Source organism: Camellia sinensis, chromosome 6 (assembly GCF_055761805.1).
Source record: "Camellia sinensis isolate YWXY chromosome 6, ASM5576180v1, whole genome shotgun sequence".
Classification (NCBI taxonomy): domain Eukaryota; kingdom Viridiplantae; phylum Streptophyta; class Magnoliopsida; order Ericales; family Theaceae; genus Camellia; species Camellia sinensis.
The window spans coordinates 63,096,865-63,241,043 of record NC_138966.1 but is presented as its reverse complement, the minus strand read 5'-3'; the positions used below and the strand labels follow the sequence as shown (position 1 = coordinate 63,241,043).

At 39.5% G+C, this 144,179-nt stretch overlaps 2 protein-coding genes and 2 long non-coding RNA genes across 6 annotated transcripts; 1 reads left to right on the top strand and 3 right to left on the bottom strand.

The window, feature by feature from the left end:
• Nucleotides 1-71,779: 71,779 nt before the first annotated feature.
• LOC145792669 (uncharacterized) lies at nt 71,780-101,009 on the bottom strand. The gene is made up of 3 exons (XR_014332393.1): nt 100,451-101,009; nt 100,193-100,339; nt 71,780-72,157 (listed from the first exon to the last, which is right to left on the bottom strand). It is a non-coding gene; the product is annotated as an uncharacterized LOC145792669 (long non-coding RNA).
• A 9,799-nt stretch (nt 101,010-110,808) lies between these two features.
• Nucleotides 110,809-112,851, bottom strand: LOC114321747 (uncharacterized). Its single transcript, XM_082873895.1, has 2 exons — nt 112,696-112,851; nt 110,809-111,639 (listed from the first exon to the last, which is right to left on the bottom strand). Exons 1-2 carry the CDS (start codon nt 112,727-112,729, stop codon nt 111,080-111,082), a joined length of 594 nt encoding a protein of 197 aa, XP_082730021.1. The 5' UTR covers nt 112,730-112,851; the 3' UTR covers nt 110,809-111,079.
• An 8,680-nt stretch (nt 112,852-121,531) lies between these two features.
• Nucleotides 121,532-143,400, top strand: LOC114292441 (uncharacterized). Of its 3 annotated transcripts, none has more exons than XR_014332391.1 (3): nt 121,532-121,697; nt 138,427-138,555; nt 139,179-139,376. It is a non-coding gene; the product is annotated as an uncharacterized LOC114292441 (long non-coding RNA). The 3 variants fall into 3 exon arrangements; XR_014332392.1 differs by having other exon boundaries at nt 138,392-138,555; XR_014332390.1 differs by lacking the exons at nt 121,532-121,697; nt 139,179-139,376 and adding exons at nt 137,104-137,287; nt 143,113-143,400.
• On the bottom strand, nt 131,691-133,359 carry LOC145792668 (uncharacterized). Its single transcript, XM_082873894.1, has one exon. It carries the CDS (start codon nt 133,308-133,310, stop codon nt 132,543-132,545), a length of 768 nt encoding a protein of 255 aa, XP_082730020.1. The 5' UTR covers nt 133,311-133,359; the 3' UTR covers nt 131,691-132,542.
• Nucleotides 143,401-144,179: the final 779 nt, after the last annotated feature.

The following is a 144,179-nucleotide window of genomic DNA, read 5'->3' as shown; positions in this document are numbered from 1 at the left end:
GTCAAGCATACCGAAAACATGGCAACCTCCAAAGAGTACCCGCAACTATACTACATTCTATGGTAAAACCCTGGCCTTTCAGAGGATAGGCAATGAACCTGATTGGGCAGATTTTTCCTCTATCCTCAAATAAGTATTCTTACCTTTTAGTGGCTACTGACTATTTTATCAAGTGGGTAGAAGCAGTACCATTAAGAATGGTGACCTAAAGCCATGTGATTGATTTTGTAAAAAAGCATATAATACACAAATTTGGGTTGCCTCAGTCGATGACAGTGTATCAGGCCACCATGTGTAATGGGGATGAAGTTCAAGAATTTGCCAAAGAATATGGTATTCAAATCCTCAATTCGTCATCCCTACTATGCTCAGGTCAATGGGCAAGTTGAATCCACTAACAAAATAATAAAAAAAACTCGTTGGAAAGAATGGTGGAAGAGAATCCTAGAGACTCGCATAATTTGATATCTAGTGTATTATGGGCCTATAGAAACTCTAAGAGGAATAATGTTGGGACCACCTCCTATGAATTAGTATATAGCCATGATGCAGTACTGCATTTAGAAGTTACTATCCAGTCTAGCAGGGTGGCCTTGCATTATAATATTCCTGTCATACGCTGAGGCCATGCTGATGGAACTACAAGACTTAGAGGAGAGAAGAGTAATGGCCTACAATCATCTTCTAGCTTAGAAAATGAAGGTTGAAAGAGCCTATAACAAAAGAGTAAAGGCCAAGGTGTTTTCAAAAGGAGATTTGGTATGGAAGACCAGACTGTCAGCGGAAAATAAGGATCCAAGCTTTGGAAAATGGTCTCCAAACTGGGAGGGACCATTTAAGGTTTATAAAGTCCTAAAAGGAGGGGTTCATCATTTGGCATCAGTAAAAGAAGTTCCACACAGAAGAGTCATAAGTGGGAAATACTTAAGAAAGTATTACCCAACCATGTGGGATAGCATCAAACACACATAAGAAAAATACATACACGGTAAAAGAGTGCTTTCATTTATAAGAAGAAGTTGTTTACATTAATAGGAATAAGATGGAATCTCTATCTCTGTACAAAATATATATATACAAATACAAGATGTCTAGTCTAAAAAGAAAAAAAGTTTAGTCCCTTTGAAGGGTTGTTATAAAACTGGCCCTGGGGCAGGGGATGGCTCTTCTTTTTGCCTTGACTTGAAAGAGTTTCCCTTAGGCATCCTTGAGAGCAGTTGGGCCATCCTAAGCCAAAATTTGGTTCATTTGTTGGTTAATTTGGCTCTGCTCTTCCAAAAAGGCAGCCTGCTGCACTTCAACCGCAGCCAGCTCTGCCTAAAGTTGTTAGATCTAAACGAAATAGTTGTCTTCCTTGCGTCGATAGAAGCATTGGCTTTGGAAATGGCCTGGGTTCTGGCAGAGACACTGGCCAAGGTATAAGAAACTTTCCTTACAGAGGCCATCCTGGCATTAGCAGCTGTAGACTCAGCTTCAAATTGTGCCATGAAGGAGAGATGTTGAGGGAGTTGACCCATGAAGTCCTGAAAAATCTAGAATTGGTCAGGATCCAAGATTCTTTCTGCTAATAGCACAAAGCTTTGGACCTTAGCAAGAAGTTCCTCAGCCCTAGTAAGGGCAAGGTCTTGAAAGAAAAGGCTTAGTAGCAGGAAAAACTGGTTGACTTCATGTTGTTCCATGGAAGAAGGATGCCTGAACCTCTCCTGATAAGTGGTGCTGGCAACTGACAATTAAAAAGCACTGGCTTGCTGCAATAGGTCAGGGGTTGAGGCCATAGGAGAAATATCAGCTTAGGAAGGAGAAATAATGGGGTTATAAGATATCATCTCTAGTCACAACTAGAGGCATAAAATCATTAAGATAATATACTTGGGTCACTAATCAACAATTATATCATCACCACTAAGGTGGGTATCAACAAAATCAACAAGAAAAGAAGTTTATGTATTACGAAAGTGGTCATCCCCAACTACCAATCCAAGTGAGCTTTGACAAGATCTGCTCCGATCAAAATGTAGAGCTCGTCTTCATGAACAACCCACTAAAATTTCGTCAAGATCGAGTAGGAAATGACCAACCAATCTTGGCTTGAACTATGAAAGAAAACCTAACTCTTTTTTCACTTTTCTCTCTCTCTCTCTCTCTCTCTCTCTCTCTCTCAGCTCTTTTCCATTTTTCTTTTATGTGTGTTGTTTGAAATTAGAGACCAAAAGTCTCTTTTCCATCCTTTAGTCATTGGAAGTCACAAAGCTTCCAAGAGAGCTTTACAAATAATAATAAAATAAAAAATTTGTTGACTCATTTGAGTCTTGTATAGGGCCAACTCCAATTAGAAGGGATATCACCCAACAAATCTCCCCATCCTGACTTAGGTGGGGGGCACCACCAATCCAGCTTTACTTCTACAAAAATCATTCTTCTCTTGGGACAAAGATTTAGTCTTCATATTCGACCCATTCTCATCAGTGTGAATCTTCTTAAGTTGAAGCAATTTTTCATCCAATACATCACGTATCCAATGATACCTCACATCAATGTGCTTCAACCTTGACTGGAATGTCAGATTCTTGCTCATGTGGATAGCACTTTGGTTGTCACATAAGAGAACATACTTCTCTTGCTTTAACCCCAATTCATGTACAAGTCTTTTGATCCATAGCATCTCCTTGCATCCTTCTGCCACTGCAATGTACTAGGCCTGCGTCGTAGGTAAAGCAACATATTTTTGCAACTTGGATTGCTAAGAAATAGCTCCCCCTGAAAGAACCATCAAGTACCCTGATGTCGACTTTCTAGAATCAATGTCTCTAGCCATGTTTGCATTTGTGGAGCCTTTTAGCTAAGATTTTCCATCTCCAAAGAATAAACTCATCTTGGAAGTGCCTCTAAGATATTTGAGAATCCGTTTCACCGTAGCCCAATGATTTTTTCTAGGATTGGAAAGAAATTTACTCACAACACAAATGCATAAGATATATCCAGCGTAGTGCACACCATAACATACATCAAACTGCCAACGACGGATGTGTAGGGAACTCTCTTTATTTCATCATTTTCTTTCTCACTTGCTGGACATTGCTTCGAACTAAGTTTGAAGTGATTTGCAAGTGGAGTACTCACCGATTTCTCATTATCTATGTGAAATCTTTTAAGCACTTCTCAATGTATCTCTCACGTGATAGCCAAATCTTGCAATTCTTCCTGTCATGAGTAATCTTCATGCCAAGTATTTGCTTCGCAGGACCCAAATCCTTCATAGCAAAGGACTTGCTAAGCTCTACCTTTAACTTGTCAATTTTGCTCGCATCATGCCCAACCATCAACATATCATCTACATAAGGTAGCAAAATGATGAAGTCACCATCTACGAATCTCTTTACAAACATGCGATGATTTGAAGTGTTCCTTTTGTACTCATGATCTACCAATGAAGGAATCAAACTTCTTATACCATTGCTGTGGTGCTTGCTTTAACCCATACAAGCTCTTCTTTAGTCTACAAACTAAGTTCCCCTTACCTTTCACTTTGACCCTCTCAGGCTGCTCCATGTAGATCTCTTTTTCCAAGTCACCATAAAGGAAAGCTATCTTCGCATCATGCTGCTCAACCTCTAAGTTCAAGTTTGCGGCCAAACTAAGAACAACCCGTATAAATGACATCTTCATTATGGGTGAGAAGATTTCTTCAAAACCAATTCCCTTTTTCTGGCTAAAACCCTTCACGACCAATCTTGCCTTGTACTTAGGCTGTGAGTTTTCTTCTTTTATCTTCAATTTGTCGACCTATTTGTTCTTGAGTTCCCTTTTTCCCTAAGGCAAGGTCATCAAGTCATAAGTATGGTTCTCATGTGGGGCCTTGGGCCGCACGTGCGGGAGGCGGGCCGCACGTGCGGGAAGCAAGGCAAAGGGCTGGATGCACACTATCTAAAAGGAAGGTATGCGAGTGGAAGTGCGGGAGAGACCGCACGTGCGGGGGTGGGAGCCGCACGTGCAGGAGGCCGCTCCGCACGTGTGGGAGAGGGCACTGCACGTGCGGTCAAGCGCGTTTTCTGTCTCGTTTTTCATGCTTTTCAGCTATATTTTGCTCTTTTTGTCCCCTTTTCATCCATATCTGAATATATCACTCTCTCTCTACAACGTTTCTCTCTTTTTCTCTCATGTCTCTCTACCCTAACCCTTAAAGTTTTACATTTCTTTATGATCCCATGAATCCATTGGGATTTTGGTGCTAGTTCCTTATACCAAAATGATAAGCATGTCGAGGGCTTCGTCTTGACCAGTGGCGATCGTATTCCGGCGAGGTTGATTTTTGAACTTTTCTCCTCTTTTCTCTCGAGGTAAGGATTTCTTTGACCTTTTTTCAATACCTCTACTATAGATAGACATGTGGTATGTTTCTATTGCATAAAAACCATGTTGTTATGGATTTTTCTTTGAAAATCACGATAGGGGATCCAAGGTTGGATGTTGAGATTGGGATTTTATGGAATAAATTGTTGTTGAGTTAATTTGGGATGTTGTAGACACCCCATTTTTGACCGACCTTAAGACTCAGACGTCATCGATTGAGCGCTCAGTGATGGTGCATGTTGTGCTCGTTTAGAGGTTTCGGAGTTTTGGCTAAGAGCCTTGCCTCCGGGCCTCTAAACTCTTTTGTGCTTCGGCTCGGTTTGTGGACCGAACTTTGTTTCTTTTCCCCAGAGGGAGGGAGAGGTCTTGTAGACCATCTCTTTGTGGTCATAGACCACTTTTCATGGTCGTAGACCACTTTTCCCGTTTGGAGACTAGCTTTCGGTTTTTGGAGCCTTCGGCCGCGCGCCTTGTCTCGGGACCGCTTAACGTTCTCCGTTTGGCCTGGTTTTGGAACCACACCTTGTTGCCTCTTCCTAGAGGAACATTGTGGTCCGAAAAACCACCTTTTTGGTGGCATACCTCTTCCTAGCTGCGTGCTTTGCCTCTCGATCTCTCGTCTTGCATCCGTTTTGGTTTGTTTTTGGTACAAACCTTGTTTTCCTTGTTTGGAAGGTGGTACAAGGGTGGGAGACCACTTTTCCTTCTGCCGGCCAATTTTCTGGCCGAATAACTGGCTTCCTTGGTCTTTGGGCCACATTTTCTGGTCGGCCACCACACCACTAGCTTTCTTTCATGCCCTGGACTCTCTCCCACCATGGCCAACCAATTTGTGTCTTAGAAGACCACTTGAAGTGGTCGGCTGACCAGTTTAAGTAGCAGGCCGACCACTTTAAGTGGTTGGCTACTTTTTGGCACCTTTTTGGAGATATTTTCCTTTAGCTGGCACAGCTGGAGGGCATTTGGGCTATCCTCTATACACGTGTATGGAGGGATTTGTTTGAGGCTTAGCTTCTCCAAGAAGCTTTGCCTTTTAGTTTCTATAAGAGGGAGGCTCCTCCTCCCTCCTCTAGGTTCAGAAATTTGAGGGTTGAGAGTTAGATATAGTCTTGTATCTATACTTCCTTCTTTGCTTCATTTTTGTGCCTTAAAGTGTTGTTTTGTCTTAGTTTAACACACAAACACACACTCAAACACCTTCCTTTGGTTGCTGAGGTGCTAAGGGGTTGTTTTTGGTGTTCTTAGACTGGTTTAAGCTCAAAGAACTTGCTGGAGTTGCAGTTGTAAAGGAGGTCTTCAAGGGTGAGCATTTGACCTTTAAATTCCCCTTTCTTGCTTAAGCTTTTAGCCCTTCTTGCATACGTTTTTAAGCTTAACTCTTAACTATAAAAAGTTCTATTTTTGCATGCTTAAAATAGTTGTTTAAGGTCACTTTTTCATTTGGGGTGATTTACCCCCTCTTAGGCCTTGTTAGGCCTTATTTTGAGCCATCCCTTTAGGCTCTTGTTGAAGCCTTTGCATGAGCTTTGTACCACTGAAATCCACAGGATTTTTAGTGGTGGAAAGGTGGTTTTGGTGTCTTAAATAGGAGAGGGTCATCCCCTCTCCTTGTATTGTGTTTACTTGCTTCATATGCCTCATGTTTGAGCACCTTTGTTAAGATTATGTTGGCCGTATCTTAGCTTGTATTTGTGGTTATTTTGCTGAGGCATACCACTATTTTTGTTTGGTTTGGTCACTCCATGCATGGTTAATACATTCGTAGTGTAAATCACACAAACTAGCTTTATGTGCTTCATGAAATAGCATGTCATTCTAGCTTGTTTTCTTTCCATTTCAGCATGTTTTTGGTGATGTTTTGCCATGTCATAACATTGTTTTTGTTTGGTTTGGTTAGCCTTTGCATGCTTCTTGCACTTGTAGTGCAATTCCATGAAATAGCCTAACATGCATCATGTTGTAACATGTCATTTTAGCATGCTTTTGGCTTAGCTCTGAGAAGACTTTGTTCATGTTTTAGCATGTTTAAGGTCTAATTTGTGTTGTTTTGGTCATGCATGACTTTCTTTGTATAGCCTTGGTTCAATCTAGCTTGTTAACTTTGTGTATTGAGTCCACTAGCATGCATTACTTGGACTATTTTAATGATTTGGCATAATTTATTATGTGATTTCAGTCCATGTTTCATGTCCATGCATCCACATTTGTCACTCATTCAATGCATTGGAGGGATTGCCCTTTTATGCCTTAACATGAATCATTACGTATGCTTTCATGCCATAGCTTGCGAGCCATCATTTCAATGTGTATTGGGGTTATTTTGCCATGATATAACTCTGATTTTTATTGGTTAAGTCATCCCATGCTTGGTCTTAATAGGTGTATTTAATCCACCTTATTCGTCTTGTATGCATCATGCCTCATGCTCACCATGCTAGCTTGTTGTGGCTTCCTTCTATACGTGTTTTAGTATCATTTTAACATGTTCTAGGACTATTTTGGGTCGCCTTGGTCACATGCTTCATGTTTTGTATACTTGTAGTACAAATGCTCTTGCTTGCCTCAAGCTTTGAGCACCATTGCATGCTTCATTTGTGTTGTGTACATGATTTGGCATCACTTAATATGACATTTCAGAGCATTTAGCATTGCCATGTTCCTACCTCAATCATGCTTTAAGTGCCTTTGAGTGTTATGCATTGTTGCCTAGTTTATGCCTTAGCTCGTATGCTTGCATGCCTAGGCCTTTGAGCCCTCGTCTCAGCATGTTTAGGTCTTTGTTTTGACCTACTTGAGCTCTGTCCATGCTTAGTTCATGCATTTTTTCCCCATGAATTGCATGCCTCCTTTGTAGTCCTCTTTACTAGCTCCATGTTTTAAGGACCCTAGCATGCCATACTTGTGTTGTTTGAATAATTTGGCATCATTTCTTACATCATTCCAGTGCACTTAGTGTTGTTACACTTCCATGCTTTTCACTCTTTAAGTGTTCTTGAGAGTTGCACCTTAGTGCCTTAGTTGGTGAGCCAATTGGCATGCATGCTTATATATGCTTTTGGTGCCTTTGCTTTGGTGGTATGGCCACTGTTTAGGCATGACTGAGGTCTGTCCATTTCGGTTTAAGTCCATTAAGTATGTGATTTGCATGTTTTTGCATGTTTGGTGTATTGCATATTGTTGCCCTTATTGCTTTGCATTGTGCATGCATGCATTACATGGTGTTTAGAATCTCATGATTGCCTTGCATTGAGTATGCCATGTAGTTCATCGCATTGTGTATGCTTATGTTTCATTGCATTGTGCATGGCCCTAACATTGCTAATTTGTCCTTGTAGCATTGCATTGTGCATGCATGTGTTAGCATTGTTATCATTAGCTTTGTTAAGTTAATCATATCACATTGCATCGGGTATGCCATGTAGTTGCATTACATGTTTGCCATGCTTTTGTTGCATTATGTTTGGAATAGGTGTTAGTCCAAACACGAGAAATGAGGGACGTTTCATACTTAAAGTGATGAAACGTGCCTTAATTCTTGGTCGCCGACGCTCTTGATCATACATGATAAAGTTTTAGGCTTTATGTGTTTACTTGTGCATTCATTTTACATTGAATTGTGCAACTTCGCCTCTCGGCCATCATGCATTGAAATGCGTGATTGGTGGCCCGAGGGTCGAGAACCACACTCCCTTGAGTTCATGACATGATAGGGAGGGTGGTTGTGCACACATATCTTGCAAATACATTGCCATGCCCCTTCTTGCTCTCTGTTGCAGCAAATTGCAATTCAGCAGCAATAACTGGCCAGCCAGCCAGAAAAACTAGCTGCCCGACCCCTTTTCTGGTTTTTCAACAACCAAAAGTGGTCGGTAGGTGTCTGGAGAGACCAAAAGTGGTCGGCCACCCCCCACAGGTTTCCCTAGATAGAGTTTCAGCTTTCTGGAGCTTGGTGCAAGTTTCTGAGGACAGATGAAAACAGAGGCAAATTGAGGCATCACATTGGATTTCCGAACGAGGCGACCGGGCTTGCATGCATTCCTCTCCCTTTGAGACTCCTGATTTACTGCTTTCCTTAACTGCCATGCTTAGATAGCTATCTTTTGCTTTGGTTTGTACTCTTAATTAGTTAATGCGTTAGCTATTCAATTCATTTTGTAGTAATTAGTTAATTAATTTGTTGTGTAATAATTAGTTTAATTAGCTTAGATTAGCTAGTTAGCTTCTTATTCGGTCTCTCCCTCGAGACGGCCAATTGTTGTAATAAGCGTGCGCGTGTGTGATGCATGTCTTCCAATCCCCATTTCTTTCTCCCTTTTACTTAACCGCTTACGATGGTTAGTTTTAGGGCATATTTCATTTAGCATACCTTATGCTCGCATGCGTGCATCTATTCATCTATATTGCAAGCACCGGGCTCGGCACATCATACTAACTGCATTGTACTTTCAATACATTACTTGAATACGTGTTTAACAACATGTTATCAAGTTACATTTCACATGACATCTTAGGATAGCCGAGCCTATCTTAGTTGCATATTCACATGTGTTGCATTAGACATCTTAACATGAACTAGGATCATGCATGATTTCTAACTAGTTCTTTGTTTTGGCTCGGAGTACACTGTGAGTGTTTACGCTTTAGCATACTGAATGTGTGTTAATGTTTCCATGTTAGCATGCTTGCCATGAGGCTTACTGCTTATGTGATTAACTGCCTGAATGCCTGTGGGTGAAGGTTGGATTACTTGAATTAGAACAATTCATTGAAATCTACATTTTAGCCTACTTACGAGTAGCAAACTTCAAATCATTTTCCAAACAAATGGATATGCGATGCTTTGTTCCAAATTAGGCGATCTAGTCTATACTTGTCTGCTGTGTGCATCACATAGTAAGACTAGCTAATTAATCGGAATAAGAGTACATGTGTTTTCAAAAACAAGATATCATGCTTAGTACAGGCCGATCTTTGATCGGGCGAGCGGGGGTGCTCATTGCATGACCTTCCCCTCTCGTACCCAAGTTCCCGAGCCGAGGCAACTTTGGTGATGACGAACACATGGCCTTAGGCACGAGTCAGGGTTTCCTAAATTTCCCCAAAATAAAATATTTAGGTGGCGACTCTGTATCTGGCAAAGCAGTCCATGTTTGGCACTTTTTTTTTATTTATTAAAAATCAGTTTTCCAAAACGATTTGCCGGATTTGGACTCTTTGGTGATTTATCGGTCTCACATCGCACATTGTGAGATTAGATTCTGAACTGTGACATTTGAGTCCGAATTGTGGTAAGCCCAATGAACAGAATGGAATCCTGCGCCATTTTTTTCACGCGCGGAGCCCAGGACCTTCGGGCGCGTCCACAGGTGTGGTTTAACATATTCATGTTTAGAGAGAGATAAAACCCTAAATTTTGTAATAATGCTAAATGGGTAAAAGGGATTAAAATTGTGAAATTAATCATGTCATGAACTAAGGGATTTAAATAATTTGTTGTTGATTGATTTTGAGATTTAACCGGGTCTCATGAATTTTAGTAATAACCTTGTTTTAGGTGTTCATAGTTTTGGATAATAAGTCGGTAGCTCGTAAATTGCTAAAAAGGGGGTAAATATGAGATTAGAAATCATCGGGTTACGCTTATGTCGAGTTGAAGTGAACGGATTTTTGGCTTGAGTATACATGAAATTGGGTTTTGTTAAATGAAAGAAAGGAGTTTCTTATATATATACATAATTGACGAACAATAAATTGGAAATTTTGGAAACAAACATTGGGATGTAGAGGCGTTTACAACTCTTCGGTAATTGAGATAGAGCTTTCGGTAAAAGTTGAAATATCCTTGAATATTGTCGTTGTTGTTATACTAAATATCTCATAAGAATTGGATGTTTGGATTACTTGGATTTAATGTATGTGTCTGGAGGTTTTGTCCTTGGTCATCGGTGGAGGATGACATCGTAAATGTTGAAATGGTTGTGTGTTTGTAGTACACTCGAATTGTCTATGAATGTTGTATAATGTGATGGTTGGAAAATGTGCAATGCGCTGAGAATCAGAGGTACCATTACCTTCCAGCTAGCGCCTAGAGAATTGGCTGCGCTGAGAATCAGAGGTACCATTACCTTCCGACTAGTGCCTGGAGAATTGGTAGAGGTACCATTCCCTTCCAGCCGGTGTTTGGTAAATTGGCATTTTATTATGGAGAGATGTATCAGTGGCTTACCATGCTTGAGGCAGGTAGAGCGAAATTGATTTAGTATTATTGCTTTGCTATATTTGTGTATGTTGCGTATTATGATGGTTGTGGTTTTTGAAAGGCCGAATTGCCTAGATTGTAGAAGTAGATAGTTGTTGGATGTTTGCATGCTCCCTTTTGTACTAAAGGTATACTTACATCGGCATGAATGTGTGGGATGGAGGTGTGAGTAATGTGGGGATTGTAACTAATGTGAAAGTTATCGGATAAGTGTGAATATGTCTTTGAAAAGTTAAACCAGGTGCAAGTCTGAATGGCGTGTGGAAGTGTAAAAGATTTTTTTGGTAAAACTCTTACTTTCAGAAATTTGTCACTGTCACATACGTCTTGGTAAAAAGGTAAAAAGAAGAAAGGAGGGTGAATTGTTTACATTAAGGAATGAAATGGATGATTTCAAGAAAAGTATTTATGTAAGTATACTTTGGTTATAAAAATGTCACATTATTTATATGGTATGAGACTAGCATTCATGATCATAGCTATTTGTAAGTTGTTATTGTTGAGGATCATGTTGAGATTCCTACTGGACTTTATGTTCATCCCACGTTGCTAATCCTTTTTCAGGTAAATATCAAGATGTGCTACATGGTCACAGATCTTCCTTATTTGTTGGCCACGGGGCCTTTTATGTGTAGGCGGAATGCCATGGATGTAAAAGGGTTAAACCCTTCCCTTGATTTAAACGATGTAAGCCTACAGGCAATTTATTTAAATATAAATTCATGTTGCATTCATTTTATATTCGAATGAGAGAATTCTTACTTATGTATTCCTTGCATATATAATGAGCTTTTGTATGCTATCTCTAAAATTAAATTTATAATAATGGCTTTGGTAATGGGAATCCGAGTAATGACAAGTGGGGTGTGACAACTTGGTATCAGAGCGAGCCGGGTTTGAATACTTTGGGCTCCTGGGAAGTGGTTTTTACCACAAGGGGGTTTGCTATGCTTGGTGAGGACGTTGCAAATGGTTAGGATAAATGTTAGGACTTATATGTTGCACTTATGTGAGCATGGGATTAAGTTTCTTAGATAGTACTTGCAGCCAGTGAACTTGCTTTGATGTCCTCATGGAAACACGCTTGATCAACGTGGTTTCTAATAGGAATTCTTTGGAAGTTTCGAGACGGGTGGCTATCCTTGTGGACTTGATTCGGTTATGTGTTTAGATGTTTAAACCATTTATATGCTTTGAGAATTGTATGTTTTGGAGGTTAAGTGTGTTGTATAGCTTAGTGGTGGTGAGTGTGTGCCTATGGGAGGCCATTGCGATGTGCACTAAGTTGGTTTTGTTTTGGAATTTTATAGGATGTCTGCACGAGGAAATAGGGGACGGATGAATAGTAGAGGTGTCAGTAGGGGCATGGCGGTTCCCCTAGCACCTGTCGTCATTGCATCGACTGTCGGCGAGGAAGTTGCACGCGAGGTTGTGAGAGCGGTGCAAGACACTCTAGCTCGCAATGAGGGGGACAACGGGCGTACCCTCAAGCTTACTAAGGAGTTTCTTCACTCCAATCCACCAGAGTTTTTGGGGGAGGCAAAATCGCTAGATGCGGAGAGTTGGTTGGAACAGATTACCAAGACTCTTGATATGCTCAGAGTCGAGGACGAGGGGTTGAGGGTTTCTTTGGCGACCTTCCAATTGAAAAGAGATGCGAATTATTGGTGGAAGTATACGAAGGGTACTGTAGGTCCACGTGGGTTGCGTTTATCGAGGCCTTCTTAGCTAAGTATTTCCCTCTTTCTGCTCAGGAAACGTTGAGGGAACAGTTTGTTGAGTTGCGCCAGGATGCTACTCCTTTGGCTCAGTTTGAGGTGAGGTTCACTAGTTTGTCGAGGTTTGCTCCAGAGTTGGTGGCAACAGAGGAGAGCCGTTGTTATGAGTTTGAGAGGCGGTTACATGATGATATTCGGGAGAAGGTGGTTGGATCTATGTGGAAGAATTATTTTGCTTTAGTTGAGATGGCGGCCCATGTGGAGGCCATAGTTAGCAGTGTTGGTCGGGCTAGGGAGAAGGTCACCTTGGCGACTCCTACAGCTCATAAGCACTCTAGGCTTAGTAAGAGGTGGAGGCAAACGCATGCTCACTCCCAGACTCGGTCTTTGTCTTCATCGGGGGTTTTGGGCTCGTTCGTTGGGGAATCCAGTGAGGTCCGGGCTCCAAATCAAGTTCAGAGTTGGGAGGCTACTGTTTGTTTTATTTGTGGTCTGCAAGGCCATGTTAGATGTTTTTTCCCTTTGCATGTAAATTCTTTGGGTGTTCTAGAATCTAGTCGGACTCTGTCCCATCAGTCCAGTCAGGGACGATATCGGTACCGGACCCGGAAAGGCCAGGCTTCAAGAGCTTTGCAAGGGTCGACCTTTCACATAGCACAGTAGTGTCACCCTTGAGAGGGACTTTTGTTTTAGAGATCTATGTTATTAATTGTGAAGCTTTTGTTATTGATCATTGTGCTGTAGGGTGCTAAGGCATTATGGTTGTGTTGTATATGTATATGTATTGTTCTTTGTTTACCCTCATGTGTTGGGCATGCAGTAAGTCTTGAACACTCTTTTATATATGTGTGATGAAAAGTGTTAAGGGTATTGATGACCCTAGTACTATTGTATATCAGATGTTGAACTTTGTGATGGTCATGGGATGGCATTTGATTCTTAATCAGCTTGGAATTGTTGGTGGAAAATGAGAAGTCTGCGGGAATTTTGTGACTAGCGTAGTGTTAAGATGAGGGCCAAATTTTATTTTAAAGCTTTTATTATGTTAAGATTAAGGAAATGTGAGACCTTAGAGTTTTGTGAAGATTGGGGAAGTGATGTAGGAATGTCCAAGGGAGTGCGAGATTCAAATCTCGGAGTAGTGAGAATGGTGCTTGTGTGTGTTGTTTAGTGTTTTGAATTGCTGATTTGCGAGTTCATTGTGGTCCTATCGACCATGAATATGGTCAGTGTTGTGCCATGGTTAGTTATGAGTTGGTAATTATATGAGTGTGGAATAAGTTTGTCGTGTTGTTAGGTTTTGGGTGGAGTTTTTAGTGGGAAAGGAATTTCATGGGTAGACGCTCGAAATATTACTAGAGTGATGAATGGTTTATGTTCTCAAGTGATGAGTATATGATTGGTGAGAATTGTCTTGTGTGACCAGGATTATGTGATCGCTTTTGACCTATTCAGTCTGGTATTGAAATGTAAGAGCATGTTTGCCACGTAGGCATGTGAGTAGAATTCCTATGGGAACAATAGTGGAGTGGTCTGTTTTGGGGAATCCGAGAAGACCCTAGGAGTATGTGGAACGGTATTGAAAGCCTGTCTCTAGGCAAACAGGGCGAAAGAAGAGTGTAGATGTTTGAAAGCCAGGAGCGGAAACTCTTGGGCACTTCAGTTGATCGGTAATTAAGGTGGGTGACACATAGTCACTTTAGAATGGCTTAGAAGTGGATTGTAAAGTTGAAACTTTGGAAGTTTAGCACAGATTTAGCTAGAAGGCGGTGTTGTACCATTGGTTGTGCTTGAAGCGTTGAGCCTTGCGTATGTGTGTGGTTATCAATGTGCACTTCTCTATGTAAGTTTTTGAAACCCGTGAATCGGAGTAAAGTGATAGTTGTTTGGTTAATGTTTGTGTTGGTAATCGAAGTTTGGAAAGTTATGCATGTTTCATAGCTTCTTTTAGCACCGTGTTTATTTCTAATTGTTGTTGTTATGGAAATGTACTTGTCGCATCTTGAAGTCGCTGTAAGTGTGATGGATGTGATTGAGTAACAGTCGGGATTCACCGGTTAATTGTTGAGAAAATAAATTGGAAGATGAATGACAGCTTTTGAAAACTTTCATGGCATTTCTATTTCAACTAAAACCCTTGGGGTGAGATTTTAACGCTTGTTCTGGGAAGATAATTACAAAATAAATTGGTTTTACTCGAAGTTTATGACATAAATCTTTTGTTGGAAAACAGTATGAAATTAAGTAAATTTTTGAGAAAAGGTATAAATGAGAAATAGAGTTTTCTTTTGAGATAATATGAACAATTCTCATTTTAACTAGTTATGTGATCGTTTCGTTATCTTGTGTGGATAATAACTGGCATGGTAATAATAATGATATTGGCTGAATGGAATGGTATGATTGTGGTAATCTGTGTTGATGGCACGGTTGTTATCTTCTGTTAATTAATATTGTGAAAATGTTATGTTGATGTTGGTTGTGGCATCACCATGTGGGTGATGGGCGTTATTGGGTGACGGTAAAGACTCACCGGTTGTTATATGGGAATGGAATTGGAAATAAATGAAATTTGGGTCTTGCTTGAAAGACAAAAAATGCATTTTTGACTTATGACTGGTGTGAGTTTTGAACACCTTTGAGAAAATGTTTTACATGTAAAGAAATGATTTTTACCAAGAATTGAAGGGGAAAAAAAAAATTGGGGCTGAGTTGTTAGTTATTATACCCTTATGGTTGGATGGTGTAACCACTTTATTTGTATTGCTAAATCTTGGATTTGTATGTTCGGTTGTGTGGATCAATTGGAGCTGTAAGGGCTTGTTAGGCCGGAGTCTTGCCTTAGGTCGGGTTTTGGTTGTAATCATTTCCTTCAGAGTGAGTTAACTACGGATCTTGTAGTGAAAACCTTGTTTCTTTCATGTTTGGGTGTTAAGCGTTCGGTAATGCTTGGGCATGTGGTGGTGGATGCCTGGGTGTGCACGTTGTTGTTTTTGTCTCATAGGCCCAGTGAATGGTATGGGTGGAGGAGACGTCCTTAATCTCTTTGTTGTGTCCTTAGGGCTCCGGGATGTCAGACATAGAGTCAGGAAGGTATTCCATGTTTGGTTGTGGCTGGGAGTTGGTGTTATGTTTCCTTGGTTGGTTGGAAGGTCTCCTTTGGTACCGTGTTTTCCTTTTGACTTGTTAGCTTTTGTTTCGGCTTTGTTTAATTTCGGGGACGAAATTTCCTAAGGTGGGGAGGTTGTGATGACCGGTTCGAAAGCCGTCTCGTTTCTTTTTTAGTTGCGTTAAGTGAGTCGTTGTTGAAGATTTCTTCTCTAAACATTTTCGGTTGCATTGTTTCTTTTCTGAGTTTTTCACTCGTTTCGGAGAGTGCGAGGTTAGCTCGGGGGTGTCTGGTGAGAAGCCGAGGTTTTTCCAGGCTGGAGGGCCAGAGCCGCACGTATGGGGCCTTGGGTCGCACATGCAGGAGAGGGACTGCACGTGCGGGAAGCAAGGCAGAAGACTGGATGCACACTGTCTAAGAGGCAGGTGCGCAAGTGGAAGTGCGGGAGAGACCGCACGTGCAGGGATGGGAGCCACACGTACGGGAGGCCGCTCCGCACATGCGGTCAGGCGCGTTTTCTATCTCGTTTTTCGTGCTTTTCAGCTATATTTTGCTCTTTTTGTCCCCTTTTCATCCATATCTGAATATATCACTCTCTCTCTCTACAATGTTTCTCTCTTTTTCTCTCATCTCTCTCTACCCAAACCCTTAAAGTTTTACATTTCTTTTTGATCCCATGAATCCATTGGGATTTTGGTGCTAGTTCCTTATACCAAAATGATGAGCATGTCGAGGGCTTCGTCTTGACCGGTGGAGATCGTATTCTGGCAAGGTTGATTTTTGAGCTTTTCTCCTCTTTTCTCTCAAGGTAGGGATTTCTTTGACCTTTTTTCAATACCTCTATTATAGATAGACATGTGGTATGTTTCTATTGCATAAAAACCATGTTGTTATGGATTTTTCTTTGAAAATCACGATAGGGGATCCAAGGTTGGATGTTGAGATTGAGATTTTATGGAATAAATTGTTGTTGAGTTAATTTGAGGTGTGGTTTAACATATTCATGTTTAGAGAGAGATAAAACCCTAAATTTTGTAATAATGCTAAATGGGTAAAAAGGATTAAAATTGTGAAATTAATCATGTCATGAGCTAAGGGATTTAAATAATTTGTTGTTGATTGATTTTGAGATTTAACCGAGTCTCATGAATTTTAGTAATAACCTTGTTTTGGGTGTTCATAGTTGTGGATAATAAGTCGGTAGCTCGTAAATTGCTAAAAAGGGGGTAAATATGAGATTAGAAATCATCGGGTTACACTTATGTCAAGTCGAAGTGAACGGATTTTTGGCTTGAGTATACATGAAATTGGGTTTTGTTAAATGAAAGAAAGGAGTTTCTTATATATATACATAATTGACGAACTATAAATTGGAAATTTTGGAAATGAACATTGGAATGTAGAGGCATTTACAACTCTTGTGTAATTGAGATAGAACTTTCGGTAGAAGTAGAAAAATCCTTGAATATTGTCGTTGTTGTTATACTAAATATCTCATAAGAATTGGATGTTTGGATTACTTGGATTTAACGTATGTGTCTAGAGGTGTTGTCCTTGGTCATCGGTGGAGGATGACATCGTAAATGTTGAAATGGTTATGTGTCTGTAGTACACTTGAATTGTCTATGAATGTTGTACAATGTGATGGTTGGAAAATGTGTAATGCACTGAGAATCAGAGGTACTATTACCTTACAGCTAGTGCCTGAAGAATTGGTTGCGTTGAGAATCAGAGGTACCATTACCTTCCAGCTAACGCTTGGAGAATTGGCAGAGGTACCATTCCGTTTTAGCCGGTATCTGGTAAATTGGCATTTTATTATGGAGAGATGTATCAGTGGCTTACCATGCTTGAGGCAGGTAGAGAAAAATTCATTTAGTATTACTGCTTTGGTATATTTGTGTATGTTGGTTATTATGATGGTTGTGGTTTTTGAAAGGCCGAATTGCCTAGATTGTAAAAGTAGATAGTTGTTGGATGTTTGTGTGCTCCCTTTTGTATTGAAGGTATACTTGCATGGGCATGAATGTGTGAGATGGAGGTGTGAGTAATATGGGGATTGTAAGTAACGTGAAAGTTATCAGATAATTATGAATATGTCTTTGAAATGTTAAACCGGGTGCAAGTCTAAATGGCATGTGGAAGTGTAAAAGATTTTTTTGGTAAAACTCTTACTTTCAAAAATTTGTCACTGTCACATAAGTCTTGGGAAAAAGGTAAAAAGAGGAAAGGAGGGTGAATTGTTTACATTAAGGAACAAAATGGATGATTTCGGGAAAAGTATTTATGTAAGTATACTTTGGTTATAAAAATGTCACATTATTTATATGGCATGAGACTAGCATTCATGATCATAGCTATCTGTAAGTTGTTATTGTTGAGGATTATGTTGAGATTCCTACTGGACTTTATGTTCATCCCACGTTGCTAATCCTTTTTCAGGTAAATATCGAGATGTGCTACAAGGTCACGGATCTTCCTTATTTGTTGGCCACGGGGCCTTTTATGTGTAGGCAGAATGCCATGGATGTAAAAGGGTTAAACCCTTCCCTTGATTTAAATGATGTAAGCCTACGGACAATTTATTTAAATATAAATTCATGTTGCATTCATTTTATATTCGAATGAGAGAATTCTTACTTATGTATTCCTTGTATATATAATGAGCTTCTGTATGCTATCTCTGAAATTGAATTTATAATAATGGCTTTGGTAATGCGAATCCGAGTAATTGAAAGTGGGGCATAACAGCTTCCAATTTCTTCCACAAAGTGTGAGCATTGGTTTCTAGAGCCACATGGTGAAGCACACTTTGATCAACTCAATGGCGAATTTGAACAACGGTTTTTCTATTCATTATCATCCAATCTTCAACATCTACGTCACCCGCCCTTTTACTTTCACCACTAATCAGTATATACAAGTTCTTAGCGCAAAGGACGTTCTCCATTCATGGTTTTCAAATTGCATAATTCGAAGTGGTTAATTTGATCATAGCCCTCGAAGTATCTTCCATTCTAAAACTCACACAAGAATTTTATCAAACACTTGCAAGGCACAAACTGTGTGCTTTGATACCACTTGTTGGGAAAATCCCTATATTTTTTCCCCTTGTGTAATTAGAAAATGGGCAACAAACCAAAAATAACAAAAAATAATATGGCTGAAAAATTAAAAGCAACAAAACAATCACAAAACACCAAATTTATGTGATTCACCAAAAATGACTACGTCCATGGGTCCAACTCCGAATCAACTTCCACTATAAAATAATGAGGCTACAAGATATCATCTCTAATCACAACTGAGGCATACAATTAGCAAGATAATATTCTTGGGTCACTAATCAGCAATTATGTTATCACCACGAAGGTGAGTTTCAACAAAATCAACAAGAGATAAAGTTTAGGTACCAAAGTGGATATCTCAAACTACCAATCCAAGAGAGTTTTGACAGGAACCGTTCTGATCAAAATGTAGAGCTCGTCTTCATGAACAACCCACTGGAATTTCATCAAGATCGAGTAAGAAATGAATAACCGATCTTGACTTGAACTATGGAAGAAAACCTAGCTCTTTCTTCACTTTTATCTCTCTCTTGGCTCTTTTCCATTTTGTTGCTGTGTGTGTTGTTTGAAATTAGAGACCAAACTCTCTTTTCCATCCTTTAGTCTTTGGAAGTCACAAAGCTTCCAAGAGAAGGTTTACAAACAATAATAAAATAAAAAACTTGTTGACTCATTTGAGTCTTGTATAGACCCAACCCCAACTAGGAGGGATACCACCTAACACAATTTATGTGTTTAGTTTATTAAAAAAAGGGTTCATCTTGTGATGAAATATTGTATTCTAATATATTCTTTAAAGCATTTTCAATTGTCGCTCCATGAAAAAAAAAATCTTTGAATTCAATCTAAATAAATAAATAAAAGGCATCGTTATTCTAATATAAAAGTTAGATTCATTTTTCAAAATCATTGATGTGACAATCAATCTAAGGTAACTCCCCCTCCCCCCCCTCCCCCCTCTCTCTCATATTCTCTAATCATTAGCCAATCATCTTTTTTATACAGCACTAGGTAAATGTGAATAAAATATAAGTTAATTTTTTTTCTATTTTTCTTTTTCTGTTTAAATTTCTATCAAATTAATGATCCAAACACGATGTAAGGAAATATAGAATTGACAAATAGTTTCATGGATTCAATTCTAGTAATCTAAAAATTTATGACATTCTCAAGATTAAAAAAAAAAAAGAAAAGCAACAATGGATATGAAGTCCCACTTATACCTTGCCCTCCTTAGAGAGTGATTTTAATAGAGTAAATGATATACGAACAGAATATTGAATTTTCATACATCTATGAATTTTGATTGAAGAAACCAAAAATGACACATGCTTGGAATGTTTCACCTTGTTGCTGATGGTAACTAAAAAAAAAGCCGATCACTTTTCTTGCCAAAAATGCCAGGGCCATATGTTGAAGAGATGAGATCCACAAGGAGGGGAAACTGCAAGGACACGAAAGAAGTGATTGGTAGACATGCAAATGCAGCCACTGGAATAAGTATCCATTCCTTATTGTTGCCAAACACAAGATAGAGTGTGGAACTGAAGGCTAGCATCATGGTTGTTATGGACATGAACAAGGTAACAAGACCGATTATCAACCTCTTAGGCAAAACATAAAGAAAATCACCCTCTGCATAGCGTTAAGTGAGGATGGACCAGAACATTAATAGAGACATGGTGGATGTGAATAGAGAGATTGCATCTGAAACGATAAAGACAATAAATGCGTTTACTTTTGAGAAAACCGGGACGCCATTTGTGCCATTGGTGCCACCTGGAACAGTGATTACAGTTGCAAATGCTATAGTGGCAATTAGTACTGCCACTATTGTGCAGGAGGTCGCAGTGTCTTTCATCCATTTTGCTCCTTCTTTCACTAATTTTTGTGTTCTTTAGTAAATACCATTGAAGGACTTTCCATTTTTTTGTTTAGAAACTCTTTGTAAGAGGTTGTTACAAACTTCTCCACTTCCTGCATGATAGCCATAGATTTGAAATAATGAAATGTATTTGACTTGTTTCTTAGATAAGGTCAGAAACTAAATTTTGAATTTATATTTGAACCAAATTTTGTACTATGCTTCACTAATGAAAAACATGCACATGCTCACAAATAAATGCAATAGACTTCAATGGCATGATAATAAATTTGGGTATCAAATTTTGAATGACATTTGTTCCATACCAATGCATTGTTGGCATATCAGATATCCAAAATTGATTAGCCAAGTTTGATTACCATAAAATCATTGTTAATAAGTAAGTAATGGACTATTAGAATGGAATATATTTATTACCTTAAACCATTTTAACTCATGTTGCATTTGCAACGCTGCACCTGGAACAAGATTGAGCTTGTCAAAAGGTGCTAATCGTCCAGCCAAGTGCAATATATTGTTCATTTGACTGTTCGTCTCGATGAACATATGTTGTTTATACCTACTCATTTTATAGCGATCCCGGGTTTACCCTTGTTGTACAGTGATCCGGACATGTGTCCGTGGATGTTGGTAGTTGTTTATTATCTTGTTTGCATCCTTTTTACTTTGTATATTGAGTTGTAGGATGTGTTGGGCAGGTTTGTTACAGGTTGGTTGTGTTTGGGAGCCTAGTGCTGCTGCCCAGATTTTTGGACCTTCGCTCGAGCGAGGAGTTGGTCGCTCGAGCGAGAGTTGAGTTCGTGTCTGGTGGGTCGAGCCAGAGTGGCTTCGCTCGAGCGAGCGATTGCGCCTGGTTCTGGACTTGAGAGTTGCCTTTCTTGGCTCGAGCAAGCTTCCTTCGCTCGAGCGGTCTGGCTTGTTCTTCGCTCGAGCGAGAAGTCTGTCGCTCGAGCGTACTGGTTGCAGACCTGAGGGTTTGAGTTGTTGGCTCGAGCGAGCATTCTTTCGCTCGAGCGCACTTCTGAGTTTTTGGCTCGAGCGAGAACTTCTTGGCTCGAGCGAGAGTTTTCTGTGTCTGGTCGCTCGAGCGACAAAGGCTTCGCTCGAGCGAGCGTGTTTTATATCAGCGGACAGTAGCGTTTTTGAACATCAGTTTTTCACTTTCTTTTTCTTTCAAACCCTAGATCCGAGACTCTCTCTCTCTAAACTTACACTCTCTCTAAGATTTGATCTCCCTAGAGTGTGAATCTAGCCTAGGGCCTTTGTTAAAAAGATACAGGGCGTTGAGAGCTTCGACTTAATCTGAAAAAGTTTGGATTTGGAGCACGTTGATCTTCGAGTCTTCATCTCCTTTTTGGCTCAAACTTCGAGGTAGGGATATCCTACTCCTCTCTATGGGTTTTGTCTTTAAATTTTAGTATTTTGAGATGTTGGGGTTGGTTTGGTAATTTGGTGAAAGTTTGGGGCTTTTGTGTAATTTTACAGAAGTTGGGGTTTTATTCATAATAAACCTAGATGCATGTTTGGCATAGAGAAATGGAACAAATGTTGAATCATTGATGAAAATGGGACCTAAGGGTTGAAATGTTAATTATGGAAAATGACCTAATTACATTGTTTGATTAATTGGGATAATTAATTGTGAGAAATAAGGTAATGAAATGGAATTGTCGAGATTGGGAATGTATGGGAAAAAGGGTGTAGTTGAATTATTTATCACTCACCGAATTGAAATGTTGATTGAATATCCATTTGTGCATTTATTTTCTGTTTAGAAATAACTGCTTTGGGCTATCGGTGGAGGATAGTCGTGATTGTTGTAGACAATGCATGATGATTAGGCAAACGGAAACTAATCAATGGAATGTGTCAATGGAATTTGACGGTTGATAGAATACATTAACTGTATGTATTGAGTGATTGTATATAGAACCAATGTGTTTGTATACGTTATGTGTAGAGGAGGAGATGGGGGATGTACTCCGCGGTTTAGGGGAAGATAGGGGATGTACCTCTAAACCGGATAGTGTGGGAGAAGATAGGGGATGAACTCCGTAGATACAGCTCATATGCTTGTCTAGAGAAGTGAAGATAGAGCTCATATGCTTATCTTTGTGAAGTGTGGATACAGCTTATATGCTTATCTGTGAATGTGGGATATTGTTGTTATACATATCTGTTGGTAATGTGGATACAACTTATATGCTTATCTGTGAATGTGGGATATAGTTTTTATACATATCTGTTAAAATGATGATAGAGCTGACATGCTTATCTGTTGAAAGGGGGAAAATGAAAAGTAACTTGGACTCATAAGTCGTATGACATAAATATGTGATTTATGTGAATGTATTAGTGTTGGCCATCTATCAATTGCTAATCTTTTAGTCATTGTTCATGGTTGGTTTAGTGTATTTCTACTGGGCTGTGGCTCACCCTATATGGGAATATCATTTTCAGGTACAGGTAGCATGCCACCTCCAAAGACATAGCTTGGGAGGCTAGAGGCGGACATACTTTTGTCGTTTTACTTTTTGATGTATTACATGTAAATTCAAGCCAAGGGCTTAATGTGTAAACGAGTTAGTACTCTTTTGTTGTAACCAAGTGTTAACTTGGAAAGCTGTAAGCCCATAGGGCATTTGCTTTTGTTGTTAACATGTAATACTTTTGTAATGGAATTCTGAATAATGGAAGAATGTGGAACTTTTACATATCAATGCATGTCTTATTTGATGGGTTTAATGTTATTATTTTGAGGGTGTTACAACTTGGTATCAGAGCTTACCGGGTTCGAATACTTTGGGTACGTGGGAAGTGATTAGTATCACAATGGGTTTGTCTCGCTTGATAGAGACTTAGATGTAGTATCATATGCTATGTGCTTAATTGATAACATGCTTATGTGACTATGTGGGTATGGGATTTAGTTTCTAGGATGTTGATTGGATCCTTGGGTTTCTGGAAGTCTTGTTGGAAAAGCACTTGATCAATGCTATTTCTAACCGGAACTCTAGTAACGCCTCGAGACTATCATTATCCGGAAACGAAATTCGTAAGTGCTTATGTGCTTACGTGGTATGAATTACTATTGTCCATGCATTAGGACGTGAGTGTTTAGTTTCGACACATTTGTGAATGTGCTAACGTTCTATGTTATCTTTATTAGGATGTCAGGACGAGGAAGAGGTGCTAGGCGTGGTAGACCTGCGAGGCAGAAAGTACCGTTACCGGGTGAGATTCCGGCAGTGCAGGAGGGAGTTGGCCAGGCCAATGTGGCCGAGCCAGTGGGTCAGCAGGCTATGGGTGCCTTGGCCAGAGAGATAGCAGGAGCTTTGGGTATTCTCAGAGCTGGGAATTAGGCAGCTGAGGCAGAACCTTCTTTCTTGAAGAGGGAGTTTTTCCGGTCTAATCCGGATGAGTTTATCGGGGATCCGAAGGAGCCACTGAAGGCTGATGAGTGGCTAGAGCAAATGAGTAAGACGTTCGAGATGCTTGGCATCGAGGATGGAGCACTGAAAGTGACCTTGGCATCCTTCCAACTGAAGGGAGATGCGGGTCAATGGTGGAAGTACGAGAAGGCTCGTGTTGGTGGTACTTGGGAGGCGTTTGTAAATGCTTTTCAAGAGAGGTTTTTGTCTGCAGCAGCTAGGGAGAAGCTGAGGGATCAGTTTAGCCGGCTTAAACAGCAGGGCTTGTCAGTGGCCGAGTTTGAGGCTACTTTTACCAGTCTGTCCAGGTTTGCACCGGAACTGGTGGCGTCTGAGGAACGCCGTTGCTATGAGTTTGAGCGGAAGTTGAGGCGGGGCCTCAAGTTGAGAGTTGGTGGGTCGTATATCCGAGAGTATAGACACCTGGTAGATGCTGCTGCTCATATGGAAATTATGATGCAGGAAGAGGAGGAAGAACAGAAGGGCTCCAAGAGGAGCCAGGATGGTCAGGGTGATGGCAGGAGGCAGAGGGGTTATAACCCTCAGCAGTCTCAGGGAGCAGTCTCTAGATCGACCTTTCCAGTGCCGAGTGCAGGCTCGGGGAGAGGCAATCAGGGGGAGTTTGCTTGTTACAAGTGTGGCCAGCTGGGTCACAAGGTTTCAGTTTGCCCGCAGAAGGGTGGGGGTCAGAGAGCTGCTTCTTCTTCAGCTAGACCGCAGAGTCAGAGTTTGGGCAGGGGGCAGCCCTTGTCTTGTTATCAGTGTGGACAGCCTGGGCACCTGAAGAGGTTTTGCCCACAGTTGAGTGCCACCTCGGGAGCGTCTGGTTCTAGGCAGACGCAGGGTTTTCAGCCAGCTCAGTCTGTGCAGGCCTCGAGGGCCAATCCGGGAGCTTCGTCATCCCAGTCTGTGCAGCAGTCTTTTGCTCCGAGAGGTGAGCAGGTAGACCAGGGGCCTACAGGGCGCGTGTATGCTGTTACCGCGCCGGATTTAGTACCGGCTCCATCGGTGGTGAGAGGTACTTTTCTGTTTTGCAACTCGGTTGCTAATGTGTTGATAGTCACGGGTGCATCTCATTCTTTTGTATCTGCTGCATTTGCATCTGTTTTGGAATTGGAGTTAGCACAGTTAGCATCTCCTATTTGTGTGGTATCGCCTTTGGGCGGTGAGTTGATCTTGAAACAAGGTGTTAGAGGTTGTAATATAGAGGTCGCCGACCATAGGCTTCCTTTTCCGTTTGTTGTCATGCCCATGAAGGGCTTTGATGTTATTTTGGGTATGGATTGGCTATCGTCATACCGGGCAGTTATCGATTGCTACCGCCAGAGGGTCACGTTATGTACCTTGAGCGGGGAGTGGTTCCATTTCTTGGGAGACCGGGTTGGTAGTGTTTTGCCACCGGGGTATGATTCGCGAGGGCGAAGTGAGCTTAGTGGACTATTTGCTAGCTTTGAGAGTGGTTAGTGTGATGAGACTCAGATTGTATTGCCGAGGGTGGTTTGAGAGTATTCGGATGTCTTTCCCGAAGATCTTGTTAGTTTGCCACCTCACCGAGAGATAGAGTTCTCTATTGATTTAGTGCCTGGCACAGCGCCGATTTCTATGGCACCTTACCGTTTTGCTCCAGCAGAGTTGGTTGAGTTGAAAGTTCAGCTCCAGGAATTGCTAGATAAGGGCTTTGTTCGCCCTAGTGTTTCACCTTGGGGAGCACCGGCCCTCTTTGTTAAAAAGAAAGATGGTGCCTTGAGATTGTGTATTGACTACCGGAAGTTGAATCGGGCTACGGTTAAGAATAAGTACCCTATGCCCCGTATAGATGATTTGTTTGACCAGTTGAAGGGTTCCCGTTGTTTCTCTAAGATAGACTTGAGATCGGGTTACCACCAGTTGAGGGTCAGGGAAAAAGATGTTCCTAAGACGGCATTCCGTACGCGGTATGGCCATTACGAGTTTCTGGTGATGCCATTCGGGCTTACCAATGCACCGACGGTCTTTATGGACTTGATGAACCGGATCTTCCGGGAATTCTTGGATCGGTTTGTAGTCGTTTTTGTGGACGACATCCTTATCTATTCGCCTTCTGAGAAGGAGCACGAGGCACACTTGAGAGTGGTGCTTGAGTTACTTAGAGCCCATAGGCTATATGCCAAGTTTGGGAAGTGTGAGTTCTGGCTGAGGGAAGTCAAATTCTTAGGCCACGTGGTATCTGGAGAAGGGGTGTCTGTTGATACATCCAAGGTTGAGGCAGTGCAGGATTGGGCACAGCCTAAGAGTGTGTTTGAGATCCGCAGTTTTTGGGGATTAGCTGGGTATTACCGTCGGTTTGTGAAAGATTTCTCCAGGTTAGCGTCACCGTTGACTAGACTGACTCGGAAGGGAGTCAAGTTTGTGTGGAGTGAGACTTGTGAAAAGTCGTTCCAAGAGCTGAAAGTTAGATTGACCACCGCTCCGGTGTTGATTATTCCGGAGAGAGGGTTGGGTTATGCGGTTTATTGTGATGCCTCACGAGAGGGTTTGGGTTGTGTGTTGATGCAAGAGGGGAAAGTGGTAGCTTATGGCTCACGTCAGTTGAAAATACACGAGAAGAATTACCCCACACACGACCTAGAGTTAGCAGCAGTAATCTTTGCCTTGAAAATCTGGAGGCACTACCTTTATGGTGAGAAGTTCGAGGTATTCTCGGATCACAAGAGTTTGAAGTATCTGTTTACACAGAGAGACTTGAATCTGAGGCAGAGGAGATGGATGGAGTTCATCGAAGATTATGATTTTGAGTTGCATTTTCACCCGGGAAAGGCCAATGTTGTGGCCGATGCCCTTAGTAGGAAATCCATTAGTGATGTAGCTAGTATAGCCATCCGGGAATGGGAGATGTTGGGTGCACTTGGTGAGTTTGATTTGCTACTGGGCGAATCCGTTGAGGCTGCGGCCTTGTTTTCTGTTGTTGCGCAGCCTACACTTGTGACTAGAGTGTTAGAGGCACAGAGAGGTGACCTTGAGGTAGAATCCCTCCGAGAGAAGATCTCCAGTGGGAAGGTTGAGAAGGGTTTGACGGTGTATCCCGACCTGAGTGTGAGATACCGAGACCGTTTGTTTGTACCGGAGTCTTGCCGAGAGGAGGTACTCCGAGAGTTTCACCATTCGCGCCTTGCGGTGCATCCGGGAGGTACTAAGATGTATTAGGATTTGGGTCGCCAGTTTTGGTGGCGGGGTATGAAGAGAGATGTGGCTATTTTCGTATCGAAGTGCCTTACTTGCCAGCAAGTGAAGGCCGAGCATCAGAGGCCAGCGGGTTTGTTGCAACCCTTGCCTATTGCCGAGTGGAAGTGGGAGCATGTCACTATGGACTTCGTTGTAGGTCTTCCGAGGACTCAGCGGGGTAGTGATGCTATTTGGGTGGTTGTAGACCGGTTGACTAAGTCGGCGCACTTCATTCCCATGCGCGTAAGAGATTCGGTAGATCATCTTGCCGACTTGTATATTCGGGACATAGTGAGATTGCACGGGGTCCCAGTGACGATCGTCTCAGATAGAGATCCTCGTTTTATTGCTAGGTTGTGGCAGAGCTTGCAGAGTGCCTTGGGCACTAAGTTGACCTTTAGTACGGCTTATCATCCTCAGACTGACGGGCAGTCCGAGCGTACTATTCAGATCCTCGAGGATATGCTTCGGGGTTGTGTCCTGGACTTCAGTGGGACGTGGGAGAGGCACTTACCCTTGGTAGAGTTTTCCTACAATAACAGTTTTCAGTCTAGCATCGGTATGGCACCGTTTGAGGCCTTGTATGGCCGACCGTGTAGGTCTCCAGTTTGTTGGGCCGAGGTGGGTGATGCACCTTTGTTGGGTCCGGAGTTGGTTAGGGAGACGACGGAGAAAGTTGAGCTTATCCGTAGGAGGCTTGTTACAGCCCAGAGTCGTCAGAAATCTTATGCTGACCGTAGGAGGAGGCCTTTGCCGTTTGAGGTAGGTGACCATGTCTTTCTGAAGATATCACCTAGGCGAGGTTTGATGAGGTTTAGGAAGAGTGGGAAGTTATCCCCTCGGTTTATTGGTCCTTTTGAGATCCTTGAGAGGATTGGCGAGGTTGCTTATCGGTTAGCTTTACCGCCGCAGTTGTCCGGAGTGCATGACGTGTTTCATGTGAGCATGCTTCGGAAGTATGAGCCAGATCCATCACATGTGTTGGATTGGACCGATTTAGAGGTAGATGAGGATGCCTCGTATGAGGAGAGACCGGTTCGGGTCTTGGATAGGCGGGATCAGGTCCTGCGTGGCAAGACCATTCCTTTGGTGAAAGTCTTGTGGAAACATCACGGAGTGGAGGAAGCCACTTGGGAACGTGAGTTAGAAGTCCGTGAGAAATATCCGGACTTGTTTGTTGATATGTAATCTTGTATTTAAATTTTGAACTATTGTTGAACTTAAGAGCTTTTATATATGTCTTAAGTTGTGAAACATTGAAAATGTTTTGGTTTGTTGGAAGTATGTTTTGGAACTTGCCTCATATGGAAGTTGAATGTAACATTATATATGTTGAAATTGGAAAGGAAATGCGTAATGTCGATGCATGTTGAAAGTACATATGTTGTTTACATATTGTGAATGTCTCTTGTTAAAGGGGTGGAATGACCGGTAATGGGTCGAATTGTTGAATGTTAAAATGTAACATTGTTTAAAATGGAGAAACTTGTTTTTTTGAAAACTTGTGCTTAATTTCGGGGACGAAATTCTTTAAGGGGGGGAGGTTATAGCGATCCCGGGTTTACCCTTGTTGTACAGTGATCCGGACATGTGTCCGTGGATGTTGGTAGTTGTTTATTATCTTGTTTGCATCCTTTTTACTTTGTATATTGAGTTGTAGGATGTGTTGGGCAGGTTTGTTACAGGTTGGTTGTGTTTGGGAGCCTAGTGCTGCTGCCCAGATTTTTGGACCTTCGCTCGAGCGAGGAGTTGGTCGCTCGAGCGAGAGTTGAGTTCGTGTCTGGTGGGTCGAGCCAGAGTGGCTTCGCTCGAGCGAGCGATTGCGCCTGGTTCTGGACCTGAGAGTTGCCTTTCTTGGCTCGAGCGAGCTTCCTTCGCTCGAGCGGTCTGGCTTGTTCTTCACTCGAGCGAGAAGTCTGTCGCTCGAGTGTGCTGGTTGCAGACCTGAGGGTTTTAGTTGTTGGCTCGAGCGAGCATTCTTTCGCTCGAGCGCACTTCTGAGTTTTTGGCTCGAGCAAGAACTTCTTGGCTCGAGCGAGAGTTTTCTGTGTCTGGTCGCTCGAGCGACAAAGGCTTCGCTCGAGCGAGCGTGTTTTATATCAGCGGACAGTAGCGTTTTTGAACATCAGTTTTTCACTTTCTTTTTCTTTCAAACCCTAGATTCGAGACTCTCTCTCTCTAAACTTACACTCTCTCTAAGATTTGATCTCCCTAGAGTGTGAATCTAGCCTAGGGCCTTTGTTAAAAAGATAGAGGGCGTTGAGAGCTTCGACTTAATCTGAAAAAGTTTGGATTTGGAGCACGTTGATCTTCGAGTCTTCATCTCCTTTTTGGCTCAAACTTCGAGGTAGGGATATCCTACTCCTCTCTATGGGTTTTGTCTTTAAATTTTAGTATTTTGAGATGTTGGGGTTGGTTTGGTAATTTGGTGAAAGTTTGGGGCTTTTGTGTAATTTTACAGAAGTTGGGGTTTTATTCATAATAAACCTAGATGCATGTTTGGCATAGAGAAATGGAACAAATGTTGAATCATTGATGAAAATGGGACCTAAGGGTTGAAATGTTAATTATGGAAAATGACCTAATTACATTGTTTGATTAATTGGGATAATTAATTGTGAGAAATAAGGTAATGAAATGGAATTGTCGAGATTGGGAATGTATGGGAAAAAGGGTGTAGTTGAATTATTTATCACTCACCGAATTGAAATGTTGATTGAATATCCATTTGTGCATTTATTTTCTGTTTAGAAATAACTGCTTTGGGCTATCGGTGGAGGATAGTCGTGATTGTTGTAGACAATGCATGATGATTAGGCAAACGGAAACTAATCAATGGAATGTGTCATGGAATTTGACGGTTGATAGAATACATTAACTGTATGTATTGAGTGATTGTATATAGAACCAATGTGTTTGTATACGTTATGTGTAGAGGAGGAGATGGAGGATGTACTCCGCGGTTTAGGGGAAGATAGGGGATGTACCTCTAAACCGGATAGTGTGGGAGAAGATAGGGGATGAACTCCATAGATACAGCTGATATGCTTGTCTAGAGAAGTGAAGATAGAGCTCATATGCTTATCTTTGTGAAGTGTAGATACAGCTTATATGCTTATCTGTGAATGTGGGATATTGTTGTTATACATATCTGTTGGTAATGTGGATACAGCTTATATGCTTATCTGTGAATGTGGGATATAGTTTTTATACATATCTGTTGAAATGATGATAGAGCTGACATGCTTATCTGTTGAAAAGGGGAAAATGAAAAGTAACTTGGACTCATAAGTCGTATGACATAAATATGTGATTTATGTGAATGTATCAGTGTTGGCCATCTATCAATTGCTAATCTTTTAGTCATTGTTCATGGTTGGTTTAGTGTATTTCTACTGGGCTGTGGCTCACCCTATATGGGAATATCATTTTCAGGTACAGGTAGCATGCCACCTCCAAAGACATAGCTTGGGAGGCTAGAGGCGGACATACTTTTGTCGTTTTACTTTTTGATGTATTACATGTAAATTCAAGCCAAGGGCTTAATGTGTAAACGAGTTAGTACTCTTTTGTTGTAACCAAGTGTTAACTTGGAAAGCTGTAAGCCCATAGGGCATTTGCTTTTGTTGTTAACATGTAATACTTTTGTAATGGAATTCTGAATAATGGAAGAATGTAAAACTTTTACATATCAATGCATGTCTTATTTGATGGGTTTAATGTTATTATTTTGAGGGCGTTACACATTTGATATACGAGGTTAAAAACATTTTCATAACGATTTATAACTGCCAGTCCAAATATGCTATAATGATTTTTATCCACAGACCAGGCTGCTTGAGGAAATGATTCAACAACCTCTTCAACAATCTCATGAATCCCACAACTTGAAGCGAAAAGGATTACATCCTTCCAAATTAATTCATAAACCTTTGAGTCATGTGAAGATCTAATTTTCTCACAAAGGGATTTGACCAGTTGAATTGCTTGAAGATGTATCAATTTTTGCTTTTGGACATGTTTTATGTGAGGCACTGCAATAATAGAACTCAAAGATGCAGTAAATTTTGTTGAAAGTGTATAATCAAGCAAGAAAAATAATTCAATCAATGTATATTTAAACTAACTAGTATTCCTTGTTAATTACCTAATAATTCAAGAACTTTCCAAAGCATAGCTTGCAATTTTTGGCTCACTGTATGCCATAAAACAAATTAAACTTGTTGGCATATGGAAGGAAATATTAAATTTAATAACAAAGGCATTTCAACGCATTTTCAATAAAAAAATATATTTAATTAACATATAAGTGTATTGTATAATCGTCAAACTAGCACAAATTTTAACAAGTGAGTTTTATCAATTATTCTCATCTAAAATCCTGTCACATTTTTAATAAGGTAATAGACACTAATGATATGCTACCCTAAAATGAGGACTAATTAATTTGCCACTACATTTTATGTGCAATTTTAGAGATGATGATATATTTTCTATTCACTCCCAACGCCATTGCGTGGATTTGAATTGTGAGAATCAATTTCCCCATCGAAAATAGGGGAAATCTTCTTACAAATAATATCTCCTCGAACCAAACTACAAGCTCAATCAAAGCTCGAGTATGATTGCTTTTTCTCAAAGGGTAAACTGCACAGACCTCCCTTGAGGTTCATGACTAGTTGAAATTCTCATTCACAATCCAAAAATTACACTGATTTCCCTATTAGAGTTTGAATTTCAATAGGATTAACATCACAAGCTCCTCTGCATAGGCACAATTCAGGTTGGATTCGCATCTAAATACTCAGTCTTACTGAAATAAAAAAACGAATAAAATTATAACTGAAAGGAATTTTGTCAAACGAGATTGCCAAGAACAAAAACCTAACATTAACAAAATTATAAAAGTACTAAATTACCCTCACCTAATAATGTCAAATTGCCTTACTACCTTAATTTTTTCATCAGTCTCTATGTTTCCTACCAATACGCATCACCTCACCTCTACTGCCTTACTTTATCCATTTCGCTTTTCACCTTCTTTTCCCTAATGCCCATCTACCACTATGAACGACAACCCCCTTACTTCTACTACCTCTGTGTGGTCACCATCTCCACCTCTATGCATCTACAACCTTGCCTCTACCTCTACCTTTCTGTGACCATTGCATCCACAAACATGCAATGGCCAATGACATTGGCCACTAGCGGTATCGTTTGACGTGCAATGGCCACTGGTGTTTTGTGGCGTTCGGCATGTGAAGGCCACTGGCATTCGCCATGTGATGAATCCTTTTCAAAGTTGATTATTAAGACCCAATATTTACTGTTCTTCTCTCTTTTCTCCTCACTTCCCTTTTTTCGCACCTCTTTCTCTTTTGATTGCTCTGTTCCTCTTGTTCTGCCACAACATGCCTCTTTTTCCAATTGCCTAATGCCATAAGCTTATGACCACACTAAATTCATTGATTTGATGTTTGGAAGGTTCCTGGGGATTGGTGTAAATTTTTTGGCATGGCTATTAGCAATGGTTTTTCAATTATTGTCAATAGATTATTGGAGTGATTGTTGGGGAGTCATTTTCTACATCATCGTGACACCACCAGTTTCTCTTGTACCATCCCAATATTTCTCTCTCTCTCTCTCTCTCTCCCCCCTGGTTATGGTTGGATTGATAAATGGCATTTTAGCTAGGTAGATTGGTTGTAGTGGGTATCAAGGATTGGAGGTGTCAGTAGTTGGTGGTGATGGCTTGGGAGTGGGAGGTAGTGATAGTTGATGGCTGATAGTGGCAAAAGTGGTGGAGGGTGGAACTCTGTTTCTACATTTCAACAGAGAAGGAGAGATAAATGGAACTATTGTGTAAAAGAATTTGATAAAGGTAAATATGACATTTTCAAAAAATTAAAAGTTGATATAAGTAAAATATGTTAGTTAATGTAAGTGTCAACTAACATTGGGGAATTTTTTAGTGCGATTATTAACCTTAACGAGGGGATATAATTTTTAAAGCTTTAAAGATACTAATGTATTAAAAAACGTTACATATAATTTTATTTTTTCTTTTCTTTTCTCATTTCTAGACATAAGTGGATGAGCTCATGTGCATCTATGCATGTGGGCCCCAGTACGTGAAAAAATGTGATGAAAAGTAAGATTATATATAACATCACTCTAATGTATGAATTTGAAACCTCATGGAGTGTCAATGTAATTAAAATTAAAGAAATCTATATGCTAATATTTTACCTCCCAAATTTTTTCTTGCACCTATGTGCCACTTTATATAACATTATATTTTTGATGTGTCTCATCTAAAGGTTTCAAAATTATTCCACTATTTTAAATTATTTATTATCCAATTCATATAAAATTTTAATACAATCTTTTATCAATTAATTTAGCTTTATCTTTCCTAATCCAACTATCTATGAAATTAAATTATTTATTTTTATTTTGTAAATTTAATATTTTAATTTTAATTTATTAATAGATTACTATCCTCAAATCTACACTTGCAACATACCTTTATTCAAAATGAATAAAAGTAAATAAAATAATTAAAGTCATTCTTTAATTTTAAGATTGTTATTCTTTCTAATTTAGAGGGAAGTACCAATAAATCTTAATTTCATATTTGAGTAACCAATAAATCCTCCAAATAATCTAATGAATTCAACAGCCTTATTTGTGTAGAAATGGAAATATAACCCTATAGTTTACACTTGTAAATGTTAGTTCATTCCCATAAATGATTGAAATCTCCACGGTTTGAAAATACATATTTGCCAAAAATTTACTAAGGCATTTTTGTAATCCTTTTGGAATGTTAGAAGAATCCCACATTTCAAGACATTCCAAATCAAAACCCCACAATTTGAAATTATACATTTGCCCAAATCTTACCAAGGGGTTTTTGTATTCCTTTTGGAATGCTTGAATAATCTCACCAGTTTGAAATTACACATTTGTCCAAAACTTAGTAAAGAGTTTTTGTTCTTCTTTTGGAATGTCTAAAGTATACAACATCCTTTTGGAATAGTTTAAAGAATCCCACATCTTTTTTTGAGAGTGTTATATTGGAGTGTTACATTTGGGAAAAGTACATGAAATTTTTTTGTGTGTCACATTGGAGTGTTACACTAAAGAATTTTTTTTGGAGTGTTATAGTTTGAAATTATATATTTTCTCAAAGCTTACTAAGGAGTTTTTGTACTCCTTTTGAAATGTTTGAAGAATCTCATATTTCAAGTAATTTTTATACTCCTTTTAGAATGTTTGAAAAATCTCACATTTCAATCCATTCCAAATAAAAAATGATTCCCATAGAAAAATCTATCTCAAATTTGATTCCCAAAAGTTGTGTATCTTACCTTTTTTGCAAAAAATATATATATATATATATATATATATAATAGAAATAAGGGTAATATGTCAAATCCACATTTGCAAAATCAATGAGACTAATTTGTCTATAAAAAAATCCTTAGAACTATAGCGATCCCAATTTTTCCCCTTGGTTGTTTAACTGTAATCCGGACTGGGTTCTATGGTTGTGTTGTCGTCTTATTCTCGTTTCTATCCTTTACTCTTAGTGTTTGAGTTTTAGGATGTGTTGGGCATGTTTCGAACAGGTGGATTGAGTTTTGGTCTCTAGTGTTGTTGCCCTGAATTTTTGGTGTTACGCTCGAGCGGATCATTCTGCGCTCGAGCGGAGTTTGGTTTTTGGTTGTCCGCTCGAGCGGGTCTTATTAAGCTCGAGCAGGGTTTACACACTTCCAGTATTTAGTGGCCCTGCAGAACTTCTGCAGGTGTGTTTTCTACGCTCGAGCGGGCTTCTTGCGCTCGAGCGAGTCGCGCTCGAGCGGGATTGTTGGCGCTCGAGCGGGTGGTTCTTTTTCTGAAAAGTTCCAGGAGATGAAAATCTGCGCTCGAGCGGACTGGTTCTTCACGCTCGAGCGGATGTGTTTTGCTTTTGTTTCTTGGCTCTCGAGTGGTCATCCTTACGCTCGAGCAATACCAGATATTTGTGCTTGACGCTCGAGCGTTCTATTCTCCGCTCGAGCGGGTCGTGCGTATATGAGTTATCCGCTGGGTGATTTTAAATCACTTTTCACTTTTCTTTCTCTCTCTTACTTTTCCAAAAAAAGCCATTTTGAGAGTTCCTCTCACTAAAACCCTAACTTCTCTCTTAGGATTGATCTAGTAGGAGTTGTTTTCTCACCTTGGGCCTTTACAAAAGTTGTGTTGATCGTCGAGGGCTATCTTTTAATCTGAAAATTTTGGGATTTGGAGCATTTCCATTTCTTCATCTCCTTCGTTGGGACCCATCATTCGAGGTAGGGATATCCTACTCCTCCTTATGGATTTTGTCTTTAAATTTTAGCATTTTGATATGTTGGGTGTTGTTGGGTAGATTTGAGAAAGTTTGCGCCTTTTATGTAATTTTACAAAAATTGGGGTTTTGTTTGGAATAAACCTATATGCAAGTTATAGCGATCCCGGGTTTACCCTTGTTATACAGTGATCCGGACATGTGTCCGTGGATGATAGTAGTTGATTATTACCTGGTGTACATCATTTCTTACTTTGTATTTGAGTTATAGGATGTGTTGGACAGATTTGTTACAGGTTGGTTGAGATTAGAAACCAAAACAAGTTGCCCAGATTTTGACCTGTCCGCTCGAGCGGGGGTTTTGGCGCTCGAGCGGGAGTTTCACCCATCCAGTATTTCCTGTGCAGTGTTCGACGCTCGAGCGTGGGATTGGACGCTCGAGCGGGATTGTGTGAGTGACGCTCGAGCGGGGAGTTGGAAGCTCGAGCGAGAGACCTGATTCTGTAAAGGTTCTTGAAGTGTGTATCCGCCGCTCGAGCGGGATTGTTGACGCTCGAGCGGGAGTCTGTGAGTGACGCTCGAGCGGGGCGTTGGACGCTCGAGAGGGGCGACTGGGTTTAAGTTCCGAGTTTTGACTTTTCAAATCACTTTTTCACTTTCTCTTCTCTCTCCTACTTTTCCAAAAACACCATTGTTGAGCCTCTCACTCTAGAACTCTACCTTCTCTCTAGGTTTTGATCTAGTAGGAGTGATTTGCTCATCTTTGGTCTTTACAAAAAGGTTGTTGATCGTCGAGGGCTACTTTTTAATCTGAAAATTTCAGAATTTGGAGCACGTTGGGTTTTGTCATCTTCTCCCTTGGGGCTCCGGATTTGAGGTAGGGATATCCTACTCCTCTCTATGGATTTTGTCTTTAAATTTTGGTATTTCGAGATGTTGGGGGTTGGTTTGGTAAATTTGTGAAAGTTTGGGGCTTTGGTGTTATTTTACAAAAGTTGGGGTTTTATTTATAATAAACCTAGATGCATGTTTGACATAGAGAAATGGAATAAATGTTGAATCATTGATGAAAATGAGACCTAAGGGTTGTAATGTTCATTATGGAAAATGACCTAATTACATTGTTTGATTAATTGGGATAATTAATTGTGAGAAATGAGGAAATGAAATGGAATTGTTGAGATTGGGAATGCATGGGGTTAAAAGGTGTAGTTGAATTATTTATTACTCACCAAATTGAAATGTTGATTGAATATCCATTTGTGCATTTATTTTCTGTTTAGAAATAACTACTTTGGGGCTATCGGTGGAAGATAGTCGTGATTGTTGTAGACAATGCATGATGATTAGGTAAACGGAAACTAATCACTGGAATGAATAATTGAGTAAGATGATTGAAAGGACACGTTAAATTTATGTGTTGTGTGATGATGTGTATAATTATTGTTTATATGCATTGTGTTGTGTTGGAGGAGATAGGGGATGTACTCCACGGTTTAGGGGAAGATATGGGATGGACCTCTAAACCGGATGTTGTTGGGAGGAGATAGGCGATGGACTCCGTAGATAGAGCTCATATGCTTATCTAGTGATGTATTGACAGAGCTCATATGCTTGTCATTGGAAGTGTGATAGTGCTCATATACATATCTGTGGAAGTGATGATATAGCTTGTATGCTTATCTGTTGATGTGTGATATAGCTAGTATGCTTATCTATTATGAAATGGGAAGTGTTTGATATGAGTTACTGTCTCATATGAGTTATTGGCCAGGTTCTGAGCCATGATTGTAAATTGAGAATTGAAAGGAACTGGAAAATGAATTGTAACATGGACTTGTATGTCATGAAACTAAAATGTGTGATAAGAGAGAGTATCACTGTTGGCCATCTATCAACTACTAATCTTTTAGTCATTGTCCATATTTGGTTTAGTGTATTTCTACTGGGCTGTGGCTCACCCTATATGGGAATATCATTTTCAGGTACAGGTAGCATGCCACCTCCAAGGACATAGCTTGGGAGGCTAGAGGCGGACACACTTTCGTTGTCTTACTTCCTTTTTGTTGTATTACATGTAAATTCAAGCCAAGGGCTTAGTGTGTAAATGAATTAGTACTCCTTTTCTTTGTAACCAAGTGTTAACTTGGAAAGCTGTAAGCCCGTAGGGCATTTGCTTTTGTCGTTAACATGTAATACTTTTTGTAATAGAACTGCTCTGATGAATAGAAGAATGTTTATCTTTATTACCAATTCATGTCTATATCGAGGGGTTTGATGTTATTTTTTTGAGGGCGTTACAACTTGGTATCAGAGCGTACCGGGTTCGAATACTTTGGGTACGTGGGAAGTGATTAGGATCACAATGGGTTTGTCTCGCTTGATAGAGACTTAGATGTAGAATCTTATGCTATGTGCTTAATTGATAACATGCTTATGTGACTATGTGGGTATGGAATGTAGTTTCTAGGATGTTGATCGGATCCTTGGGTTGCTGGGAGTCTTGTTGGAAAGGCACCTGATCAATGCTGTTTCTAACCGGAACTCTAGTAACGCCTCGGGACTATCATTATCCGGAAATGAAATTCGTAAGTGCTTATGTGTTTATGTGCTTACGTGGGGTGAATTACAGTTGTCCATGCATTAGGACGCGAGTGTTATAGCTTCGGCACATTTGTGAAATGTGCTAATAGTCTTGGTTACCTTTATTAGGATGTCAGGACGTGGGCGTGGTAGACGTGGCAGGCATGGTAGGCAGGGGGTACCTGTACCGGATGACGTTCCGGCAGTGCAGGAGGGAGTTGGTCAGGCCAATGTGGCCGAGCCAGCAGGTCAGCAGGCTATGGGCGCCTTGGCCCGAGAGATAGCGGGAGCTTTGGATATTCTCCGAGCTGGAAATCAGGCAGCTGAGGTAGGGCCTTCTTTCTTGAAGAGAGAGTTCTTCCGGTCTAACCCGGATGAATTTGTTGGGGATCCAAAGGAGCCACTGAAGGCTGACGAGTGGTTGGAACAAATGAGTAAGACGTTCGAGATGCTTGGCATCGAGGACGGAGCATTGAAAGTGACCTTGGCATCCTTCCAGCTGAAGGGAGATGCGGGTCAATGGTGGAAGTACGAGAAGGCTCGTGTTGGTGGTACGTGGGAGGCGTTTGTAAATGCTTTCCAGGAAAGGTTCTTATCTGCAGTGGCTAGGGAGAAGCTGAGGGATCAGTTTAGCCGGCTTAATCAGCAGGGTATATCTATGGCAGAGTTTGAGGCCACATTCACCAGTTTGTCCAGGTTTGCACCTGAGTTGGTGGCGTCCGAAGAACGCCGTTGCTATGAGTTTGAGCGAAAGTTGAGGCGGGGTCTCAAGCTGAGAGTTGGTGGGTCCTACATCCGGGAGTATAGACACTTAGTGGATGCTGCAGCTCATATGGAGCTTATGATGCAGGAGGAAGACGAGGAGAAACATAGAGGCTCCAAGCAGGGCCAGGAGGGTCAGGGTGATGGCAGGAGACAGAAGGGTTATCACCCTCAGTAGTCTCAGGGTGGAGTTGCTAGATCGACCTTTCCGGTGCTGAGTGCAGGCTCGGGGAGAGGTAGTCAGGGAGGCCTGACTTGTTTTGTGTGTGGCCAGCTGGGTCACAAGTCTTCGGTTTGCCCGCAGAAGGGAGGGGGTCAGCGAGCTGCTTCTTCTTCAGCTAGACCTCAGGGCCAGAGTCAGGGCAGGGGCCAACCTTTGTCTTGCTATCAGTGTGGTCAGCCTGGGCACCTGAAGAGGTATTGCCCATAGTTGAGTGCTACTTCGGGAGCATCTGGGTCTAGGCAGACGAAGAGTTTTCAGCCAGCTCAGTCGGTGCAGGCCTCGAGGGCCAATCCGGGAGCTTCGTCATCCCAGTCTGTGCAGCAGTCTTTTGCTCCTAGAGGTGAGCAGGTGGATCAGGGGCCTCCAGGGCGCTTGTATGCTGTTACCACGCAAGATCTAGTACCGGCTCCATCAGTAGTGAGAGGTACCTTTTTGTTTTGCAACTCGGTTGCTAATGTGTTGATTGATACGGGTGCATCTCATTCTTTTGTATCTGCTGCATTTGCATCTGTTTTGGAGTTGGAGTTAGCACAGTTAGCATCTCCTATTTGTGTAGTGTCACCTCTTGGGGGTGAGTTGATCTTGAAACAAGGTGTTAGAGGTTGTGATATAGAGGTCGCCGACCATAGGCTTCCTTTTCCGTTTGTTGTCATGCCCATGAAGGGCTTTGATGTTATTTTGGGTATGGACTGGCTATCGTCATACCGGGCTGTTATCGATTGCTACCGCCAGAGGGTCACGTTATGTACCTTGAGCGGGGAGTGGTTCCATTTCTTGGGAGACCGGGTTGGTTGTGTTTTGCCACCAGGGTATGATTCGCGAGGGCGAAGTGAGCTTAGTGGTCTACTTGCTAGCCTTGAGGGTGGTAAGTGTGATGAGACCCAGCTTGTGTTGCCGAGGGTGGTCTGTGAGTATTCGGATGTTGTGATACCCCTGTCCCGTAATATTCTAATTGGTCCTTAATTTGAGTATGATTATGTGATTGCCATGATTTTATGTGCCATTATGTGATTTTGAAGTTTTATATGTTCACCGTAGGAATATCTGTTTGAATAATTAGCTTTGGAAACTTAATTGAGGGCCTTATCGGCCCCAGAACCCGAAATTGATTACGCCATTGTGATTGGCATAATTTTTAGAGCCTACGGTGAAATTTAATTGAAAAACTGATTCAGGCCAGATTAAATTGATTAATTAATGAATTGGTGCTCAAATATGTAATATTAAATTAATGAGGCTTAGTGGGGTTATATGGGACCTTTATGTATTCAACTCCCTCCTTTTATTTCATTCTTGGCTGATTTAACTCTCTAGAGGAGGGGAGACCCGAATTAGAGAGACAGAGGGGAGGAAATCAAAGTTTTGCTCTTGAATCTTGGAAGTCTTGAAGACAACTCTAGACTTGACCATAAATTGGAAGAATTGAGCCTCTAGGTAAGCATTGATTCTTGAATTCATGAGTTTAATGTGTAATCTTGTGTGTTCAAGGGTTGTTTGTGATCAAGAGCATGATTTGAGTTGGTTTTATTGAAATTGAGGTTTGATATGTGAATGCATGTAAAGAACTCCTATAGAATCACAAAATCTAGCATGTAATTTGTGAAATTGTGAAAGATTGGTAGTGTAATCCCACATGCAAGCATGTCTTTGTTGAGTCTTAGGGGAATGAGCACTAATTGCATTATTTGAAATGAAAATAAAGTCAAAATGGGCATGCATGTTTGAATAATTGAAGATGGGAGCTTTGAATGCATGAATATGTATAATAGAATTGAGTTTGGTGTCAATTTGAGACATGCAAGTGTTTAATCCTTGAAATTGAGCTCCATAATAATGTGTTTTGGTGTATATACCTTGTTAGTATACTTATATGTGATAATTGAGCTATAACATGCATGATTTGTTGGTTAAAAGTCGGAATGGAGCTCAAGAACACAATCTGGAATTTCCAGAATTTTGACTTCCGCTCGAGCGGGGGGGAAATGCCGCTCGAGCGTAGAAATCGAGCTCCCAGCACTTTTTGCAAACATGGTTCCCGCTCGAGCGGGGGAATTTGATGCTCGAGCGGGGAGCTATGTGGACAGGCAGTACGCTCGAGCGGTCGAGTTCACGCTCGAGCTGAAATTGAAGGCAACCAGTACTTTTGCAGGCCTTATGGGTCCGCTCGAGCGGGGGTAAGTTGACGCTCGAGCGGGGACCCTGTTTTCTGGGATTTTGTTCATGCGTTCTGTGTTTTGTTTTCCGTTCTCTTTCACTTGTAAGCACTCTTAGGCATATGTTAAGCATTGTAAATGAGTTAATGAGATAGGAATAAAGCCTAAAGAGGAATATGTGAATTAAAGAATGGATTAAACTGTTAGTGACCCTTTTGTATTCATGAAATGTGTAGGGTCAAGCTCCAGGGCAAATCCACAAGCCGATCACTGTGAGTAATATCAATATTTGAAAGCTTGTCAATGTCCAATTGTTATTCCCTTATAAACTTTATGAGTTGTTAATTGGGATTGTGGACAAAAGTCTGATAGGAATCAATGAATGGACCAAAGGTCGTTTTGATACGAATGAATGGACCAAAGGTCGTTTTGATGTAAATGAATGGACCAAAGGTCGTTTTGATGTAAATGAGCGGACCGAAGGTCGTTTTGACCTATATGAATGGACCGAAGGTCGTTCTGTCATGAATGAGTGGGCCGAAGGCCGTTTTGACGTAAATGAATGGGCTAAAGGCCATTTTGACAGAAATAAATGGGCCGAAGGCCGTTTTGACATAAATGGATGGACCGAAGGCCGTTTTGACGTAAATGAATGGGATAAAGGCCATTTTGATAGAAATGAATGGGCCGAAGGCCGTTTTGACATAAATGGATGGGCCGAAGGCCGTTTTGACGTAAATGAATGGGCTAAAGGCCATTTTGACAGAAATGAATGGGCCGAAGGCCGTTTTGACATAAATGGATGGGCCGAAGGCCGTTTTGACGTAAATGAATGGGCCGAAGGCCGTTTTGACAAGAACGGAAACCTAAATGGGCCAAAGGCCAGTGTGTTGGACTACAGTCACTTGATCTAAATTTTGTATAAGTATATATATATGTTAAGTAGAAATGTGAATTGGGCCAAAGGCCGTTTGGAACATATTGTCCTACATTGTTATGTAATTTCTGCATATGATATTATTCACTGGGCTATCGCTCACGCTCATTCATGTGTTTGTAGGTGAGCCAAGGGAAGTCCAAACCCAGCCCCAGTGAAGTCCGCTAGGAAAAATCCGAGTTTTGAGGAAGTCAGCCTTGCGTCTCACCCTTGAGACCTACCCTTGCCTTTTTGCTATGTAATTATATTTTGTCTTGCCGGCAAGGACTTTATGTATATCTGTAAATAGTCTGTCATAGGTTGACTCGTTTTGGATGATCCTGTCTGTAATGAATTTTGTGGAACTATACTTTCGATGTGGGTTATTAACGTAACTGAATATGGTCTGTTGATGTGCATATAAGCACTGCTCTATGGACAAAGGTTTTATTATTGCTTCCGTTTGGCCCTTTTACTCTGACAAGTCATGTCTGTTTTGGTCTGAGGCCGTAGGTAATCTCAGGATTACTAGCCTGTTATGTCCTTAACCCACGGGGGCGGGTTAGGGCCATGACAGAGTGGTATCAGAGCACGAGTTAATAACTCACACACTTGTCCAAAAAGAGCAATAAGCGTCTAGATAAGACCTAGGATGCATTCACGTGATAAATACGAGTTTGGAAGCATTGATTATATGCTTAAATGTTTTGTTAGGAATAATTATATTTGTAAGTTGTGAACTACTTGCATTGCAAATTATCTGGAAATATGTGCCTCTTAGTGTATGCATATTTGTGTACCTTTTGTATGAAATATAATGCAAGTTTAATCAGATGGTGAGAACCAGAGGCGATGAGTTAGAGGAATCTTCTACTGCCAGACTGGACAGAATGGAAAGACTGATCCAAGAAATGGCAGAAGCTTTGAGACAGCAACAGGAGTGGCAACAACAGTGGTTGAGACAGCAACAGGAGTGGCAACCCGAGGACCTTGTTAGTTTGCCACCCCACCGAGAGATAGAGTTCTCTATTGATCTAGTGCCCGGCACGGCGCCGATTTCTATGGCACCTTATCGTTTTGCTCCAGCAGAGTTGGTTGAGTTGAAAGTTCAACTCCAGGAATTGCTAGATAAGGGTTTTGTTCGCCCTAGTGTTTCACCGTGGGGAGCACCGGCCCTCTTTGCTAAAAAGAAAGATGGTGCCTTGAGATTGTGTATAGACTACCGGAAATTGAATCGGGCTACGGTGAAGAATAAGTAGCCTATGCCCCGTATAGATGATTTGTTTGACCAGTTGAAGGGTTCCCGTTGTTTCTCTAAGATAGACTTGAGATCGGGTTACCACCAGTTGAGGGTCAGGGAGGAGGATATTCCTAAGACGGCATTCCGTACGCGGTATAGCCATTATGAGTTTCTGGTGATGCCATTTGGGCTTACCAATGCACCGGCAGTCTTTATGGACTTGATGAACCGGATCTTCCGGGAATTCTTGGATCGATTTGTAGTCGTTTTCGTAGACGACATCTTGGTTTACTCGCCTTCAGAGGAGGAGCACGGGGAACACTTGAGAGTGGTGCTTGAGTTGCTTAGAGCCCATAGGCTGTACGCCAAGTTTGGAAAGTGTGAGTTCTGGCTAGGAGTGGTGAAATTCTTAGGCCACGTGGTATCCGGGGAAGGAGTGTCTGTTGATACATCCAAGGTAGAGGCAGTGCAAGATTGGGCACAGCCTAAGAGTGTGTTTGAGATCCGCAGTTTTCTGGGATTAGCTGGGTATTACCGTCGGTTTGTGAAGGATTTCTCCAGGCTAGCTTCGCCGTTGACTAGATTGACGCGGAAAGGGGTCAAGTTTGTTTGGAGTGAGACTTGTGAAAAGTCGTTCCAAGAGTTGAAGGTTAGATTGACCACCGCTCCGGTTTTGATTATTCCGGAGAGAGGGTTGGGTTATGCGGTCTATTGTGATGCCTCGCGAGAGGGTTTGGGTTGTGTGTTGATGCAAGTGGGGAAAGTGGTAGCTTATAGCTCACGTCAGTTAAAAATTCACGAGAAGAATTACCCTACACACGACCTAGAGTTAGCATCAGTGATCTTTGCCTTGAAAATTTGGAGGCACTACCTTTATGGTGAGAAGTTCGAGGTGTTCTCGGACCACAAGAGTTTGAAGTATCTGTTTACACAGAGAGACTTGAATTTGAGGCAAAGGAGATGGATGGAGTTCATTGAGGACTACGACTTTGAGTTGCATTATCACCCGGGAAAGGCCAATGTTGTGGCCGATGCCCTTAGTAGGAAATCCATTAGTGATGTAGCTTGTATTGCCATCCGAGAATAGGAGATGTTGGGAGCACTTGGCGAGTTTGATTTGCATTTGGGCGAATCTGTCGAGGCTGCGGCCTTGTTTTCTGTTGTTGCGCAGCCTACACTCGTGACTAGGGTCTTAGAGGCACAGAGAGGTGACCTTGAGGTAGAATCCTTCCGAGAGAAGATCTCCGATGGGAAAGTTGAGAAGGGTTTGACGGTGTATCCCGACCTGAGTGTGAGATACGGAGACCGTTTGTTTGTGCTGGAGTCTTGCCGAGAGGAAGTACTCCGAGAGTTTCACCATTCACGTCTTGCGGTGCATCCGGGAGGCACTAAGATGTATCGGGATTTGGGTCGCCAGTTTTGGTGGCAGGGTATGAAGAGAGATGTGGCTGTTTTCGTATCGAAGTGCCTTACTTGCCAGCAAGTGAAGGCCGAACATCAGAGGCCAGCGGGTTTGTTGCAACCCTTGCCTATTGCCGAGTGGAAGTGGGAGCATGTCACTATGGACTTCGTTGTAGGTCTTCCGAGGACTCAGCGGGGTAGTGATGCTATTTGGGTGGTTGTAGACCGGTTGACTAAGTCGGCGCACTTCATTCCTATGCGCGTGAGAGATTCGGTAGATCATCTTGCCGACTTGTATATTCGGGACATAGTGAGATTGCACGGGGTCCCAGTGACGATCGTCTCAAATAGAGATCCTCGTTTTACTGCTTGGTTGTGGCAGAGTTTGCAGAGTGCCTTGGGTACTGAGTTGACCTTTAGTACGGCTTATCATCCGCAGACTGACGGGCAGTTCGAGCGTACTATTCAGATCCTTGAGGATATGCTTCGAGGTTGTGTCCTTGACTTTAGTGGGACGTGGGAGAGGCACTTACCATTGGTGTAGTTTGCCTACAACAACAGCTTTCAGTCTAGTGTCGGTATGGCACCGTTTGAGGCCTTGTATGGCCGACCGTGTAGGTCTCTAGTTTGTTGGGCCAAGGTGGGTGATGCACCTTTGTTGGGTCCGGAGTTGGTTAGGGAGACGACGGAGAAGGTTGAGCTTATCCGTAGGAGGCTTGTTATAGCCCAGAGTCGCCAAAAGAGTTATGCCGACCGTGGGAGGAGACCTTTGGCGTTTGAGGTAGGTAATCATGTCTTTTTGAAGATATCACCTAGGCGAGGCTTGATGAGGTTCGGGAAGAGTGGGAAGTTATCCCCTCGGTTTATTGGTCCTTTTGAGATCCTTGAGAGGATTGGCGAGGTTACTTATCGGTTAGCTTTACCGCCGCAGTTGTCCGGAGTTCATGACGTCTTTCATGTTAGTATGCTTCGGAAGTATGAGCCGGATCCATCGCATGTATTAGATTGGACCGACTTACAGGTAGATAAGGATGCCTCGTATGAGGAGAGACCAGTTCGGGTCTTGGATAGGCGGGATCAGGTCCTGCGTGGCAAGACCATTCCTTTGGTGAAAGTCTTGTGGAAACATCACGGAGTGGAGGAAGCCACTTGGGAACGTGAGTTGGAAGTCCGTGAGAAATATCCGGACTTGTTTGTTGATATGTAATCTTGTATTTAGATTTTGAACTATTGTTGAACTTAAGAGCTTTTATATATGTCTTAAGTTGTGAAACATTGAAAATGTTTTGGTTTATTGAAAGAATGTTTTGGAACTTGCCTCATGTGGAAGTTGAATGTAACATTATATATGTTGAATATATTGTTGAAATTGGAAAGGAAATGCGTAATGTTGATGCATGTTGAAAGTACATATGTTGTTTACATATTGTGAAATGCCTCTTGTAAAAAGGGGTGGAATTGACCGGTAATGGGTCGAAATGTTTAAATATCATGTCGTAATATTGTTGGACATGGGGAAAATCTATTTTTGAACTTGTGTTTAATTTCGGGGACGAAATTCTTTAAGGGGGGGAGGTTATAGCGATCCCGGGTTTACCCTTGTTATACAGTGATCCGGACATGTGTCCGTGGATGATAGTAGTTGATTATTACCTGGTGTACATCCTTTCTTACTTTGTATTTGAGTTATAGGATGTGTTGGGCAGATTTGTTACAGGTTGGTTGAGATTAGAAACCAAAACAAGTTGCCCAGATTTTGACCTGTCCGCTCGAGTGGGGGTTTTGGCGCTCGAGCGGGAGTTTCACCCATCCAGTATTTCCTGTGCAGTGTTCGACGCTCGAGCGTGGGATTGGACGCTCGAGCGGGATTGTGTGAGTGACGCTCGAGCGGGGAGTTGGAAGCTCGAGCGGGAGACCTGGTTCTGTAAAAGTTCTGGAAGTGTGTATCCGCCGTTCGAGCGGGATTGTTGACGCTCGAGCGGGAGTCTGTGAGTGACGCTCGAGCGGGGCGTTGGACGCTCGAGCGGGGCGACTGGGTTTAAGTTCCGAGTTTTGACTTTTCAAATCACTTTTTCACTTTCTCTTCTCTCTCCTACTTTCCTAAAAACACCATTGTTGAGCCTCTCACTCTAGAACTCTACCTTCTCTCTAGGTTTTGATCTAGTAGGAGTGATTTGCTCATCTTTGGTCTTTACAAAAAGGTTGTTGATCGTCGAGGGCTACTTTTTAATTTGAAAATTTCGGGATTTGGAGCACGTTGGGTTTTGTCATCTTCTCCCTTGGGGCTCCGGATTTGAGGTAGGGATATCCTACTCCTCTCTATGGATTTTGTCTTTAAATTTTGGTATTTCGAGATGCTGGGGGTTGGTTTGGTAAATTTGTGAAAGTTTGGGGCTTTGGTGTTATTTTACAAAAGTTAGGGTTTTATTTATAATAAACCTAGATGCATGTTTGACATAGAGAAATGGAATAAATGTTGAATCATTGATGAAAATGAGACCTAAGGGTTGTAATGTTAATTATGGAAAATGACCTAATTACATTGTTTGATTAATTGGGATAATTAATTGTGAGAAATGAGGAAATGAAATGGAATTGTTGAGATTGGGAATGCATGGGGTTAAAGGGTGTAATTGAATTATTTATCACTCACCGAATTGAAATGTTGATTGAATATCCATTTGTGCATTTATTTTCTGTTTAGAAATAACTGCTTTGGGGCTATCGGTGGAAGATAGTCGTGATTGTTGTAGACAATGCATGATGATTAGGTAAATGAAAACTAATCACTGGAATGAATCATTGAGTATGATGCTTGAAAGGACACGTTAAATTTATGTGTTGTGTGATGATGTGTATAATTATTGTTTATATGCATTGTGTTGTATTGGAGGAGATAGAGGATGTACTCCACGGTTTAGGGGAAGATAGGGGATGGACCTCTAAACCGGATGTTGTTGGGAGGAGATAGGGGATGGACTCCGTAGATAGAGCTCATATGCTTATCTAGTGATGTATTGACAGAGCTCATATGCTTGTCATTGGAAGTGTGATAGTGCTCATATGCATATCTGTGGAAGTGATGATATAGCTTGTATGCTTATCTGTTGATGTGTGTAGCTAGTATGCTTATCTATTATGAAATGGGAAGTGTTTGATATGAGTTACTGTCTCATATGAGTTGTTGGCCAGGTTCTGAGCCATGATTGTAAATTGAGAATTGAAAGGAACTGGAAAATGAATTGTAACATGGACTTGTATGTCATGAAACTAAAATGTGTAATAAGAGAGAGTATCACTGTTGGCCATCTATCAACTACTAATCTTTTAGTCATTGTCCATATTTGGTTTAGTGTATTTCTACTGGGCTGTGGCTCACCCTATATGGAAATATCATTTTCAGGTACAGGTAGCATGCCACCTCCAAGGACATAGCTTGGGAGGCTAGAGGCGGACACACTTTCGTTGTCTTACTTCCTTTTTGTTGTATTACATGTAAATTCAAGCTAAGGGCTTAATGTGTAAATGAGTTAGTACTCCTTTTCTTTGTAACCAAGTGTTAACTTGGAAAGCTGTAAGCCCGTAGGGCATTTGCTTTTGTCGTTAACATGTAATACTTTTTGTAATAGAACTACTCTGATGAATAGAAGAATGTTTATCTTTATTACCAATTCATGTCTATATCGAGGGGTTTGATGTTATTTTTTTGAGGGCGTTACACAAGTTTGGTAAAAAGGGGAACGAGTTAGATGATGGATTGTGGATGAAAGTGGAGCCTTAGAGTTGTTTTGTTAATTAAGGTAATTTGCCCTAATTGTTTTAATTAATTAATGTATATAATTGATTAAAGGAAATGAGGAATTGAATTGAAAATGTTGAAATTGGGAACGTATGGGACTAAAGGGTGTAGTTAAATCACTTATTGCTGACCTAATTGAAATGTTGATATACTATCCATTTGTGCATTTATTTCCTGTTTAGAAATAATTGCTCTGGGCTACCGGTGGAGGATAGTATTGATTGTTGTAGACAATGCATGATGATTAGGCAAACTAAAACTAATCAATCGGACATGTCATAGAGTATGTTGGTAGAATACATTAACTTTATGTATTGATTGAGTGTATATATGACCAATGTGTTTATATGCATTATGTGTAGACGGTTGATAGAATACATTAACTTTATGTATTGATTGATTATGTATATGATTCTGTGTTTATATGCATTGCTTGTGTATGGGAGGAGATGGGGGATGTACTCCACGGTTTTGGGGAAGATGGGGGATGTACCTCTAAACCGGTTAATGGTTAAGGGAAGATGGGGGATGGGCCCAGGGATGTAGCTCATATGCTCTGCCATTGTAGTGATGATACAACTCATATGCTTATCTGTTGAAGTGTTGATATAGCTCATATGCTTATCTGTTGTAGTGTGATATGGCTTGTATGCTTATCTATTGAAATGTTTGTTTGATTTGATATAGCACTAAAATGTATATCACCATCGTTTGTGAAGTATGGAAGTGGTCTATGTGTTATTGGTACAACACCAAAATGTGTATCCACCTTGAATTTCGAAGGTGTTCTAGTGATGAACCATAATCTCATCAAATGTTTCGGCCAGAGTACTGAGCCTTGTTTTCAAACTCAAAGTTGAATAAGAAATGGAAAGTGAATTGTAACATAGACTTGGCTGTCATGGAACTGTAATAAGATGTAAATGGAAGTGTAAGTATTGACCATCTATCAGTTACTAATCTTTTAGGTATTGTTCATATTCGGTTTAGTATATTTCTACTGGGCTGTGGCTCACCCTATATGGGAACATCATTTTCAGGTACAGGTCGCATGCCACCTCTGAGGACATAGCTTGGGAGGCTAGAGGCAGACATACTTTTGTTGCCTTATTTTCCTTGATTGTTTTACATATAGATTTAAGCCAAGGACTTAATGTGTAATTAAGTTAGCACTCTCTTTTGTAACCAAGTGTTAACTTGGAAAGCTGTAAGCCCGTAGTGCATTTGCTTTTGTTGTAAACATGTAATACTTTTGTAATGAAATACTCTGATGAATAGATGAATATGGACTTTTATGTATCAATGCATGTCTCTATATGGATGGGTTTAATGTTATTATTTTGAGGGCGTGACAAGAACTAAATGGATCACCATTTCCCAGGATGAGATTTATGAATAATTTTTCTCTAATTTAATCCTTATTTCTATTATGAAACTTAGTATTTATTTTATGATGTTATAATTTTTTATCATATAAAATTATCATATCAACCTACTTTTTAAAATCATTTCAAATTTATGTATCCATAGATATACACATTAATATACACATACAGAATTCAACAAAAATTATCACATTTATTTATTTAAATAAAGCTTTTATAGCACAATATCAAAATAAATTATTAGTAGTACTCTTTAATATTAAGTTATTGTTTCTTTTTCCTTCCTATATCCCTAATTAATAGAAATTATTAGTTTAATAAGAAGAACAAAAAAAGAGTTGCTAATTTTAATACACTAAAACTTTTTTTTTGGACAATACTACCCTAAGTGAAATTTTACTACCTCTACTACATCAATCACCTTCAATCTTGAATAAAGATTTTTTGCCGATCATCACAAATGCTGATTTTTCCAACAACTCTCCGTCAACTTTATGGGAAAATAAAATTTCACTATCCTTACTATGTGACAGTCAATGAAATTTCACAAACTTATTAAAAGAGGTGATAAATTAGCAATACAAGGAAATTCCATCGTGCACTTTAATTGTGTAATCTCAATGTCATGGTGAAATTCATTGTGCGAAGCCAAAATATATATATATATATATATTGAATAAAAAGAGAAATAGAAAAAGAATAAAAAGAGGAATGATGGATAACCAACACATAGAGAGTAGGGGTGATCGAGGATCGAGTTGGGTCGGGTGATATCACATCCGTCATCTGTCCAAAATTAGGCGAATTGGAAAAAGTTAATCCGCATCCGTCCATCAGTTTGACGAATGCGGTTTGAGCGGGACGTGCGGGTTGGTGGATGGATGAGATCAATTTGGCAGTTTAGACTTTATAAATTTTTGGCATTTTTTTGAATTATAATTCATAACTTTTACAATCTCCAATAACTAGTAATTTGAAAAAATATATATTATGTGTCTATAATAGACCATAGTACCACGCATGCATATTTTTAAGATATTGTTTTCCATTTTCACAAAAATATATATTTTATTATTTCTACTCTATGTTGTTACTTGTTAGCAGGTTTTTTTTTTTTTTTTTTATTTTATATTTTAACTTCATCTGCGGATTGGGTTTATGCAGGTCCAAGATGGTTGATCCGCCATCCGAACCATATCCATGAATACATTTAGACATTTAGACCCTATTTGTTTTGGGAGATAGGCTAAGGATTAGGATTAGAATTGAGGTAGGACCCATTAATATTGTGTTTGTTTTGGGAGATGGATAGGGGATTTATAATCCCCTCCGGATTAGGATGGGCCTTAGGCACCATTTGTTTTCAGAGATAGAATGGATGAGATTCATAATGAGGGGATTAATAGTGAGGGGATTAATAGTGAAGGGATTGATAGTGAGGGGATTGTTTGTGAGGGGATTGATAGTGAGGGGATTAAGTAAAATTGTGTTTGTTTTGATGATAGTTGTTGGTGTAGGGATTGTTAAATTATATTTATATAAAATAATAAAATAAATTAAAAAAATACAAATACATTAAACATTAATGTTCAAAAAAAAAATGCTCAACATGTAAAAAAAAAAAATTCCACAAAAAAATAAAACAAATAAAACAATGATTTTTACTTAACAAAAAATACAAAAAAAAAATTGAACATTAATGTTCAAAAAAAAATTCCCAACATGTAAAAAAAATAAATAAATAAAAATAGTCTGATGGACTATTTTCTAATACCACCTCCACCTCCACCTCCACCTCTGCTTCCTCCATCTCATTCCCCCTTCCAAGGCCTATCCTAATACCAAGGGATTAGGAGTCCTCTCTCCATTTCTCAAAACAAACATAACACATAGTGAGTCCCACCTCATTATCAATCCCAATCCCCTCTCTATAACCCCAAATAAATGAGGCCTTAGGGAGGGGATTTTTTTTTATTATTTTTTTATTTTTTACATGTTGGAATTTTTTTTTTTTTTGAACATTAATGTTTAATTTTTTGTATTTTTTGTTAAGTAAAAATCATTGTTTTATTTGTTTTATTTTTTAGATGTTGGGCTTTTTTTTTTTTGAACATTAATGTCTAATGTTTTTGTATTTTTTTATTTGTTTTATTATTTTATATTTATTTTATAAAAAAAATAATTTAGCAATCCCTACACCAACAACTATCATCAAAACAAACACAATTTTATTTAATCCCCTCACTATTAACTCTCTCACTATGAATCATCCATTCTACCCCTGAAAACAAATGGGCCCTTAGTTTTTTCTCATCGAGATTAAGCTTTTCTTCTCAATCCAACATCTCTATCTATAGATCAGCCTCTCCTAGGCATGTCCAATGGTAAGGTCCAACTTTGTCAGCATTGATGTTGATCTGAGGTTGCAAATAGCAACCGGAGATCAGCGATGATGTGAAACAAAAGTGGAGGACATGCAAGCTAGAGAAGAAAGAGGTTGCTAGTGGCTTTATTATCGGCGTGTACACGTGCATGAGACAAAGAGAGAGAGAGAGAGAGAGAGAGAGGAAACAAAGAGAGGGGAAATGTAGTAGAGAATTTGAAACCATCGAGATGGTTTGATAGTGTTTGAGAAAAAAATCTAACTAGCGTCATGCGATATTTGTTTCACCAAAAATTCCTAAGCGGTAAAGTCACCTAGTCCAATAGTGAGGCTGAAAGTATGTTTCACATGTTAACTTCAATAGCATGCGAGTATTTTGACCATGTTAAGATCCTCTAGAGTAATACCCCTAGAGTCATCTCCTACAGTAAAGGACAAGTAGCCGACACGTGGCCCACTCACCAAACCAAGGGCTGAGATTTAAACTCACCAAAATGACGTCGTTTTGGTGAGTAAATTGAAAAAAAAAAAAAAAAAGCAAACAAACAAACAGAGTGAGAGAAGGGACTTGGATTCTCTGCCAGCGTCGCCAGATTCCTCTCTCTCAACTGCCGGAGCCATCCCCAGCTTCTTCTTATTCTCCTTCTTCCACTAATTGCTCCCCTTCCTTCCTCCACCAAAAAATCTTCAACTTCAAACCTTTTCTTAATTACACACCGCTAGTTTGGTTCAATCCTTTTAAAACATTGATTTATGACTGTTTTCAACAATCAAAAATGAAAAACTTTGTGAAATACCCAAATCAAATTTATGAACATTCCAAGTATATCATTCACAAACCCAGAAAAATAAAATAAAACAAACGAAAACAAAATTTGTCAAATAGAAACTATTTTCTTAGTGGGTATCCAAGAAACATAAATTTTATAGATCGTAAAACATTCAAAACCTCTACAGGTTTGACATACCTTGATGCTGAGAGAGCTTTTTTGGGAGCAAACCCACATGAATTTATGAGGAAATGGACTCTAAATGAGTGTTGATTTGAAAGTTTTTGATGGGTTTGGTTGATAATGATGATGGAGAAAATGTGTGAACTGGTGACGCTAAGATTAATCTAAGAACATCTGTTGAAGTTACTTCTCAGCCCCTTTTCTCTCGTGTTCGATCTATAAAAATGATGAATTTTTTTGTGCCACCGACTGTAACATCTTTTTCTCTCTTTCTCACTATGTTTTTGTTATTTTTTTGTTTTTGTTATTTTTTTATTTTTTATTATTTTTTTCAAATTACTCACCAAAACGACATCATTTTGGTGAGTTTAAATCTCAGTCCTTGGTTTGGTGGATGGGCCACCTGTCAGCTATTTGTCCTTCATTGTACGAGATGACTCTAGGGATATCACTCTAGGGGATCTTTACGCATTTTGACCAACCAAAAAAAATATTTCATCATTTAGTCATTATTTCTATTATTAAAAGAAGTGTTTAGTTTACTAAAAATCCTCATACATATTGATTTTTAATTACGATTCAATTTTAAATATTGAATAACAATCTCAATGAAACAATTAATAACAAATTGGCACAACGATTTAACATGGAAAAAATCACAATCAGAGCACCTCCAATTGTGATAAAAAATCATGGGCCAAAATCACAAAACAATCAACGAAGAAGTCAAAAAGAAATTGCACACAAGAACCCTCAATTACCTTACGAATCCACCTATGAATTGAACCAAACTCGATGCGCCTCTTCCACCACCGTTTTCACCTCGAAATTGCTTTGGCCAACGTTGAATCCACAGTGTCGATTTCGAATCCACGACGATAAGCCACTTTGGAATCCACCAAACCTTCAGGCCCTAGGTCCCCAAAATCTACCAATGAACATCTCTCTCTTTATGTGAATGAAAGAACAAAAAAACCCTTGATGATAGTCAATATGAAACTTGTTGATCAATTGACCACCCTCACATCATCAAGGAAACTCATATATAAACACCCTTTAATATAGAACACTTTGTTTTTTACTCCTCTTTGAGAATTTGGATGAGTTAAACCCTAAAAACAGCAAACAACGCACTTTATACTAAACAGATCCACGAAGACCACTCGAGTGGTGTGAGTAAATGCATTGTTCACATATAGGCCAACCACTCGAGCGGTAAAACATATTTCATAGAAATTCAGTTTGCAAGCGGAGGTACTAGATGAACCACATCACTACTCAAGCTCGATCTCCATACATAGTTAGCAAAATGGCAGATAAGGAATGCTCAAGATATGAGATGTCAGCACAAAGTCATCTATAAAGGCATAACTTGGGTTGGATTCACATCTAAACACACACAGTCTCACTAAAACAAAAGAACGAATAAAATTATAGCTGAAAATGAATTTTGTCAAACGAGATTACCAATTACAAAAACCTAACATGTAAATTGATAATTATTTTAAATTTAAAAAGATTAGTACACTTACCATTGGATAATCTAATGGAATCTCTCCATTACAAATATGCAATGGAGAGGATCACAATCCGTTTACAATATTATAATCTACGATAATGATATTGTAGCATATGCAAATTATACCATTTGTGGCTTTGATTACCACAAATGACATAACTCAGTATTATGGGAGTCATAACCAAAAAAAAGGGGAAAAAAGAATTATAACTAAACACTACATAAAGTATATAAAAAAAATCACTCTTGAATCATAACCAAAGTAATGCCACAATTAATATCATAATTAGTTATTACTAACAATACAATAGATCATAACCAAAGATATAAAACTCGTAACTAGGGGTGTATTGTTTATTTATAACACAATATGACTAAAATTATTTGTTTGCATCGCATAGTTCACAACAAACCTTTTAAAACAATTTTATTTAGGGTAAATTATACTCATCTCACTTGAGGTTTGAAAAAATTACAGTTAACCCCCACACTTTTAACATAATTACACTAACTTCCTTTTTAATACGACTAAAGCGACCAAAAAATAATATAGACTATGGATAAATATAAATATTAATACACAAAAGATAAATATACATTTTAATAAAGAGGGATGATAAAAAAAAAAATTCCTATACAACTAATAAATTATTAATAAAAAATGGTCTAAGTGTTATTTAGTGTAATTATGTTAAAAGTTTAGGGTTAACTATATCATTTCTAAACCTCACGTAGGTGGGTGTAATTTACCCTTTTATTTATGTGTACAAACAAGCATAAATAATGAGACTAAAATTATCATATGTATATTTATTTAAAGGGTAAATTACATTGACCTCAGTTGAGGTTTGAATAAAATACAGTTAGCACCATACTTTTGACATAATTATACAGGTCTCCCTTAAGATTTTAATTCCAACAACACTTAGGTCAGTTTTGGTCAGTAATTCGTTAGTTGTATTGAATAAAAGATGATATTGTCATCTCTTTTCTACTAAAATATATATTTATTTTTGTTTATTTCAGTGTTTGTCCACTATTTGCATTACTTTGATCATTATTACTACAAAAGAAATTTGTGCAATTATGTCAAATTTATAGGGTTAACTATATTTTTCTCGAACTTCAGTTTACAAGGGAGATCAATGTAATCTACATTAATTTACCCTTATTTAGATGACACTTTATATCACAATAGAGCCAATATTATTAATTTGCATTGCATACATCACAATATTTAAAATAATAATAATAATAATAATTGGTAAATTATACTCACTGCCCTTGAGGTTTTGACATAATACAGTTAGCCTCATATTTTTGACACACTTATACTAAACCCATTTTTTTTTTAGTAAGGCTAAAACGACCAAACTAATTCAGATGGTGGGTAGACACTAAAATAAACAAATATAATTATGCATGTTAGTATAAAAAAATGGCAATATCATTTTTTTTCAGTTGTATGTCTAATGAATTATTGATGAAAAATGGTCTAATTATTATGTGAATTAAAATCTCAAGGGAAATCAATATAATTATGACAAAAGTGTGGGGCAATTAAATCTTTTCAAACCTCAAGGGAACTGATTGTAATTTACCCAAAATAATTATATATGTACATATAAACATATATATAAATAATTAATTAAATTTTATAAAAAATTATTATTTTATCCCATACATCAAACAGATCAACTACTAAGTATGTTTGTATAGCTCTACTAATAATGAAATCTTGTGAATTCCTATATTCGCCAAACTTCATCAAGAGCATGCCCTTTATTCAAGTTGAGTTAATAAGGAATTCGTAACAAACCAGAATTGGGGAAGTTCGTCTCCAAAATTTGAGCCCAGCTGTGTTTCTGTGTAATAACTTGAGAGCTGTTAACTGGATTTTCAGTGTCACTTCTATTGTCGTCTTGATCAGCATAGTTTTCCAACTTCACAGGAACATCTTCAAAACAAAAAACACATATACATATATTAAGGTTATGTGTGATAATGTTTGTACTTTATGTTTTTTATTGAAAGGAAAAGGTATTTGACAACTATTTGGGAAAATTTGTCTAACATTTTTCTCCAACTTTGGGTAGTACGAGAGGTCCATAATATATATATTTTTTATGGCTAAGGTCCTTTAACCATTTTTCATATTGTAAAATACCTAATTTGCCCTCCTATACAAATACGTTGATTTTGATTTGGTAATTGAAAATTAATTTTTTTTTTGCTGTGTTGGTCGAGATTGGGTATTGATTTCCAATTTTTAGGTGGAGATTAGATTTTGATTTCCGATTTCTAATCTGGAATTAGGATTCAAGGTTTTTTTGAATTCTTTGCTCGTTGTTGCAGTGGAATTGATTTCAAGTTGTTTGTGTTGTTGTTGTTTGTTGTTCTGATCATGTTCTTTGTTTGTTTGGTGTTTGTTAATTTCCAGATTGTGTTCGATGTTCGAGTTGTTTGTTGATTTATGCAAGTTATTTCGATTTTGTTGTTTGATTTGCAGTGGAGTTCGATCTCAGTTTTTTATGCCTTTTTTTTTCTTTTTCTTTTTTTTTTGTAGTGGAGTTCGAGTTATATTTGGTCTAATGGTTTTCTCCATGGCATTCTTAAAATTAAAATTATTTTTTAAAAGATTATGAGTTAAAAAAAATTTAAAATATTATTATACTGATGAATGACTCAATAATGATTTTTTTTTTTTTGAAATTTTGAAAATCTAAAATATTTGGCTTAACTGCTATATATGTTGTGGAGCGTTAAAAAATTGGCCTGAATCTAGACACGACTAAGAAGAGCAGCGCAAAGCCCAGAAAACTAAGAGGCCTGTCAAAAGCAACTTAGGAACAATGGCACGTGACCAATCATGACTAATATCTTCTTCTAGAACGAGATCAATAGAACACGGGAGGACCCTTGGATTCATCTTCATTCAATGGTAGAAACATCAAACAGCAGAGACAGGAACATAGGCTAGGCCTATTAGACGATATAACCACCTGATTAGCTTAATCGAACGGACGAAGCATGTGGCAAGTTGGCCACTAACACCTGACATGATCTAAGCCATCCGCAGAGAGATGATCCAACAGTGAAAGATAAAGATAACTTGGCCACTTGCCCGACCAAAACTTAGAAGCAGACAGAGCCCTCAGATCAAATGTCAATTCAACAGATGAAACTTAAAGCCAATAACACTACAAAAGGTGAAGTAGGTGAAGCAAAGAGGAGAGACTGGAGGCAAATAGGAAACCCTCTTTGAATTACACAATACATATGGCCGATCAATATTCTGATTTGATCGTCAGAGCGTCCTCCCAACCATCCTGGTTGGGGGTGATCACTGACAATTTGGTTCCTCTTTCCATAGTAAAGGAAAGGGCACGTCATCTTGCTTTCCCTGTGGAGAAGAATTCTACCTTCCACATATGTAGAATGTTTTAAAAAAGTTAAGATAAAATATCAATTATAATACTTGTTGGCACCATGGAGTATGAAATGGAGGAGATAGAAGAGTGGGTAGTTTTAGATAGTTTTTTTCTACAAATGTTTGCCTATAAATAGCCATTCATAGTTACATTGTAAAAGAGATCGAGAACTCAAATCAAAGACAATTAATTTCTATTTTTCTTGTTGTTTATATTTCCTGCATTTTATTTTAAGTACTTCTTTTTCGAACCATTTATTTTTAGCATTTCCTTTTCCAAACATTTTATACACTTCCTTTTCAAAGCATAGGAGTAGAGGTAAGTAATTACTGCTTTGACTGTTCACTCAATCATCTTTCTCTATCTCCCTCATTCTTCTTTTAATTTTTCTTTTCTTTACACTTGGCAATTTTGAAGTCCTCTTTGTTGAGGCAAAAGAACCGTCAACGCAATCACTTGATAATTGGCTTGAATTTAATCTATAAGGATTTTTTAATCCTTGCTGGCACCCTCACATTTATGATATTTTACATTGTAAGAAAAATAAGTCAACAATTTTTTACACGCCCAGTAGGACATCGAGTGTAAGATACGAAAAATGAATTGGATTCATCCATTCCAAATAGCCTAGATGAAATCTTTTGGCATAAATAAAAAATTTTGGATCTTAAATAAGAGATCTATTTTCTTGATGAAATAAATTTTCATCTCTTACAATATTATTTGGTGGAAGAAAAAAGACATCATTTAATTGGAGAAATTCATCAACTTGATATAGAAATTCGCCAATGGAATGATGAGTTGTCAACTCTCACTACCAAGTCTTTAATTAGCTCATTTACTTTTCTTTCATAAATTTGAGCTAATTAAAATATATTGTCTTCAAAATCCAACAACCAATAACATTGCAACATGTTTTTTTTTTTCTTTAAAAAATGTAAATTATGAGAAATAAGAATTGAAGTTTTGAATTTTAAACACTCGCATAACATTTTTGTTTATATTATATATAATAGTATAAGGAGACAAAAGTCAAACACCGTAAATAGAGCAACGGTAATAAAATTGAAGCCTAGTTATGATCATTAGGAATATAAAATCTGAAGGATTCGATGTAAATATGAGGTTTTTATTTTAGGACATGGCTCCTCTCCAGTTACTGGAGAGACAATGTTGGGCATTGGTAGACCTTAATATAGATCTATGTTGATAATTTAAATCGTTTAATATATAAAATCTGTCGAATATATTATTCTTATAAAAAATGACGTTGATTGAATATCGATAACCACACTACAATATATAAGAATTTTAGAGACCAAATTTTTTTTACTCTAAAAGTGAAAATTTTGTTGTAAAAGACATTTAGTGACCAATTTTTATCGTCGTGAGGATAGTCGCTAAAAGGCCATCTTGAAAAGTCAAAAGTAAGGCTTTTAGCAACAAAATTTTGAAAATGTCAATAATAAATACACTTTTAGGGGCAATAATTTGGTTGCAAAATGGTTTATTTTTTGAAACAAAAAATTTGGTCACAAAAATATAATAATTCATCACTAATGTCTAATTTTCGTTACTAAAAATATAATAACGACACTTTTCGCAACAAAAATATTTGGTCCCTAAAAAATAATTTTGTCCCTAAATTTTGGTCTCTAAAACCTTAATTTTTTGTAGTGCCACTTGATCCGCATGCATTTCTGTCGCAATTTACTTTGAAAATTATATTTGAAAATATGATATGATCAAGTAGTTATCGATATCCAATCAACGTGATTTTTTACAAGATTAATATACTAGACAAATTCTATACATTGAGCGGTTTAAATTATCGACATGGATCTGAATCAAGGCCCACTAATACCCAACACTCCTCTCCAATCCCCGTCCTTTATTTTAAGATCCTTAAAATTACTTTTTTAGAATGATAAGGAAAACACAATTTTCTATATTAATCTAGATCCTTCAAAACACATGGTGACAAAATTATACAACTATTTAATCTCATTTGAAAATTTCAAAATTTCTATAACTTTTAATATAGATTTATGTTTTTTTTATAAAATTTATATTTTTTGAATCGTTTCATCAAGACCCATGATTAATAAAAAATTCTTAAAAAAAAAAAGTTGATAAAATTTTACTAACATACGACAGATCAGTGAAATTTCAATTGGTCAATAAAATATATAAATAAGGTTATAAAATTGAAGAACTTTTACAAAACCAACAGTGATTATTTAATAAATTCATATACAACCATAATTGTATTCATTTGGTTCAAAACATATAATATAAATAAAATTAATTTGGAACATTGAAAACACAATTAATTTATAATAGCGGCTGTCAACTGACAAACCGTAAAGATGGATGGCACCGAAAGTGAAGGAACAGCTGGCTATGTAATGTGCCAGCCAAGCTCTCTAGCTTCCTCCATCTTGGTGTATAAATGGAGAGGCTAAGGAAAAAGTTGAATGAGAGAGGAAACCAAGAGAGAGTGAGAGATGTGAGGCAGATAGACCGTCTCTTTCGGCGTGAGAGAGGGAGATGGGTGAGTGGGTGAGTGAGGTTGGTGTAAGCTCCTCCTCTATTGTCATCTTTCGGTAATCTCTCCACTATTGTCATCTTTTTGTAATTTCTCCATTATAATAGTGATAACCGATTAGTCTCCCGTGGACGTAGGCATTGAAGCCGAACCACGTTAAATATGGTGTCTCCTTGGATGTGTGTGTTTTTTGTTTGCTTGGTATGATTTCTGGAAGATCTTGGGTGGGATCCCAGATCCCCAACAATTGGTATCACAGCGAGGTAGTGAAAAACATTGTGTTTTTCGTAATGGTCCAGAAATCAAGTTGCTCAAAATTGAGTTTTGAGCATACCAGGAGAAAGGTCTCGACGAGAGGAATTTAGACCCAGAAAAACCAGCTCAAAATGAGGTGTCACGCTCTCCCACGCGCGGCCTAAAGTTTCGCTGGAGTGCTGCCGGCATGTCGCCGGAAAGTTCAGTAGACGGAAGTTGGAGGTTGAAGATCACTGAAGTTTTTAAGTAATATGTATTTTCTTCGCGAAACATATATTGGAAGGGTTGGCTGGCAAAGTGGATTGGGTGCATGGAGGGTGAAGCCTCCATGCAAAAGAAATGCAAAAGTTCTATTCTAATGAAATACAAAAGAAAAGACTTTGTTCTTTCTTTTCTTTTTTTGTTGAGGATGACACGGGATGATGTCAGCGGTGACACGTAGTAGACGGCGTCAGTGGAGTTGGACGGAATATTCCTTTCGGTTAACGAAATATTCCCTAGAGTTTCTAGAAATTACTGAATGGCCTAGAATGTTCAAGAAATTACATACTGGCCCCTTGAAATTTGGTAAATTGCAATCTGGTCCTTCAAGTTTTCAAAAATTACAAGTTGGTTACTAAATTTTTGGAAATTTTCATTTTGGCCGATGTAGTTTGTGCAATTACGATTTGGCCCCTATGGTTTGGGAAATTCGTAATTTTGCCCCAAGATTTGGGAAAAATTTTCAGTGAGGTCCCCGAAAGTGCAACGAAGGTTGATCTTAGCTAAATGGGCCATTTCGGACGCAACCACGGGGTCAGAATAGTGAGATTCTAAGTGGTTTTTTTTTTTTTTTTGAAGATTGTCAAAACGCGAGGGGTTGCCATCTTTAATAGTCAAAGGGAGGTTGCCGGATATCGTGGAACGCTGCGAATTCACTGAAGAGGTTAGAATGGGCAGATTCTAACTAGATTGGACAACCAGATACAGATCGAGATAGATCATTAGAGACTAGAGGATATCAAGCTTGATCCAGTAGTGGATCGAGGAAGATTAGGATTGGTTAGAGGCGATTAGAGGATTGCAAAGATGATTATCTTTAGAGTTGATTGGAAGATCTGGTTCAATCAAAAGTCCATTCACCGACGGACATATGATTTGGCAACTAGTATAGGCTTAGGGAAATGCTGTGGCTATTGAAGCTTCTGTATATGAGTTGGTACTAGTGGTATGTGGATGAGTAGAACAATAATTGGAGAGGAGCATACTAGGAGTAAGCACACAAGTACAGAAGCATAGATGGGTACGCAAAAGAGTCGTGCTAGGTACAGATGTATAGTGTAGAGAAGGCGCAGATAGAGTGTGCAACAACGGGCTGTTGAAAGTTCATAGAAACCTCTAGACAGAGAAATTGAGACGGATAAGATGCAAGAGTGCGCGCCAAGGTGTGGCAAGTCTCTTTTCTCTATGGTGGTTTCTTTAGTTCCATGCCAGTGGAGGATAGAGTTTGTAACGCCCTAAAAAAAAATACATAAAACCCAACACTTTAGACATGCATTGATATAAAAGAAACCAACCATTTCTATTCATCAGAGTAATTCTTACAACTGTATTACATGTTAACAACAAAAGCAAGTGCCCTATAGGCTTACAACTTTCCAAGTCAACACCTGGTTACACAAAAGAAGAGTACTAACTCTATACAAAATAGCCCTTGGCTTGATATACATGTAATACAAACAAAATAAACAAAAAGAGTCTTCAACTCTCATCATCATCCAAGCTATGTCCTTGGAGGTGGCATACTACCTATACCTGAAAATAATGTCCCATAAAGGGTGAGCCAACGCCCAGTAGAGATATGCTAAACGCAGTATGAGCAATGACTAAGACATTAGCAATTGATAAATGTTCAATTTCCATAAACCAATTCGTAACCCATTTCCATTTCATGACCACTATGTTCATGTTTCATTTCAATTTCCATTTCTTATCAATTTCACCATTTACATCAACGGCTCAGAACCTAGCCAACCACTTATATGAGACAGTGACTCATATTAAACATTTCCCATTTTTACAATAGATAAACATACTAGTTCTACCAATATCTCAATAGATAAGCATACAAGCTATATCCACATTTCAACAGATATGCATATTAGCTATATCCACACTTCCAAAGATAAGCATATGAGCTGTATCAACACTTCCAAAGATAAGCATATGAGCTATATCAACACATTATCTGACAAGCATATGAGCTGTATCAGTGGAGTACATCCCCTATCTCCTCCCAAACAACATCCGGTTTAGAGGTCCATCCCTTATCTTCCCCTAAATCGTGGAGTACATCCCCTATCTCCTCCCACACACACAACGTATATACACAAAAGTCATATACACAATCAATCAATACATAACGTTAATGCATTCTATCAACCGTCATACTCTATGACATATCCAATTGATTAGTTTTAGTTTGCCTAATCATCATGCATTGTCTACAACAATCAAAACTACCCTCCACCGGTAGCCCAAGCAATTATTTCTAAACAGATAATAAAAGCTCCAATAGATAAAATATCAATGTTTTCAAAAGTGAGCGATTAATAAATCTAACTCCACTATCTAACCATATAATGAACCAATTTCATTATTTCCAACTCAATTCCGTAAAGTCACAATTTTCCCAAAATTCGGGTTTTCCACCCGATTTCCAAATATTGACCCAATGGTCTAAATATTAACAACCAACAACGATATCATTATTTTGAACTCACAATACACATTTTAGACTCAAAATAACAAATTCTCTTTTAACATTTTGAAAACCTAAGTCCCAAAATTACCCAACTTCAACACTTTATCAAAACAACCAAAAATCTAGGTCAAAGACCATAAGAATGAGTAGGAATCCCTACCTCAAATTCGGAGCTCAAGGAAAGAAGGTGAAGAAACTCAACGTGCTCCAAAACTCAATATTCTCGGATCAATGTGTAGCCCTCGACGATCAACCCAACTTTTACAAAGGCCGAAGGAAAAGGAAACACTCTAACTAGATCAAACCCTAGAGAGAAAGGAGTTTCTAGAGAGAGGAACTCTCAAAATGTCTTTTTAGAAAGTAAGAGAGAGAGAGAGAGTGTAAAAAGTGATTTTAAAATGCCCAGCTGCCAACTGATATACGACATTCTCGCTTGAGCGGAGAACACAACGCTCGAGCGTCAAGAACAAAAAACTAGGTATGCTCGAGCGCAAGAAGGTCCGCTCGAGCGCCAAGACACAAGAATAAAGTACATCCGCTCGAGCGTAGATTTCTCCCTCCCAGAACTTACACCAAAAAGTACTACCCGCTCGAGCGCTACCGCTCAAGCGTAAAGAAACCCGTTCGAGCGTGAAAAACATGCTTGCAGAAGTTCTGCAGAGCACCAAAATACTCGGAGCGTACAATCTCTGCTCGAGCGCAAGAAGAGCCGCTCGAGCGGACCTCCTAAAAACTGGACAACAAAGAATTGAAACCAAAGCCTAACCAACCTGTAACAACTCTGCCGATACATCCTAAAAGCCGAACAAATGGTATTAAAGGATGATAACAAGATAGATACAACTACAAACTCCACGGAACTGAGTCTGGAATACAACAGAACAGTAAAGGGACAACCGGGATCGTTATAACCTCCCCCCCTTAAAGAATTTCATCCCCGAAATTAAACACAAGTTTTTTTTTTCAAAAATAGGTTTTCTCCATTTTCAACAATGTTACAGCATAATATTAAACAATCCGACCCATTACCGGTCAATCCCATCTCTTTCAAGAGGCATTTCACATTATTCATAACAACCTGCATTATCAACATGCATTCCTTTGAAATTTACCAATTTCAACTCATTTTCCACAATTCCATAATACATGCAACATTAACATCATGCCTGCATTTCCACAATACATTGAACATATGCAATGTTATAACAAATTTCCATTAACCAAAACATTCACAATGTTTTACAACTTAAGACACATATAATGTTCTTAAAGTTCAAGGATATTACAAAATTACCAATACATGGTTACACATCAACAAACAAGTCCGGATATTTCTCGCGGACTTCCAACTCACGTTCCCAAGTGGCTTCCTCCACTCCGTGATGTTTCCACAAAACCTTCACCAAAGGAATGGTCTTGCCACGCAGGACTTGATCCTGCCTATCCAAGACCGGAACCGGTCTCTCCTCATACGAGGCATCCTCATCTACCTCCAAGTCGGTCCAATCTAACACATGGGATGGATCCTGCTCATACTTCCGAAGCATACTTACATGAAACACGTCATGCACTCCGGACAACTGCGGCGGTAAAACTAAATGATAAGCAACTTCGCCAACCCTCTCAAGGATCTCAAAGGGACCGATAAACCGAGGGGATAACTTCCCACTCTTCCCGAACCTCATCAAACCTCGCCTAGGTGATATTTTCAAGAAGACATGATCACCTACCTCAAATGCCAAAGGCCTCCTCCTACGGTCAGCATAACTCTTTTGGCGACTCTGGGCTGTAACAGGCCTCCTACGAATAAGCTCAACTTTCTCCGTCGTCTCCCTAACCAACTCCGGACCCAACAAAGGTGCATCACCCACCTCGGCCCAACACACTAGAGACCTACACGGTCGGCCATACAAGGCCTCAAACGGTGCCATACCGATGCTAGATTGAAAACTGTTGTTGTGGGCGAACTCCACCATGGGCAAGTGCCTCTCCCACGTCCCACTAAAGTCAAGGACACAACCTCGAAGCATATCCTCAAGGATCTGAATAGTACGCTCGGACTGCCCGTCAGTCTGAGGATGATAAGCCGTACTAAAGGTCAACCTAGTGCCCAAGGCACTCTGCAAACTCTGCCACAACCTAGCAGTAAAACGAGGATCTCTATCTGAGACGATCGTCACTGGTTCCCCGTGCAATCTCACTATGTCCCGAATATACAAGTCAGCGAGATGATCTATCGAATCTCTCACGCGCATAGGAATGAAGTGCGCCGACTTAGTGAACTGGTCTACAACCACCCAAATGGCATCACTACCCTGCTGAGTCCTCGGACGACCTACAACGAAGTCCATAGTGACATGCTCCCACTTCCACTCGGCAATAGGCAACGGTTGCAACAAACCCGCTGGCCTCTGATGCTCGGCCTTCACTTGTTGACAAGTAAGGCACTTAGACACGAAAACAGCCACATCTCTCTTCATACCCCACCACCAAAACTGGCGACCCAAATCCCGATACATCTTAGTGCCTCCCGGATGCACCGTAAGACGTGAATGATGGAACTCTCAGAGTACTTCCTCTCGGCAAGACTCCGGTACAAACAAATGGTCTCGGTATCTCACACTCAGGTCGAGATACACCGTCAAACCCTTCTCAACTTTCCCACTAGAGATCTTCTCTCAGAGGGATTCTACCTCAAGGTCACCTCTCTGTGCCTCTAACACTCGGGTCACAAGTGTAGGCTGCGCAACAACAGAAAACAAGGCCGCAGCCTCAGCTGATTCACTCAGAAGGAAGTCAAACTCGCCAAGTGCACCCAACATCTCCCATTCCCGGATGGCTATACAAGCTACATCACTAATGGATTTCCTACTAAGGGCATCGACCACAACATTGGCCTTTCTGGGTGATAGTGCAACTCAAAATCATAGTCCTCAATGAACTCCATCCATCTCCTCTGCCTCAAATTCAAGTCTCTCTGTGTAAACAGGTACTTCAAACTCTTGTGGTCCGAGAACACCTCGAACCTCTCACCATAAAGGTAGTGCCTCCAAATCTTCAAGGCAAAGATCACTGCTGCTAACTCTAGGTCGTGTGTAGGGTAATTCTTCTCGTGTATTTTCAACTGACGTGAGGCATAAGCTACCACTTTCCCCTCTTGCATCAACACACAACCCAAACCCTCTCGTGAGGCATCACAATAAACCACATAACCCAACCCTCTCTTCGGAATAATCAAAACCGGAGCGGTGGTCAATCTAACCTTCAACTCTTGGAACGACTTTTCGTAAGTCTCACTCCACACAAACTTGACCCCTTTTCGCGTCAATCTAGTCAACGGCGAATAGATTAATCGTTGCCAACGATTCAGGCGAATACCACTTGGGAATGAAGACGCCTGTACAGCAATAATTTTCAAGGCACAAGCGTCGTCTAGTGTTGACATAGCTAATTCAGGATAGCGACCAACCAAATCCAAAGCTATATCTGTTTTTCAAAAAAAGGAAAAGCAAAAATTCTAAATATCATCGAATTATTTGACAAAGCACTTCATCTCTTATGTGTTTCCCCATGTTGCATGCTAAGTCTCAATTTGTTTTAAATATAGTGGGTCTTATATATAGACATACTTTTATTGTATTAATAATACATAAAAAAGAAATAAATAGATGAAATAAATCTGATAATTAAAAAATTTCTCAAGATGAAGAATTAAATTAGAAGAGAGTCAACTTTATTACCTTATAAATTAGGTACTCATAGTTCTGAAAGAGTATTTCTCATATGATTCATGACCTCTAATAACGATTTGTGTGTTTCACTAAAAAATAAATGTCTTTTGGTATTTGGTGTGATAAAAATAAAAATTTAACAATAGCTTTATTTTTCCAGTCAATATAAAAAATAGTTGATTAGAGCAGAAAATATTTTATTTACTTTTTGAAGGTGAAAGACATCTTCCCGGTTCCACCACTAGCACATTGTTTTTAGAATTGCAACCAGACACAAAGCAAATGTTTTGTATAGTTGACATTTTTCTGAAAATATTTTCTGCAATATATACACACACATATATATATATATATATATATATATATATTTAAAGGGTTTTTAGTTTAAAGTCTTGATATTAAGATTTGATAATAAATAACATGCAATATTTTCATAATAGTTGAGATTCCTTAACATTTTTGCAGAAAAATTTCGGCATAGAGAAATTTCGACACACGGACAAATTTCAATTCAACACAGAAAATTTTCAGTGACGAACTGAAAGTTCTCTAATAATATTATTAAAGAACTTTAACTAATAATAAAAAAATATATTAGACCTCTTATACTACCAAAAGTTGGAGAGGGATATTTTATTCATTTTTTATTTTTTTTAAAAAAGCGAATGGATAGTAAATAAGTTATAAATTAAAACTTATAATACCGTAAAGGTTTGTTTGAAAAGTGATTTTTTTAGTAATTGTTTGACCTCTTAACTTACATATAAGGTCGAAAAAATTGAACGCTCTGCTTGGTGGTTTGATTTTCATAATTTTTTTTTCAATTTTTTTTCTAAAATTTTAAAATACAATTTGGTGAAATAAAAATTAAAAAATAAAAAATATTGATCATCTTCATATTGTTTTATTTTTCGATAGATAGAAATAATTTTAAAAATATAAAATTATTTTTTAATATTTATTTGCATCAAATTAATTTCTATGTTTAAAAAAATAATTAAAAAATTATTTTTGAAATGCAAATCAAACAAAGTGGAAGTGTTTGATAATGGCTTGCAAAAGTAAAGAAAATTAAAAAATGATTACTTGATTTTTTGAAAGACTTTTTGGGGTCATTATTCAGTAATTTAAGAATACACAATGGTAGTATGATTGGCGAAGAAAATAGAGTATTGATTATTTGTATTGAGTAATTGAGAAATATAAGAGACATAATGAACGCTAATTGGTGAGGGAGTGCAGGATGTGGTAAAACGACACCATTTAGTCTACTGACCGAATAAAAAAAATGGAAAAAAACAGAGCAAACAAAGAAGAGCTAAGAGGAAGAAGACGGAGACCAGCCGAAGAAGGCCGACACTAACAAAGAGCGAAGGAGGCCGACGCCGGCAGCGAACAAAGGAGACGCCAACGGTTGCCACATCACCGTTCGGAGACCAGAGAACAAAAGATTTTCCTTCTGGCCCTTTATTGGTTCACAAGTACTGCTGCTAGCGTCGACCAGTTCACTGTTTGGATACCAGTGAACGAAAGATTTTTCTTCTGGCTCTTTACCGATTTCATAAGTACCATGTTGCTCAATTAGTTTCTCAATTTTAGTTTTAGGCCATGTTTGTTTGGGCAGAGTGGATTAACATTCCCATGACTAATAGTCTTTGGACTACGAATCCGTTGGATTATGTATCCTATCTTAACTAATAGTAAAGTTTAAAATAATTAGTCCGTATTTCAATTGTTTAACCAAACATCGGATTAATAATTTTATTGGACTATTAATCCAATCCCAAGCTCATGTCTACCCAAACAAACATGATCTTATTGTCTTACAAAACATTTATATATGTACACCCAAAAAAATGAAAAAAAATAAAAAGCCATAATCCATCCAAAACAATCAACAAGACAAAGATGTGCAAGAAAAAAAGAATCATAATTAGAATTAATAGAAGTCTTTCTGTACCCCCAAAATAAAAAAATAAAATATAAAAGGAGAAAGAATTATGTTAGCATCCTATTTCTTCTTAGTTATGGTGGAAGCACAGCTAGGAACTAGAACAATTCATTTCGAGGGGAATCTACCTCCAATAAACATAAATTGATTTTAAAAAAGATTAGTTACCTTTATTGATGACTCAGTGGCCTTAAATACAGAACTCCAACAGCTCCATACTCACCAATTCCTAAACTTTAGGCTACAGAAACTCTACTAACCAATAAATCCCACAAAACACTCAACTAACCAATAAATCTCACAAAACACTCACATTACTCCCTATCCCATAACGCTTATTGGCTCTTTCAAAGACTTTAAAATTAAAGAAAAATATATAACAAAATCTGGACCCATTAGTCCTCCCCCCTTCAAACGACCTTGTCCCTAAGGTCAACGTGTGGATAGCATTCCATGATTGAATAATATTTTTCGCATGTAGCTTCTTTCCTTGGAACCTCTCGCCATTTAATTAAGACCTCTGTAATTCCCCTTCTTCCTTTCTGAACCAACCTGCGATCAAGTATGAACTCTGGTATAGGCTGCAACTCACTGCCTTCAGTTAATGGTGGCAGCGAACTAATGGGAACGATACGACTGCCCAGCTTCTTCCTTAGGTGGGAGACATGAAATACAGGATATACCTTTGCATCTATCGGCAAGAGAAACTCATGGGTCTAACAATCTGACGTGGCCTATAGTATTTGGCAAACAACTTCATCGACCGTCGAACAACCAGGGATGATTGACGATATGGCTGCAATTGTAAATACACCCAATCCCCAACATCAAATTGCCTTTTAGTATTATGCCGATCTGCAAATTTCTTCATCCTTTCACGAGCAACTTCCAAATTCTCCTTCAAAACCCTCAGAATTTTATCCCAGTCCTTGAACTCATCCTCTAAAGCTTGAATTTTTGTTGTGCCTAGAGCATATGTCTTCACCACTGGAAGTGGAACACCATAGACAACTTCGAAGGGTGTCATTTTGGTGGCAGAGTAATAACTAGTATTTTACCACCACTAGGCCTAAGGCAACCGCCTGGACCATTCCTTCAATTGTGCACTAGTGAAACAACGGAAAATAATTTTCTAAGCATTTGTTAAGCACCTCACTTTACGCATCGGTTTGAGGATGATAAGAGGAACTCATCTCCAATTGAGTTCCTTGCAACTGGAAGAGTTCTTGCCCAAAAGAACTAGTGAAAGTAGGATCTCAATCACTGACGATGAGATTGGCATCCCATGTAGCTTGAAAATATGCTCTACAAAAAGCCTTGCCACTGTGGCTACTCAATAAGGATGAGAAATGACAATAAAATTCCCATATTTTGACAACCTATCCACCATAACAAGGATGATTGGCTTCTCATGTGAGCTCGGAAGTCCTTCAATAAAGTCCATAGCAATCTCAGCCCATACACGCGTTGGCACAGGAAATGGCTGCAAAAGGCCAGGTGGAGCAACATTTTCTGATTTGTGGTGTTGGCATACATCACACTCCCTTACACATTTTTGCACATCCTTCCTTAATCCCGGCCACTAAAATGATTCGGGAACCCTTTTCAAAGTCCTATGAATACAGGAATAGCTCGAAGAAGGAGTTTCATACAGTTGCACTGATTATAGTAAATCTCATTGGGGATGTGGGCTCTGACACTATTCTTTCCTTCCTCCAAAGAATTCCCTCTTGTAATAGATACTTCTTTGGGTCAAGATTTCCAGCTTCTCACTCTTTAATTCTCTTTAATAAATAGGAATCTCTCACTACAACAAAAAAGGCCTTTGGTGACAGACTAATTTTGTCGACAAACATCAAATTTTCGTCACTAAAGTAATTTGTGACGAAAAAAATTTGTCACCACGTTTGTGGCCTATACGTCGTCGCTGAAAGTACCTGGTGACGAAAAACAATTTCGTCGCGAAATGTTTCGTCTCTAAATGTTGAAGTTTTCGTCCTCTAAGACATCAATTTCGTCACCAAAACTAAATAATTGTTTATTTTAATTGTTTTTGGCGACGAAATATTTCGTCATCAAATATATTTTAGTGACGAAAGTTTTCCTCACCAATAATATGGATTAAGGTGACAAAAAAATTCGTCACTAAAATGAGCAAAAAAGAAAATTATTTAATGACAAAAAACATTTTGTCACCAAATATTTCAATTTAGCGACGAAATATTCAGCAAATGGGACGAAATTATTTGTTTCGTACTATATCATTAGTGACAAAATTATTCGTCATGTTTTTTGAAAACTAATAGCGACATTTTTTATTTCGTCACTAATAAAAATTAAAAAATTTGAAAATAGGGATACTATTTTCTTTCGAAATTTTTTCTTTTCAGTAACAATTCCCTGCGCATTTCAATAACCTGTTCAATAAAATATCTATTACAAATCAATACAAAAATCTGTTCATTTTCATAAACATTACAATCGAATTTCAGCACTATCCACAAAAATACAATATGAACTGCATGCGGATTACAAACATGTCTCCTAATATCCACAAAAAACGTCTATTAATATCCACAAAAATATAATTTCAACCGCATACGGATTACCAAACACATCTCCTAATATCCAACAAAAACCATGTCCACTAATATCAACAAAAATAAAATATCAAGGGCGGATTACCAAACATGCCCTGTAATAGCAACAAAAATATAAAATTTACAACGCAACAAAAATACATATAAGGCAATGTGAACAAAAACACAAAATGAGCTACCATCTGCCCTCCAAATTACCAAACATGTCCATATCAAATCTCGAATCTGCAAAAAAATGAAACACAAAAAAAAAAAAAAAATGCAAGTTAAACAATTATTATCTTATCCATAAAATATACAATGTAACATGCATTTTGCGAATTAGTTTTCAAATCGGGAGTCCGGTGCGAGTTCCATTAGTTTTCACAACTTACATTGGTTCCTCCCGACGTGTTTAAGGTGTTCCCCGGGCCGTCCCGTGGCTGTTACACGATTTTGGCTCCCAAAGGTCTATTTTCAAGCTTAAGTGTGAAAAAATGCAATTTTGGACTTAGTTTTCAAACCGAGGGTCCCATGCTAGTTCCGTAAGTTTCCACAACTCACATTGGTCCCTCCCGAGGTGTTTGACGTGTTCCCCGGGCTGTCTCGTGGTTGTTGCACGATTTTGGCCTCCTATGGCCTATTTTTAAGTTTAAGTGTGAAAAAGTGCAATTTTTGACTTTGTTTTCAAACTGGGAGTCTGGTGCTAGTCCCGTAAGTTTCCACGACTCACATTGGTCCCTCCCGAGGTGTTTGAGGTGTTTCTTGGGCCATCTCGTGGCTGTTGCATGATTTTGGTCTCTGATGGCCTATTTTCAAGCTTAAGTTGTGAAAAAAAATACATTTTTAGACTTAGTTTTCAAACTGGGAGTCCCATGTGTAGATGCGCCCCGAGGGGCTTTATGTTGTGCTACAGTTCGGACTCAAATGTCACGGTTCTTAATCTGATCTCACAATGTGTAATGTGAGATTGATAAATCACCAAAGAGTCCAAATCTGGCAAATCGTTTTGGAAAACTGATTTTAATAAAGAAGTGCCAAACATGGACTGCTTTGCCAGATACAAAGTCGCCACCTAAATATTTTATTTTGGGAAATTTAGGAAACCCTGACTCGTGCCTAAGGCCACGTGTCCGTCATCACCAAAGTTGCCTCGGCTCAGGAACTTGGGTACGAGAGGGGAAGGTCATGCAATGAGCACCCCCGTTCGCCCAATCGAAGATCGGCCTTTACTAAGCATGATATTTCGTTTTTGAAAACACATGTGTTCTTATTCCGGTTATTAGCCTATAATTACTATGTGATGCGCACAACACACAAGTATAGACTAGATCGCCTAAGTTGGAACAAAACATCTCATGTTTGTTTAAAAATGGTTTGAAGGTGCTATTCGCAAGTAGGCTAAGACGTGGATTTGCCACACTCAAGTGGGATTAGAAAAACATGATTTTGCCACCCTCAAGTGGGCTTAAAATGCGCATTTCGATGAATTGTTCCAATTCAAGTAATCCAGCCTTCACCCACAGGAATTCAGGCAGTTATATCACTTAAGCACATAGCCTCATGGCAAGCATGCTAAACATGGCAACACTTACACGCATGCAAGATGCTGAAGCATAAAAGCTTACCTAGTACTCCAAGCCAAAACAATAGCTAGTTAATAATTAATGTATGATCCTAGTTTATGTTAAGATGGCTAATGCAACACATGCAAAATGTAACTAGAAATAGGCTCGGCTATTCTAAAATGGCATATGAAATGCAACTGGATAATCATGTATTCAAGTTGGTATTGAAATATAATGCAGTTAGTATGATACGCTGAGCTCGGTGCATGCAATACAGATGAATGAATGCAAGCATGCTATCATAAGTATGCTAATCAAAGCATGACCTAGAACTAACCATCGTAAGCAGTTAAGTAAAAGGGAGAAAGACGTGGGGTTAGAAGACATTCACACACTCACGCACACTTATTACAAAATTCGCCCTCTTGACGGAGGGTCCGAATAAATAATACAAATCAACTAATTAATTAACTACCCTAGCTAATTAATTATTACATAACTCTTAACTAATTTAAACAAATTAACTAAGTTATGAAACTAAAGAGGCCGCCGCAGCTCTGCCTCGGAATGATTGAATGATGCATGCTCGATCGCCTCGCTCGGAAACCCGTTGCCATGCCACATGTTGCCTCTGTTTGCACTATTCTGCACCTCTAAAAACTGCACAAGTCCCAAGGATGCGTCAGAACTACCCCCTGAGCACTGTGAGATGTCACCGGCCAAAATATAAGAACACCGGCCATGTGGAATTGGTCACTGACCATTTGTGAGGATCTTAGCCAACAATTTTTAGTCGATTGGCACTGAAGATGGCCAGCCGGCCATATCTTCCTGCAGAATGTTGTTTTGCCTTGAAGAACACCTTCAAGAACACAACTCCAGCCACCCCCTTGGATCAAAACCATCCCAAGAACTCTGAAACCAACTTCCTAGTGCCTCAGCAACCAAAAGAAGGTGCTCTACTAGGTGCTCTAGTGCAAAAGTATGAACAAAAATACACTTTAGGTCACAAACACACACAAAAATATAGACACAGATATAGAGATAGAGGGATATATGAACTCTATCTATTTTGCTGAACCTCTGGAAAGGAAGGGGAGGCTCCCTTCTTATAGAAATCCAATTCTCAAGATTGTTGAACAAGCTTGAGTCTTGGGGCAAATCCCTCCATACACATGTATGGAGGATCATAATTGTGCATACCAGCTGTCACAGCTAGCACAAAATATCTGCAAAAAACAGATGGAAAGGGCTCGGCCAGAAAATATGGCCGATCGACCAACATAAGTGCCGACCGACCAACAAAAGTGCCGACCGGCCAACACTTTTGGCCGATGGAAAGTAAACAGGGCCGATGGCTTCAAGCCTTGGCCGGTGGGTTGAGGGGATGGCAAACAAGCCACCCTCTTCCCTCAGAAGCAAAACCACAAGTCTTTGGTCCACAACCAAGCATAAAACAGACAAGTTGAGAGATCCTAAGGCAAGGCATGCAGCCGAGACCTTCAGGAACTCAAAATGAACACGAGCATGGATGATCATCGAGTATTCAAACGATGACGTTCAAGTCTTGAGGACGGTAAAAAATGGGGTGTCTACGGTTGCCCCTCTTTGACAGAACTCGAAAGTTATAAGATGACGGGAGTGAATGTCAAAGCCCAGAGACGACCCATTTTTGACAAGGCCGAAGACTCAGACAAGAATACATGATACCAAAGAGATGCGCCTGCAGGCAGGGGCAAGATGCGAATGACGTGCAAGATGCCGAGCATAGCTTATGATCATGCAAAGAAAGCTGTAATGAAGCATTTATACAAAATAAATACAACAATTTAAACAAACGAATAAGAGAGAGTAGTCCTACACATTCCAACAGAAAGGATGTATGAAAGTTATGCAATTCTCACTGCGTCTCACGCGAAGAAAACTAAAAGCGACTACCGAGGACACCCGGGGTCTCGAACACAATATCCCTCAGTGTATCACATGCAGGAGAGGCAAGAAAGCATCTCTCAGCATGGCACACGCAAGAAAGGAAAGAGAGCGTCTCTCAGCGTGGCACACGCAAAAGAGGAAAGAAAGCACAGTCATCCAAACGCGTGCTAAATGCGAGAGGAGAAAGATACGCCCAAACGCGTGCCAAACGCGAGTGGAGAAGGGTAGCAGTCAAGCTAAACTGGGACTTCCCTTGAATGAACCGTACATACAATATCGTGCCTGCAAAAGAAAGAAATTCAACAGGTACAATATAGTAGAAAGTTGCGTTCAACGTTAGATCAAGAAATCATTTCAATATGAGATAAACACGAGTATAATAATGCAAGTAGGTCATAACAATGCCAGTAGAACGAGCATAACAATGCAAGTAAGGGCATGCGCGACGACCCAAGCAAGGGGTACAAAACAATGCAACCTAAGTGTACGCATAACAATGCGAGTGAAACAAGCAGGATAACACATGTAAGTAAAGCGTACGCGACAACGCAAGCAATGTGTGTAACAATGCAAGAGGGTGCATAAACACATGTAAGTAAAGCATGCACAACAACGCAAGCAATGTGTGTAACAATGCGAGAGGGTGCATAAACACATGTAAGTAAAGCATGCGCAACAACGCAAGCAATGTGTGTAACAATGTAGCAACAAAAAGAGGTATACATTCAACGGAAGCATGGTAAAAGCATGTTATTCGTGATGTTGAGACACAACTCGAAAGTAAGATGAACCATGCTCAATGCAAGGGCGAAAAGACGCATAACAAGCGCGCTTATTACAATTATGACAAAACATTGTAGCATAACGTGCTCAAAAGCAATTCTTGAATTTTTGCAATATATAAAAGGATACGAAAAGAATACACCTCGCGCGCATCGAACACCGTACACGGAAGACACGGTTCGAGGTCAACACGAAGACCGGTTAAGCTTCAAAAGTGTACTTTCTTGCACTATCTTGAGAGATGAAGGTCCTAAACCACATAATTGACCCAACCAAGGGTGTGGGAGGTTCACCAACCACAAGGGGAGGCCATCGGCCATCCATCGGCCACAAAATTATCTCATCGGCCAAATGTGTAGCCGATCGGCTAACAATTTGGCCGATCGGCCAAAAATTGCAGTTTCGAGGCAGTTTTGTCTTTTGGCCGTGGGTTTTTAAATATGGGGGGTTCCAAACCCCATATCCTCACTTCCTCTTGGTCGAAAATCCTTGCTCTTTCTCTCTAGGTGATTTTTCCACCTTCGATCTTTGCTTTTCTTGTGTTTTTGAGCCCTTTTCGTCGTTTGATTCGCAAAACCCTTCCCGTTTCACACACTTTAAACCGAACAAAACTCGGTTTTCAGTGTTTCTTTCTTGGTTTCCACTACTTGGGGTTTATTTCCCCCCGAGTTTACTTGTTTTTTGTGCCTTTTCCACACTCCGACCTTTTCTCCCATTTTTCATCCTCTCGGGGTTGACTTTTCGGTTGACTTTTCGCATTCTTGCCCGTTTTTCACATTCTCGTCCATTTTCACGCTCCTTTTGAGATGACAGACGACATTCCACGTGGTGGGACTCCCCCGGAGATGGACGTGGACCCTGAGGTCGAGCTCCTACCTCTTTACATCTGACCTTTCGATCCGGCGACTTACAGGCCGGCGATACACGTGTTGCCTCCCGACAGCATCCGCCACTTCAGGAGCTATACGCGGGGCGCACCACTGGAGCTTTTGTTACGAGAGCCAGAGTCACATCTATCTTACGGCACTGCTGAGGTATATTCTTCCTCTGTTTCAGTTTTTACAATGTAGAACATATAACTGCGATAGTCGATTCTGTTCTTTAACTGCTTTAACTCAGACACACTGATACATCACATGTTGTAGTTCACTGTGAGCACACCCACACCTGATATCTGTTTAAATCTGAACACATGCACACACGCTGTATTTTCCAATTTTGAAGGCATTCAAACACTGTACATCTGACACTGCTTCGTATCTGTTTGTCTTTGAACACAGGGAGATTCCAATGCCTTCCGGGGGTATGGGAATATCATCCCTCGAGGATGGTATATGGAGCTACCCGATGTGGTTCGCCATATTGTCGACCAAGCCGGCTTTGGGACCTTTTGCATGGGACTCCCGTGCCTCACTGCGAGCAGGCCCCTTCTTGCTGCTTTGGTGGAGAGGTGGTGGGACACCACTAACTCTTTCCATCTTTCTACCACCGGGGAGATGACGATGACTCCCTTCGACTTCTCCATGCTCACAGGCATTGGAGTAGGGGGTGATCCGATCCCCTTCGACACAGACATGGACGAGTGGGACGCCACTCAGCTATACTTGTTTGGCACTCAGCCACCTCTTGCCCGGTCAAGGTTTGTGAGGTACTCATGGTTCGAGGATCACTTTCGGATCCAGGTGCCTACTACTCAGGAGGAGGAGGAGCAGTATGCTCGTGGCTTCATCATGTTCCTGCTGGGGACCACGCTCTTCACCGACCGGGTGAACACTGTCACCCTTTACCTACTAAGCGCACTTGTGGACGTGACGCGGATCCGCGGCTACGATTGGGGTGGCGAGGGCTTGGCCACCCTTTACAGATATATGAGCTTGTCCTCCCGCCACAGCGGGCAGTTGCTTAGAGGCTACTGGCGAGCCTGGGAGGTACATGTTCCCTTTTTTATCTTTTCAATTCTGTTTTTCATTATCTGTACATCACACACACTGCGTGCACGCAATCTGCTTTACACTGACTATACACTGCACACTGTATACTGCTTTATCTGATAAGCATACTCATATCTGCCCTGTTACACTCTACAGTTGTGGGTGTATGCCTACTTTCCTAGGCTTGCTCCAGTGCTGGATGAGGAGATGCCCCACATGGTTCTATTTTTCCACCGCTTTGATGTGAGGTGCGAGCGGAGGCCACGGGAGTCCTTCATGTTCTTCCGCCGCTACTTTGACACCATCACCGCAGCCGAGGTATGTCAAACATTACAGTTTATTTAAGCTTCGCTTTATATTGTACTCTCAATAATAGTAGATAACAAACTGTGTATGATTTGCAGATCACCTGGCAGTCTTGGGCCCCGTTGCTTGACACAGTTCGGGAGCGGTATGCCGGTGCTCGAGAGACTGCCCGGTTTAGGGTCTTGTTAGAGGGACCGGTTTGCCGCGCTTGTTACTTTGGGGAGCGCTTCCTGCGGCAGACCTTGGGCGTGCCCGAGCAGACAATTCCAGCACCTCCTCCTACCCACACGAGGCACACTGAGAGGTACACCTTAGAGGAAATGAGAGACTGCTTGATTGGCTGGAGCTATAAGCGCTTTAGGGACGAGGGCGATTACGCCGAGTACATCCAGGCTTATCTCATGCGGCCTCTGACCGGTGCTCACCTAGTCGAAAGAGAGAGGCCAGCGGCGCCAGCAGCAGGAGCAGGGGCAGGGGCACCGAGGGCACCTCCGGCTCGAGGCAGGACTGGGTCCCAGAGAGGGCAGGGAGCTGGATGGCCAGAGCTGCCTCTGACGATGACATGCCAAGAACAGGGTGAGGAGACTTACCAGATACCCATTCCTCCTTTGGCTGATCATGAGCTTGTCGGAGTCTATGGCTCGACCCCGGTATGTACTACTACTCTTTGCATTCTGTACAGCCATTTCATTTCCTTTCTCTTGATATTCTGCATAATACTGATGCTCTTAACCCTTTTGCAGACTTCCGTCGAATACACTCGCCAGCCTCTGGAGCTGACTGCCTTTGTGATGGGGATGCTGCAGCGGAGCATCGACCGGTTGACCATCTATGGCATCCCGATAAGTTTTTTCAACCGCAGTCTCAAACTCTGCATAATCTGTTTCATACATAATCTGATGCATCACACTATCAACACGACACTTGATACACAGCACTCACGGCACCGATACACTATACCACACACACTGCTCATAGCGTTGCTCACGGCATTCATACACTGTACTCATACACTGTATTATATACTGATACACTGCTCATAGCATTCATACACTGTATTCATACACTGTATTTGGTATTCATACTCTGCTTTGCGTAGCATAGCTGATGCATTTGCCATTTGTCCTTTTCAGGTCCCATTCCAGATTCCGGCCGCTGGAGGTGCTCCAGATGGGCCATCTGTTCCTGCTCGAAGAGGAGGGAGAGCCAGGCGGGGGATGACATTCCATAGCCGGGGCAGACATGGGCACGCTCATGTTGAGAGTAGTTCGCGAGAACCCTCCCCCGATGATTCTGACGAGGAGGCAGCGGCGTCCCATGGCGAGGCTGTAGACAGCTCAGATTCTGACTATAGAGATGGCGGTGGTGACCCTGGACCCTTATCCAGGAAGAGAACCAGGACCGACTCCCGCACTTGAGGCCATTGATATTGATCCAAACATTCTGCTGCTTTTTTTTTTCTTTGCTCTGTTCAGTCATTTTGTTATTTTTCTCCTCTTTTTTTGCTTTACTTTTCTTTTTACTGGTAGTTTGAGCACATTGTACTGCCTCAGGCAAGTTTTACTTTCCTCAAAATTATGTACTTTTTGCAAAAGACATGATAGAAATGAAACAGCTATTTTGCTCAAAAAGTGTTGCATTTGTAAATTCTATGCATCGCATTACATAACAATGTAAATGAGATTGAACCTTTGTTTGAAAATTAAGCACTTGCATCATAATAATCAGGTAGTGGATCGACTAACGACAAAAACAACTCGATAATCAAAACAAAGAACTAGATAAGCTAACCAAGTGTAAATACAACTCGATAAGCAAAGCAAAGACTTAAAGAATGTGAAATACAACTCGATAAGCAAATATACAACAACTCGATAAACAAATCGAAACAACGCAGGCGTGACTTTGCAAAATCATCACCAGAAGGCATTGGAAGTGGTGCCAATCACAAATTCTCAGCATGTTCAATACATAAACAGCTCAGGGAACAAGAAGGAAGGCCATCAGCCAAAGACAAAGGTCACCGACCACAAGAAATGGCAATCGGCCAACATTTTTAGCCGATCGGCCAAAAAGGATGGTTGGTCGGCACAATTTTTAGCCGATCGGCCAAAAATGGCAAGCACCTCCAGAATGTTGACACCTGTCTTCCACTCAACACCTTATCCTCTACAAAATCCTCAGCTTCATAGTTTTTCTCATTTCAACACTGATTTGCGCCAAATGGAAGAGTTTCTTGCCCAAAATCTCACAACTTGGATTGCCAACTTGGATGGCTCGGAAAGGCTGAATTTCTGGGGTTTCGGCATAAATGCACTATTCACGCTAGGCCACACCCCGCTGTGTTTTCCATTCCTCCATGTCGCGGCAAGGTTTTGGAATCCGGTAACACACGTCTTTAGTTTTGGCGGTCAAGAGACGTGTCCCACTTTTGAGGATTTCCAAGCTTTAATGGAATCCGAGCGCGACGAGAAAATCTTGCCTCAGTTCCGGTTCGGCCACGTCCAAGCCTTAGGATGGATGTGCGGCCTTACTTGCATGACGCTCGGTCATTAATTCATGATAGAGAGTTGGAAACTCCGAGCTTGGTTTGTCGGCTTTCCGATGCTGGTGACTGCGCTGACCATCATTGGCAGGGTTATCGACGACATGCGCTTTGCTTGTGCATGCTGTCCCATTTCTTACTTGTCCCAAGCTCTGGTGGGTTTAGCACTCGTTTGATTAAGGTCGCCGAGGGCTTGAAAGAGGGCAAAAGCTACATCGCCATGACATTGGCCGAGACATTGATGGGCTTAGACGCTTTTCATCGCCGGGAGATGGCTAGGTTTATGGGGAGTCCACTACTATTACAGGTAATGTTTCCCACCCCATCTCACATATGTATCTCACATCACTCGACCCTCAGGCTTGATTTTTCTCTCAAAACCTTCTGCTCACTTTTTCTCTCAACGTACATCTCTCTATTCTTTATTCTCTCATTTTTCATCCCTCCCTAGGTGTGGTTGATGGACAAGTTGAGAGTTGTGGACTCATGTCCGGCATATTCAGCTCGCAGCTATTTCTCCCGACGACGTCTAGTTAATGCTTCGGATGAAAGATGGTGGTACAGCTGGATGTGCAATTTATCCGCGGACCACATTGCTTGGCGCTGCCCTTGGCTTAACCTGCCGGCAATGAGTTACAGCATAACCCGTTAGCCCGGGATTCAGTTGATTGGCATGACACACTGTGTCTTCTATTTTTCGTTTCGGTTCCAATGCCAGTTTGGACATGATCAGATTTGCCCGGAGGAGGGGATAGAGTACCCTGCTACGTTTCCGGTCCAAGGTGCGCAACTAGCTCGGTATGCCGCAGCATGGAGGACGAAGGAGCTTTTGGCCCCCGCTCCCACTTTCAATTGCACCCTCTCTGATGAGTGCTTGGATTGGCTCAATGAAGAGGCACAAATCGGGCCCAGCTTGGCATCAGAGGCTTTGACTGGCTCTGGAAAGGGACACAGGAACACCTGACTATGCCCCGAATTTATTTGCTTTTAATTAGAACTTTTAATTTTTCTTTATGAATGTAATGAAAAGCAACTTCAATTTTGTATTCAAGAGTAGGAGGACTCTGTATTGAAATCAATAAAATTGAAGGTTGTGGGTACTGAAAATTTTCCGTTTGGTCTAAAAATGGTCTAAGTTGTAAAAAGATTAATTTGAGCAAAATCAACTTTTATTAAAACTTTTCAAAACCATTTTCGATATGGATCAGAACTGGACACGCCTGAGATCTGTCACTGAGATGCACAATCTCGGATCCCAACAACTGGAAAGTTGCCCTTAGTCTGAATAGCACCACACCGGAGATCACAACCGAACTCTTGAATGCTGAATAGACAAAGATGACCGAGATGATCAAATGGACAAAGTTGATCGGGGAAGTGTTTATGGCTGGACTTCAGGATGAAGTTGCCTACGTATCCCAAAGATGGGAATCAAGCCTTATGTAGTTTGGCTCCAGTTCACTCGTGTATTAACCCTCACCTTTTACGCTTTAACTTTTGCCAAGGCCGCCCTTTGCGGGTTTTCAACCTTGCGAGCTCAGTTTTTATAATTTAAAATTTTTTATGCTCTAACTTTTGCCTAGGTCGCCCTTTCGGGTTTTCAGCCTAGCGAGCCTCTCAGGGAAAATATTTCTTCAACTTGTCCATGTTGATCGGTTGGGAGAACTCTAGGCCATCTAGGTCCATCAGAACGACAGCTCTACCCAACCAGATAGACTTGATGATATAAGGAGAAATCCAATTAGGTCTGAACTTGCCCCTAGGGTCGTGGATGGGTGCTCGGTTGTCTTTGAGCACCAAATCTCCTTCTTTCAAATTCCTGGACTTAACCTTCTTGTTGAAAGCCCTGGCAATTTGTCGTTGATAAGCTTGAACATGGTACAGTGCTTTCAGCTTTCTCTCATCAAAGAGCATGAGTTCCTCAAACCTGCTCTGCTGCCAATCTGCCTCAGCTATCTGACACTCAACCACTACTCGTAGTGACGGAACTTTAATTTCGATAGGTAGAACGACCTCCATCCCATAGACCAAGGAATACGGAGTCGCCCCAGTAGAAGTTCGAATTGAAGTCCGGTAGCCCCACAGAGCAAATGGCAGCCTATCTGGCCAATCCCGATAGGTTTCCACCATCTTCTGTAAAATACGCTTGATGTTCTTGTTGGCGGCCTCAACTGCTCCGTTGGTCTACGGCCGATATGTAGATGACTTGTGAAAAGCCACATTGTATTTTTTCAACAAGTCAATCACTTCCTTTTTGAAGTGGGAACCATTATCCGAAATGATCTCGTTCGGGACCCCGTAGCGACAGATGATGTTGTTCCTGATGAACTTTGCAACGTGCGACACTTTCAACACCGCATAAGATTGGGCCTCAACCCACTTTCTGAAATAGTCTGTCGCGACCAGAATGAACTCATGCCCATTGGACCACTTCGGAGTGACAGCCCTGATCACATCAATCCCCCAGACTGAAAATGGCCATGGCGAAGTCATGTTGTATAGCTTCGACGGCGGAATATTCATGTGGTTTGCATGGATCTAGCATTTATGGCATCGCCGGACAAAGCCAATACAATCCTCCTCCATGGTGGACCAGTAGTAACCCTGTCTAAGGATTTTCTGAGCTAGCATCACCCCGTTCATGTGTGCTCCGCACTCTCCTCCATGGATGGCCTTCATTAGGCGCTTGGACTCTTCGGCATCAACACACAACTTATGCATCCCGAGATAACCTCTCTTGTATAGCTTCCCTCCGTAGACGATGAACTGAGCAGCCATTCTTTGAATTGCCCTTTTATCCTTGGTATTTGCCCCTGGTGGATACACCTCATTTTCCAAGAAGTTCCAGACATCGTAATACCAGGGGTTCTCATCTTGTACCTCATCTATGGCGGCAATCGACTCATAGGCTGGCGCAAATTTCTGTTCGATGATGATCAGACGCATCCGGACTCCAAAAAGGATATCTATTATAGAGGATAGAGTTGCTAGTGAATCAGCGAACCTGTTGTTCTCTCTTAGTAGATGAGCGAAGTTCAGCTTCTCAATCCGAGGAATCAGCAAGTCCAAGGTCTGGTGGTATATTCTCATCTTTTCTTCTTTAACTTTCCAATCTCCTTTTGCTTGAGATACAACAAGGTTCGAGTCCTCGATGACGTCCAACCATTTTGCCCCTAGTTCCAGAGCTGCTTCTAGTCCAACAATACACACTTCATACTCTACCTCATTGTTCGAGACTTTGAACCGGAGTTTGAATGCTAGAGGAATACGAGAATTATCAGGTGCTATCAGCAACACCCCTATCCTATACCCGTATTGGCTTGATGCCCCATCAAAGTGCATCGTCCAAAATTCTTCTTCGACATGCAGAATGGCCTCGTCTGGGAATAGGTACTCAACTGCTCCATCCCCTTCAACTGGGTGATCGGCTAGGAACTCCGCTACCACTCTCCCCTTCACTGACTTGCGCGTCACATACTTCAGATCGAATTCAGAAAGCAAAAGCAACCAACGAGCTAGCCTACCCGTAAGTGTCGGTTTCTCGAAGAGATATTTGATGGGATCTAATCTTGAAACCAACATTACAGAGTGAGCTAACAGGTAACGTCGCAGCTTCCTGGTAGCCTATACGAAGGCTAAACAACCCTTTTTCCAGTAGAGTGTAACGGGTCTCGTAATCCAGCGTCTTCTTGCTCAGGTAGTAGATAGCTCTCTCCACCTTGTCCTCAGACTCCTGTGCAAGCATGCAGCCCATTGTAGTTTCAGTCACTGAAAGGTACAAAATCAACAGTTTCCCCAGCTCAGGCGGTGACAAAACGGGTGGGTTCTGTAAATATTGCTTGATTTGTTCAAAAGCAGCTTGGCATCGACCGTCCCATTGGAACTTCGTTCCTTTCTTCAGAAGACCAAAGAATGGTTCACAAGTCAAGGTTAATTTTGTAATAAACCGTCTTATGAATTGCACTTTACCCAGAAAGCCCCGCACCTCCTTTTTAGTCCTTGGTGGTGGCATTTCTAAGATGGCCTTGATTTTGGAAGGGTCGACTTTGATACCTCTCTGTGTAATCAAGAACCCCAGCATTTTCCCTACTGTAACACCAAACGTACATTTCTAAGGATTCAGCCGCAACCGAAATTCTCTGATCCTTTGGAAGAACTTTTGCAAGGCGGTGTAGTGGCCCTCTCTTTCTTTGGACTTGACAATCATGTCGCCCACGTACACCTCAACCTCTTTGTGGATCATGTCGTGCAATATTGTGGTCACAGCCCGTTGATACGTAGCTCCAGCATTCTTCAGCCCAAACAGCATCACTCTATAACACGGGGTGGTAAAAGCAGTCTTCTCCCTATCTTCGGGTGCCATCACAATCTGATTGTAGCCTGAAAAGCCATCCATGAATGAAAGCAATGCGTGCCCAACAGTGAAGTCCACTAATTTGTCAATATGCGGTAGAGAAAAGTCGTCCTTCGGAATGACTTTATTCAAATCCCTGAAATCCACACATACCCGAATCCCATTGTCACGACCCCATTTCGCCCCTAGTAGAATGGTGTTATGATGGCCAGTAATCCGAGATTACCGAAGACCAACTTATAAAGATTCACACGAAATCAGTGCATACATATGGGGCTTAGATGTGCGGAAGCAATAAACTTAAATCTAATTAGTCCACAAGAGTTGTGCATAGATCAAATGAAATGACATACATCTTAACATAGTTTTACAACTTGAATACAGATAAAATGAAGTACATATTAAATCTTGATCAAAAGGCTTCTCAAGCCGACATATACAAAAGAGGTGAAATACAAAGCCAAGAAGCATAATCTTCAAGATGCTAGCAAAAGTATGAATCCAAAACATCATGCAAAACACATCTAGGCGTCACCGCCTTCTTACTCATCACCTACATATATATAAGGAGAGGGTGAGCTTGGATACTCAATAAATGATATTAGAAATAAAGGTTTGCATGACTGATAATCAAGATCTTTATCAAACAATACATAGTATAACTTGTACAAAATCAAAGGATGAACCAAGTTCGTCTATCAAATCTTTCAAAGGTTCAAGGGATGTTTACTAGCATCAATATAATACAAGGGATGACATTCCGGACAAACCCACGTAGTAAACCGTCGGTGGCAGGACAAAGGAGATAACTCAACAAGGGTACTAGTTGCATTATAGTCCCCTAGCACTAAGGACTTTCCAAGAATGTCATCAAAACAAATACTTGTTACAAATTAGGAATAATCATTCATGCTTGATCAAATACTTTTCCCAAACGAAGCAAAGCTTTATCAAAACTTTATAACATAACTTTATTAAAAATACCACTCACATAGCTTTTTGGGTGTGGGGATTACAAGCAAGGATCCAAGGCCTATAAGTACATAATAAATCCCATTGAATGTATTTCAAGAAGACTAGAAGAGATGCTCAAAGATAGATATGAAATGCAGCCTTAGAACAAGCTTTACATGACAGGAAAGGATCTCAGCATTTCTTTCAAAACTAAGTCAAGCCAAAGCAAAACATGCTGGGGTTTAAAACACTGTCTTTTCATCTCGGGAAAACATGCTGGGTACCAACCAGGTCTTGGCTGAGGTCCCACACCTCTTGGCCGAGGTATGGTCCCAACGACCACATTCGAGGAAATGAAGTCGGGAAAACCTGGGTTTCCCTTTGAAGGACATGAAGGACAAGAACATGAAGAACATGAATGCTAAAATCATAACTTCTTTATTCAAAATCTGAGATTTCATGAGATGAGTTCGAAAACATGGACCTGGGTACCCATACTTGAAGATCTTATGAAAACAAACACAAAAACATGGATCTTGATACAAACTTTCGGATCAAAACATGGTTTTCTTTCAAGAACACAAGAACATCATTTTCTCTTTCTAAAACCGAATTTTAAAGCAATGCATGGCTCATGAATCATGCTAGATCATGCAATGTAGTTAGATGAACATAAAGAACAAGAAGAGCAAAACAAGAATCTAACCTCAAAACACGAATTCAATGGTTCAAACTCTAAGGATTAAGCTTGGAAATCTATTCTCACTCTAAGAACCCTTCTTCCTCTCTTCCTAGAGCTTCTCTCTCTACAAGGCTAGGATATGACAAGGTGATATGGGTTTCTCAGCTAGCACCTGACTTAAACCTCTGCTGGGACACGTGGTGCTACCGGATTGGGTTTCCTCAAAAAGGTGACAGAATGATAAGACAAGTGTAAGGCAAAGTGTATACAACAAGCAAGGTGACATGGGCACTTCGACAGGCGGGGACCTCGGATTAGTACAAGGCTTCGGCAAGTAAGGTCTCAATGATCTCGACTAAGAAGGATAACACTTGGCCTAGCTGTGCCACACCTCGGCCTAGATGTGCCACACCTCGGTCTAGGTCATACCAGTCCAGGAACAAGATCTCTAGGTGTAAGGATCAAGGATGCCTAGATGGTAACATCTCGGCTTAGATGATACATATCTCAGCCTCGATGATGCACACCTCGGCCTAGATGATGACATCTCGGTCGATATGCCAGGGTAAAGGTGGAGGTCAACCAAAGTGGTTCCAAGATGGTCCTAAGTGAAAAAGGTTCAAAGGCGTGACCTAGGCTTTAGGTGACCTCGGCTACACACACCAAACAAGGGACAAAACGTACAAACAATACTCAAGCCAAAACACTTAGGTACAAAACAAGACGGGAACCCTACTTTAGGCAAAACAAGTCTGAAACCACAAATACAAACTTAACAAAACAAAAACATGCATATGCACTCGAACATGACTAAGACGAGGATGAGGGTCACTACACCCATCCCAGGGATATGCTAGAACTTGTTCATGAGGTACACTGATTGTGCGCTGACATATAACCCCTCATCAACAGCCAAGATATTTTGAACAACCCGGGCCTCGGCTAGGGTGAATCCTGATTGGAACACATCCTCTGTGCCATGCTCGATTTCCAAAACCGGTGTAGACACCTCTGGTGGCGGATGGATTGACTAATTCCCAAAAACTATAGCCACCCCCTTCCTGTGGGGGTATTTCAACATCTGATGCAGGGTGGAAGAAACCGCCTTTACCTGGTGCAGCCACAGCCGCCCTAAGAGTAGATTAAAGGTCGCGGGAACGTCCAAGACATGAAAGTCAATCTCGTGATGTCCTGGACCAACCTTGGTCTGAATCTACACAGTTCCCATCACTTCTCTAATAGTATTGTCATAAGCCCTTATCACCAGGGCAGTTGGCACAAAGTCCGCGGGCTTCAACCCGATTGCATATGCCGTCCTCGACGGGCACACGTTAATGGCGGATCCGTGTCGGCAAGAACTACCGGTACCCACTTGTCTCTACACTCCATAGAGATATAGAGCGGTTTGTTATGGTTTGCGCCCTCAGGCGGCAGTTCCTTGTCAGAAAAGGTCAACGTCGGGGAAGCTCCTCCCAGAAAAACCAATCCTACCAGTTGCTCAGGCGTGGTATCTATTGAAAGTTTGGCCTTGTCCATAGCAGAAAGGACAGCTTGTCTATGGACTCGTGAAGCCATAAGCAGTCCCCAGATGGAGATGTCTGCCTGCATCTTCTTCAGCTGTTTTAGCACAGCCTCCTCTTCGAGCAATTTATCCTTCTGCTTGTTTGCCTCCCTGTCCTTTCCGGACACTTTTGGTTGATCTAAGTGTGGGGGCTTGAAATACCGCCCACTCCTAGTCATGTGATCAACTTCGCCAATGTACTAGGTATCATCCGGCTGGTTACTCCCCCAGTCCTCATCTGTGTGGGCAAGACATAGATCATCGTCTTCCCACCACATGCCATCGGCAGCCGACAGACACCTGTCTGGCTCCGTTACAACTATTCCTGTGCCCACAGCCCCTTCCGTTCCTGTGCCCGCAGAACGCTTTGTTCCTGTGCACACAGCATGTTCTGTTCCCGTAGGGGCCTTGGCTTTCCTGACTCTCTCAGAATCCTCGATCCTTTCCTGCTCAGACTGCTTCAGCGCAGCTTGCTGTTCAACATCTCCTATGTTCAAATTGTCCGGATCTTGAGCAAAATTCCTAACACCGGCGCTCTTCGGTGATGCATCCAGATTCCCGGCCCTTCCGGCCATAGTTGATGTCCCTATCCCTGACGGACCCTATTCTAGCTGAGGTTGTTCAACAACATCCGGCTGGTCGTCAAGCCACCCAGTAGACTCCGCTGCCCCATTCAAATCAAACCAGTTGACTGTCACATCTCCCGGATCTTGCTCGTTGAAAAAACTGAAGGTTAGCAATGTCCTCTTCTAGTTCTTCCAGGTCATCCAAACCCTGATTAAGTCCATCCTCCCGCACTACACAAATCTCTGCCTCCACTGGCAATTCCACATTCAGCCTAGCCTAGCCTACTGATGTAATGTAACCGCTCGGGTTGTATATGAAGCTTGCAGACTTCTTAGGCTCTGTATTTGCACTCTCATCTGCCTCCGCAGTCAACCCACTTCTATCTTCGATAGCTACCACCACCGTTTCAGGTTGGGTTTGGGAGATGTCCAACACGCACAAGTCAGTGCTATCAAGAATGAACACCTCCGGCTTGGGTAGGTGAGAAGAGGTGATATATATACTAGGGTCGTATGACACAACCCCTGTTTGGATCAAATTGATGCGTTTGGGAGGTGGAGCATGGTTATGTGGTGGGAGAGGGTTGGTTATGACATTCGGTTTCTCTGGAGGCACGATCACCCTATTGTCAACGAGATCCTGAATCTCGTGACGCAATCTATAGCACTGGTCGGTGTCATGACCATGCTGTTGATGAAATACGCAGTATTTAGCTGGGTTATGGGAGGGAGGAAGTTTTTCTGGCAATGGCCGCGGCTCTAGGGGCTTCAAGTGCCCTTTCCTGATCAAAACCCCCAAAGCCTTAGACAAAGACATATATAGTGGGGTAAAGGTTCTTTGGCCTCTAGGTGGAAACTTGGTTGTTTGTAAGCTACTTCCGGACGCATCGGTGAATGGTGTAACTGAAAGGGTTCTTAGAGTGGTGGTGGTGGTAACCATACTCACATCTGAAGCTCTGGCAGCTACAGCACTGCTTGTGCCTGCATTCGTACAGCGGTTGAATGCCCTCTTAGGCTGTTCTCTCTCATTATCAATGAGGCCCTGCTTCATAGCATCCTCGATCTGCACCCTTATCTCATGTAAATCTGCAAAGGTGGGGAGGGGGAGAACGATCATCTTCTGCATAAGTTTGGGCTGGAGGTTGCGCACAACCATCCGAATCTGATCTTTGTCAACAGGCCTGATGGTCATCATCGAGGCCTTGGCTCTCCACTGGGTCACAAAATCGGAGAAGCTCTCCTTCGGCTCTTGCATAGTTGTCTCAAGATCACGAGTTGTGACCTCGATCTGAGTATTATAGGAGTATTGAGCCACAAAGGCCTCAGCCATCTCATCCCAGTTCCTCTTAACAGAGTCTTCCAGTTTTGCATACCAAATAGCCACTACACCTGACAGGGTTTGGCTAAACAGAGAAAGTTTCTGCAATCTAGAGAGGCCCATCGGCCTTAGTATGTCCGAGAACAGCCGCAAATGCACCATAGGATCTCCAGACCCGTCAAAACGGTCTATATGCGGCATTTTAAATCGGTCCAGTAGCGTCACGGCCGAGTCGGTGTATCCGTCCTCAATATCCGGAATGGACTTCACACCCTGAGATTTCTTGAACAGCTTTTCAAGCTTGCTCACTTTCAACGCTGTGGGGTCCACCTAAAACTCAAAGGGGGAATCCGGTAGGTTGGTAGGTGTTTTGAATAGCTGGGGTAGGATTGGGAGCGGTGCCAGCCCTGTCGGAGCGTCTGTATCTTCCTGGACATTTGGTGTCTCCCCGGGTATTGGAACTCTTGGTGGGGGAGGAACTTGGTATGAAGCAGATGCTCCGGTTTGCTGCTGTAACCTGGCGATTAACTCTGCCTATTAGGCCATGACCTCGGCCTGTTGTTTGGCAAATTCTACTTAACGGGCAGCGTCCTGCTGCATGGTCCTCATACTTTCCTGGAGCGGACGCACCATCTCCTCTATACCTGCCATATCGCGCTGATTTATCTGCACAACCGGTATATCTGTCCCTACAATAGAAACTAAGACCTCAGCCTGACTGTCCACTGATGGGGAAGACCACTGATCTAACGACCGTTGTATCGATACACTGCGTCCTCTTGACCTCCGTCTGGTAACCGGGGGTAAAGAAAGGAACACTGCTTGTCCGTCTATCAGATCCCTAGATCGATTAAGTCTACGACCTCTAACCCAGAGTGCTCGGGGGATATCTGCCTGGTCGAAATCAATGGTGCTAAACTACCTTGCAAAAAGATAAATAAAGCAATAATAAGGAAATAATGAACAGGAAAACGGACAGCATAACAGCTTAAATAAAGACAACACACAGTTGGCAAACATAAGCTGAATGGACTGTTCTCAACAACTGATCACTGTTCCCAAATCACTGTCCCAAAATCTGAATCTGATACCCGCAGATATAACTGATTCTCAAAGTACTAATGCTGATGCCCGCAGGCCTGATACCCAAACTTGCAGACTGATACGTGCATACCTGTAGAGGCCAACTCTAAAAGCACATAACAAGCAAGTGAGAGCCAAAACACCCATATGTTGGGGCAGGGTTTCCCTGTCCTATTGTCAGGAGTTAGGGTTTCACTATGCACACAGCGATTTTCAAACAACCTATAATCAGGTAAGCAACCTGTCCTAGCTTGGAATAGTCACTATGGTTTCTGATATGCACTAGGTCGAATGGCCAGAAAAGGGTGCCTCGGTGAAAACCGAGGTTTGTGTTCCCGTCTTGGCAGAGCAAGCAACTAGTCAACCTTATGGCACGCTTCTCAAAGCATGCCTCCGGCAAACCGTTCAAGAATAGCATACGACAAACACGATGTCCTAGGCGCACCAATGCACATGCAATGCAAAGAAACACATAAGTGTAATCAAAACAAGATATCATGAGTTCGAGTCAAGCTCTCTAAGTCCCCAGCAGAGTCGCCAGAAACTGTAGACGCGCCTCGAGGGGCTTTATGTTGTGCTACAGTTCGGACTCAACTGTTATGGTTCTTAATCTGATCTCACAATGTGCAATGTGAGATTGATAAATCACCAAAGAGTCTAAATCTGACAAATCGTTTTGGAAAATTGATTTTAATGAAGAAGTGCCAAACATGGACTTCTTTGCCAGATACAGAGTCGCCACCTAAATATTTTATTTTGGAAAATTTAGGAAATCCTGACTCGTGCCTAAGGCCATGTGTCCATCACCACCAAAGTTGCCTCGGCTCGGGAACTTGGGTATGAGAGGGGAAGGTCATGCAATGAGCACCCCCGCTCGCCCGATCGAAGATTGGCCTTTACTAAGCATGATATTTTATTTTTGAAAACACATGTGTTCTTATTCCGGTTATTAGCCTATAATTACTATGTGATGCGCACAACACACAAGTATAGACTAGATCGCCTAAGTTGGAACAAAACATCTCATGTTTGTTTAAAAATGGTTTGAAGGTGCTACTTGCAAGTAGGCTAAGACGTTGATTTGCCACCCTCAAGTGGGCTTAAAATGCGGATTTAGATGAATTGTTCCAATTCAAGTAATCCAGACTTCACCCACAGGCATTCAGGCAGTTATATCACTTAAGCACATAGCCTCATGGCAAGCATGCTAAACATGGCAACACTAACAAGCATGCAAGATGCTAAAGCATAAAAGCTTACCTAGTACTCCAAGCCAAAACAATAGCTAGTTAGTAATCAATGCATGATCCTAGTTTATGTTAAGATGGCTAATGCAACACATGCAAAATGCAACTAGAAATAGGCTCGGCTATTCTAAAATGGCATATGAAATGCAACTGGATAATCATGTATTCAAGTTGGTATTGAAATATAATGCAGTTAGTATGATGCGCGGGGCTCGGTGCATGCAATACAGATGAATGAATGCAAGCATGCTATCATAAGTATGTTAATCAAAACATGACCTAGAACTAACCATCGTAAGCGGTTAAGTAAAAGAGAGAAAGATGTGGGGGGTTGGAAGACATTCACACACTCACGCACACTTATTACAAAATTCGCCCTCTCGACGGAGGGTCCGAATAAATAATACAAATCAACTAATTAATTAACTACCCTAGCAAATTAATTATTACATAACTCTTAACTAATTTAAACAAATTAACTAAGCTATGAAACTAAAGAGGTTGCCACAGCTCTGCCTCGGAATGATTGAATGATGCATGCTCGATCGCCTCGCTCAGAAACCCGTTGCCATGCCACATGTTGCCTCTGTTTGCACTATTCTTCACCTCTGAAAACTACACAAGTCCCAAGGATGCTTCAGAACTAACCCCTGAGCACTGTGAGATGTCACCGGCCAAAATATAGGAACACCGGCCATGTGGAATTGGTCACCAACCATTTGTGAGGATCTCGGCCAACAATTTTTAGTCGATCGGCACTGAAGATGGCCGGCCGGCCATATCTTCCTGCAGAATGCTGTTTTTCCTTGAAGAACACCTTCAAGAGCATAACTCCAGCCACCCCCTTGGATCAAAACCAGCCCAAGAACTCTGAAACCAACTTCCTAGTGCCTTAGCAACCAAAGGAAGGTGCTCTACTAGGCGCTCTAGTGCAAAAGTATGAACAAAAACACACTTTAGGTCACAAACACACACAAATATATATATAGAGAGAGATATAGAGATAGTGGGATATATGAACTCTGTATCTATTTTGCTGAACCTCTGGAAAGAGAGGGAAGGCTCCCTTCTTATAGAAATCCAATTCTCAAGCTTGTTGAACAAGCTTGAGTCTTGGGGCAAATCCCTCCATACAATGGAGGATCAGAATTGTGCATACCAGCTGTCACAGCTAGCACAAAATATCTGCAAAAAGAAGATGGAAAGGGCTCGGTCAGAAAATATGGCCAATCGACTAACATAAGTGCCGACCGACTAACAAAAGTGTCGATCGGCCAACACTTTTGGCCGATGGAAAGAAAACAAGATCGATGGCTTCAAGCCTTGGCCGATGGGTTGAGGGGATGGCAAACAAGCCACCCTCTTCCCTCAGAAGAAAAACCACAAGTCTTTGGTCCACAACCAAGCACAAAACAGACAAGTTGAGAGATCCTACGGCAAGGCGCGTAGCCGAGACCTTCGGGAACTCAAAACGAACACGAGCATGGATGATCATCGAGTGTTCAAACGATGACGTCCAAGTCTTGAGGATGGTCAAAAATAAGGTATCTACACCATGCTAGTTTCGTAAGTTTCCACAACTTACATTGGTCTCTCCCAAGGTGTTTGAGGTGTTCCCCGGGCCGTCTTGTGGCTGTTACACGATTTTTGCCTCCGATAACTTATTTTCAAGCTTAAGTGTGAAAAAGTACATTTTGGACATAGTTTTCAAACTGGGAGTCCCGTGCTAGTTCTGTAAGTTTTCACAACTTACACTGGTCCCTCCCGAGGTGTTTGAAGTGTTCCCTGGGCTGTCTCGTGGCTATTACACGATTTTGGCCTCCGAAGGCCTATTTTCAAGCTTACGTGTGAAAAAGTGCATTTTTGGACTTTGTTTTCAAACCGGGAGTCCCATGCTAGTTCCGTAAGTTTTCACAACTTACACTGGTCCCTCCTGAGGTGTTTGAGGTGTTCCCCGGGCCGTCTCATGGCTGTTACACGATTTTGGCCCCCGATAGCCTATTTTCAAGCTTAAGTGTGAGAAAAGTGCATTTTTCGACTTAGTTTTCAAACCGGGAGTCCCGTGCTAGTTTCGTAAATTTTCACAACTTACATTGGTCCCTTCTGAGGTGTTTCCTGAGCCGTCTCGTGGATGTTACATGATTTTGGCCTCTGATGGCCTATTTTCAGGCTTACGTGTGAAAAATTGCATTTTTGGACTTAGTTTTCAAACCGAGAGTCCCATACTAGTTCCGTAAGTGTCCACAACTTACATTGGTCCCTCCCGAGATGTTTGAGGTGTTTCTCGGGCTGTCTCATGGCTGTTACATGATTTTGGCCTCCGATGGCCTATTTTCAAGCTTAAGTGTGAAAAAGTGCATTTTTAGACTTATTTTTCAAATTGGGAGTCCCGTGCTAGTTCCGTAAGTTTCCACAACTTACATTGGTCCCTCCCGAAGCGTTCAAGGTGTTCCTCAAGCCGTCGCATGGCTGTTGTACGATTTTGGCCTCCGATTGCCTATTTTCAAGCTTAAGCGTGAAAAAAGTGCATTTTTAGACTTAGTTTTCAAACCGAGAGTCCCGTGCTAATTCTATAAGGTTGCACAACTTACATTCATCCCACCTGAAGTGTTTGAGGTGTTCCCCTGGCCGTCTCATGGCTGTTACACGATTTTGGCCTCCAATGGCCTATTTTCAAGCTTAAGTATGGAAAAGTGTATTTTTGGACTTAGTTTTCAAACTGAGAATCCCGTGCTAGTTCCGTAAGTTTTCACAACTTATATTAGTCCCTCCCGAGGTGTTTGAGGTTGTCCTTAGGCCGTCTCCTAGTTGTTACACGATTTTGGCCTCCGATTGCCTATTTTCAAGTTTAAGTGTGAAAAAGTGCATTTTTGGACATAGTTTTCAAACTAGGAGTCCCGTGCTAGTTCCGTAAGTTTTCACAACTTACACTGGTCCCTCCTGAGGTGTTTGAAGTGTTCCCCGGGCCGTTTCGTGGCTGTTACACAATTTTGGCCTCCGATGGCCTATTTTCAAGCTTACGTGTGAAAAAGTGCATTTTTGGACTTTGTTTTCAAACCAAGAGTCCCATGCTAGTTCCGTAAGTTCCCACAACTTACATTGGTCCCTTCCGAGGTGTTTGAGGTGTTTCATGGGCCGTCTCATGGCTGTTACACGATTTTGGCCCTCGATAGCCTATTTTCAAGCTTAAGTGTGAGAAAAGTGTATTTTTCGACTTAGTTTTCAAACCGGGAGTCCCGTGCTAGTTCCGTAAATTTTCACAACTTACATTGGTCCCTTCTGAGGTGTTTGAGGTGTTTCCTGAGCCGTCTCGTGGATGTTACACGATTTTGGCCCCCGATGGCCTATTTTCAAGCTAAAGTGTGAGAAAAGTGTATTTTTCCACTTGGTTTTCAAACCGGGCCTTCTTAGAGTAGATCCACATGGATGGTCAATTAGTTGAAAGCTCACTTTCTGGTCAGTGGTAACTAATTCATGTTATTTGGAAAGCTATATGACCAGCCATAGGAGTAATTTCATATTAATAGGAAACAAATTATAAGAAAAAATTCTGAGTACCCCATGCTAAAGTTACTAATATTCTGCAGCACAATGGTGCAATTAGCAGTGTTAAAATTTGATATTGGTACAAGAATTAGATTTGGAATAGCAAAGCCCAAAGGCCAACTCTGATCTGAGCTACATGGGACATATTTGATCTTCATTTTCCATTAGAGGGGAACATTATACTCGGCAAATCCACTTTATACAAAATTTCTTTAAAACAAAAACAGGTAAAAGAGAAGGAAGAGGAATGAGAGCATCTTTTAAAGAACTTACGATTTAAGCAAAGAGCGCAAATTATCTGACAGCAGACAGTGTGTACTAAAAGAAAGCAGACAGGACAGAAATGTAAAAACAAAAGAGCAATTATGAAAGAAAAAATGATTACATCTAAATAATCTCTGTAACTTTTTCCTAATTCTAAGCCCTAGACAATGGACAACCCCACAATTATGAAACCTTTCAAAACTCATCCTATCCAACATGATAAAGATCATAAGCAACTTTACTTTTTCTTTTTTACAAAAACCAATAGAATTTTTGGGAATATATTATTCTACAGTAATCATTAAAAAACTCTTAATGTCAAAGACATCATACTTATGTAGGAAGGTGTATGTGTAAGCATCCATGTTAGAAAACTGTTAAGATGTTTCTAGGCCATAGCTGACCCTATTTCCGCAAGAATGCAAACAGTGATTTGGAAGTTCGCATGTGTGACCCATCTTCAGCCTTACAGTGAAAGACAAGCAAATAATCTTTATAAGAAAACAATGATTTGGACTATGATGCACGGACACGGACACGGACACGGGACACGACACGAAAAAGGGAAAACGCAAATTTTTAAAAAATAGGGGACACGGCACGCTAGGGACACGTTCAATATATATAATTTTATTTATTTATTATATTAAAAAATATAAATTTTATTTATTTATTTTAATATCAAATATTATTCACAAATTAAAATTTTTCTATAAATAAAAATAATTTATTTAAGCAAATAATAATATCTAAAAAATAGAAAAAAAAAAAGAAAAGATGAGAAAAAAGATTTTTTTTGGTTCAAATATATATCTATATTAGTATATAAATATATATATATATATATATGTGTGTGTGTATATATATTATCAGAAAAATAAAATAGAAAAAAAAATTGAAGAGAGAGAGAGAGAGAGGGGGGGATCAACATCACTCAGTATATAAAAGGAAAAAAAAAATAAAAGAACAAATAAAATCAGACTGAGAGGGAGAGAGAGAGAGAGAGAGAGAGAGCGAGTGAGAGAGAGAGATCAAAGAAAAAGGACGAAGAAGAAAAAGAACGAAGAACGAAGAAGAGTAGCGTACCTTAACGAGTGACGACGAGATGAGCTACGGCAAGCAACGACTGACGAGGACCGTCGACAAGTGACGAGCGATGACGAGCGATGAGCTACGAATGACGAGCGACGAGCTCTGAGCTACGAGCTACGACGAGCGACCACTGAAAAGTGACCAAGTCCTCTCTTTCTCTCCCTTTCTCTTCTGTTCTAATCGAATGAGGCAGACATTGCTCTATTTTTGTTTTTTTACAAATCGACCCCAAAAAAAGTTTTGTAAATTATGAAATTACCTCCGAACGTGTCCCAAAGTATCCAAACGTGTCCAGAACGTGTCTGGATGTAAAAAAAAATTTTAAAAAATGGGGACACTCTCTGCTGCGTGTCGGACACGTGTCCACCGCGTGTTCGATGCGTGTCCATGTCCGACACGTTTCCGACACTGGTACGGAGCCCTCGGAGAGGTGTCTGTGCTTCATAGGATTTGGAAGTTCGAATTTTTGAATAAACACTCACTGGCTTCAATATCACTTGAGAAGTATCTCTCAGATCAATATCACCTGAGAAGTAAGACTTTTTTTTCCAGGTTTGATGATTATGACAATTGATCCAATTATATGAAAATGCCCTGCATCACTATACCACCAACTTGAAATTTTCTATTGCTTCCAAGTTTGAATGGAAAATCCATAACAGCAAAATGGGAAACACCAATTTATAAAATACTTATACAAGTCTCAATCACATCCAATCTTTATGGTTTTTAAAATTTTACTAAATTTGAACAAATATAATTCTTAAAATTTAATGATTTGATTCATTCTTAATTTCATAAAAAAATTATTTTTTAATTTACCATAAGTTTCAAGAAAAGATATATTTTTTTAATTTATTTTTTTAACTTCAAATTTGAATTCAAAGAAAAAAGTGGTGAACGATTGCTCTTACAAATCAACATCAGAGTAAGGTCATATGAAAATTCATTGGTGGTTCAATCAATGATGATGCAAACTAGCTTCTTTTGCCTTACATGCAAAATCCTTTGAAACATTTGAAGTGACCAAGCTAAGAACTCATCAAAAAAACAAAAAAAAATTGTCAGATGTTCAACTCCCACCAACACATTCTTTATAGTTGGATCCACCCCATTCATAACAATGTTAGAAATCAAGAAACTAATTACCAACAAAAACAAAAAAAAAAAAATACAAGGAAAAATTTATTTCAAGTGTGGACTTACAATACAAGTGTTAAAGCTAAGCCATACAATTGTATTTTTCCAAAGTTGGTTTCTTGGCCTCTGGCATTTTTGCATCATTTATAATGGAAAAAGTTATGACATGTTCCTAGGCAATGTCTAAAATCTTCAAATTCTGGATCTAACTTACATCACTATTGATTTCAAGTGTGGTGGTGGTGTTCTTGGTAATGCCCTGCAACTACTATTTATTTATGCTTTTGTATTTCTTTTCCATTAATTATTTCATTGTTCTTGTCAAATTCTATTTTTATCACTTACCATTGCAGGTAACAAATCTTCTCTTCAAAGAACTATGACAAAATGTAGGTGTGTTACTGTATTGTGATTAACCATTTTGATGATAGTAATTCAATTTCTAAAGTTTATTGGAGGAAGATTCATGTATAGAATGGAGTTCACACATTGTTGAGGTAAGGTTTGACGATCCTAAAATCTTGTCCGGTTCCGGGCTTTTTTTTTCTTTTTTTTTTTTTTTAACACCTTGTGTGCAGTGCCATTGCTTCGCAATCAAAAGGAACATTTTGGAAGTTAAGGCCTTAAAAGGTACTGCCATTGCTTCGCAAGCCCAAACACAGTCTAAGGTTTTTTCTTTTGGTGATCGAATTTGTTTCTTCTTTTAGTTTTCAATCTTAAATGGTCCCTTTGAATGGGATTGCTTGATAGGATGACACATATTGCTTAACTGCTAGGCATGGGGGGGGGGCTTGGAAAAGGTCTCCTTTAGGGGGTGCACAGCAATGACAGCACAATTAGCCCTTACTATAAAAAGAGTTGATAAGAAGTCAAGTTATCTGTGGACCCAAAAGTCTTGATGAAGAAAAAAATGAACATGTATAACAACCACAGCCACAACATTGTAAAATATATATGAAGTAGGAAGAATCAACCTATATAAAGAAAACAACCACTATAGCAGAACGACCAAAATATTATCGACAATTTTATGGTTATGTGATCCTCATAAAACTTGAAACAACTACACTCCCTCGTATTTGTTCAAAATTTGTAGTTGTGAAAAATTCTATAGACAAGAAGAATCAATGAACAAAGTATTTCAGAGCAAAGTACCTCTAATTGAATCCTTCGATACAAAAAAGAAAATGACAACCTAAAACAGCTCCATATATTTCAAGATTCTGAAATGATTGATTAACTATCTTGTAAGTTATGCATAATGTGCAATTTAAACAATGGGCCTCAGAAGTTGTTTATTGATGCATTTACACTTACACACACTCACTGAGACAAATAAACCAAAAAATAAAAGATATATGACAAATTGTTCAACATTGGCAGCAATGAGATAAAGACGAATAACTAACCTGTTTGAGAAATTCTTCATGCCAATTGTTAAGAGTATCAAATGATTTCATGACATTCACATCGTATACAAGAATACAACAATCTGCCCCTCTATAAAAGGCAACACCGAGACTCCGAAGCCTCTCCTGCCCAGCTGTGTCCTATATCTACTAAAGCAAAGCACACAATCACAAAGCAAATAGAGAGATATTGATCAAACATGCTCTAAATAAAAGCAGGCACAGAACAATAAAATTGAAATGGAATTGAGAACCCACTTGTAAAGTGACAAGCCTGTCATCAAATTGTAGTTCTTTGGTGACAAAATCAGCCCCAATTGTAGCTTTATATTGCTGATTGAACTTCTTATGAACATATCTAGTAAGCAGTCAAATACCCACAAACACTAATTCAAATAACATCAAAAATAATTCACAATGAGCTTAAGTAGCTCTCTCAGTTTGGATTTTAGAACTGTTTCATTGGATTCCAAGGTCAAAAATTCAAAGAAAAATCAAAGCAATTTTCAGACCCAATAGCAAAACAATTGACTTGTAATTAAAAAAAAAATCAATATGGAGATTTGAAGATTGAGCTACAATACAAAAATTGAAGCTGCGATCTTCAAAAATTCAGGAAAATAAACACAAAAAAAATCTTTATGTGAAGGATACTGGTTAGGGTTAGAGAAAAACCAAGTTGGGAGGTCACAGGCAGTGAAGCATCCAACAAATTAGGGTTCAAATTGGGGAAAAATGAGTTATGAAAGTGAGAGACGAGAAAGGGGATAGCGAGATAGAGAACAGGAGAGATGGAGGTCAGAAAAGGGGCATTTCCCTAAATAAGCTAAAATAGTAAATCAATTCTCAAACTAAGCCTAGTTTTCAAAGAATTTCCAAAATAAGCTAACTCGCGGTTCACAATCGCGATTTCAACATATTTCGCCTGTTTCGCGTGAAAGTTGGGAAATCTTAAATTCATGGTTACGAAAAGTGATTTTGATTAAGAAATCGCGGTTACAAAACGCGATTTTAATTAATTTTTTTTTTCTTTTGAACTCGCTGTTACAAACCACGATTTCATCCAAAAAAAATTTTGTTCTGAATTCGCTGTTTGTAACCACGCTTTTAGGAAAAAAAATTTTGTGAACTCGTGGTTTGTAACCACGAGTTTAGAACTGCTACTCAACACATCACTCACACTCAATATATATATATATATATTTTAATATATATTTATAATTTAATATATATATATATATATATAAATTTTATTTCATAAAATTGAAACTAATATAAAATAATTTCTTGTTATTTTAATTCTTAATTTTTTTTTTTAATTTTACTGTTCAGGGATAAAATTTATTTTTTTTGATTTTTGGGTTTAAGGTTTAATTCTTAAAATTTATTTATTTTTATTTTAGGGTTTAGGATTTATAAAAAAAATAAATTTTCAGAATTAAATTCTAAATTCTAAACCCTAAATTCTAATTGAAAAAAAAAATTAAACCTTAAAAAAGTATAATTAATTAAAAAATTAACTAAAAAATTAATTAAAATTTTTTTTAAAAATTAATTAAAAATTAAAAAAAATAATTAAAAAAATTTAATTAATTTTTTAAATTATTTTTCAATAAGTATAATTATTTTTTCAATTAATTTTTTTTAATTATAATATGTGTGATCCCACTGTCATAAATAATAAGTATAAATATAAATATTTTAGATTTGAACAAACATATTTTTAGTTTATGTTTTAAAATTTTTTTAAACATATTTTTATTTTAAGGTTTAGGGTTTAATTCTTAAAATTTATTTATTTTTATTTTAGAGTTTAGAATTTATTTTTTTATAAATCCTAAACCCTAAAATAAAAATAAATAAATTTTAAGAATTAAACCTTAAACCCAAAAATCAAAAAAAAAATAAATTTTATCCCTGAACAGTAAAATTAAAAAAAAAAAATTAAGAATTAAAATAAAAAAATAATTATTTTATATTAGTTTCAATTTTATGAAATAAAATTTATATATATATTAAATTATAAATATATATTAATATATATATATATATATATTGTGTGTGAGTGATGTGTAGAGTGTGAGTGATGTGTTGAGTAGCAGTTCTAAACTCGTGGTTACAAACCATGAGTTCACAAATTTTTTTTCCTAAAAGCATGGTTACAAACAGCGAATTCAGAATAAATTTTTTTTTGGATGAAATCGTGGTTTGTAACAGCGAGTTCAAAAGAAAAAAAAATTAATTAAAATCGCGTTTTGTAACCGCGATTTCTTAATCAAAATCGCTTTTCGTAACCACGAATTTAAGATTTCCTAACTTTCACGCGAAACAGGCGGAATATGTTGAAATCGCGATTGTGAACCGCGAGTTAGCTTATTTTGGGAATTCTTTGAAAATTAGGCTTAGTTTGGGAATTGATTTACTATTTTAGCTTATTTAGGGAAATGCCTCGTCAGAAAAGCGAGAAGATAGGAGAGGGAGCTCGGAAAAACGAGAAGAAGGTAGAGGGAGAGAGAGTGAGGCGAAAACAGGGAGAGAGAGAGAGAGAGAGAGAGAGAGAGACCTGTTGTAGTGAGTGCCGGCCGGTGACGTGTGGGTTAGCCGGTGCGACCAAGATTGATGGATGGTGTGAAGGAGATGGATGGGTGAGGGAGTAACAGAAAAAGTAAAAGAGATGCATCCTAACAGAGATATATCTCTCTTGTTCAATTTTATTTTTTATTGATTTTAAATATTTGGTGATGAAATTTGATTTTTCTCTCTAAAAATAATATATTTGGAGACGAAATTATTTCCTCTCTAAAATTTTTTACAATAGTGACAAAAAAATTTTGTCTCCAAAATGGCGCCTAATCTTCCACCAAATTTTTCAAGGGCGGGAAATTGTTTTGTGACGAAAAATAAAATTTAGAGACGAATAGAATTTTCGTCACCTATTGTTTTATTTGATTTTAAGCATTTGGTGACGAAATTTGGTTTTCGTCTTTAAAAATAATACAATTGGAGACGAAATCTTATTTTCATCACTAAAACATATATATTTGGAGACAAAATATTTTTTCATCATGCGTTTTCGTCACCATAGACCTTTTCTGTTGTACAGTGGCCTCTAGACAAATCTGTTCAATCCACGAGTCGGTCTATCTTCTCTTCTTGATAAAGCGTCGGCTGCTGAGTTCTCCTTCCCCTTTTTAAATTGAATTACCAAATCATATCCCATGAGTTTAGACAACGACTAATGTTGTGTTGGAGTTGAAATTCTTTGCTCTAATAAGAACGTGAGGCTACTTTTATCAGTTCGAACAACAAATCGATGACCTGATAAATAGGGTCTTCACTTGTGCTCTATTGCTACCAAGGCTAACAACTCTTTTACATAAGTTGATAGAGCCAAATTCTTTCCATGCAAGGTCTGGCTATAATATGCAATTGGATGACCATCCTGCATTAGTACCCTTCCTATTCTGATACCCGAAGCATCACACTCAATGACAAATGGCATAGAAAAATTGGGAAGAGCCAAGACAAGGGCTTGTAACATTACCTCCTTAAGGGTTTTAAAGCTTGTTCAGCTTCAGTGGAACAAGACCAAGTATTCTTCTTAAGCAATGGCTAGTCTTTAATGAATTTCCTGTAGTACCTGTGGAAGCCCGAAATGGGTTTGTCCCACATCGGTCTGAGAGGCATCCACAATCCACTTAATAAGTTGACTAACTCTTTCTAACTAGTACAAGGATTTTTCTAAAGAAGAACAAAACCGTGAGACTCTAGCCAAAGCTGATAATATCTTAAAGCTCTTGGAGAAGATGGTTTTGGCCATTCAATCATGTTGGAAATCTTTGAAGGATCAACTATTGTTCTCTTTGCTAAAATCACATGACCCAAGTAATCAATTTCCTTACATCCGAATTTGCATTTGGATTCTTTCATAAACAGATTGTGTTACCTTAGAATGTTGAAAAGTACCCTCAGATGGATTAGATTATCCTTCCAAGTCTGGCTGTATACTAATATATCATCAAAAAATACCAAGACAGATTGTCGTAAATAGGGTCTAAAAATGTTATTCATCAAACTTTGGAAGGTTGATGGTGCATTGGCTAACCCAAAAGGCATTACGAAAAATTCATAATGACCCTCATGAGTTCGAAAGATGTCATGGGTACGTCTTCATCATGTACCCAGATTTGGTGATATACGGATTGCAGATCTAGTCTGGAGAAGAACTTAGATCCATGCAATTCATCTAATTATTCATCAATAACAAGAATGAGAGATTTATATTTTATGGTGACTTTGTTAAGGGCCCGATAGTCGACGCACATGTGCCAACTCCCATTATGTTTTCGGACTAAAAGCACTATGCATGAGTACGTACTATTGTTAGGTCTTATGATTCCAAAATTTTACATTTCTCTAACCAGCTTTTCTATTTCATTTTTTTTTAAAAAATGGATATCTATAAGGACGTACACTTACAGGTTTTGCTTCCTCCATCCAAGGAATACGATGGTCATGACTTCGTTGTGGAGGCAACCCTGTTGGTTCTAAAAATAGATCTCCGAATTCCACGAGGAGTTGCTTTAATTCCGGGTCTTCAACTTTGGATTGTGTCACCATTGAAAGGCTATGCAACTAGAGTAACGGTGCTTTCCCACCTTTGCATATTTTCTTCCAATTTGTTTTTCCTTCTAGCATTTCAAAATTGCAGACTACTAGCCTACTAATTTGCATTCTTTATTGCCTTCTTTAAAGGACATGGTAAGCTGTGAAAAATCCTAAATGACTTGTCTAAGTGTTCTCAACCATTGAGCACCTAACACAACTTTGCAGCCTTCTAATGTAAGCAAGAAAAAATTAGCCTTAATAAGAGTACCTTGTACCATGAGGGTTACTAGCGCCCCTTACTTCTCCTAATAACCGGTCTCCATTTGCCATCATTACTTCAAATTTAGGGTAGCTTTGAATGGGAATAGTCGCCTTCTGAGCAACCCTTGGATTAAGAAAATTATGAGTAGATCCATTATCAATGAGCACGTCGATGGAATGATTGCACACCTTGCCTCCTACACGCATGGTGTGAGAAGTCAATTCACCCCCTATGGCATGGGGCAAAATTCATGGCGATGGCTCGTCAAACCCTTCAATACCCATATCTACCTCATGAGTTTGATCTTGGCTAGCTTCTGCTTCTGGTATGCTCTCGATCATAAATAACCTTGGATTCTTGCACATATGACCCGGTTGGAACTTATCATCACAGTAGAAACATAGCCCTCGCCTCTCTTTAGCCTCTATAGGAGTTAGATGTTTAACTGTGGTTGGAGACTTAGCCACTTCAATAAGAGGAGTTGAAGCAGCCTTGCTCCTTTCAAATCGGCTCATTCTCAATCGAAGCTTAAGCTTTTTTTCTTGGAGTTGTGCTAGGACAATGGCTCAGTTCATGGTGGTGGGACAAAACATTTGAACCTTAAGACGAATTTTATCCTTTAGCGCATGCACAAAGAAACTTACTAAGAATGATTCTTTAAGGCCTTTAGTACGATAGGCCAGCTTTTCGAACTGATTTTGGTAATCTCTGTTGTAGCGCAATTTAGCAAAAGCTCCAGCAAAGTCATCATACTTAGTTGGGCCAAATCTTGCAGCAAGCTCTGCAACAAAATTTTCCCACATGGTTTGAGGCTAAATACATTGTTTGGAACCATTGTAAAGCTTCTTTTTCCACGTGGAATGAAGTAATGGAAAGCCGCTAATCAGCTAGTGTTTGATGATAAGTGAATAATTGTTCAGCACGATAAACCCAACTAGACGGATTGCCACCCTCAAATCTAGGAAAATCCAACTTTAAAGCTCGGGTCTAAATGAGTCCCCCACAAGTCCCAGAAGCATTGGACTCACTGTGGCGTGATGAGAAGTGATTTGCTCTTTTGTCAAGATTCACTTCAAGGTCTCGTGATACATTCTTTGACATCTTATCATATTTCAGATCAATAGCTACTATCATCTGGACTATTGTATCTAATTGCTGACCTTGCTGCTATGTGGTGTCTTGTAGTTGTTTAACAGCTTCTTCCATCTTCGCAGCTCGAGCTCCTATTGGGGATCTTAGATCTTGCCCAAGACCTTTTAAAAATCATACCAAGAAGAAAAATACACACACACCCAAGGAGACACCATATTAAACGTGGTTCGGCCTCAATGCCTATGTCCAAGAGATTTACACAATGGAGGAGAAGCCCACTCTTACTTAACTCCCACTGAGCTCCCTCTCTCACACAGAGGGAGCTCCCCTCTCTCACATAGAAGGACTCTTTGTCTCACTCTCTACATTTTCTCACTCACCATTTTTTGACATACTCTCAGCTCTCTCCCTTAACTTCTTTCTTTATACACTAAGATGGAGGAAGCTCGAGAACTTGGCTGGCACACATAACCAACTCACTCACCGTTCGGCAACTGTCCTCTTTGACTTGTTAAGCTATTTTTGGTGGAAAAGAGAATCACCCCTCACATGGGGTAATAGCACAATAAATCACCCCCTCAACCCATGTGAGGTTAGCCACAGCAAAAACTGCTGCCAATTTTGTTATGTCCAAAATCCAGCATAGTTTGCATCTCTTCACTGAGACGCTTGCATCTCCTGAAGTTAGAGATAATATATCAAAGCAAATACAAAGATACAAGAGGAGGAGGGAATCCTACATCCTCACTCAACTCACACCACTCTTTGATTCTCTCTCGAAGAGAGCCCTCTGCTCTTATCTCCGACAATCTCTTCCATGCTCCCCTATCTCGGATGTCTTCACTTGCTATGTTTAAACTTGCGTAACCAAGATATTCTGTACCCCCTGATTGGATGCCCTGCAACCCCTGCCCGAGATGCCCTGCACTCCCTTGAGTGCTTAGTGACACTATAGCTTCTCTCTAGAATTCTACTAACCTGCCATGCATTATAATACACGGCTGGAGCAACAAAAAATACTCTCTATTTTCCAAACAACATGCTTTGCCTGGTCAACTTCCTCTATCTTCTTTGCTCGGAGCTTTTCCTCTGAACTATTAGCATTTGCCTTCTATACTTCTAAACAACCTCCCAGCGTTCCCATACATTCGTTGTCAGTGCCTTTGCAATCCTTGATTTGTTGTTCAGTAGATTGATGGTTGATAGTAGCTCTATCTGTCAAAGCATCGTTAGTTATGCAATTTCTTGCATAGTGTTCGCACTCATGGCTTCTGGTTTCCCTACATTGAGCTTGCTTGAGAGATCCGCATCAACTCTATCATCTGCTGCCATGGAACTAGAGAAACCACCGAAGAGAAAAGAGACTTGCCACACCTTGGCGCGCACTCTTGCATTTTACCCATCTCAATTTCTCTGTCTGGAAGTTCCTATGAACTTTTAACAACCAGTTGCTGGATATTCTACCCGCCCCTTCTCTGCACTGTACATCTGCACCTAGCACGACACTCTTACATACCTATCTGTGCTCTTGTACCTCTATGCTTGTGCCCAGTATGCTTCTCTGCAACTATTGTTCTACTCGTTCATGTCTCTTACCAGTTCTAGCTTGTATACACAACATTCTCTAAGCCTGTACTAGTTTCCAAATCATCTGTCTGTCAATGAAGTGGACTTCTCTTTTGATTGAACTAGATCTTCCGATCAACTCCGGAGATAATCACCTTTGCAATCCTCTGATCGCCCCTAACCAATTATGATCTCCTTTAATCCGCCGTTTGATCAAGCTTGACCTCCTCTGGTCTCCAATGATCTATCTCTCGATTTGTATCTAGTCTCGATTCCACAATATCTGGCAACATTCCTCTAACTATTGAAGATGATAAACTCTTGTGTTTTGACTATCTTCAAGAAACCGTTCAAAATCTCACTATTCTGATCTCGCGGTTGCACCCGAAATGGTCCATTTAGCTAGGACCAACCTTCGCTGCACTAGCGCCTCACTGAAAAACTTCCCCAAAAGCTGGGCCACACCATAATTTCTAGGAAAATTTGGGCCCTCATTGCAATATTCCAAAACCCCAAGAATATTCCGTTAACACAAGGAATATTTCTTTGTTGACCGACTGACGCCGTTTGCCATAGTAACGTCATCACTGCATCACGTTGTTATCATTAGCTAGACCCCTCTTGGGTCGGGTCGAACCCGTCCACCTGCACTATTGTTGAAATCATTCGGGCTCTCTAGAATCAGACTTGGGTCCGTGCTGGGTAGCCCACCCGCCTGCTGATGTCACTCTTGCATCAGCACTGCATCACCGCCTCCACAAAAAAATTAATTAACCTTTGTGCTACTTGAGATTTACCCATGACCAAAGGGTGAAGGCAAAGTCTTAACCACTGCGCCAGATGAGCCCTTGTGTTGAATGGCTCCCAAAATATCATATTTGAACCATCTTCACTTCTTATTCTTCACCGCTAATTCCTCAATCGGGCTGAACTTTTTGGCGACATGCTGGCATACTCCGACGAACGTTAGGCTGCGCAAGGAGGCATGTGACACCTCTTTTTGGGCTAGTTTTTCTGGGTTTGGACTCCACTCATTGAGACGTACCTCCTGGTATGCTCAAAACTCAATTTTGAGCAACTTGATTTTTGGGCCATTCAAAAAAACACGCTATTTTTCCTTCACCAAGCTCTGATACCAATTGTTGGGGATTCGAAATCCCACCCAAGACCTTCCAGAAATCATACCAAGCAGAAAAACACACGCACACACACCTAAGAAAACACCATATTTAACGTGGTTCGGCCTTAATGCCTACATCCATGGGAGAGTAACCGAAGATTCACTAGAAATGGAGATTACAAAGAGATTTACACAATGGAGGAGAAGCTCACATTCACTCAACTCCCACTGAGCTCCCCCTCTCATCCAGAGAGAGCTCTTCTTTCCTACGCAAAGGGACTCTCTGCCTCACTCTCTATATTTTCTCACTCACGATTTTTTGATTCACTTTCAACTCTCCCATCAATTTCTCTTTTTATACACTAAGATGGAGGAAGCTAGAGAGCTTGGCTGGCACATATGGCCAGCTCACTTACCTTTCGATGGCCGTTCACATTTGCAACTTGTTGGTTGGCAGCCGTCCTTCTAGACTTGCCGTGCTACTTTCAGTAGAAAAGAGAATCACCCCTCACATGGGGTGATAGCACAACAGTTCCCTCGGCCATCTTTTGAGCACCTTGCTCTGATACCAAATTGTTAGTAACCTGTTTCTTCTTCTTAGCTATGGTAGAAGCACAGCTAGAAACTAGAAAAATTCTGATTCACTTCGAGGGAAATCTACCTCCAACAAACAGAAATTGATTTTGGAAAAGATTAGTTACCTTTATTGACGACTCAGTGGCCTTAAATACAGAACTCCAACAGCTCCATGCTCACCAATTTCGAAACCTTAGGCTATAGAAACTCAACTAACCAACAAATCCCACAAAACACTCACACTACTCCCTATCCCATAACGTTTATTGATTCTTTCAAAGACTTTAAAATTAAAGAAAATAACAAAATCTGGATCCATAAAATTAATACAAGCCTTTCAGTTCCTATTAAAGGGCTTCCTCCAACAAAAACAGAGATTGTTCCATCAACTTAGGGCTCAATTTGAACATGAAAACGCAAAACTACATCTGATTGAGTGCTCCATCACCGTCGAAATCGCCTTCTCTTAACATTTCCCTTAGATCATCGTCCCTCAATTCCTGCAACCCTAACAGGGTGGCGTTTCTCTTGAGGCTATTGAATGTGATAACCCCTTTATCATCGTCCGTTAGTAACCGAAACCCATTTACAAAACTCTTTTATCAACCCTTCTCCACCTAACTTGTCGGCCATGATTGGCAAACAAATCTTGAAAATAGGATTAGGTATTGGACATTGAAGGAGATGTAAAGAGATTCCACTTGTCTTTGTCTCTTTTCCACAATGGAACCCGTTGTTTGCTCTTTATTTTTTTTTTACCTTTTTTTTTTCTTTGTTTTTTTTAGTCACTAGACAAAACGGTGTCATTTTATCACGTCCTAGGGACGCTATAGAGAAATTCCTTCAATGGGATCTGAATCTCTCCAGGGCTATTGGATACTTTTTTGACTTGTTGACTGTTTAGCATTTTGATTTTTTTAATGGTTTTTAACTAATTTAACCTTATTGCCAAATTATAATTCTTTGAGCATTGTATGGATTTGAGATGGCTAAATTATATTTAGATGATGTTTGATTATAATATTTGAACATCATCATAGGGGTAAACACGGTCTGGATTGGTCCGGATTGAGATAAAAGTATAACCAATACGTTATCTACAGTTCTTAAAAAATTATAACTAATCCAATTCGTTTAAATCGTGGAACCAATCCAAACTAATTCATTTAAACACAGGTTGAATCGGTTTAGGACCACGGATTCACATAATTAAATAACAAATATATATATATATATATATATATATATAACATTGTAATTTCACAAAATCATAAACATAGCATCATATTAGCTCCACAATAACAATGTCTTTTCACAATAGTGACATATTGTTCTAAAATTTAAACAACCATAAAAATATTGGTTCCACCATAAGTATTTAGACCATTATACTATGCGGGTTTAGGTTTTATATGGAATAAGAAAAGATACTATGTGGGAGGGTGTATAATATAAATATAGGCTATTTGTATATGGTCCGAATCGGTTCCAATCCAGAACCGTAAGGTTCAATCCAGAACCGATCCATAGATTACGGATTTTTAATTTTTCAATCTGAAACCGAACTACAGATTCAAAAAATCAATTAAAACCTACCGGATCAGACTTGACCAGATCGGATTACGAATTTTATGGATTCCTTGCTCAGCTCTAATTCTCGTGACTACTTTTCGATTAAGCAATTTTTTATTAATTGGGCAATAAGCAAAGTAATTAGATGTGACTCACCATAAAATTGGGATTCTGCTAATTGAAAGAGAAGCATAGCACCAGAAGGGTATGCGAATGGCTTGGACACTGGATCATCCTCCTTTGTGAGACTCAATAAATACAAAAGGGTGTCCTTATATCCATTACTAGCAGTAGTGTGGAGCGGTAACCAATTCTCATGGTTGCCAATATATAAGGAGGTAGGGTGTTTCTCCACCAGGATAACCGCAGCCTTGGTGTTTCCATGCTTTGCAGCACAATAAAGGGCAGTCTCACCGTAAATGGTACGCAGTGCCAGCGCCTCTGGCGGCACCAAATCCACCAATTTCTCCACAAATTCGATTGACCTTCCACTCTTAATTGCTACGTGGAGTGTCGCCTCCTTTATATAAGTGAAATGGGCAGTGAGTGCATCTGGGTCTTGGTTGAAGAATCTTTTGGCGGAATCCCAGTCTCCCCTGAGTGCAGCAGTATGGAGTGGTATGTATCTCCGGTAGTCCTCATCCTCATTCTCTGCATCCATCCATGCATCCATCACCAAAAAAACATACATATTAATCAACGGATATTAACGGTCAAGCATGTGCAATATTTTTTAATTGTATCCTGCGCAGTGTGGTTTGAACATAAGATTTTTGTTGCCTAATTTGATGCCATATTAGAATTGATCACTAACTCATTTAAAAGTCCAAATCATTAAAGAGATAGATAAGTTTATTATTTATATTATATCTTCAAAACACACAAATAAATAAATTAAGAGAGAGAGAGAGAGAGAAAAAAAAAAAAAAAGAAGAGCAGAAATCCAAATATTATGTGCATACGTTTCAAACAAAAAAAACCAATCAAAGTGTCTAAAACAACCCTTTTGCAAAACATTTCATAATTTGCATATCCTTTTATTTAAAAAAAGAGTTGTACTATTCAAATTTAAAAATTAGATTTACTTTTCAAATCCAATGATCAATCAATCAATCACTCTCATGTGTTATTCTTTCTCTCGTATCTTTTTTAATTATCAACCAATTATTTCACTTACACATTGTTAAGTTTAAAAAGTAAATTTAAAATTTGGACTTATATGTCATGTTCCTTAAAAAATGTCACTATCATATTACTTTCCACAAACATGGGGAGTAGTATATTGTATAAATTGTTACACTACAATAAATTAGGATTTTAGAGACAAAAATTTGAAAATATATATATATATATATATTTTAAACGAAATATTTTTATTATCAAAAGTGTCATTATTATATTTTTAGTAATGAAATTTGGACATTAGTGATAAATTATTATCTTTTTATAACCAAATTATTTTTTCTAAAAATACTTTTATTAGCTATATTTTTAAAATTTTGTCTCTGAAAGTCCTGTTTTCAAAATAAGTGAACCCCATTAAGCAATGCAGGAAGAGTCTGATTCTTAAAATTTTCAACCATTTATCCTACTGATGCATACAATGCAAAGTAATTAAGGACAGTGTTATGAGAAAGGGTATAAACGAGAAACAATAATGAAGAGGAAAAGGATATGGCAATGGATGATAATGTCATGTAACCTTACCCCTTGCTCCCTGCCTACTGGAAGAAGCATCCATGAGCACTTTACTCTCCTTTTGAAATCTTTATTATATACAAATATAAAAGTTAAACTTCTTCGAAATTCAGATGGCTGGTGTTGATCTCTCACAAAACTACTCGCTTCTCTTTGGGGATTATGGAAGAGTTTTCATGTCTATATAATATATATATATATATATATATAGAGAGAGAGAGAGAGAGAGAACTGCTACAATAAGTTGTTTGGTAGGCCAAAATAAGGAAAGGACACCATGAGCTATACACTTCTTCCAGTTGTACATGAAAGCCTATTATCAAATTGGACACAATCTTTTTCACATATGTTTGAGACTTACAAAATCATACTAGAGATTTGTGCTTAGTTATGTTTCTAAACTTTTTCTTATCCCAATGAACAACATACAATAGTTAAGTAGGATGAGAAATTAATGGTTCAAAAATAGAACCAAATAGTTCATATAATTGGAGAAGCCACAACTTGACTATGAAGAAAATAATGTATAGTTGTGTTTTACATCTTTCTTTCAATAACCAATTACATTCAATATGTTACCAAAAATTTCATTAATTTCATAACCTTAATCTCACATACTACAATTGAAATGTATATCTTACATCTACATTCATCTATATTTATTATATGTCACCAATTTCATTAATAATAAAAAAATAAAAAATAACTTCATTTTGTGCTATTTTTATGTATTTTTATTTATATCTATATACTATTATATAAAGCACGCAATTTTCTTGTTGTTGATTGTCACTTTTTTTATTTCCAAATTAAGTCTCTATAACTACCTCATATTTAGATTTTGAATTTCAAAATTACATACATACATATACATATATTTTCTCCTTCTACATTCAACTTATTAGTTATCATAGCATATACATTGAGTGTTGGGCCAGGAAAGAACTGGTACTTTGCCATCAATGCAAAAGAGGTTGTATATGAGAAAGTAAAGGAAGATGAAAGTGAAGGAAGGAATAAAAATATTAAAAATAAAAAAATACCTTTCTAATGCAAGTTAGTAAAATGAAGTTCAAAGTTCAAAATAAACCAAAAGGTCTCTCTATCGTCTCTCTCACACATTTTTTTTTACACATTTTTATGTATTGGTGTGACAAATAGAGTTATAACAATTTGTGGTTCATAAGTAAAATTATGCATTTTTGTGGCAACTCTACATATTTTTTCATTGAAACATTTTTTAATCACAAATTGTCATACTTTTATCAAAAAAAATTAAGTAACATTTGTCACAAAAATGTTTGACATGTACTAGAAAATAGATAATAAGGTGCATATAAGTGTAACAAAGGGTTCCCCTCAATCTAACACAACAATTCAAATTGTATAATTCACAACCATATTCGTCTATCTATATAACAATTTGTCTCCATTTCATACTTTCTTTTTTAAAAAAAAAATACTCTCAATGTGGATTTTTATGTACAATTTTTTATGATAATAATAAAAATAATTGATTAGTAATTAGAGAATATATATATATATATATATAAAGTTTTTTTTTTTTTTTTTTGAACGGCAAAGAAAAGGAAACTTTATTGATGTTGATAAAAGGTACAGGATGTACACACATAAACATCAAAACACCAACAAAGAGAAGAGGGAGAAAACAAGATGGACAGCAACCAAGATCAATCCAACAGAACACCAACAATCCTGAGAAAACACCATCAGAACACCAACATAACACAACATCAGAACACCCTTCTGATGCAGAGCCAAACTTATGGTTAACAAAATTTGTTCTGCAAGCTCTGAAGCATAGTGCCCAGCACACCAGATTAACACTCACTTAGCAGAACCCATCTCCTACTTCAGTCACCCCTTTATACATTTCCCAAACAGACCAAATAGAGATCTATGCTCAACCAACACCCCTACTGCAGAACTTTACCTCTGATAGAGACAAATCAGGAGCAGACATTAGACAGCAAACAGTAGGCTAACACAAACCAAAATACTGTGTGGCTGCACCCAGAATTGTTTCAATTCGACTGAAAGCTGAGAAGACCAATCAGTAGCAGACAATAGGCAGTAGCAGAGAAGCATAACTAACATTAGATTCAGACCAAAATAGAGCCAGAACAGAGCCAAAACCAGCATAAGATGCAGACAGCAGACAACAGACAACAGAGATCAAACTGAGCCCCTGATCTGCTTCCACTTGAAAGCTATATCATCCACTGAGAAGGGGAAATCCTTGACTGATGCTTTGAGCCAAAGGGCAGTTCTAATTTTGATGAGTTCAAGTGTGATACCCCTGTTCCGTAATGTGTTAATTAGTCCTTAAAATGAGTATGATTATGTTTTTAGCATAATTTTGTGTGCCATTATGTGAAAATATGTGGTCTTAAATTTCTATTTGTTCGCTGTGGGAATATCTATTTGATTATCTGCTTTGGAAATTAAATTGGAGGCCTTATCGGCCACAGAACCCGAAATTGATTACGCCATTGTGATTGGCACAATTTTTAGAGCCTGCGGTGAAATTTAATTGGAAATTTATTCGGGTCAGATTAAATCGATTAAATTGATGAATTGGTGCCCATTACTTTATTATTATTGTAATGGAATTGGTGGGGACCTTATGTATAGGGTTATACACTCTCTCATTGTTTCTTTTTGAGTCCAAAAATCTGAGTTATACATTGTGAGAGTGAGGAGGCCGACCATAGAGAGAGAGGAAGAAGAATTGTGCAATTTTGGCCTTGAAGTTTGTTAATTTTGAAGCCACACTCAAGAATTTGCTATTGATTGAAAGGATAGAGCCTCTAGGTAGGTAATTGATCTTGAATTCATAAGTTTGGACTTGTGATTTTCTGTATTCAAGCTAATTGGGTAATCAAGAATGAGAAAAAGCATGTATTGAGTTGGTGATGTTGAATTTGAAGTCAAATGATGCATGCATGTGTTCAATTGTCATGAAATTGTATAGTTATGTATGAAAAATATGAGTCATGTGGAATTTTGGTTAGAACTCATGCTTGTGGTCATCATTTGCACCATCTAGATGAAGAATGGAGGTTATATCCCACATGCATGTACAAATCACAAGAGTATGAACTTGAATGCATGAAATTGTTATGTTGGAAGTAAGCTTGGTGTAAATTTGAGACATGCATGTAGATAATTTATGAAATTGAGCTTCAATATGTGGTAATTTTATGCTTGTACCATGTTAGTACATGTCTAGGAGTAATTTGAGCCATAACATGCATGAATTGTTGGTTGAAAGTCGAAATGAAACTCAAGAACACAGTTCTGGGTTTTCCAGAATTTTGATGTCCGCTCGAGCGGGGAACATGACGCTCGAGCGGGAAATGCGTGCTCCCAGTACTTTTTGCAGACTTGATGTCCGCTCGAGCGGGGAAATGAACGCTCGAGCGGGGGAGCTATTTTGGCAGGCCTTTCACTTGAGCGTCCTATTTCACGCTCGAGCGTATTTTTGATGCAACCAGCACTTTTGCAAGCCTATAGGGTCCGCTCGAGCAGGGAAGTCCACGCTCGAGCGGGGACCCTATTTTCTGAAACTTTGAAAATGCATTATGTGTTCTGTTTTTCTGTTCCTTTTCACTTCGAAGCACTCTTAGGCATGCATTGAGCATTGTAATTGAATTAAAGAGATAAGAATGAAGCCTAAAGAGGAATATGTGAATTAAAGAACGGATTGAACTGTTAGTGACCCCTTTTGTGTTCATGAAATGTGTAGCGTCAAGCTCCAGGGCAAATCCGCAAGCCGATCACTGTGAGTAATATCGATATTTGAAAGCTTATCAATGTCCAATTGTGTATTCCCTTATAAGCTTTATGGGTTGCTAACTGGGATTGTGGACAAAAGTCTGACATGAATGAATAATTGGACCAAAGGTCGTTTTGATAGTAATAAATGGACCAAAGGTCGTTTTGATAATGATAAATGGACCGAAGGTCGTTTTGATAGAACTGAATGGACCGAAGGTTGTTTTGATAGAAATGAACGGACCGAAGGTCGTTTTGACATAAACGAATGGACCGAAGGCCGTTTCGACATAAATGAGTGGGCCGAAGGCCGTTTTGACACGAATGTATGGGCCGAAGGCCGTTTTGACGTAAACGAATGGACCGAAGGTTGTTTTGACAGAAATAAATGGATCGAAGGTCGTTGTGATAGAAATGAGTGGACCGAAGGTCGTTTGGACATGTATGAATGGACCTAAGGTCGTTTTGCCATGAATGGAAACCTGAATGGGCCAAAGGCCAAAATGTTTAGAACTACAGTTACTTGATTTGAATTTCGTATAGTTATATGTATCTGTTAAATAGAAGCATGAATTGGGCCCAAGGCCGTTTGGAGCATGTTGTTCTACTTATTGTTATGTAACTTCTGTATTTAATATTATTCACTGGGCTATCGCTCACGCTCATTCATGTGTTTGTAGGTGAGCCAAGGGAGGTGCAAACCCAGCCCTAGTGAAGTCTGTCAGGAACAACAAAGGTTTTTGGAGAGTCAGCCCTTGCGTCTCACGTACGAGACCCGTCTTCGCCCCTTTGCTGTGTATTTATATTTTGTCATGTCGGCGAAGATTTTGCATCTGTGGTATATAGTTTTGACGGGTTGACTTACATTTGAATGATCCTGTCTGTACAGAGTTTTATGTTGCTGTATCTTTTGACGTGAGTTATTAACATGTTTTCGTATGAATTGTTATGATGTGCCATGTAAGCACAGCTCTATGGACAAAGTTTAAAATTTGCTTCCATTTGGCCCCTTTACTCTGATGAGTTTTGTCTGGTTCAATTTGAGGCCGTAGGTAATCTCATGATTACTGGCCGATTATGGCCTTAACCCATGGGGGCGGGTTCGAGTCGTGACAGAGTGGTATCAGAGCACGAGTTATTAACTCACACACTTGTCCAAAAGAGCAATAAGCGTCTAGAAAAGATCTAGGATGCATTCATGTGATAAATATGAACTTAGAAGCATCAAGAATATGCTTAATTGTTTCGATATGAACCATTATGTGTTATAAATTCGTGAATCGCTTGCATTGTAAACCATGGGAATATGTATGCTTTTTGGTACATGCATACTTGTGAATCTTTTTTATAAAGTAGAATGCAAGTTTAATCAGATGGTGAGTAATAACTCTCTAAGGTTATGTTTAGCTTTAAACATTTTCTGATGATATGAATGAATGATTGCCCAAAATTCTCTTTGAACGTAATTGTGGCATCCTTAGCAGAGGCCCTCGCCCAGGGGATATAATACTGTGGCTTATGGTCATAAGACCCTAGCCCGGGGGAAATAATGCTGTTAGGTTTTATTCTTGGCAACCCCGTTTGACAAAACTCCTTTCAGTTGTATTTATTTTCGCACTTTTATTTCAGTAAGGCTATGAGTGTTTAGATGCGAATCCAACCCAAATTGTGCATTTCAGAGAATTTTGTGATGATAAAGCTTTCAAGATTGCCACTTCGCTGATTACGATAGGGATCGAGCTGCCCGGTCAGCTCACGGGGGTCCAGGGGGCAGCGCCCCTTGGCGGGTCCGGGGCAGTGCCACGGCGGGGTCGAGGGGCAGCGCCCCGGAAGCAAAATGCAAAAATGCATTCCAAGTTGCCTATCAGCTCGAGCGGACATTACCCCGCTCGAGCGGAGAATCCCTGGTTCCAGCAGTTTTGGTCGCCTGTAAAAGTACTGAGATGTGTGATTTCGCGCTCGAACGGGTTCTCTAGCGCTCGAGCGGGTTCTCTAGCGCTCGAGCGGACCTCTATTATATCACGCGCATATTTTGCTGAAGCCGCTCGAGCGGGCTGTTAGGCGCTCGAGCGGAGATTGCAGGACAGATTCTATAAATTCGCGTGTTGGGTCAGATTTTAGTATGACTACTCCAGATCTTCTTTTTGGGTTCTAGGGTTTATATCTGGGGATACTTTGTGAGTTTTCTTTGATGTTTTGATTGAGTATTCAACTTATGTTTTAAAGAGTATACATCAAAGGTCTTGTTTGTTCTACAAAAGAGAGAGTTGTTCTTCGGTGGATTCTGAAGAATTCGAGCCTGAAGCTTTGGTGGATTCCAGGGTGGCTCATCGTAAAGACAATTCCGAGGTGAAGACGGGTTGGAAGAGGCACATAGAGGTTGGTTCAATTAGGCGTGGATTCGCTAGGTAATTAAGAGTATACCTGTGTAATTCCTTTAAATCTTCTTAGTGGATTGTTTTGTGGCTGTTGCCCGTGGTTTTTTAATCACAGTTGGAGGTGTCCAATTGTGGTTTTTTTCACGTTAAAATCGTTGTGTTGATTTGTCTTGATTGTTTGATTGGGATTATTTTATACTGCTTAATATTGTTACATAATCACAAATCAATATCTAGGGGATTTCTAGATTTTTCAAATACCGTGGTACAGGCCCTCGCCCAGGGGAAACAATACCGTGGCCTATGTATGTGATATGTTACCTGGTATCGGAGGTTCCATTATGGAACTTGATATGCTTGACCAACATGATATGTTACGCTAAAGGAAGTACCACACATGATTTGAATTTGAGATATGAATTGTTACGCTAATGTGTACAACAAGTTTGTTTTGTTATAATGCACATACATGAAAAATTGTCTATGTGCATTCGATTATGCAAATGGGTGTTTATATGAATATGATTTGGGTTTATAATTACTTAGTAAATGTTCAGCATGTGATATCTGATAAACATGCAGTTATCTGTTACGTATGTGATTAATTGTGTCTTGACGCCGCATAAAATGAGAATATAACAATGTGCGAATGTACCTATGTGCATCTGTGATTATTTTGTATTGGGCATCCTGGTATTTGGCAGGATTTAATAAGAGTTTGTGTAGAACGAGGATAAAGTAAGGGCATATGAGTTGGCAGACTCTTTCATAGCCCGACTTGATAGACTGGAAAGAATAGTACAAGAAATGGCAGAAATCTTGAGACGACAACGTCAGCTGCCACTACGGCAAGAACCTTTGCCACCACCAGTGTAAGAAACATTGGGGAGTTTGTTATCAGATTTCTGGATTTGTTATGAGTGTGGTAAAGGGACCGTATGGTAAGGAATTGTTCCCGAACTGAGCAAATGTGAATAAATGTTCTGCCTCAGCTAGATTCGTACTAGTAGTAGGAATTGCTACTCAGGATAGAGTAATTACACTCATCCCATAAAGCACTCAGAATATTATGACCGTGATCCCAGGTATCTGTACTTCTTACAAATGAATGCTTATGTGTTGATTGATTCTGAATTAGTACATGTGTACATCTTTGCTTGGGATATTATTTGATTCGGATCGGCATATTCTTTCATATTTGCTGCATGTGTATCTAGGTTGGTTAGACCCACAAGATCGAGACCGTATTCATTGAATGTATATGCTTCATTTGGGAAATTTGTGAAATATGTATGGAGATATCGATTAACTCTGCACATGCACATATACATCTGAACCTATGCTTGGGGTGGGTTGTTATACTACTGTCTTCAATGATTAAACCACTGGAATTATGACCCTGTAATCGTATGACCGAGTTGAGGACCCTAAATGATGAACTCTATAATTGTGAGACCATGTAATTTTGATTGGTAGAAAGTTGACTAGATTTTGTAACTGATTTGGAACTTTTGCGTGACAATCGTATGTTATGTGTAACTGAGGAACCTTGTTTACCGTGTTACTGTGCACTATGTGCTTGTATATAAGACTTATTTGGGAACTGTTGATTTGATTATGATACATACCTTTTAAACTTCTCAAACTATAGGTCTCTAATGAGTATTTATCATTATTTGATGGGTTTTTTAATTTTTAGTAAGATATTAAACAAAATATTGATAATATATATAAATTTTTTAAGAATTTTTATCACCTACCCAGGTGGAGTTGCCCCTACTAGTTAGGATAAGAAATATATCGTAAATATCTATAAATAATTTTCTATTTTTTGTTTCTCTTGCCGTTAGAGAGTCAGTGTTTGAAAATTTTAAATCACTCTTTTGTTAACATTTTTTAAATATAGTTGTTGTATTTTTGTTTTTTATGTTTAGTGAATTTTTTAATTTTTAGATTCACTTAATTTAAATACATTTTTAAATTTAAAAAAAAATGTGAAATTATTGGTAAAAAATCTACTAAATAAAAAATATATATGTATACAAAAGTAATTTTTTTAAAAAGAACTTATGAAACATAAACTTGTGGTGACCATATCTATAAAAGTTAATGGAACCCCAATGGTAATGGTGATGGAAGTAAAGGGATAGTGATTGTAGTGATGGTGGAGCTGTAATATTGTAAAGGTAAAAATGGGGTGGCACGGTGGTGTAATGTTATTGGTGATTGTGATGGTGCAATGATAGTAGTGGCAGTGGTGATAGTGATAGTAGTGAGGTTGTAAGAGTGTATATCGATACTTACGCATAAGTATTTATAAATTTAGTCAATATTAAATAAGTTTTCTATCACTTAAAAATTTATTAACTTTATCAAATTAGTTTAATGAATTTTTACTTAAAACAATGGGTAAATTACAGTCAGTACCCTTTGAGGTTTCTGAAAATCACATTGGCCTTCTCTTGTTTTTTTGAAATTGCACTGACCTTTCGATGACTAACGGCATTAATGGGAGCACTACTAGAAAAGTAATTGTTTGCAACTAATTTTTTTGCGACCAACTGTTTTGACTGTCGCAAAAAATAATATTTGCAAGAGAGACTAATCTTTTCTTTTATTTATTTTTCCCTCTTCTTATACCTATGCCCTAATTCCTTTCACAACTATTTACAAACAGAGGTGTCACCGTCTCTCTTGCTCTCTCTAACCTTGTTCAATCGCCCCTGATCATAAGAGCGATTTTGACCATAGATCTCTAACTACATATCACCATTTCCCTAAATTTTCTCTCTCTAACTCTGTTCAATCACCCCAATCTTCTCCATCTCCACCATGGTGAATTCCTTGAACTATTTTCTAGTCCATTTTGCTTCGTTAGGGTTCATTTTCCGGGTTTATATACGTTGTAGATACACATATATACATGCATTTATGTTTATGTAGATGCAGTTTGAGTTAGTGTGTTTTGCTGGTAGATCTGTGATCTCAATGGTTTGTGAATACTTTCTACGATTTGCTTCAATTTCTCAGCTCATGGATATGATTTTGATTGATTTTGATGGTTGATCTCTGAATGTCATGTTGATTTCGATTCATATGATGGTCTAACATTGATTCATTTGGTTTCATAGACTGATTTCATTCGTATGATTTGTTTCGTGTTTTGTTAAAGGAACTGATTTATAGCGATCTCGGGTTTACCCTTGTTGTATAGTGATCCAGACTTGTGTCTGTAGATGTTGGTAGTTGACTATTATCTTGTTTGCATCCTCTTTACTTCATATTTGAGTTATGGGATGTGTTGGGTGGGTTTGTTTCAGGTTGGTTGAGTTTAGAAACCAAAACTAGTTGCCCAGATCTTTGGCCTGTCCGCTCGAGCGTAGATGTTGGCGCTCGAGCGTGGAATACACCCATCCAGTATTTGTTGTGCAGTGTTGTACGCTCGAGCGTAGGGTTGGGAGCTCGAGCGGAGGTCTGGTTCTGCAAAAGTGCTGAGCGAGTGCATTCTGCGCTCGAGCGGGAGGTTGGCCGCTCGAGCGTAAGTCTGTGAGTGGCCGCTCGAGCGGGGTGTTTTACGCTCGAGCGGGAGACTGGGTTAAAGTCCCGAATTTGTGCCTTTTCAAATCACTTTTGCTTTCTCTTCTCTCTCTTACTTTTCCAAAAAGCCATTTTCAGAGCTTCTCACTCTAAATCGGCCCTTCTCTCTTAGATTTGATCTAGTAAGGATCGTTTACTCACCTTTTGTCTTCACAAAAGTTGTGTTGATCGTCGAGAGCTTCCTTTTGATCAGAAAATCTCGGGTTTTGGAGCACGTTGGGTTTTGTCATCTTCTCCTTTGGGACTCCGAATTTGAGGTAGGGATATCCTACTCCTCTCTATGGGTTTTGTCTTTAAATTTTGGTATTTTGAGATGTTGGGCTTGGTTTGGTAATTTTGTAAAAGTTTGGGGCTTTTGTGTAATTTTACAAAAGTTGGGGTTTTATTCATAATAAACCTATATGCATGTTTGGCATAGAGAAATGGAATGAATGTTAAATCATTGATGAAAATGGAACCTAAGGGTTGAAATGTTAATTATGGGAATTGACCTAATTACATTGTTTAATTAATTGGGATAATTAATTGAGAGAAATGAAGGAATGAAATGTTGATTGAATATCCATTGTGCATTTATTTTCTGTTTAGAAATAACTGCTTTGGGCTATCGGTGGAGGATAGTCGTGATTGTTGTAGACAATATATGTTGATTAGGCAAACTGAAACTAATCAATGAAATGTGTCATGGAACTTGACGGTTAATTGAATACATTAAATGTATGTATTGTGTGATTGTATATAGAACCAATGTGTTTATATATGTTGTGTGTAGAGGAGGAGATAGGGGATGTACTCCGCGGTTTAGGGGAAGATAGGGGATGTACCTCTAAACCGGATAGGTATTTGGAGGAGATAGGGGATGTACTCCGTAGACAGAGCTCATATGCTTGTCTAGAGAAGTGAAGATAGAGCTCATATGCTTATCTTTGTGAAGTGTGGATACAGCTTGTATGCTTATCTGTGGATATTGTTGATATACATATCTGTTGTAGAATGTGGATACAGCTTGTATGCTTATCTGTGGATATTGTTGATATACATATCTGTTGAGATTGTGGATATAGCTTTTATGCTTATCTGAATGTGAGATATAGTTTTTATACATATCTGTGGAAATGATGATAGAGCTAGCATGCTTATCTGTTGAAAAAGGGAAAATGAAAAGTAAATGGGACTAGTAAGTCGTTGACATAAATATGTAATTTATGTGATTGTATCAGTGTTGACCAACTATCAATTGCTAATGTTTTAGTCATTGTCCATGGTTGGTTTAGTGTATTTCTACTGGGCTGTGGCTCACCCTATATGGGAACATCATTTTCAGGTGCAGGAAGCATGCCACCTCCAAGGACATAGCTGGGAGGCTAGTGGCGGGCATAGTTTTGTTGTTGTACTTTTGATGTATTACATGTAATTTCAAGCCAAGGGCTTAATGTGTAAACGAGTTAGAACTCTTTGTTGTAACCAAGTGTTAACTTGGAAAGCTGTAAGCCCGTAGGGCATTTTGTTATGAGATTAACATGTAATACTTATGTAATGGAATTCTAATGAATAATAGAAGGTGGTTAGTTTATCAATCATCGCTTGTCTTGTTTGTTGGGTTTAATGCTATTATTTTGAGGGCGTTACAACTTGGTATCAGAGCGTACCGGGTTCGAATACTTTGGGTACGTGGGAAGTGATTACTATCACAATGGGTTTGTCTCGCTTGATAGAGACTTAGATGTAGTATCATATGTGATGTGCTTAAATGCTAACATGCTTATGTGATTATGTGGGTATGGGATTTAATTTCTAGGATGTTGATCGGATCCTTGAGTTTCTGGGAGTCTTGTTGGAAAAGCACTTGATCAATGCTGTTTCTAACCGGAACTCTAGTGACGTCTCGGGACTATCATTATCCGGAAATGAAATTCGTAAGTGCTTATGTGTTTATGTGCTTATGTGGAGTGAATTACACTTGTCCATGCATTAGGACGTGAGTGTTTAGTTTCGGCACACCTATGAATGTGCTAACGTTCTGTGTTGCCTTAATTAGGATGTCAGGACGAGGAAGAGGAGCTAGGCGAGGTAGACCTGCGAGGCAGGAAGCACCGTTACAGGGTGAGATTCCGGCAGTGCAGGAGGGAGTTGGTCAGGCCAACGTGGCTGAGCCAGTGGGTCAGCAGGCCGTGGGTGCTTTGGCCAGAGAGTTAGCAGGAGCTTTGGGTATTCTTAGGGCTGAGAATCAGGCAGCTGAGGCAGGGCCTTCCTTCTTGAAGAGGGAGTTCTTTCGGTGTAATCCGGACGAGTTTATCGGGGATCCTAAAGAGCCGCTTAAGGCAGATGAATGGCTCGAACAGACAACGAAGACGTTTGAGATGCTTGGCATCGAGGACGGAGCACTGAAAGTGACCTTGGCATCCTTCCAGCTGAAGGGAGATGCGGGTCAATGGTGGAAATACGAGAAAGCTCGTGTTGGGGGTACTTGGGAGGCGTTTGTGAATGCTTTTCAGGAGAGGTTTTTGTCTGCAGTAGCTAGGGAGAAGCTGAGGGATCAGTTTAGCCGGCTTAATCAGCAAGGCTTGTCAGTGGCCGAGTTTGAGGCTACTTTTACCAGTCTGTCTAGGTTTGCGCCTGAACTGGTGGCGTCTGAGGAACGCCGTTGCTATGAGTTTGAGCGGAAGTTGAGGCGGGGCCTCAAGTTGAGAGTTGGTGGGTCTTATATCCGAGAGTATAGACACCTGGTGGATGCTGCAGCTCATATGGAGCTTATGATGCAGGAAGAGGATGAGGGGCAGAGAGGCTCCAAGAGGAGCCAGGATAGTCAGAGTGATAGCAGGAGGCAGAGGGGTTCTAACCCTCAGCAGTCGCAGGGTGGTGTTGCTAGATCGACCTTCCCAGTGCCGAGTGTAGGCTCAGGGAGAGGTGGTCAGGGGGAATTCACTTGTTACAAGTGTGGCCAGTTGGGTCACAAGGTTTCTGTTTGCCCGCAGAAGGGTGGAGGTCAGAAAGCTGTTTCTTCATCAGCTAGACCGCAGAGTCAGAGTTTGGGCAGGGGGCAGCTCTTGACTTGTTATCAGTGTGGACAACCTGGGCACATGAAAAGGTTTTGCCCACAGTTGAGTGCCACTTCGGGAGCGTCTGGTTCTAGGCAGACGCAGGGTTTTCAGCCAGCTCAGTCTGTGCAGGCCTCGAGGGCCAATCCGGGAGTTTCGTCATCCCAGTCTGTGCAGCAGTCTTTTGCTCCGAGAGGTGAGCAGGTAGACCAGGGGCCTACGGGGCGCGTGTATGCTGTTACCGCGCAGGATTTAGTACCGGCTCCATCGGTGGTGAGAGGTACTTTTCTGTTTTGCAACTCGGTTGCTAGTGTGTTGATAGACACGGGTGCATCTCATTCTTTTGTATCTGCTGCATTTGCATCTGTTTTGGAATTGGAGTTAGCACAGTTAGCATCTCCTATTTGTGTGGTATCGCCTTTGGGCGGTGAGTTGATCCTGAAACAGGGTGTTAGAGGATGTGATATAGAGGTCGCCGACTATAGGCTTCCTTTTCCGTTTGTTGTCATGCCCATGAAGGGTTTTGATGTTATTTTGGGTATGGACTGGTTATCGTCATACCGGGCTGTTATTGATTGCTACCGCCAGAGGGTTACATTATGTACCTTGAGCGGGGAGTGGTTCCATTTCTTGGGAGACCGGGTTGGTAGTGTTTTGCCACCGGGGTATGATTCGCGAGGGCGAAGTGAGCTTAGTGGGTTACTTGCTAGCTTTGAGAGTAGCGAGTGTGTTGAGACTCAGATTGTGTTACCGAGGGTGGTTTGTGAGTATTCGGATGTTTTTCCCGAAGAACTTGTTAGTTTGCCACCTCACCGAGAGATAGAGTTCTCTATTGATTTAGTGCCTGGTACGGCGCCGATTTCTATGGCACCTTACCGTTTTGCTCCAGCAGAGTTGGTTGAGTTGAAAGTTCAGCTCCAGGAATTGCTCGATAAGGGCTTTGTACGCCCTAGTGTTTCACCGTGGGGAGCGTCGGCCCTCTTTGTTAAAAAGAAAGATGGTGCCTTGAGATTGTGTATTGACTATCGGAAGTTGAATCGGGCTACGGTTAAGAATAAGTATCCTATGCCCCGTATAGATGATTTGTTTGACCAGTTGAAGGGTTCCCGTTGTTTCTCTAAGATAGACTTGAGATCGGGTTACCATCAGTTGAGGGTCAGGGAGGAAGATATTCCTAAGACGGCATTCCGTACGCGGTATGGCCATTATGAGTTTCTGGTGATGCCATTTGGGCTTACCAATGCACCGGCAGTCTTTATGGACTTGATGAACCGGATTTTCCGGGAGTTCTTAGACCGATTTGTGGTTGTCTTCGTGGACGACATTCTTATCTATTCGCCTACTGAGGAGGAGCACGAGGCACACTTGAGAGTGATGCTTGAGTTACTTAGAGCCCATAGGCTGTATGCCAAGTTTGGGAAGTGTGAGTTCTGGCTGGGGGAAGTCAAATTCTTAGGCCACGTGGTATCCGGGGAAGGGGTGTCTGTTGATACATCCAAGGTTGAGGCAGTGCAAGATTGGGCACAGCCTAAGAGTGTGTTTGAGATCCGCAGTTTTCTGGGATTAGCTGGGTATTACCGTCGGTTTGTGAAAGATTTCTCCAGGTTAGCGTCACCGTTGACTAGCCTGACCCGGAAGGGAGTCAAGTTTGTGTGGAGTGAGACTTGTGAAAAGTCGTTCCAAGAGCTGAAAGTTAGATTGACCACCGCTCCAGTGTTGATTATTCCGGAGAGAGGGTTGGGTTACTCGGTTTATTGTGATGCCTCACGAGAGGGTTTGGGTTGTGTGTTGATGCAAGAGGGGAAAGTGGTAGCTTATGGCTCTCGTCAGTTGAAAATACACGAGAAGAATTACCCCACACATGACCTAGAGTTAGCAGCTGTGATCTTTGCCTTGAAAATCTGGAGGCACTACCTTTATGGTGAGAGGTTCGAGGTATTCTCGGATCATAAGAGTTTAAAGTATCTGTTTACACAGAGAGACTTGAATCTGAGGCAAAGGAGATGGATGGAATTCATCGAGGATTATGATTTTGAGTTGCATTATCATCCGGGAAAGGCCAATGTTGTGGCCGATGCCCTTAGTAGGAAAATCATTAATGATGTAGCTTGTATAGCCATCCGGGAATGGGAGATGTTGGGAGCACTTGGCGAGTTTGATTTGCTACTGGGCGAATCTGTTGAGGCTGCGGTCTTGTTTTCTGTTGTTGCGCAGCCTACACTTGTGATTAGAGTGTTAGAGGCACAGAGAGGTGACCTTGAGGTAGAATCCCTCCGAGAGAAGATCTCCAGTGGGAAAGTTGAGAAGGGTTTGACGGTGTATCCCGACCTGAGTGTGAGATACCGAGACCGTTTGTTTGTACCGGAGTCTTGCCGTGAGGAAGTACTCCGAGAGTTTCACCATTCGCGCCTTGCGGTGCATCCGGGAGGTACTAAGATGTATCAGGATTTGGGTCGCCAGTTTTGGTGGCGGGGTATGAAGAGAGATGTGGCTGTTTTCGTATCGAAGTGCCTTACTTGCCAGCAAGTGAAGGCCGAGCATCAGAGGCCAGCGGGTTTGTTGCAACCCTTGCCTATTGCCGAGTGGAAGTGGGAGCATGTCACTATGGACTTCGTTGTAGGTCTTCCGAGGACTCAGCGGGGTAGTGATGCTATTTGGGTGGTTGTAGACCGGTTGACTAAGTCGGCGCACTTTATTCCTATGCGCGTGAGAGATTCGGTAGATCATCTTGCCGATTTGTATATTCGGGACGTAGTGAGATTGCACGGGGTCCCAGTGACGATCGTCTCAGATAGAGATCCTCGTTTTACTGCTAGGTTATGGCAGAGCTTGCAGAGTGCCTTGGGCACTAAGTTGACCTTTAGTACGGCTTATCATCCTCAGACTGACGGGCAGTCCGAGCGTACTATTCAGATCCTCGAGGATATGCTTCGGGGTTGTGTCCTGGACTTCAGTGGGACGTGGGAGAGGCACTTGCCATTGGTAGAGTTTGCCTACAACAACAGTTTTCAGTCTAGCATCGGTATGGCACCGTTTGAGGCCTTGTATGGCCGACCGTGTAGGTCTCCAGTTTGTTGGGCCGAGGTGGGTGATGCACCTTTGTTGGGTCCGGAGTTGGTTAGGGAGACGACGGAGAAAGTTGAGCTTATCCGTAGGAGGCTTGTTACAGCCCAGAGTCGGCAGAAATCTTATGCTGACCGTAGGAGGAGACCTTTGGCGTTTGAAGTAGGTGATCATGTCTTTCTGAAGATATCACCTAGGCGAGGTCTGATGAGGTTTGGAAAGAGTGGGAAGTTATCCCCTCGGTTTATTGGTCCTTTTGAGATCCTTGAGAGGATAGGTGAGGTTGCTTATCGGTTAGCCTTACCACCGCAGTTGTCCGGAGTGCATGACGTGTTTCATGTGAGTATGCTTCGGAAGTATGAACCAGATCCATCACATGTGCTGGATTGGAGCGATTTAGAGGTAGATGAGGATGCCTCGTATGAGGAGAGACCGGTTCGGGTCTTGGATAGGCGGGATCAGGTCCTGCGTGGCAAGACCATTCCTTTGGTGAAAGTCTTGTGGAAACATCACGGAGTGGAGGAAGCCACTTGGGAACGTGAGTTGGAAGTCCGAGAGAAATATCCGGACTTGTTTGTTGATATGTAATCTTGTATTTAAAGTTGCATGTTGTTGAACTTAAGAGCTTTTATATATGTCTTAAGTTGTGAAACATTGAGAATGTTTTGATTATTGGTAGTATGTTTTGGAACTTGCCTCATATGGAAGTTGAATGTAACATCATATCTGTTGAACATATTGTTGAAATTGGAAGGATAGTGCATAATGTTGATGCATGTTGAAAGTACATATGTTGTTTACATATTGTGATATGTCTCTTGTTTAAGGGATGGGATGACCGGTAATGGGTCGAATTGTTGAATGTTAAAATATAACATTGTTTAAAATGGAAGAAAACTTGTTTTGAAAACTGGTGCTTAATTTCGGGGACGAAATTCTTTAAGGGGGGGAGGTTATAGCGATCTCGGGTTTACCCTTGTTGTATAGTGATCCAGACTTGTGTCTGTAGATGTTGGTAGTTGACTATTATCTTGTTTGCATCCTCTTTACTTCATATTTGAGTTATGGGATGTGTTGGGTGGGTTTGTTTCAGGTTGGTTGAGTTTAGAAACCAAAACTAGTTGCCCAGATCTTTGGCCTGTCCGCTCGAGCGTAGATGTTGGCGCTCGAGCGTGGAATACACCCATCCAGTATTTGTTGTGCAGTGTTGTACGCTCGAGCGTAGGGTTGGGAGCTCGAGCGGAGGTCTGGTTCTGCAAAAGTGCTGAGCGAGTGCATTCTGCGCTCGAGCGGGAGGTTGGCCGCTCGAGCGTAAGTCTGTGAGTGGCCGCTCGAGCGGGGTGTTTTACGCTCGAGCGGGAGACTGGGTTAAAGTCCCGAATTTGTGCCTTTTCAAATCACTTTTGCTTTCTCTTCTCTCTCTTACTTTTCCAAAAAGCCATTTTCAGAGCTTCTCACTCTAAATCGGCCCTTCTCTCTTAGATTTGATCTAGTAAGGATCGTTTACTCACCTTTTGTCTTCACAAAAGTTGTGTTGATCGTCGAGAGCTTCCTTTTGATCAGAAAATCTCGGGTTTTGGAGCACGTTGGGTTTTGTCATCTTCTCCTTTGGGACTCCGAATTTGAGGTAGGGATATCCTACTCCTCTCTATGGGTTTTGTCTTTAAATTTTGGTATTTTGAGATGTTGGGCTTGGTTTGGTAATTTTGTAAAAGTTTGGGGCTTTTGTGTAATTTTACAAAAGTTGGGGTTTTATTCATAATAAACCTATATGCATGTTTGGCATAGAGAAATGGAATGAATGTTAAATCATTGATGAAAATGGAACCTAAGGGTTGAAATGTTAATTATGGGAATTGACCTAATTACATTGTTTAATTAATTGGGATAATTAATTGAGAGAAATGAAGGAATGAAATGTTGATTGAATATCCATTGTGCATTTATTTTCTGTTTAGAAATAACTGCTTTGGGCTATCGGTGGAGGATAGTCGTGATTGTTGTAGACAATGTATGTTGATTAGGCAAACTGAAACTAATCAATGAAATGTGTCATGGAACTTGACGGTTAATTGAATACATTAAATGTATGTATTGTGTGATTGTATATAGAACCAATGTGTTTATATATGTTGTGTGTAGAGGAGGAGATAGGGGATGTACTCCGCGGTTTAGGGGAAGATAGGGGATGTACCTCTAAACCGGATAGGTATTTGGAGGAGATAGGGGATGTACTCCGTAGACAGAGCTCATATGCTTGTCTAGAGAAGTGAAGATAGAGCTCATATGCTTATCTTTGTGAAGTGTGGATACAGCTTGTATGCTTATCTGTGGATATTGTTGATATACATATCTGTTGTAGAATGTGGATACAGCTTGTATGCTTATCTGTGGATATTGTTGATATACATATCTGTTGAGATTGTGGATATAGCTTTTATGCTTATCTGAATGTGAGATATAGTTTTTATACATATCTGTGGAAATGATGATAGAGCTAGCATGCTTATCTGTTGAAAAAGGGAAAATGAAAAGTAAATGGGACTAGTAAGTCGTTGACATAAATATGTAATTTATGTGATTGTATCAGTGTTGACCAACTATCAATTGCTAATGTTTTAGTCATTGTCCATGGTTGGTTTAGTGTATTTCTACTGGGCTGTGGCTCACCCTATATGGGAACATCATTTTCAGGTGCAGGAAGCATGCCACCTCCAAGGACATAGCTGGGAGGCTAGTGGCGGGCATAGTTTTGTTGTTGTACTTTTGATGTATTACATGTAATTTCAAGCCAAGGGCTTAATGTGTAAACGAGTTAGAACTCTTTGTTGTAACCAAGTGTTAACTTGGAAAGCTGTAAGCCCGTAGGGCATTTTGTTATGAGATTAACATGTAATACTTATGTAATGGAATTCTAATGAATAATAGAAGGTGGTTAGTTTATCAATCATCGCTTGTCTTGTTTGTTGGGTTTAATGCTATTATTTTGAGGGCGTTACATGATTAGGGTCTATCAGTGTTTTTTAAGGCGAAAAGCGAACCGAGGCGACAAGGTCACCTAACGCCTAAGCGCGAGGCGATGAGGCGAGGCGAGGGTTTCATCGAAGCGAGGCGACCAGAAAGGATATTTTTTTTAAATAAATGGTATAGACAAAAATATAAATATTTTCAAAAACCATCATGCAGTTATCATTCCAAATACTAAATATCCATAAACAAAAGAAAATATCCAACAAAGACAAATACAATCCACTAATCCAAAAGTTCTAAAAATCACCTTTAACATCAAGCAAATGAACTTCTTCTTCATTATCATTGGCTTCAGCATATCCCTCTACATCTTCTTCCTCTCCCCCATCTGAAATTGACTCTTTCTCATCAATAAGTTGCAATCTAGGTCTAGCTGCTGATTTTGAAGTTGAACAACCCCTTTCTATTGCCCTTGTTGATCTAGTTCTATGACTACTTTCCTCAACTCCAACAGCTCTAGCAACATCATCCCATGTCAAAGTATCATCCTCGAAGACAAGTTCCTCCTCCATCCTCCCAACCAACCACTCGTTACTTTCATCAATATCCGTCAAAGCAATGGGATCAATAGTGTCACGGGAATTGTATCGACGTCTCAATGCTCTATTATACTTAACAAATACCAAATCATTCAGACGTTTTTGAGCTAACCTATTTCTCTTTTTGGTGTGAATATGCAAAAATTCAAACCAAATAAAAATATTCAAATTTTTATCTAGGTATTAATAAATTTATAGGTATTCATATTCACTATAGTTAAAAATAGGTACTCACATGTTCAAACACACTCCAATTCCGCTCACATCCAGATGAGCTACAAGTTAGACTAAGAATTTTGATGGCGAATGTTTGCAAATTTGGCGTTTCAGAACCATATGCACTCCACCAATCAACTGTTGATTATAACTAATTAATTAGAAAGAATATTTAAAATATAAAAAACTAACTAAAATTACTTAAATATAAAATATAGATCACCTGGTGCCCTTGTAGTTCTTTGTCTAATGGTCAAAGCCATCACAAAGAGACCATCAGCTTTCTTATAGGTAGTCAACTCTGCGCAAACTTTATCTTGTGTCTCATTGCTTGGGACCAACCTTTGTATGCATTTATACAAGCCTGACATGACTTCCTTATCTTTCTCAATATTCGGATTTGCATAAAAATACTCTGGGTTTAAACAATACCCAACTGCATGCAAAGGCCTATGCAATTGAACATTCCATCTATTGTCAATTATTTCAAAAAACTCCTTGTACTTCTCTTCATTTCCATTAAATGATTTTGCAATGGCTTCTTTAGCCCTATCCATTGCCTCATAAATATATCCCATGGGAGGCTTTCTCTCACCATCAACCAATCGCAGTACACGAATAAGAGGACTCGATATTTTGAGAGCATAAAGAACATTTTTCCAAAAAGAAGGCATTAATATGACTTGTGCGATCTTTTTACCCTGTGGTTCCTTCGCCCATTTGCTTGTGGTCCATTCCTCTGAAGTGAACATCTTCTTCAAGTTGGTTTGTTGTTGATGAGTCCTTGATAAAGTTAGAAAAGCAGTTGCAAATCGAGTTTTTGCTAGCTTGATCAAATCTTTGCACTGGGTAAATTGCCTCATCATATTCAACAAACCAGAGCGGTTCACGATATAACCATGCACCGCAATTGCCTTTTCAAATGTCTTGTTGAAGTTGGGAATTTTGAAAATGTCCTCCAACATCAAGTCCAAGCAATGAGCTGCACATGGTGTCCAATACAAATGTGGCCACTTTGCCTCCAAAAACTTTCCTATTACAAGTTTTTTTTTTTTTTAAAAAAATAATATGAGAATTGCATAATCATATTGTAAGTAAGTACTAAGTAAATGTATACTACGAAGTTACTAACCGGCCAACACAATTGCTGAGGCACTATCTGTAACAACTTGAACCACGTTGGCTTCACCAATACGCTCCACAAAGTTGTCAAGCAATTCAAACATCTTATTTGCATCCTTCGATAAGCTAGAAGCATCAATGGATTCAATAAACATTGATCCTCTTGGGCAATTAACCAAAAAATTAATTAATGCCCTGTTTCTTTTGTCCTTCCACCCATCGGCCATTAAAGAGCATCCATATGTTACCCAATCTTTTTTATGATCCTCCATGGTCTTATTAGTGTGGTCTACCTCTTTCTGTAAATAAGGAACCCGCACTTCATGGTAGCTTGGTGGTTTCATGCCAGGACCATATTGCCCAAAAGCTTCAGCCATTGGCCCAAAATTATTGTAGTTCACAACATTGAAATGTATACCTGTATCATACATCCACCTCGAAAACCAAACAAGAGCCCGATCTCTCAATACATTCTTGCTAGGATCATTATCATCAATTCTTGTTTGCTTTCCCTTGGCTTTACGATTTTGCACCGCAACTTCCGGATCAGGGATGAAGTACACATCCATGGGTCCCTTTTGCTTTGGTTGTTTGGAACCAACAGATTTGGAGGAGTTACTTCCTTGTTCTCGACGGGTAGAACCTTGAGTAGAAACAGGCCTTTACCATGTTGATTTATCTCAAGAATTTCATCATCATCGTCGTCATCATTATCCATCTCATCAAAATCAGGAACCATCCTCAATTGCACCTTTGATTGACTTTTTTGAGACATATAGTCTTTAATCTCATCTTTGACATGAGACGGACATTTTTTACAAGCAACAACATTTTTATAACCACCAGCAAGATGTTTCTTGACTCGGTAAACACCGCCATTCATTTCTTTGTCGCAAAAGTTACAAATGAACTTTGAAAGGTTTTGGGGATTTACCATCCGTGCATGTAACGCCCTCAAAATAATACATAAAACCCATCACTTTAGACATGCATTGATATAAAAGAAACTAACCATTTCTATTCATCAGAGTAGTTCTTACAACTGTATTACATGTTAACAACAAAAGCAAATGCCCTATGGGCTTACAGCTTTCCAAGTTAACACTTGGTTACAAAAAAAAGAGTGCTAACTCAATACATATTAAGCCCTTGGCTTGAATTTACATTTAATACATCAAAATAAACAAAAAGAGTCTTCAACTCTCATCATCACCCAAGCTATGTCCTTGGAGGTGGCATACTACCTGTACCTGAAAATAATGTCCCATAAAGGGTGAGCCAACGCCCAGAAGAGATATGCTAAACACAGTATGAGCAATGACTAAGACATTAGCAATTGATAAATGTTCAATTTCCATAAACCAATTCATAACCCATTTCCATTTCATGACCACTATGTTCATGTTTCATTTCAATTTCCATTTCTTATCCATTCCACAATTTACATCAATGGCTCAGAACCTGGCCAACCACTTATATGAGACAACGACTCATATTAAACATTTTTCATTTTTATGATAGATAAACATACTAGTTGTGTCAACATCTCAACAGATAAGCATACAAGCTGTATCCACATTTCAACAGATATGCATATTAGCTATATCAACACTTCCAATGATAAGCATATGAGCTGTATCAACACTTCCAAAGATAAGCATATGAGCTATATCAACACAATATCTGACAAGCAAATGAGCTGTATCAGTGGAGTCCATCCGCTGTCTCCTCCCAAACAACATCCAGTTTAGAGGTCCATCCCCTATCTTCCCCTAAACCGTGGAGTACATCCCCTATCTCCTCCCACACACACAACGTATATACACAAGGTCATATACACAATCAATCAATACATAACGTTAATGTATTCTATCAACCGTCATACTCTATGACATATCCAATTGATTAGTTTTAGTTTGCCTAATCATCATGCATTGTCTACAACAATCAAAACTACCCTCCACCGGTAGCCCAAGCAACTATTTCTAAACAGATAATAAAAGCTCCAACAGATAAAATATCAATGTTTTCAAAAGTGAGCGATTAATAAATCTAACTCCACTATTCAACCATGTAGTGAACCAATTTCATTATTTTCAACTCAATTCCATAAAGTCACAATTTTCCCAAAATTAGGGTTTTCCACCCGATTTCCAAATATTGACCCAATGGTCTAAATATCAACAACCAACATCAATAACACCATTTTGAAACCCAAAATACATATTATGAGCCCAAAATCACAAAACCCTCTTTAACACATTTTGAAACCCTAAGTCCCACAATCAACCATTTAAACAATAAGCTCAAAATCTAGGTTAAAACCCATAAGAGTGAGTAGGAATCCCTACCTCAAATTCGGAGCTCAAGGAAAGAAGGTGAAGAAACTCAACGTGCTCCAAAACTCAATATACTCGGATCAAAACGTAGCCCTCAACGATCAATCCAACTCTTACAAAGGCCGAAGGGAAGGGAAATACTCTAACTAGATCAAACCCTAGAGAGAAGGGAGTTTCTAGAGTGAGGAACTCTCAAAAAGTCTTTTTAGAAAGTAAGAGAGAGAGAGAGAGAATGTAAAAAGTGATTTTAAAATGCCCAGTTGCCAACTGATATACGACATTTTCGCTCGAGCGGAGAACACAACGCTTGAGCATCAAGAACAAAAAAATAGGTCCGCTCGAGCGCAATAAGGCCCGCTCGAGTGCCAAGACACAAGCATAAAGTACATCCGCTCGAGCACGAAAACCAATCCGCTCGAGCGTAAATTTCCCCCTCCCAGAACTTACACCCAAAGGTACTACTCGCTCGAGCGCCAAAGTACCTGCTCGAGCGTAAAGAAGCCCGCTCGAGCGTAAAAATCACACCTGCAGAAGTTTTGTAGGGACACAAAAAAATGGGAGCGTGCAATCTCTGCTCGAGCGCAAGAAGACCCGCTCGAGCGGACCTCCTAAAAACTGGGCAACAAAGAATTGAAACCAAAGCCTAACCAACCTGTAACAACTCTGCCCAATACATCCTAAAACTCAATCAAGTGGAATTAAAGGATGACAACAAGGTATACCACCACCAACATCACGGAACCGAGTCCGGAATACAACAGAACAGTAAAGGGACAACCGGGATCGCTATAGTGCATATTGCCATGCCGGATCTTTTTTACTTTCACTCGACTTCGACATTAATTCTATCCAACAAGTAGTTCAATGTTTCAGCATAAAGAAATTAAAGAACATATTTTAACAACATTAAAGAACATAAAGAAATTAAAATAGTTGAAATTAATTGAATTAATTGAATTAAAATAATTAATTCAGGAAATTAAAATAACCAGGAAATTAATTTTATTGAATTAAATTAATTGAATTAATTGAATTAGAATAATTAATTGAATAACCAGGAAATTAATTTTATTAATTGAAATTTTAACACAGAAGAAAAAAAATAATTGAATTAATTGAAAAAAAATTAATTTTAAAATAATTGAATTAATTTTAAAAATTAATTTTTGCGAATTAAAAATTAATTTTAAAATTAATTGAATTAATTTTAACACAGGGTTCAACACTGTTCTTCAAGTCGAAGAAAAAATTGAACAAAGAAGAACAGGTGAAGTCGAAGGGAAGAACAAGGGGGAAGAACAGGGGGGAAGTCGACAGTGAACAAAAGAGAAAGGAAGAAGAAGAAGAAAGGAAGAAGAAGGAAGAAGTAGGAACTCACCTCGGAACGACGTCCGAAGATGGAAGAAAAAGACCCAGATGATTCGACTTTGGAAGAAGAAGACCCAGAAGACCCAGATGTCGACGAACGAAGTCGATCTAGGGTTTGGACTTCTTATTTAGTAATTAACTTTGTCGATGAAGGGCCCAAATGATTCGAATGAAGTCGATGAAGGGCCCAGATGATTCGAACTTAAATCAGGCCAAAATCTGATGAAGTGTCGCTTCTTTTCGCCTGGCGCTTCATCGCCTAAGCCTCACTTCAGGCGCTTCTCCATCGCCTCACCATTTCACCTCACCTCAATGTGCGTGAAGCGCTAAAGCCTCGCTTAGCGCTTAGGCGAGCGCTTAGGCTCGCCTCTGATAACACTGGGGTCTATGTAAAGATGCCTATGGTTTTGAATTTGAATATCTCTCTCTCTCTCTCTCTCTCTCTCTCTCTTCCATATTTGAATTTGGATTTCAAATTTCAATAACTTCAGTTCCAAGCCTTTATCTCTCTCTTTGCTGTTTCTGGTATTATAATGTTTACAGTCTAAATGCTTGAACATGTGCTTATGTGTTTCACTTCCTTTATCAATATACTAGCATATCTTTGTGTGACATCATTTTTTTTTTTTTTTGGGAGGGGGGATCAAACAGCTCAATTCACTACAAAGTTTTGTTCAGCAACTCCATTCATTTTATGTAGTTGTATGGCTTTATGATCATTGTATTGTTCAGCAATCTTTCATACCACTCACTGTAATACTGGTTTAACTATTTCTCTTGGTGTGCTCTTAATTATTTTGGCACTTAATTGAGTCCAACAAGCACTATACGAGCCATACTTACTATGCCCCATATTCCTTTTTCCTCTCATGCTCCGATCATACAGTTTATTTTCTCTCTTCCCATGTCAATCTTGGTTTTTAATTTTGTTGTTTTTCCTTTGTGATGGTAGTTTTAAATTCTTAATTGGCAGGACTTTTGTTTTTTTTTTTTTTAAATTTAATTTTTAATAATAAATTTATCTTATGTTTTTTGTTTGCAATAGTTTTCGATTTTGTGTCACCTATATGTTTACTTTTTAGTCGAGGTTTTGGGACCATTTCAGTTTTTATGGGCTACATGTTTGTTATAATTTATCTTTTGTGTTGAGTCCTAGAGGGTTATCTCTTATGCATTGAAGTAATAGAAAGAAAAAGCAACAACTAATACTGCTATAGTATCTCAATTTTCCCTCCTCAAAATTTTTTTGCAGGTCATTTAACTTGGAAAATGCTTTGGGATCTCACACAAAGGCCAAGCACAAGCACAGTGCTGGACAATACATGGATTTGAAGAGAGAGCTTTTGAGTTCTGATTGGAAACTCTATGCTCAGTCTATTAGGTAGTTTTTATAATACTAAACTTTACTAACTAGTAACTTTTCATATTCTGAGTGTTAATGTTAATTTGGTATGAACATAAAATTGTGGAAAGGTTCTTTCTTCACGGAATGGTTAATTTTTTGATAAAGATTTCATGGATTCACTTCATAGATTGCATGATGGAATCTCAAGTGCCCAATTATAGCATTATTAATCAGGATTAGTTTTCTTTGCTTGAAGTCTATTTTACTTTGAGTGTTGCTCAGGGTGCTACTCGTGCTCTGTCGCAGTTATATACAAATGATGAATTTTCAGAATTCTATCAAAACCTAAACTAATTTTAAAGCATTTTTCCAGTTCTGTAAGGAAAAAAAAAAGTTTGGCCCTTGTTTTTGTATGAAATTAAACACAGTTGAAGGAGTAATTCTAAGTGGAATGAGAACCACTGAACAGAGCATTATAGCATTAAATGCCATCTCATCATTTCAGTTTGTTTAAGAACCATGAATTGTGTAATGAAGAACAAACATTAAGATAACTTCATTGTGCCTTTCTATATTTTTGTCTTTAGCTTCATACATTCACTGCTACCTCATGGAGATTTTTTATTATTATTTATCATGTAATGGTGATGATATTGAAGGCATTTCAAAGGCTGTTTTGGTTCCTTCCGTGTCTTTTGATCAACTCCTAGGGCATTATCACTCAAAAAACAACCAAATAGGCTTGAATAGTTAATGCCTTAACTTTTATGAGCAAGGTAAGCTTTACTTAGCAAGTTAATGTAGCATTTCTAATATATGATTGAATAGTTACTCATGCTTTTGTGTTTTGACTTTGAGCATTTTAAAATTGTTATGCTTATGCTTTTGGGTTTTTGGAGCAAGACAGGTAACCACTGATCAACATAATAAATAAGTCTATTGTGGTACCCTCTTAACCAAATACTCTCATGCATTGTGAGTAATTGTTTCTTATTTTGCATAATTGTTGTGGCCTGTGCAATATTCATGTAATAGATTTCTTGTTATCTTAGTTCTTATTTTTATATTTGGGGACTCTCTTGATCCAAAAGGAGGTGAGTTTGCTTTAGGGTGTTGACAAGGGCATGAAAAAGCTTTCAATCCCTCTTTCTACAAGTGATGAGACTGATAATTGCACCATCATCTGGTATGATGTTCTTGCACAATATCAAGTCAATATTCACAAGGACCCATAATTAAAAATATATATATATACATGAATAAGAAAAGAAAGAGTGGCATAGTTTCTATTGTTAGATAATGTCTCAATGGGACCACATAATTAAATGTGGTGTTATCATTTATAAGAAGCCTACAATTTAAGTGATTCAATTTAGTTAATAGGCTTAAGGGTATATGTGTTATGGACCTAATGTGTAGATACTAGTTGTATAATTTCTATTTCTATGAGGGGCAGAAATAGAAATTAAAACATATTGGTTAAAGTTGGTTTTCATTCCTTTTGAACTTCCACAACCTTTCAGTTTTGAAAACCAATTACAACCTTTAAAAGGTTATGGTCCCTATTCCTTCCCAAGTGGAAAAATAAGAACACTGCAATTTTTCTTTCTAAATCCTCTCAAGGAAAAACATAAGGCACCAAAGGGGAAAGGATTAGAAGGCAATAACATAATCAATAACAAAGAGTTCATTGATAATCACGCTTCCGTTTAACCGTTCATCAATGGATTCAGGTATGTCATTTTGTCTTGATTTCTTGATAATACACATGGTAAATGATCCAAAGTGTAAGGTTTATGTTCTGAAATTTATGTTAACAATTGGTATCAAAGCCAGCATATCATGTGTCTTATCAGAATTGATATGCTTTATTCATTCTATTCAGTTTCCTAGAATCAGATTCTGAATTTTCTTATGGATGTAAATTCTGTTTTTTCCTGTTTTGTTTTGTGAAAATGGCAATCTGTTTTCTGGAATTGTAAAATGATTCGGTGGGTAGTTTTTTTTTTTTTTCTCTCAAATGGATGAACATCATGTATTTATATATATATATATATAGATATATCTTGCGATTTGATCGGTTTAATTTTGAACATTAAAAAAAAAACTATTTGTTTTTTGGACCCGTCAATTCTATTTATATATGTATATATATAATTGGAATTGCTGCAGATTATATAAAATATACGGGGTCACAAATTTAGAAATCTTTAAATTTAATGTAATTTCATACAACGTCTACAGAAATTTAATTTTCTAACATTCTCAATATAAGTCAATTCAAACAAGATGTCACAAAAGTGATCTCTCTTGTCTAGATTGTTTTATATGGAATGTTTTGAAGTTCATGTCTGTGTATCTCATGCGGGTATTTATCGGTCCAAAGACATGATTAAGACTTGGCAGAATTACACACACATTTTGTGGTGATAAACATGTGCCAATTGTCAAGAAAACCTAATGTGAATAATAAATCCATCAAAAGATAGATTTGTTATTTGACATAACTTATTGTCAATGTTTGATCATTACAACAAGAATACCACTTACAGTTAATATCACTACCCAAAGGCTTGGTATTAATGTTGTGCTAGGTATCTTGAGATTTTGTCATTAAATTAATTTATTTAGAGATTAGTTGTAAAAGAAAGAGTGCAGAGGGGACAGATTTCCATAGAGCACATTGGGACAAACTCCATGATAGCGGATTCACTTACGAAGGGACTACCACCCAAGGTCTTTCATGAGCACACTGCTCAGATGGGTGTTGTTCTATTTGAGAACATTCTGGTTTAGTGGGAGTTTGTATTTATATTACTGCTTTATGTCAGCCTTGAGTTTTATCTATGTAATTAGATTAATTTCTGCAGAAATGAAATATTCAGTTTATTACGCTCTGTTACGTATTGTAAAGTATTGATCTCAATAAAGTTAATTAGGACCAGTTGGAAATAGGCATGTATGGACCACATCACATGTAATTTCCATGCTACACATCCATGATTGATCTATGTCATTTAACTGTATTAGTATACGTGACCATTGGTGGGTCGAGTTACGATTGATGTAACGAAGACCGCTTTGATCCTATATTAATATAGTTAATGGACAAGATTGTTTGGATACCCTCAAGTTATGATAACAAATTTCTGAGCTCACTAAAGTCAAGCACATTTTTCAGGATACATATGTGGTCCAGTGGGAGATTGTTAGATAATGTCTCAATGGGACCACATAATTAAATGTGGTGTTATCATTTATAAGAAGCCTACAATTTAAGTGATTCAATTTAGTTAATAGGCTTAAGGGTATATGTGTTATGGATCTAATGTGTAGATACTAGTTGTATAATTTCTATTTCTATGAGGGGCAGAAATAGAAATTAAAACATATTGGTTAAAGTTGGTTTTCATTCCTTTTGAACTTCCACAACCTTTCAGTTTTGAAAACCAATTACAACCTTTAAAAGGTTATGGTCCCTATTCCTTACCAAGTGGAAAAATAAGAACACTGCCATTTTTCTTTCTAAATCCTCTCAAGGAAAAACATAAGGCACCAAAGGGGAAAGGATTAGAAGGCAATAACATAATCAATAACAAAGAGTTCATTGATAATCACGCTTCCGTTTAACCGTTCATCAATGGATTCAGGTATGTCATTTTGTCTTGATTTCTTGATAATACACATGGTAAATGATCCAAAGTGTAAGGTTTATGTTCTGAAATTTATGTTAACAATTCTCTCTCTCTCTCTCTCTCTCTCTCTCTCTCTCTCTCTCTCTCTCTCTCTCTATGTCATTTTTCATGCACAGATGGTGTGGCTAGTAATCGCATGATAATACCTGCTTCTTGTGATCTTGTAGATTGATGGTGTGGCATAGTTTCGAATGTTGCATATTATTATGAAATTTTCAACTAGTTTGTTAGTATTAGGAACTTTTGGTGATTTGGTCCTATGCTTTTGTGGACTCAAGTTGACATCAAACTTTTTTGAGATGTCATTGAGACCCCCTCAATCACCAACCCCCACCACCCCCACACACGTGGGGATTGGTGATTGGAGGAGGAAAAAAATAAAAATAAAAAAATAATAATAATCTGGCCAATCAATCCAAGAGGGGGTTGTGGGGGTGGTGGGGTGGGGGGGGGAAGGGGGTCCAGATCATTTTTGAACTTTTTTTAGCTGGAAATGTTATGAAAAGGATTTCTATGCACAAAGCCATTCTTGTGGACTATTTGATGAATGATTATTTTATCAAGTATTATCAATTTTTTTATTTCCATGCTTGAATTGACTTTAAATACATACTATTTACTAACCATTAGTTGTCTGTTTTATATTTGATGAATCTCTTAGTGCTGACTTGTGCTTGAGAGCCAATGAACCTCTACTGATCACCCACACCCAGTGAACCTGTCAAGTTATTTTCAAAGTGCCATTTCTATTGGCTGTACAGTGCTAGCTGAGAAAGTTTGATATTGTGTTGGTTTTTGTCTTACTAGTGTTCAATAATCAAATTCAAGCCTCTTTTTGCTTGAACTTGTAGTTTCAATATTAGAGGTTGATGATTTGTTTCCAATGTTCTCTTGACAGAGGGAGCAATGGTGGCAATAAGACTGACAAGAATTCTTTTAGGACAACCTATATTCTTCAAGACTCTGTAACAAGACTGTAAAGAAGTGGCCTTTTTCTTTTTTCCATATACTAGTTTTTAACGTGAATTTGGGTGGTAATTGCAGGGATTCTTGGAATTAGAACTACTGTAACCTCAAATGTTTTTTTTTTTGTAATTGCAATAGGTGGAAAATCTTTGCAAGATTCTTTTAGGAACTCTTTGTTATCGTAACGGGGATTTTATTAAGGGAAGAGATGGAAAATAATGCATGATTGTTAAATTTTTTGTAAATATCTCTTTACATTTATTGTATGTAATATTTGAATATATATATGAGAATATAAGCTGTTAAAACATTGTAGGCATTTTTTATTTTTTTGACGATGGTAACGATGGTCGCTAATACATTGTAGGTGTATTTTTTTTTTTTACTTTGCGACGGCAAAACATCAGTTTCTATAAGTAGACTAGGTGGTTACTAATAGTTTGCGACTATTGTTTTGCGGTTGCAAAAAGTATTTGCCACTCCCACATTTGCGACTCCCATTTGTTGTTGCATGAACTATTGCAAAAAGTTTTTTGCAATTGTATTTTTATTATTTGCAATGGCTTATAGTGGTTGGAAAACATTCTTTTTTTAGTAGTCGAGGGTTAGTTTAGTAATTTTAATATTAGATATATTTTTATTGATAATCATTAAATGTGCAATTCTTATTTTATTTATACCTTAGATGATGTTTGGTTATGACTAATTTTTTTTTTAGTTATGACTGAAAGCAAATTTAGTTATGACATTTGTGGTAATATAACTTGTATATAATACATGTGTATTCTAAAATAATTTATTATTATGACAAAAGTGATAATGAAACAAATTGAAAAATTAAGAGTAAATTACAACCAAAAAAAAAAAAAACTCAAGATTTAACAATTATAACAAAATAAACTGTGAGTTTTTAATTTTATCAATTTTATTTTTTTTTAATATTTATTTTCAATTTAAACTATTGGTCTATTTTCGTTAAGTAAAATTGACAAAAAATAG

Coding starts and splice junctions, on each gene's coding strand:
- LOC145792668 (XM_082873894.1), bottom strand. CDS start 133,310: ATGTTGGAGGACATTTTCAAAATTCCCAACTTCAACAAGACATTTGAA.
- LOC114321747 (XM_082873895.1), bottom strand. CDS start 112,729: ATGGATGCTTCTTCCAGTAGGCAGGGAGCAAGGG. Junction 111,640..112,695: donor CAGTAGGCAGGGAGCAAGGG/GTAAGGTTACAT, acceptor GGATGGATGCAG/AGAATGAGGATGAGGACTAC.